Raw genomic sequence first — 118,996 nt, forward strand, 5'->3', positions numbered from 1 at the left:
TATCAACCCTAGCGATGGTTCACGTATAACAAAAAAGACTGAAAAAGTATATCAGTGAAATCACTCAAACCCGGAGACTGAGTGAAAACATTAATATAACTGCCATAACCGTCGGAGACTTGTCGGCAGTCTGTTGTCTCACATGGAGTGAAACCATTCAAAGCGGAGAATTAATGTAAGAGATTCATGCAGCTGACTTGGCCGTAGAGACTGATTTTATTCGGTTGTTTCATTCTACTAAAAAGAGCTAGTGAATGAAAAAATAGTCAGTTGACCAAGCGATTGTTAAAACTAGTCGGCTGTCCCAGCACTATCTAACCCTGTAGTGGTGGCGCTACTTACACCTCTGCACCTGAGGTAAGTGGGCAGCTGCACTCAATTCAGGGCCGAATGAACCAACTTTTTTAAAACATTGCTGTGGCTGTAAGTTTTTTTTTTTTTTTTTTTTTTTTTTTTTTTTTTTTTTTACTGAGCAGGAAAACTGCGCTCTTAGGAAGCTTTTACCGTTAGTTGACGTCTTTGGATTCACATGCTACTTCCTGTATGCATATTATTATAAAATGCGACTGAGAACCGAGGACCGCACGAATATTCGAATTCGGCCCGCGGGTCATAGTTTGACGACCGCTAATGCAGAGAAGACGTGAGGTGATTATCGGTTTCCACGTTTGAGTCACCATGATGATCGGAAGATTCCGTGAGGCCAGGCACTCGTTAGTAGACTTGACATCTTTCGTGTAAGCCCACTGATAACTTCGTTTAGTGGTTTAAGCACATACGTGCAGAAATATATTTGTTCCTGTTTGAGATCTGCGCGCACACATACTATGACTAATGGCTATGAAAAGACACAGCTGACTGCCTTTCCCATCCTTCCGTAATCCAATGGAACCAATGACCTTGCTGTTTGGTCCCCTTCCCCGAATCAACCATCCAACCATACTCAGTTACAAACTTCCTGGCATTTACCTGAAGGGAAATCGTGGCAAATCTAAATATGAATCACTGGACGCGGGTTTGAACCGTCATTCTTCTGAATGCAAGTCCAGTGTGGACAGTTGATTATGCTTTGTAGTATTAGTGACAGGGTATGTACTATATTATGCCAGGCACTATTCTACAGCAAAAATATTCTACATTGAAGTTCGTATTTATAAATGGGATTGTGTAATATAGCGTGAATGGACTTCCACCTTATTGAACGTTACTGCATTTAGTTAACTGTAGTTGTACAGAATTCACGAGTAACTCCAATGATGAAAACATGAGTGTGCATTAATCACTTTTAAATTTTCATATGATTGGAAGGATGAATGCAGTACACTGATTTCTGTTCAAATGTATTGTTTGTAGTAGGCTTACTTGTTAATAACTCATCGACACGTTTGACTAACTGCTACTGCAGTTCGAGAATTTGCAAGTAAGAATGCTGTAGTCACTTAAGACTACAAAGCATACTCTGCGTCAGTTGCAAGAAGCAACACCATTCAAAGCAGATAGTCCTTGTATTTTACAGTTAAAAGGGGACCACGATGTCATCACAAAATTTTACATGATTATGAATCCCAGCTAAGAGAGGTTAATCTTAATTTTTGATTGAGATATCTCGAATATATTACTTTGCATGGTCACAAAAATCTATCGGTTTCCAGGCACACGCTTTACTACTACACATGAGACACACAAAGTGTAAGTGAAACATATTTTCGACTAAATCGCTTATTTCTAATTAAAATACGGATTTTCGCTCCATTTTCTCTAGCCACTATGGGACTTAACATATGAGATCATCAGTCCCCTAGACTTAGAACTACTTAAACCTAACTAACCTAAGGACAACACGCACATCTATGCCCGAGGCAGGATTCGAACCTGCGACTGTAGCAGCAGCGAGATTCCGGACTGAAGCGCCTAGAACCGCTTGTCCACAGCGGATGGTGACGGAAATGTCAGGTTCTTTTTAGTGAGAACTGAGACTTTATTTTGAGGGGTAATAAATTCTGTAGGTGTACTGTGTAGCTGTAACAGTGAATTAAACGTGATAAACTACAGGGTATTCGAGCGACCATTCAAAACTATTAAACACCGTGCGTTTCTCTTTGCCATCTGCATATTAACTTATAAAAAGTGCAGTTCTGTCATAACGTTTGTGAGCTTAAGTCGTAAGCCGGTTATTTAAAGATTGAGTGTATGTGCTGTAAGTGTGAAAGGATTGATAAATAGTGATTATTTTCATAATTTAACTTCTGGAACTGTGTGTTAGGACCTACTAGGTATCAAAACTTGTTTAATCAATGTGACAATACAAGACAGGCATTTCAAACAAGATTTGTTTTCATGTAGTAGCTTTATCCAGATGTAATGAAATTAACTCACTTTACATGTGTGCAGTTAAACTATATTTCTGATTGAAAGAATATTCTGTGTCATGTGATGGGGAACACCCCAATAATTTAGTCGGAATGGTTGAATTTAGAAAAGGATTATTTGTAAAGTGTGCTACAGTAACGTGCGCATTGAATCATGGCACAGAACGCGCTGAAATCTTTCGTCTATCCAAAGATTAAAGTCACTTCATCCACTGGCAATGTCCGTTGCTATCGTTTTCCCCACAAAACCAACAATCCCCCAACCACCAGTCGCATAAGTCAGCTTACACATGGAAACACCCTACTTGCACACTGTCATGCCAACTTACATTCAAGTTACGAAAGTTGGAAGGCATTCTACTGTTTTGCATTATGTCACTTCCCCCACCATCGCCTAGGAGCTTCAGCAACTGCCAATAGGTGGATCTACCCTCATTCTTCTCCGTTTCATTTGACAGCAACGATCTGTAGTCGTTCGTTTATATACGTGGAAAGTTAGTCTCATGACAAAATAATGGGCCCAGTCTTCAACCCAGAAAGTACAGGGTAGCAATTATTATTGAACTATATGAAATAAAATCGTCATAAATTCTTAACGGTTTGCATTAGGACGTCCAAACAGCACGATTGGCCACGGGCATGATGGAAATTAGTATGTGCATGGAACACCTTGATTTAGCGACAAAGCTCACTTTCACTTGGATAGGTTCGCCAATAAGCAAAATTGACGCAATTGGCAGACCAAGAATCCGCATTTCGCGATCGAGAAGTCTCTTTACCCTCAACAGGAGAATATGTGGTGTGCAATGTCCAGTCTCGGAATAATGGGTGCAATATTCCTAGAAGGCACAGTGACTGCTGAACAGTATGTGAAGATTTTGGAAGATGATTTCATCCATTTTATCCAAAGTGACCCTGATTTCAATAAAATGTGGTTCATGCAAGACAGAGCTGGATCCCATCGAAGCAGAAGAGTGTTTAATATCCTGCAGGAGCACTTTAGGGATCACATTCTGGCTCTGGGGTACCCAGGGCCATTGGCATGGGCCTCGATTAGCCGCCATATTCTCTGGATCTGAGCACATGGGACTCCTTTTTGTGGGACTCTGTTAATGACAATCTGTACAGCAATAACCCCAAAACCATAGCTGAGCTGAATATAGCCATTCAGGAGGTCATCGATGTTCTGACACTTCAGTAGGTCATGTGGAATTTCGCTATTCGTCTGCGCCACATCATCGCCAGTGATGGCAGGCATATCGAACACATCATTACCTAAATCCGAATATCTGTAGTGACGTTTAGATGTTGAATAAAGTGTGTGCACACCGTAGTTTGTAACTAATTCACATTTTTCCATATGATTCGATAACTGTTGCCCTGTAAATACTTTGTAAAATGGAAAAATGTTCTTAAACAATGTGCTAGGAATATCGTTCTAGCATTCAGCAACTCCTTATAATAACTTATCTGTAATGGAGTGAAACATTATGACTGAAATGACTAAAAAATGAGTATCGAAACTGAGAGCGTGGACTTGCTGAGGTTCGTATTACTGTATAACAGTCAATACTATAAAGGTATTTTTTATTTGAGGATAATGATGATAATATTTTGCTTCAGGCTTTGAGTGTAACTACAGTATTACTGTGAAAGGGATATTTATTAGTGGCTTTTAAAACTTAAATAAAATCTTGACCCTCATTAAAATTCTATTTAAATGTAATAATTTTCGTATTGGCGCTGTCATTGAGTAATGACTGTTCTGTATGATAGTACAAAGTTTGGTTATAAATTTAAGTTCCAGACAGGTAAAAAAAGGTATATTTAGAGCATCCATAACCTATCGGAACTCTGACTAACTCCACAAAAAAAAGAAAACTGAACTGTTGACGCCGGCCGCGGTGGTCTAGCGGTTCTGGCGCTGCAGTCCGGAACCGCGGGACTGCTACGGTCGCAGGTTCGAATCCTGCCTCGGGCATGGGTGTGTGTGATGCCCTTAGGTTAGTTAGGTTTAAGTAGTTCTAAGTTCTATGGGACTTATGACCTAAGATGTTGAGTCCCATAGTGCTCAGAGCCATTTGAACCATTTTTTGAACTGTTGACACAAAACCTTACTTTCCGTTGTACCTTCAGTGTATTGTAGATAACATAAAAATTTAGAGACAGAGATTTTCCAGAATGCAGTACATATCTTGCTACGACTCCAGTTGCCAGATATTTCAATGTTACTTGTAGCTTAATGCAAACTGGCATGGGATGTTGCATATCTGTATTAGACTTTTATACAGAGCCAAAAATGTGGCTCAAAAATATTTAAAAATGGATTTTACACATTCGAAAATGGCTTTCGAAGGAAATGTCGCCCTCGTCAGATAACTCCGTAATTAGGGTATTTGATGTTCCCTGAAGTTTCCTACAAGATGCCAAGTTGGATTTTCATCATCTGTGAGTCTATTTCTACTCCGTCTGTATGAATAATTTCAGTTGTCGCCAACTTGAAAGTCGCGTAATTAGCGTTTACAACTTACGCGTGTGGGAACACAAACGTGTGTGTAAGGGTAGTTATGGGGGGATGCACTTGTAAGAAATTCATGTCTGTGGAAATCCAGTTTAAAAGGATGCACTGTCGCAAAGGGAATCGATGTAATCAGAACAAACCATTCTGAGTTTTTGGCAGATTTTCTTATAAAGCATTCCCAATTTAAGTCTTGGTGGACAGACGTTCTTTCTACATAGATTTTGTACACCGTTCTTCACTGCTGAGTACCTGTTGAGGAACTTGGTTCTGATTTTTTTTTTCAGATTGATTGTTTTTTTCACATTAAGGGTCAACCTGTTAGCGCTGAACCACAGATTCATGCACTTATGCACTTGATCAGCTCATGTAAGAAGAGGACTTAACATCGCTCATTAGATCATTACTGCCATCTGCAGACAACGTGTTCTTAGCTGTTTGAGGTATGTTTGTCATAACAGCAAAAGTATTTTCAGCATTCCAAGCAGTGTAACTTGGTAAATTCAGTTACATGAATTACTCTCTAAGATAAAAAAAAAGGTGATGAACCATGAAGAGACAATCCGAATGGGACAGAAATCGGGAAATGTCATGTGCATGTACAGACAAACAAATGATTACAATTTCAGAAAAAACTGGATGATTTATTCAAGAGAAAGAGTTTCACAAACTGAGTTTGCAAGTCAATAATACATTGGGCCACCTCTGGCCCCTCTGCAAGCAGTTATTTGTCTTGGCATTGATGACAGAGTTTTCCAAGGTAGGGTTTGGGACGCGTGAAGACAAGCAGTAGAAACGCTCTTCGAGTGCAAGTGGCGTTATCTTGCTGAAATGTAAGCCTAGGATGGCTTGCTATGAAGGGCAACAAAACAGTGCAAACACTATTGTAGAAGTGATGCTGTGTTGTAAGGGTGCTGCGGATGACAACCAAATGGGTCCTGGTACGAAAGGAAATGGCACCACAGACCATTATTCCTGGTTGTCAGGCCACGTGGTAGGCAACAGTCATGATGGTATCTCACCGCTGTCGGGGGCGTCTCTAGACACGTCTTCACAGCTTATCCAGGCTCATTTCGAAGTTAGTCCTATCACTGTAGACAATTCTACTCCAGTCAATGAGATTTCAGGCCGCAGACTTGTCTGCAGACGCCCTGGATAGCAGCGATTGACTGTCATGTGCCATATGGCCAGACAACCAGGAGTTTTGGAAAGGTGACTATCAACAGCTGTCAAGTAATGTATAAAATGAATGTCTGACCATCAGCCGCTTTTACTTTAAAAGCAAATATCGACTGGTTTCAGTCATGGACCATCTTCACAGATACGGGTTAAAATGGTTTAAGCCACAATATTACATTCATCATTACTTAAATAATGTATAGAGCATGTCAGGAATATTAGTGTACTACACAGGACTTTTAGAAGTACACATACTAATACCAAGTGTATATACAGCAGTGCTGAAGAGAAGGTCAGGACTGAGTCCTGCTCTACACATTATTTAAGTAACGACAAATGTAATGTAGTGACTTAAACCATTTTAACCCTTATCCATGACGATGGTCCATGACTGAAACCGGTCGATTTGGGTTTAACATAAAGCAGCTGATGGACAAACATGCATTTTATACACAACCAGAAGTGATGGAATGGAGTGCCATTTCTTTTCACAGCAGGACCCCTTTGTTTGTTATCCACAGCACCCTTACAGCATAGCGAAAATGTCGACGATATTGTGTGCCCCATTATGTTGCCTTTCATGACAAGTCATCCTGGGCTCACAGTTCAGCAACATAGTGGCTGCTTGCGTGACGAGAGTTTCTACGGCTTGTCTTTGTGCTTGTCAAACCCTATCAGGGCCAGCAATGTCTACAAGTCTCTCCCCAATTGAAAACCTTTCGACCATCATAGCAGAGGCCTCCAACCTTCTTGGAATTTTGAGGAGTTAACGCGCCATTTAGACAGAATTGGGCACAATATTCCTCACGAGAACATCCAACAATTGTATCAATCAATGCCAAGTTCAATAATGATTTACATAAGGGCCAGGGGTGGTAACGCATTATTGACGTGCTTAGTTTGTGAAGCATTTTCTCTTGAGTAAATCATCCTGTTTTTATTAAATTATAATCATTTGTTTGTCTGTACATGTCATCACATCTACCGATTTCCGTAGCATTCTGATAATTCCTTCATGGGTGTTTTTGTCTTAAAGTGTATTTTCATGTTTATTAATCATAGTGCAAAAGAAGCCCAGTTTTGCTGAGTAACATTCTGAAACTAAAAGAAGCGTGTAGTGCCGTAATATTGTTGCCAGTTGGTTCAATATTATTACAGCAAGTTATCCGGTAAATATGTGGTTTGCAAAAAAAAAAAATATATTTATATATATATATATATATATATATATATATATATATATATATATACTGCATTAAATACAACGAATACCAGGTCAAAAGTAAATAATAACGAACACTGAAATCCTTTGAGTTTCTCCATGGTAGTGTTGAATGTAAAAGTACTGTGGTAGCTGTGGTTTGTGTTTATTGTGTATTTAAACCAGGAACCTAGATACGATGGAGAGGCTTCATCCTGCCATAGCCCTCAGTGGTTAACATACTCACAACAGGCCACAGCAGTCCACCCACCCCATCACCACCCCTCACTGTACCCATGGTTATTGTGCTGTGCGGCCGCCAGTGGAGGCCCCCCCCCCCCCCCCCCCCCGGGAACGTCTCTTACCAGACGAGTGTAGCCCCAAATGTTTGCATGGTAGAGTAATTATGGTGCACACGTATGTGGATACAGTGTTTGCGCATCAATTTCCAACATATTATAACTGAGGTGGAATAAGGGAAACCAGCCTGCATTCGCCAAGGTAAATGAAAATCCATCCACAGGCTGGCCGGCACACTGGACCTCGACACTAATCCATCGGGTGGACTTGTGCCGGCGACCAGCACACCTTCCCACTCAAGAAACAGTGTGTTAGATTGGGCAGCTAGCCCGGCGGGCTAGCAGTGATTTACTACTAGCTTACATATGTTTATCGTAGTAAATCTACAGAGATAATCGTCATGGAGCATTGTATTGTCACTTCATGAAAAATTATTTGAACCAAGCAGTTAGACACAAAACACTGGATAGTATTTAATGGTTTGTTTTTTGATACAGTGGTTTTGTATTGCTATATGAATTGGGCTAATAAAAGTTAGTTGTGATGGGTTGTTTTAACGGATTGACTCAAGATATATGGGATAAAAATGTAAACCCTCCTATTTTGTAACAACCGAAATTGTTGAGAAATACTCAGGTAATGGCTAAATTACACTGACTCAATCTTGACTAGCTGTGAAATTCGCAAAAAAGTGACATTTTTCTTCTGTAGTTCTCAAAGAAATGTTGATTTTGCACATGAATGGAATATATCCTTCCAAGTATTTTAAGGTTCATGAGTCTTGTCTTTGATACATAATACACTTCTTCAGCATGTGTTATGAAGTTCTCAGGTACAAAATTTGAGTCTGCACACTGCAATCGAAACACCATATGTTATAGGTACTTATATTGCCAGTCAAATTAACAGAATATGATGTACAGAAAGCGAATTCCAATTTTTTTAAAAATAATGTACTAAAGTTCTTTCATTATAATCTTTGTAAGCATGTACATCATGCAAAGTAATGTATCGTAGAAAAATAATTTGTAACAATTAAATGATAAGATGGGAAAAAATGAACGTCTTACCTGCTCTTGCGCTGAAAAAGGCGCACATTCACAGACAGACTTTACCAAGTGTCAACAACAAATCCGACACTGTTCTTGAGGCTACAAGGAGTTGAGTAAGGGAAGACAGACAGCAAAAGGCACTCCACTAAATAACTGAGTCCTGTGAAATCGCGACTACTAAAAGCGCATGCAACAATAATGAAGATTTGTTAATCAAAGTGATAAGTAAAGCGTTAGAAGAAAAAAGTCAATGTATTCTGGAATTCAGCAGAGCCAAAGTGAACCATTTGTGACTGATACTTGCAGTGCTTGAAGCTGGTAAGTAAAAATTCGTCGTCAACACAACAGTAATCACCCTTTATACCTATTTTAGCTCCAGAAAATTTAAGGAATTTAAACCATTTGATGGAATAAAGCTATTCGCCCTTATGAAGAAATTCCACAATCCTTTCCACAAAATGTGGAACCAACAAATGATCAGTATCAGTATGGGCCACCTTCAAGACAAAGTGCATGTGTGGAGCATTACTGTGATGGGAGAACATACAAAGCATCAAGATTAAGAAAACTCACCAGTTTTTCCAGTATTGATCCTTAATCGTCAATGGTCGGTTGAATCAGCGCTATTAACACTATCGAATTGTACAAGGAGAGACAAGACGATATAAGATTTCATTGAAAGATATTGGGACAAAAATGCATATCTTCACAGGTCAGTAAAAGAACTTGGATAAATTGAGATTTTGTTGAAAAAACTGCTGATTCTCGTTCAAGAAAATTATTGGTACCACATAGAAGAAATTTAGCTGAGGCTAGACAGAGCTAAAGCAATAAATGAAGAATGGCGACAACAGGAGCGAAAAACCTAATCAGTCGCCAAAACGAAGATGAGAACACGTTTGAATGGTATCACAATGTAAGGTATTTCAAATCTGTTTTGAATGAGGCATTTACTATTAACGTATTTGAAGATGTGTCATCTGAAGAAAGAATGTGATATATAGACTACTATTTACAACAAATATATACCTTTGTATACAGGTAACACAATCTCAAGTTCGTAATGGGTTTGTAGCTCTAGGTCCAAGTTGGAAATCCAGTCAAAAGCTCCTGTAGACAAATTGTGAAGGTTTTTCACAGTCCCTAAGATTGCTCTGAGAGGACATTGGAATTTTATGTGATGTACTGGTTGCTCCTCTTCACTGCAGTCACACTCAGGGCAGGACTCCCATCCTCATTGGTGCCACAAACTCCACATCTCTCCTGATCAATTCTGGTTCGATTCAGTATGCACCAATGTTGTCAGAGTACATGAAAAACTGCTGGTCGCTCCCAGGGAGGTTTGATTAATTGACGATGCTTCATGGAAGATTGTTCCTGCTGTTGATTGTTCCAGGCTTCTTGTATGTTGAAGGTAGGATTCTACATGTTGATTGCTGTGCGGCACCAAGGTTTTCTAGATCTCTGTCGCTGGGGTTCTGATGTATGCATGCAAATTAAAATGGATTGTGGCCGAAACAGAACCCTATTGAATACTATCACTTACTTTGTGAACTTTGCTTTTGGGGATCTCTGAGAACACCTGAAAGTATTATTGTTTACCAGATTGCCAATTAGAATCGTTAATTTTCTACGCTGAATGACACTGATTAATTTGAGCAAGGTTATTTCATGCCATACAGTATCATAGGCTGCATATATCTAAGAAGACCACCCTCCCCACCCCCAACGTTTATCTTGTTCTTCTTAACGTCGTTTTCGATGTCAGTTGCTATTGCTGTCACCTGTTCCTTACATTATTTTCCTGGTCTAAGCCCAACTTACTCTACTGGAAAGTGTTTATTGATGGCTGGACAGATTCTATTATAAATGAGAATCTCCAGGAGCTGGAACATGACACTGAGGAGAGCAATGGGAGTGGAAGTTCACAACTTTGGATAGTTTGCTTTAGTACAGCAGTGATCTTAGCTTTCTTGAAGCAGCTCGTGGTCTTGTGGTAGCGTTCTCGCTTCCCACGAGCGGGTCCCGGGTTGATTCCCGGCAGGGTCGGGAATTTTCTCTGCCTCGTGATGACTGGGTGTTGTGTGTTTTTCATCATCATCAACTAAAAAGAACTTGCAATACGGCGGCCGAGCTTCCCCACATGGGGCCTCCCAGCTAACAATGCCATACGATCATTTCATTTCATTTTTTTGAAGAGAGGTGAAAGGTGATATCTGATACGGTGTTCATTCATTTGACAGTAGCAGAAAAACAGTGCAACAGAAACTCACAGTACATACCATCCACACCTTCTGCCTTCCTTGGTTTCATGTTCCTTACAGCTTCTACGGTCTCTTCAGATTGAAATGAGGTGGGAAACTCAGGTATTTGTAGAGCTGATCGTATCTTTACTTTTAAGAGATGTCTAACTTGTCTTTCTTTGTGTTTATTTCTTATGACATAGAGGTAGAGATTCTATAGTTAGCTATATCATCTAAATTTATGTTACATTTCTGTCAGGTGGTGGTGTTTGTTATGTACAGCTTTCCAGTTAAGGGCCAAGCATTCTTTCTGGATTGAGTGTGATCCAAGGAAGTTATCGTTTCCTTCCATCTGCTGCACCTGCTCTCATTTAGTAACTGTAGAAGGTGGGATGCGATAGCATGATCACCAGTGTCTTCGAATTCTTTGAGAAGCATTTCGATGTTTTCATTCCAACCATGAATGTATTCTTTGGGATGACTTCATGATATGCATCGTTTTGCTACGCTTTTATATATACAAATGTATCTTTTTTAGTTGTTAAGGTGGTTTTATCCATCTTATGTTGAGATCTGTGTGTTGAGAAATTTCAGACCAGTTCGCTTTTTTTTTTTTTTTTTTTTTTTTTTTAAGTTTCATCTTGATTTTGGACAGAAGTGATTGATGGATGTGAAGAATCCTGTCTGGAGCATTAATGGACGATGCTGACTGTGGAGGAATCTGGTTAGCACTCTGCATTGCACTTCATTGAGAATGTTTGGAGACTGTGAGACAAAGCATAGGTCAGGTGTGTAGCCCTTGTCCATTTTGGTCACATTTTTGTTGTTCAAAATTGTTGCAAAGTCATAAATACAAAGATAAAGAGGATATTAAAGGCGTCCTTTTACTTGTTGGCAGGGACAGCTCGGCGCCAAACAAAAATAACCAATTGCATTTTACTGCTTTCGAGTAGGGTCACTTGTGTCCCTCGCTTGCTTCTCTGGACTCCATATTGGATTTCATCGTATTTTGTTGTTTCTGTATTATAACACCTACATCTTCATCTACAGCTACATATACATGATTACACTGCAATTCACAATTAATTGCATGGCAGAGGGTTCATTGAAACACCTTCAAGTTACCTCCTTTCCTTTCCACTCACAAACAGCACACAGGAAAAATGAACACTTAAACCTTACTGTGCGAGCTCTGATTTCTCTTATTTCATTATTATGATCATTTTTTCCTGTATAATTTGGCGCAAACAAAATCTTTTCACACTCTCAGGAAAATTTTGGTTATTGAAATTTCATGTGAAGACCCTGTTTCAACGAAAAACGTCTTTTTTTTTTTTTTTTTTTTTTTACTATTGACAGCCCAGCTTGCGTACCAGATCCGTGGCACTCCCTCCTCTATTTCGTGGTTACACAAATCGAGATGTCCTTTGAACATTTTCGATGTCCTTTGTCAGTCCTATGTGCTGTAATCACATAGCATACAACAGTACTTCAAAAGAGGGTGGACAAGCATAATGTAAGCTGTCTCTTTAGCAGACCTGTTGCATTTTCGCAGTGTTCGGTCAATAAATTGCAGTCTTTTGTTTGCTTCCCCCCATGGCAGTATCTGTGTGAGCCTTCCAATTTAAGTTACTTGTAATTATAAATCCTTAGTTGAACCTTCAGCCTTTAGATGTGTCTGTGACTTATTGTATAGCCAAAATTTAGTACTTATGTGAATGACTGCACATTAGTCAGTTGCCACTTTTCGCACCACACAGACATCTTGTCTAACTGATTTGGCAGTTGGTTTTGGTCATTTGATGACTTTACAAGACAATAAATGGCAGCATCATCTGCAACAGCAGAGGGCCTATAAGGCTTCCTTGGGCAATGCCAGATATTACTTCTGTTTTACGAACTGTGACCTTTTTGACTGGAAATCTCGAATCCAGTCACACAGTTGAGATGGTACTACATAGGCACGGAATTTGGTTAGAAGTCGCTTGTGAGGAATGGTGTCAAAAATCTTCTGGAAATCTAAAAACATCCCCTGTCAATAGCACTCATTGCTTCCTGTGAATAAAGAGCTAGTTGTGTTTCACAAGAATGATATTTTCTGAATCTGTGTTGGCTGTTTGTAAATAAATCGTTTTCTTCGAGGTGATTCATAATGTTTGAGCACAGTAAATGTTCCAAAAGCCTACCGCAAATAGACGTTAATGATATGGGTCTGTAATTTTCGGATTACTTCTGTTTTCTTGCTTGGGTATTGATGTTCCTTGTGCAACTTTCTAATCTTTAGGTATGGATCTTTCAATGAGGGAGTGGTCGTATATGACTGCTAGGTATGGAGCTATTGTATCAACTTGTATACAGTACAACTTAACCGGAGATCTTGCCTTTTTTAAGTGATATCAGCTGCTTTACTGCATCTAAATTTTTCATGGTGGCACTTGTTATTCATTCAAATTCTGGAAGCTTTATTTCGTCATTCATGGTGAAGGAATTTTAGAAATTGTTTTATTGGCACCATCGTCGGTAACATCACCAATGTTATCACACAGTTAAGGTACTGATTGCATCTTGCCACTGCTGTACTTTACATATTACTAGAATCTCTCTGGGCTTTTTCCAATATTTTGAGACAGAGTTTCGTTTTGGAAACTATTACAGGCATCTCACATTGAAATTTGCACTAAATTTCGAGCTTCTGTAAGACTTAGCCAATTTTTGGGTTTTTGAGTCTTTTTAAACTTCGCATGCTTTTTTCGTTGCTTCTGCAACAGTGTACTGACCTGTTTTGTGTGCCATGGCGGGTTAGTACCCTCTCTTATTAATTTAATTGGTATACACTTTCAATTGCTGCCGATATATTATTTCTTTAAATGTAAACACATTTGGCCTACTCTTACATAAACAGAATAGAAGGAGCGGACACTGTGTTTTAGGAAGACATCAAGTAAAGTTCTATCTGCTTTTTGAAATATGTGTATTTTGCGTTTATTTTTGATGGGTTATAGTTTTCAGTCTCGCTGCAACAACCTTTTGGTTACTAATCCCCATATTTGTCACGATGCTTCCTATTCGCTCAGGATTATTTGTTGCTAAGAGGTCATGTATGTTTTCGCAACAATTTACCCTCCGAGTGGGCTCCTGAACTAATCGTTCAAAATCATTTTCTGAGAAAGCATTCAGTACGATTTTGAGGGATTTTTATGCCTGCCACCGACTTTAAACATGTATTTTCAGAATGAGACGAATTTTCGCTAAGATACGAGGATACATTTAAGTCGCCGCTAACTATGGTTATATGAATGGGGTAACTACCTGAAATGAGAATTAGGTTTTCTTTGAACTGATCAGCAACAGCTTTTGTGCGTTACGACAGTATGTAATTTCAAGATACCGGCGCATTGAAAATTTGTTTCAAACGTCACAATTGGTACTTTTGTACAATTAAATGTCAGTTAATGACACATCAGCAGTAAAAAGTCGTTAGGAGAGCTTAAGATAAAGGATATTAATGCACTGATTGTGTGTGAATGGCGTGGTCTTGTGATTAGCGACAGGAGCATTTGATTTTGGAAGATGTAGGACACATCTTGCTACATGCAATTTTCTTTTTTCTTTCATTTTCACGTTTGTAACAGTTTCTGGTTCCTTATTATTCATGTGATACAAATACACTCCTGGAAATTGAAATAAGAACACCGTGAATTCATTGTCCCAGGAAGGGGAAACTTTATTGACACATTCCTGGGGTCAGATACATCACATGATCACACTGACAGAACCACAGGCACATAGACACAGGCAACAGAGCATGCACAATGTCGGCACTAGTACAGTGTATATCCACCTTTCGCAGCAATGCAGGCTGCTATTCTCCCATGGAGACGATCGTAGAGATGCTGGATGTAGTCCTGTGGAACGGCTTGCCATGCCATTTCCACCTGGCGCCTCAGTTGGACCAGCGTTCGTGCTGGACGTGCAGACCGCGTGAGACGACGCTTCATCCAGTCCCAAACATGCTCAATGGGGGACAGATCCGGAGATCTTGCTGGCCAGGGTAGTTGACTTACACCTTCTAGAGCACGTTGGGTGGCACGGGATACATGCGGACGTGCATTGTCCTGTTGGAACAGCAAGTTCCCTTGCCGGTCTAGGAATGGTAGAACGATGGGTTCGATGACGGTTTGGATGTACTGTGCACTACTCAGTGTCCCCTCGACGATCACCAGTGGTGTACGGCCAGTGTAGGAGATCGCTCCCCACACCATGATGCCGGGTGTTGGCCCTGTGTGTCTTGGTCGTATGCAGTCCTGATTGTGGCGCTCACCTGCACGGCGCCAAACACGCATACGACCATCATTGGCACCAAGGCAGAAGCGACTCTCATCGCTGAAGACGACACATCTCCATTCGTCCCTCCATTCACGCCTGTCGCGACACCACTGGAGGCGGGCTGCACGATGTTGGGGCGTGAGCGGAAGACGGCCTAACGGTGTGCGGGACCGTAGCCCAGCTTCATGGAGACGGTTGCGAATGGTCCTCGCCGATACCCCAGGAGCAACAGTGTCCCTAATTTGCTGGGAAGTGGCGGTGCGGTCCCCTACGGCACTGCGTAGGATCCTACGGTCTTGGCGTGCATCCGTGCGTCGCTGCGGTCTGGTCCCAGGTCGATGGGCACGTGCACCTTCCGCCGACCACTGGCGACAACATCGATGTACTGTGGAGACCTCACGCCCCACGTGTTGAGCAATTCGGCGGTACGTCCACCTGGCCTCCCGCATGCCCACTATACGCCCTCGCTCAAAGTCCGTCAACTGCACATACGGTTCACGTCCACACTGTCGCAGCATACTACCAGTGTTAAAGACTGCGATGGAGCTCCGTATGCCACGGCAAACTGGCTGACACTGACGGCGGCGGTGCACAAATGCTGCGCAGCTAGCGCCATTCGACGGCCAACAACGCGGTTCCTGGTGTGTCCGCTGTGCCGTGCGTGTGATCATTGCTTGTACAGCCCTCTCGCAGTGTCCGGAGCAAGTATGGTGGGTCTGACACACCGGTGTCAATGTGTTCTTTTTTCAATTTCCAGGAGTGTATGTTCTTCAATTTTCGATGTTATTTGGATGCAGGAGTGTAGTGTCTTAGCAACGAGTTTCTTCGATTTTATTCTCGCTTGTTGCGAGTGCTTTGCATTTATTCGGAATATGTCACAATTTCCAGTAACATAAGATGATAGCTTAAATTGCCGCAGGCGAAACAAGTTTGCTTGACAGAAATACTTTGCTGTTTATTTCCCAGGTTGTGGTGACTACTACAAATTACAAAAATAAAATTATGTGAGTCTTTGTAATGTGTGAATGTTCCAGAAGTAGAAGCAAGCAACATGAGCATTCACGTATTGAAAATATGGACCAAGTTTTATTTCCTTCCCCTATTTCACAAAAATGACTGCAGTGACAAAATATATTATTCCAGGAATCATTTTCTGGAAAATTGTTTCCAAACCGATTTCGTAATATCTACCACGGTGCCCACAGAACACCAAAGATAAAAATGTCTACACTAGCCCTCACACAGGCTCACCCACAACGAAGCAATCCTACTGGATCTTGCTACCCTGTCCCTACGATAAAGAGTCACTAAAAGTCATGAGGTAATCTGGCATCAGGCTGAAATCAGAAAGCAGTAACGAGCTGCAAACTTGTGTTGATCCACGGTGCCTTCCAGAACGACGAGATCACCCTTTGAATGCCACAGAAACATTCTCCAGACCCTAACAGTCTCTCCTCCAGCGTGGTCACTTCCAACGATCGGTGTGGAGTGTTTACTTTCAGAAGTTTCACGCTGTACACGCCAGCGCCCAGCTACGACCTGAGAAGGCCATCCAATTGCGGTTTGGCGTGCAAATTCCAGACTTCATCATCGATGAACAATAGTCAGCAAGAACCAGGTGGAGACCTACACACAGTAATGTTCGCTGAACATTCGTTGAGGAGACACTGTTGGTAGTCCCTTGGATCACTTGGGCAGTTAGTTGCTCAGCAGTTACATCTCTATTCACCTGTACTCACCTTCAGAACCACCATTCACCCTGTCATCTATGGCTTGTGGTGCACCACAGTTGCCTTGGTGTCAGATTTGTATAACGTCATTTCGCCATGCATAGTATACTTTATCCATAGCAGCATGCGAGCAGTTTACAAAGCTAGCGGTTTGAGGAACGCTTCCTCCCTTGGCCCAAAAGCCAATGATCATGCTCTATTCGATGTCAAATAAATAACTCAATTTCCGCATTATGGCTACTACACTATTTTCTGTGTCTCCCCGACACGCTTTATATACCCTGTTCTGCTAGTGCTGCCTTCTGCCGTCTGTGAGTGGTTATTGCACCTTGACATCGAACAAGACTGTGGTCACATTAATGTGACTGGGGCATTTGGTAACAAACTTCGTGCTTTTGTATCTTCTTAATCTTTATTTTGTTATTTTGTAAATACTCCATATCGATTTTATATTGGCTGTTCTTCCAAAAAAGAGGCCAGATTCTGAAAGCAGAATATTTGTGTCTTGCAGTAACTGTACAGAGCTGACACCCACACTGTATATAAAGATGGACATAAACTGATGAATCACTTTTCATTAAAGATCCATTATTTAAGTGAAAAAGTTAACCCTATTGGAAGAGAAAAATACGGTTGTTACTAACACAATGGGTAAGATGAACAGGATCTATGTATTCCATTATAAATACTGCTTAACCTGCTTGCGCCTATACATTTCCGCTAGGAAATAAATGTCGATATTTTGAAATGTTATTATATTTGTCAGCTGTTTACCATACAAAATCGAGCAAGAATTCCCATTATAAAACTTGCTTTGGTACATGGCCTTGTATTTGGAGTCCATGTTTATCAATTATTAAACTTTCCCACTGCTAGTTCCTTAATTGTGACATTATATTCCGACTTTTAGTATCACTGTAGCTCTTAAGCTCTGTTTCGCTATTCAGTTCTGAGTTACAAAACTGAGGTCGTGTTGACATTCTGTCTAGTGTGAAAACTACACTATTTGGCAGTGCTGATACCTGTTATTCTGTTCCATTCTCTTGAAGTTACGAGTGAATCAGCATTAATATTTCTGCTTGCAGCAAAGCGAATTTTATTCTCCATGTCCTGTATTATGTGATAAGCCACTGATATACAGGGTGAAGCGAAATTCGCCCACATGGGCTTCGCAGCATGACTCCTCACATGCCAGTGATAAAAAAATGTCTGTCACAAAATTTCGTCCAAGGAGAGACAAAACGATATAAGATTTCATTGAAAGATATTGGGACAAAAATGCATATCTTCACAGATCAGTAAAAGAACTTGGATAAATTGAGATTTTGTTGAAAAAGCCGCTGATTCTCGTTCAAGAAAATTATTGGTACCACATAGAAGAAATTTAGCTGAGGCTAGACAGAGCTAAAGCAATAAATGAAGAATGGCGACAACAGGAGCGAAAAACCTAATCAGTCGCCAAAACGAAGATGAGAACACGTTTGAATGGTATCACAATGTAAAGTATTTCAAATCTGTTTTGAATGAGGCATTTACTATTAACGTATTTGAAGATGTGTCATCTGAAGAAAGAATGTGATATATAGACTACTATTTACAACAAATATATACCTTTGTATACAGATAACAGAATCACAAGTTCGTAATGGGTTTGTAGCTCTAGGCCCAAGTTGGAAATCCAGTCAAAAGCTTCTGTAGACAAATTGTGAAGGTTTTCCATTGTCCCTTACATTGCTGTGAGAGGAAAGATCATGCCACAGCACAAGAGGTCAATGGTGCACATTACTTTGACACAGTTACTCTTGGCCTCCAATACAATTCACCTTCAGATTTCTCCGCCTGAATATTAGTGGTCACTTTCTTCATATCCAGGATTCCTCAGAAGAGTATTACCTAATTTAGTGATGCATGCTCTACCCACTGATCCATATATTTCCATCTCTGAGACCAGATCTACACCAGTTTTCAGTAGTAGAGGTACAGACTGTAAGTGTTGACGTGTAACATGTAGATATTGGAAGTGTGCTCTTAAAAATGCCACAGGCGCCACATTTTTGTTCTTTTTAAAGGCCATCTTGGTTTTTTCAATAAAGTCTGATTTACTAAGTCAAATGTGGCTACCAGCTCTCTGACTTTTTAGTAGTGTTCAGTATTATATAAAGCTGTCAAGAGCCAGGTGCACCAGCATGTAAATATGGGTTTAAGTGCGAGGGGAATGTTTGGTGCTATTTCCTTGAAGGACTGAATGTGAGAAGGAGCTTTGAGACTTACTTTGTTAACAGATGGAATGATATTGTTAGCACCTGTAAAATTATGTCTAACTTCCTTTGTTAGACAATGTAGGCCACGGGCAAGGCAGGTGCAGGGGATCAGACCTGGATATAATTCTTTCAGCGTTGCTACTGCTTTTAACATATAACAGCATAGTCTCTCGCCAAAAGCAAAAAAAAAAAAAAAAAATTCTTATCTCTGTCTTCTACTGGTCATAGGATGTATAGGCCACACCTGAGAGTGAGAGCTACAGTACTGCAATCCGTCTTCTCATGTTTTCTATACAGGAGTAATTGGAGATTTCCTGGCACACCAGAATCTAATTTACCCACCACAACGTTATCTATAAATATGTCACTACAGTCAGTGGTCTCGTCGACTGAAAGCCAAATATATTGGCCACCAATGTCTGTTTTAATATCACTGATAGCCTTGTCACACATCTGTTCCAAATAATTTTTGCTCTCTGTTGACCCATCTGGTATAATGTGGCCACTAATACTCTCCAAGAAGCCCTTAAAAGTAGGGTTTATAAAGACATTTATGGCATGTTAGAAAACACTAAAGCCTCACACAAATCAAAATTAAAACTGTCTACTGCACTACTTGTAATAGAGAAAATTAATGGTTGATTTTGTTGTTTCTTTTTCTTCCTAGTGATGCCTGTTATGTGAGCTGATGGATATTTTTGTTCAAGGAAATATTATTTTTTTAAAATGGCTTGCCTCAAATTAAAAAAAACAACACCAAGAAGACAACAGTAACTAAAAAATAAGAATGTGATCATGTAAAATGTTAACTTCAGTTGATTCAAATATGCGTATCAGTAAACTAAATTTAATGTGAAAATCCAAGGGACGTAGACTAACAAAATGACTGGTAGATAAAATGAATGTTAAAAATAATTTGTGTTTACTTACTTGTTTTTTAAAGGTTTGGCAAAAAATTAGTCGGTCGTTGATTGGAAACCTAAGTCTTCCCCAATCCACTACCGGAAAAAACGAGTTTTTGACGATTTTGTTTAAGAATGGCAAAATTAGGCTTAAAGCGCGCTACTAAATGCATGTCAGCACACCATGCAACTTTAGTTCGTAAGTACAAAAACAAATAGACTCAGGCGTCACCAACTTGTTCCTTTAATACACCTGTCAACGGTTGGATGATACTTAAGTAAGGGCTGTCTGAGTTTGTCCTCAGCAGTGGCGTGTGCACATATTCTCAAACCGGTAATGTGACGGCAATGCACCATATGCAGTATTACTTTCAGAGTGGACAGTCTTTCTTATACCTTCCGAGCTACAAAAATACGTGAACTGAGCTGTTACCCAGGCATCAGTATGCTGACACATTGTTAAGTTATAAAGACAAGTGACATAAACAATCTTTGTTCCAGGCAGTGTATAAGTGTATTTATTATTCAAATGCACATATTGTTTTCCTTTAGTATTAATTCGGAGTATCTATGTTATTTGTTTTTTATTTATTGATTCATCCAGAGGCATATTTCTTTGTGTAGATGTCGTCATTACACACACACGCGCACACACATACATATCACAGAAGACGTAGGGACTAAAGAGAACTTGAGCAGAAAAACACTTAGAGACTGCTTGTACCTGGCTAGATTTAAAAAAGTGAAGACACAAACCACTACATTTTAACAAGGAGTCAAGATACATAATAAACCTTGGAGGTATATAACAACATCTCTGTGTAATAAACTACCAAATAAGATCAAAAGTATAAAGAAACATTATAAATTTAAAACACATCCTAAAGAACATTTCGCAAAAAATAATTTTCAGTCCATTAAAGAGTTTATGCAAAATAAAATTATTACAAATAAATAAACAGGTTGACTAATTATAAAGTACACAAATGGGATCGAATATACTTGGAAGCAACAAATACGTTGTAGATTGTAATTTACTTCATCGAATACAGAACAGAGTAATCTCATGATTCATTTCTCTTGTTTGAAGCAGGCTCTTCTGCCTTATGTGATGCAATGATAAGTTGGGAATATCTAATTATGTATTATGAACTGCTTATGTATAAACTGTTTTTTTCCATTAACTTATGTACTTGTATTATATATAAAGTCCTCTTTAGCCCCTTCGTCTTCTGTGATGATTCGATTTAGCACATGTTAGGCCTTGGAGTATTAAATAGCCCTTTTTAGGTGATATGGGAATAAAACCTTTAAATACAGGCCTTTTTCATGATTGTCGCGAGCTTCGAGTAGGGTCTATCACTTTTGTAAGCTCTGTTGTGCTGTATTTTCGCTATCTTATTGAGGTAATTGATTCGTCTGTCTTTTATGAATGTTTATATTGTTTTTGAGAATGATGTAACGAGGTATTCAACTATACCATAATAAGACTAAATTGACCATTAAATTATCTGAATAAATGTTTGGAATCTATTTTCACTAGATTAGAAGGAAAATAGTGTATATTTTGATTTATTTGCCGTGGAGATGTACAGAAAATTGCCCAGAATGTAGACTAATGTAATTTGTGTTTTTTGTTTGGCGTAGTAATATGTCTCTTTCTTCATATCTTTGGTAATGTTATTGGCGGGAGTTAGTTGCGTGACATTTACTGGCAACTGTTAGAGGAGGTGAGAGTGGTAAGTGTTTTGTAATTTTTTTTTTTTTTTTTAATTTGGAAATGGTGAAGTAGTGTAAAGGGGCATCAATGATATAAAGTATGGTTTTCGTCATTACATTAAATTTAGATGAATGTTTATTGCGCCTAGCAACTTCATCCTTTAATTGAACATTGTCCTAAGAAACTTTTATTGGCGAGGTTTCTTGAAATGTCTTGTATGCATTTAGAGGGAATACTAAAATGTAAAGTTGTTGACAGTTTACGGTTACCTCTGTGCCACAATAAATTACTGATTTCAAGCAAGCCATTCAATGTACATTTTGGTGCATAGTTAAATGCATTAATTTGGAGCTAGTGGAGGTACTTCTTGCGTACGAAATATATTCTTTAGTTTTCATAACTAACATTGAATTCTTTCCACTGTTAAAGCGTAGTTGACAGATTTGTTCTAAACAAAACCTTGCACCACATCTTCCGGCCCCCGAAAGACTGTATACTTGTAAAGGTACACGTTGGCTAAGAGGGTAATACGAACTTGATAGGTACTGGAGGTGAATATAAAGGAACTACCTGGGGAATTGTAGATGTACAAGATGTAAATGTATAATAAACATGCTCTTCGTGACACTGTGAAGCTACCGAGCGAGGTGGCGCAGTGGTTAGCACACTGGACTCGCATTCGGGAGGACGACGGTTCAATCCCGTCTCCAGCCATCCTGATTTAGGTTTTCCGTGATTTTCCTAAATCGTTTCAGGTAAATGCCGGGATGGTTCCTTTAAAAGGGCACGGCCGATTTCCTTCCCCATCCTTCCCTAACCCGAGCTTGTGCTCCGTCTCTAATGACCTCGTTGTCGACGGGACGTTAAAAAAAACACTAACCTAGCACTAACACTGTGAAGTTACGATTGCAATCTTTATTGCTGTGAGTTTTGATAACCGGAATAGTCGCACCAATGTGAAGTGACGCAGTGTTTGTGGCGAATAATGACGCCTGTAACATTTGCGGCCGCATTGAAGGAATTGTTTGCATGTTCAAAATTTGTCGATAGCCTTTCGTACTGACCAAATTGTAGTTAAGTGCTGTAGTAATGGACAGATCGAAGTTAACTGTTGGCAAACCTCTTTAGAAACTTACTGTTCATCCCAGCGGTGGAGACCGATGACCACACTGTTTGGTCCCCTCCCTCAAAATAAACCAACCACCAAACCATTCCAGCGGTGGCCATTTAACTAATTGCACGTAGGAGTCCCTGTTCATTCTATAAAACTCATTAATTGGTAGGTTGTTATTTTTCAGTTTTATAAGCAGTCAGTGTTCCAACTAACCCAGTACAAGTTAAATTTGTACATCAGATTTGAACAGGAGAGTCCCGTTAATTCATTGACTAACAAAACAGTGCAGCGGTCCAGTTCTCATGAACAACAGTATTATCATGCCATTCAGAAACACTGAATCCAGACTGTAATCACACAGTGTACAGTATGCAGTGTTCAAAAATACTATATTTTGTCATTAAGACCAGAAAAAAATAGACACCGTCCATTGTACCACCTCTTCATAGCGTATGTTAATAAAGTTCATATCGTATATGCCAGGTCCATGTGTACGTATTGTCACACTGAGTACTGGAGGTGGCAAATTTTTTTCCAGCACTGTGATATTGTACGTGTGTTTGGTGTTGGTGACTTATGTGCATCAACACAACCCCAAAAACAAGGGCCCATTCATCTCTTTAAATACCTTTCACAGATGATTGTATCTGTACTTCCGTAAGAGTTCATAGCAGTAGTGGACATAGCTGCCACAGATTCATTTACAGAATACACTTGTTCAGCTGTTGCTAGTAGCTGTTTTGATGGCCAGCCCATGTGACAAAAAAGTTTAATGCAGATAAGGGCCTCGAAAAGTATGTAACTATTTACTACAGCAAGGTTAATCAATTCCTGCATTGTGCACATTACTGGTTTCAGCAGTTTATTGAATCGTCATACACTATGTGATCAAAAGTATCTGGAAACCTGGCTGGAAGTGACTTAAAAGTTTGTGGTGCCCTCTTTCGGTAATGCTGGAATTCAGTATGGTGTTGGCCGACCCTAAGCCTTGATGACATCTGCCACTCTTGATTCAGTGACATGCTGGAATATTTCTTGGGGAATGGCAGCCCATTTTTCATGGAGTGCTGCACAGAGGAGAGGTATTGATGTCAGTCAGTGAGGCCTGGTAAGAAGTCGGCGTTCCAGAACAGCCCAAAGGTGTTCCACAGGATTCAGGTCAGGACTGTGCAGGCCAGTCCATTATAGGGATGTTATTGTCGTGTAACCACTCTGTCACAGGCCGTGCATTATGAACAGGTGTGCGATTGTCTGAAAGATGCAGGGTCACCAACCTTTGCAACACCTTTTCCCTTCCGTGCTGCCTATCTGTCCTCGTGCAAAACTTTTTCCCCTCCCTTGGGGAACGTGTCTGGGATGTGTTCTTAATTTTCATTAGCATGACATCAGAACAGTCCTTCCTGCCTGAGCTGTTACCTTCCCAAATTGCCTATTGGTCCCTCTGCCAGAAGTTTGGGAGGTGTGAACAATCACCTAAGGCTGGTGAGCCCCACTCTGAGGGGGCGGGGAGCCCCAATTAGAAGGAGTGCACCGTCGGAGACGCTGGCAAGTGTGGAGATTTTCTTGCAGTGAGTGAATCACCAACTGTGTCGACTACAGGCAAACAGAATGAGGGTAAAGATTCCAAGACTTTCCCAGCTGCACCTTGGTTCCTAGTGGTGTTGTGTACTGGAGGAAGTCAGGTCTTTGTTACAGTTAATCTATTTGTTATTCAGAAAGGTGTACATACAGTTGCCAGCCCTGTGAAATCCTGCTCTCGTTTATTTAATGGCACTTTTCTTTTGGAGACTAATTGTGGATCTTGGGCACGACTGCTTTGCAGCTTTGCTCCTCCATGGCTATCCTGTTCATATCAAGGCTCATCAAATACTGAGTTCTTCACGTGATGTTATTTACCCTAGGCTGCTTGATGGTCTGAATCAGGGTGTCACTGCAGTCCATCGGGTGAAGAAAAAGGTTGATGCATCTTTCGTGTGTAATTGCACTCTTCTTCTTATTTTTGATAGAGTAGCGATTCCGTCAAAGATCAAAGCAGGCTATGAAGTCATCGCAGTCTGCCCATACATTCTGAACCTGATGTGCTGCCATGAGAGTCAATGTTACAACCTCATTCAAACCAGCCAAATGTATTTGTGGTAGAGATGCTCATGAGAGTGATTGCTCACCTTCTCCTCCCCTTTGTATCAATTGCAATGGTGACCATGGAGCCTCATCCCGAGAATGTCCCATGTATCTTGATGAGCAGGCTATCCAAGAGATCCAGGTGAAGGAAAAGTTATTGGCTAGTCAGAACCACTGTGTTTTACCATTTGGCACTTAGAGTACTGTTCTCACTATACCTCGCTCCATGTAGGACACGGCCACGCTGACTTGTGACCTCAAATTTAGCACCTCAGTTGTAAAATCACCCAGTGTCACAGTAACATCCCTGCCTCCTCCTCCTCCTCCTCCTCCTCCTCCTCCTCCAGCTCCTCCAGTTGTGCAACAAGTCACCAAATTTTCGCCTCCAACGGCGAAATCACCTGCTACAGAACCGGCAGGCCTGAAAGGACAAGGAATACTTCTGCAAAGACTTTTTATATCCCTCCAGCCAACAAACACCTGAGTCTTCATCTGCCAGCCACAAAGGGTACAAGAAATGAAACGAAGGCAAACCATCTTCTCCTTGCCGACTGAGGTCCTCTTCCGCTGTGTTGTCACGTGATACCTTAATCCAGCTGACCTCTTGCGTTGCCGCCGCTCATCGCCAACCATTTCTTGCACTGGAATCCACTGGCCAACCCAGTGAGAATGTCGACGCGTTTGTAGATCCCATGGAACAGGATCCTCCAGCTTTTGTGCCGTGTAACAGTGTCTTCAATGGCTGGCACTCAGCAGCTACCGAGGTGACAGCCCTTAATTTTTTTCCCTCCTCCCCTTTCCCCGTCCTCCAGTGAAATGTTCGTGGTGTTAGATCCAACAAGGAGGCATTACAACTACTGCTGGAATTGCTGTGTCCACTTATTTTCTGTCTCCAGGAAACAAAATTGCATCCTCGCGACTGCTTTGACCTCCTACATTTCTTTCCTGTCTGTTTTGACTTTTCTCCTGAGAATGGCATTTCATCTCACAGGGGAGTCAAGCTGCTCATCCAGGATGGCGTTCATAGTCAAATCCATCTTACTGAACACCCTGCTGTAAGCTGTTGCTGTCCACATTTTCCTTCCTCATTTCACCTTTTCTCTTTATACCGTTTACATTCCACTGTCATTCAGTGTCATTAAGGCACACTTCCTCCAGCTTATTGGCTAACACCCTGACTCTTGCTGCTTGATGACTTTAATGCACACCATCTCCTTTGGGGCTCTTCACAAGCTTGCCTGGTAGGTGCCCCTTGGCTCACCTTCTCAATCAGCTCAACCTCGTTTGCCTTAGCACAGGAGCACCCAGGTTTCTTTGAGTCCACACACACACACACACACACACACACACACACACACACACCTATTCCCACGTGGACCTCTCGTTCTGCACGGCCTAGCTTGCCCATTGTTTTGAGAGGTCCATTCTCTGTGACACGAACTGAAGTGACCATTTCCCGTATGCTGTCCATTTGCTGACTCCTACCACATCCATGTGTAAACCAAATAGGCAGCTTTGGAAGGCGGACTGGAGGCTTAACTCTCCCCTGGCAACCTTCGACGAGCACCATTTCCCCAGTTGAGGTGACCAGGTAGAATACCATACAAACATTATCCTCACCACTGCAGAACGTCCCATTTCTTGGACTTCAACATTAGTGCGATGTGCCTCAGTCCCCTGGTGGACTGAGGCATGCTGCAGCGCAATATGCATGCAGAGACGTGCTCACGATGTCTTTCACCGCCATCCTACAAAAGAGAACTGTGTTTGTAATAAACAGTTGCATGCGCTGTGTCATCGCATTCTTCGGGATGGCAAAAAAGCTAGCTGGATTTCATTTACTAGTTCTTTGAACAGTTCCATTCCTTCTACTGTCGAGTGGGCCAACCTCCGACTCTGAGACCGAGGTCCATTCCCAAATTTCAGTCTTGACTGTAGCAGATGTCATTGTGCACCCAATTGCTATCTCCAACATGGGCTGCTATTTTGCGGAGATTTCAGTCACCACATTGTGTTCCTCCATCAGAAATGAATGCAGGAGGTTTGGGTGATACCCTCCTCTCAGAATCGGGAATGCTACGATGCCGCCTTCACTATGTGGGAGCTATATCACACTCTCACTTCATCCCGATCTTCCTGCACAGGACCGGATGATGTTAAGTCAGTTGTTGCAGCACCTTTCTCTTGTGGGCAAGCACTTTCTCCTTCATACATACAATCACATCTGGACAGATGGCATGTTTACCAGATGCTGGCGTGAAGCCACTGTTATATCCATATCTAAGCCTAGTAAGCACAAACACCTTCCTTATAGCCAGCGCCCATTTCTTTCACCAACGTTGTTTGCAAGGTAATGGAACGTGTTATTGATGCCCGGCTGGTATGGTTGCTAGAGTTTCATAATTTACTAATCACTGCGGATTTTAGGTGCGCTATTTGGTAGTTGACCATATCATCACTTTGTCAACCCACATCATGAACAGTTTTCTGTAGAAATACCAGACTGTGGTTGTGTTTTTTGATTTCAAGAATGCCTACGACACCTGCTGGATGAGTGGTATCTTCTGTATTCTTCACACTTGGTGGCTCAGAGCCCCCTGCCCCGTATGTTTTCAAGGTACATGTGGGCTCTGCCTTGTTGGACACATTTATCCAGAAATACAGGGTGCCTAAGGTTTCTGTCCTGAGCATCGTCCTCTTTGCTCTTGCAGTTAACCCTATTATGGCCTATCTCCCACCGAGCAACTCCAGCTCCCTTTCTGTTGACGATTTTACAATTGTTGCAGTTTTCCACTGATTTGTCGCCTTGAGCGGCACCTTCAGCAGTGTCTTGATCGTCTGTACTCGTGGAGCATCAGCAATGGTTTTCACTGTTCCATTGACAAAACCATTTGTATGAATTTCTGGTGGTGCAGTGGGTTTCTTCCACTGTCGTTACATCTTGGGCCTGTTGCTCTTCTGTTTGCTTAGTCTAAGAAACTCCATAGGAAACTCATGGTCATCCCATGTATCTTACCTAGCTGTCTGCTGTGCCCCGTTTTTCATTGTCCTGTGTGTCCTCAGCTGATCGGACCGCCCACCTCCATTTGTACTGATTCCTTGTCCATTCAAACCTAGGCTGTAGGTGTTTCATTTATGCATCTGTATGTCCATCTGTCTTATGCCATCTAAATACAGTCCATCCTATTGGCACCCATTTGGTCACTGTTGCCTTTTACATTAGCCCGGTTGAGAGTCTGTTTGCGGAAGCTGCTGAACTACTGCTGAATTAAAGTTGTCCTCAGCGGATACGCATGCTGTTTGTCTGCCATGTCCGGCCACCCATCCTAGACGCCCTTTCTCCCTGTGGGTCCCAAGGTTAGAAGAGGCCTGAGGTATTCCTGAATGTTGTAAGAGGTGACTAAACGGAGTCTCTCACTTTTCGGTTCTATGAGTTCAGGTCCCATTATATGGTTTGACCTGCCACTTTCAAAATTCCACAGAAGTGCGGGTCATATGGGGAAGGACACCTTACGTGGTACAAGAGTTATCCATAGTGCCCTTAGATTCGATCTCATGAACCTCTTGTCACGGCTTTGCAACTTTTTGGGCGAGGACACTTTCCGGGGTAAGTCATCTTCCGCTGTCTCCTGTCCTCTTTCGCCACCATGACAATATTATATTTCTTTGCGCTCAGTGTACAACATAGTTGCCAGTCTATTATGGTGGGGCCATCATGTACCCATTTGGTGGTAGCCCCCTAACACGGGGATCACACTGCTGATGCTTGAGCTGTAAACTCCCCACATATGCCAAGGAGTAGATGCCTCTCTTTCTGGGGCATCAGGACTCCCGGCAACGGCCATCGTGCCAGGTGGCCTTTGCTGTGGCTGGGTGGCAGTCGTGGGGAGAGCCCCTGATTGGAGTGGGTGGCATCAGAGCGGGTGACTCGCATTGAAGTGGAATAAGTCATCTCTTGCTGGTGACTGTAAGGCACTAGCAGTCTCTAAGAAGAGCAAGATTGAATACAATGCCAACAGGTACAAACCTAAATCTTTTCCCTCCCTCACTACACCAAGGAAGGAACTTAGGGCTACAGAACGGAGGGAGCCATATTCGCCTGGGTTTTTAGTCTTTAGCAGAATTGATGGGGACTCCTTTCTACCTATGAAGCCTCAATTTTTCGTTGAACACCTCGAGGATAAGTTTGGACAAGCTGGGTGATATTCCTGTTTCCATAAGCCTCAACATGGTCCAGAGGGTCATTTTCCATTGCGACCTCCTCTTGCAGTCTGACAAGAAGTTCTGCGTCAATTTATAATGGCGTGGGATTCATTTCATCCAGCTCTTTTACAGGGGACCCAAAGACAACAGGGTTGCTACCGATGACTTCATCTTGGCCTTTGAGGATGATTCATTGCCTGAAAAGGTCAAGGTGATGGTTTACCGCTGTGATGTTAAACCATATGTCCCTCCCCCTAAGCGGTGCTTTAAGTGCTGGAAGTTCGGGCACATGTCTTTCCGCTGCACTTCCAGTGCCACATGTCGAGACTGTGGACGACCACTGCACCCAGATACTCCATGTGCGCCACCTCCCACTTGCATCAACTGTGGAGAGCACCACTCCCCCTGCTCGCCAGACTGCCCAGTATTCCAAAAGGAGCGGAAAATTGTGGAATAAAAGACCCTGGACCAGTTGACTTACATATAGGCTAAACGTAAATTTGAACGATTACACGCCATTCGATTGATGTCGACATACGCTGCAGCTACGTCACCATCGCAGTCCCACATACCAGTGGTTCCTCACTCTGTGCCATGAACAGTGGGCCCTCTGGGCCACCAGAATACATCTGCCCCCTTGGTGGTAGGGGGCAAATTTCCTCCGTTGCTCCCAAAGCACCTACTTCGGGAGCAAGGCCCCCCCCCCCCCTCCCAAATGCAGGGGATGTCGATTCACTCCCCCCTGCCTGAGAAGCAACAGCCTCCTCCAGCTCTTCTCGCTCAGAAGCGGTCCCTTGATGCCCTTTCTACCAAGGTCTCCACTAATGCCATGGCGGACACTTGCCAGTGGCTCAAGGAGCCAAAAGCTGCTGGACAAAGGGCTTCATGGGCTTCCTCTGTGCCTGAAGCTGCTTCGGAGAAATCTACCTAGCAAGCCCCTAAACAGAAGTGAGAGAGCAAGCAAACTAAGTAATAGTCTGCTAAGAAACAGGACCCTCTGATGGCCCCAACACCACCACTCCCTATCAATTTTGCATCTGAGAATACGGTGGAGATCTTACCATCCCCTGTGGACCTGGATCTCACTGATGCCTCATGGATACAAATACTCAATTGGTGGCAGCAGGTGACCCTGAGGTATAACCTGCTTCTTTGCGCGCTTCATGCCTTCCCAGCCTCACGATAACGTCATCCTCCAGTGGAATTGAGACGGTTTTTTCCACCACCTGGCTGAGCTATGGCAACTCTTAAGCTTTACACCTGCTTTCTGCATTGCCCTTCAGGAAACCCGGTTCCTGGAAATGGGGATCCCTGCCCTTCACAGCTATAAGCGATACTACAAGAACCATAGTAACTATAATAGTTTCAGATGGAGTTTGTGTACATGTTCTGTTTGTGTACCTGTCCTGTGCTCAATATGCAGTGAACCTGTGCCCCTTCAAACCCCCTTTGAAGCTGTGGCTGTCAGGATAAGGATGACACAGGAAATAACTGTCTGCAACGTATATCTTCCTCCAGATGGTGCAATACCCATGAATGCATTGGCTGTACTGATTGATCAACTCTCTAAACCTTTCCTACTTTTGGGAGATTTTAACACCCATAACCCCTTCTGGGGTGGCACCATGCTTACTTATTTTAGCTGATGACGCTCGAGCAGCTGCTCATGTTCTGCGTTTTATAACTTTGACTGGCTTGTCCAAAGACATCTAACCTTTTTACTTATTTTATCTGCATCTTTGTCGGGTCTTTCTGGTGTCCCCCCCTCCCCTTGAGTTTTACTAGATTCCATGTGCTCTAACAACAGTGACTGGGCACTAATGATCTCAGTAGTTGAGCGCCCTTAAACCCCACAAAACAAACCCATGCTTACTGGTCGAGACAGAGATGTCGAAAATGTACTGTCACACCTCGACCTCTGCCTCTTAAAAACAGATGTCCCCACTCATTTCAGTGTGGCACACGGTACATATTCGGTCATTGTAGGTTTGCGGTCCTGGCCTCCTCCCATCTATCCACTGGAGAGAACATGGCGATCTGTGTGTTAGTGACCACTTTCCCATCTTCCTGTCACTGCTCCGGCATCAGGCCTACGGATGCCTGCCTAGATGGGCTTTAAACAAGGCGGACTGGGAAACTTTCACATCTGCTGTCACCGTTGAATCTCCCCCACAGGGTAACATTTATGTGATGGTTGAGCAGGGCACTAGAACGATCGTTTCTGCGGCGGAAAACATGATCCCCTCATTCTTTAGGGTGCCCCCGGCGAAAGACAGTCCCTTGGTGGTCATCAGAAGTCGCTGAGGCAATTGAGGAGCGTCAGCGAGCTCTACAGCGGCATAAGCAACACCCTTCCCTGGAGCACATCATAACCTTTAAACGGCTCTGTGCCTGCATTCGCCAGCTTATCAAATGACGGAAACAGGAGTGTTGGGAGAGATATGTCTCGACCATTGGGTGCTATATGTCACCTTCCCAAGTCTGGGCAAAGATCAAATGATGGTTCACCTACCCACTTCATTGCCACTCATGGCACATTGTCTGCTAATGATCTCCTCCCCTGCCCTTGTGGCTTCCCATCATTGGTCATCCCATGATGACCTTTGTGACAGTGACCACTTTTCAGTGAGTCTATCGTTCTTCTGCTGCTGCCAGGTCCACACTTGGGCATTTTGCAGGGCCAATTGGCCTTTATATATGTCTGGTATGCACTTTGACACCTTCCTCTTGAATTCCATTGATGTATTCATACAAGGCATATCTGCCACAGTTCTTCATGCTGCTGGCACTGCTGTCTCCCTATCCACAGGTCCCCCCCTCATCATCCCTATCCACAGGTCCCCCCCCCCCCCCCCCCCCACTCATCATCGACCTGTACTATGGTGGACCAAGGATTTCGCAATTGCTGTCCAGGACCGCTGACAGATGCTGCAGCAATTTAAGCGACACCCTTCACAGACCAACCACCTCACTTTGAAGTGTCCATGCTATGGCTTGTTACCTTATTAAGCACAGTAAAAAGGAATGCTGTGTGTGCTTGTTTGCCTCCCTGGGGATGTATGCCTCTTCATCGCAGGTTTGATCCAAGCTCCCTAGCCTTCTGGGCCACCAGCGACAGTCCAGGGTCTGAACCTCCAAAGTGCTCTGTGCCCTGATCAATTGGTCCTTGCAGAACACCTTGTGACACACTTTGCTACAGCATCGGCATCCTCTTCCTACCCTACTACTTTTCTCCGACAGAAACGTAGAGTTAAACAGACCCCCCTCTGTTTCATCCCACACCACGTTGAGCCCTATAATGCACCCTTCACTGAATGGGAATTGGTGCAGGCTCGTAGCTCTTTGAGACACAGCCCCATGTGTGGATTCCATCCACAACCAGATGATCCAACACTTGGACATTTCCCAGAGGCAGCAGCTCCTCAGGGTCTTCAACCAAATTTGGCTCATGGTTGCTTTTCTGTCACAATGGCGAGACAGTATAGTTATCCCTGTCCTTAAGCCCAGGAAAAACCAAATGTCTCTAGACAGCTATGGCCCAATTAGCCTGACAAATGTACTTCGTAAATTGCTCGAAAGGATAGTCAGCTTCAGATTATGTCGGGTACTCAAATCTCGGGGCCTTTTGTCCCCCGTATCAATGTGGCTTACGGGCAATGCGATCTCCAACTGATCAATTACTCCTATTGGAATCAGCCACCTGAAAGGCTTTTACTAACCGCTGGCACTTTGTCGCAGTCTTCTTTGACCTACATAAGGCATATGACATGGCTTTCTGCCATCACATTTTAGTTACCCTCCATGACTGGGGCTTCCATGGTCCCCTTCAGATTTTTATCCACGAGTTTTTATCTCACCGGCTCTTCTGGGTTCGAGTTGGTTCTACACTCAGTGCCCCTTAGATTCAGGAGAATGGTATCCTACAGGGTTCTTTACTAAGTGTCACACACTTCGTCATTGCCATCAATGGGCTTGTGACCTCTGTTGGGCCTCTCATTACCCCGTCATTGTATGTCGACGATTTTTGCATCTGGTGCAGCTCCCACTTGGTAGCATCTGCTGAGCCCCAGCTCAAAGGTGGCATCTGACGGGCCTCTGCATGGGCCACCGCCCATGGCTTCCAGTTTTCTCCCTCCAAAACGCGGATTGTGCATTTTTGTCATTGACCCACAGTACACACAGATCCAGATTTTTATTTAGGCAACCAGTTCCTCGATGTTGCAGCACAGTCCTGTTTCTTGAGCCTTATTTTTGATAATAAGCTGACATGGCTACTCCACATTCGCCACCTAAAAACTGTATGCAGAAGCTTAATGCTCTCGCCTCCTGGCCCACACATCTTGGGGTGCTCTGGTGTTGTCCAGACTAGATTATGGTAATCAGGTTTATGGCTTAGCAGCTCCTTCCACTTTGAAACTCCTTGACTCTGTCCATCATTGTGGGGTGCTTCTGGCTATTGGTGCCTTTTGCACTAGTCCTGTTGATAGTCTCCTCACAGAAGTGGGGATTCCCCCTCTACACATCCGACGGAGCCAACTCCTTGTTTCTTATGCAATTGTCATTCGCCAATTCCCTGGCTATTTTGTGTACCCTGTGCTCTTGGCCAATGAGGGATGTCTCCCTCCTAATACCTGCCCGAGGTTGGGATTGCTGGTTGGCAAGCATCTCAATTCCCTCTGTTGGGATCACCATCGCTACTCACTGGAATGCACCCCTTGTCTTTCCTTCCATCCCCCCCCCCCCCTTTTATGAATGGTGCCTAGACCATGGATTAGGACCAATCTATTCCAGGGTCCCAAGGTGTCTGTCACTGCTATGGTTTTCCAGCGTCTTGTATATGCCATCATTGCGGAGTTTCAGGGTTCCACCATCTTCTACACTGATGGTTCTAAAACAATGGATTTTCATGTCTCCTACTGACTTCGAACACCATTTATTGCTGGGATCATGTAGTGTTTTCACAGCAGAGCTTCTAGCTATTCACAGGGCCCACCTTTTTGTTTCTCAGGCCTCCCTCCACAGTGTTTTAATTTGTTCAGACTCCATGAGCAGCCTGCAGGTTATCGACCGATGCTACTCTCGTTACCCGTTTGTCTCTGCTATCCATGACCTTCTCTCTACCCTTGAGCGTGCTGCCTGTTCAGTTCTCTTTCTCTGGGTGCCAAGTGGTGTGGGCACCCCAGGGAATGAACTGGCTGACCGTTTGGCTAAAGAAGCAGGTACTTACCCAATTTCCTTTCATGATTCCAGCTGCGGATATGTGGATCTACGTCAAATCTCTCTTTGCCCATAAGTGGAATGTGATCTGGAGTGCTACTGCTCATGGTAATAAACTCTACACAATCAAGGAGTCTACTGCAGTTTGGCGCTCTCCCTTCCATTGTTCTCAGAAGGAATCCACTGTTTTATGCCATTTGTTTCCTCCTATGTAACGACTTGCCCCCACTGTGTTGTGTTGTGGAGCCAGACTGGCGATATCTCTCATATTGGTGGAATGTCCCCTTCTTTGGGCCCTTCGTGTTAAGCATAGTCTTCCTGATTCCTTAAATTTAATATTAGCAGACAGTCCACAGATGGTTGAACTGGTCCTCAGTTTCCTCCGTGAAAGTGGGTTTTATTTCCAGATATAAGGTTCTACATTAGTCTTGGAGCAGGGGTAGGTTGGTTGTGGTTGGGACTTCTTTTACAGTCGTCTCGGTCTGTGACCCCATGACCGCCTACCTTTTTTCCAGTTTTTAGATTTGGTCTTACCTTTTATGCCTGTACTGTGTGTTTAATGTTCATTATTTTATAATTTGACTCCTCTGACTGGATCCGTCCACTTTTAGCAGACCATCTTTCTTCTGCGACTCACTTAGGAATCGCAGGACAGGTGACTTCACCATTTGGTCCCATAACCCATCTCAATCATCATCTGCTCTGATTGTCTTGGTGCCCTTCAGAGCCTCTGTGTGCTGTACACCGTCTATCCCTTAGTGCAACGGGTCCAAGAAAGCTTCCACTTGCTCACTCTTGAGGAAGCCACTGTAATGTTTATGTGGGTCCCTAGTCGCGTCATTCTGACACGAGACGAGGTTGCTGATGCTGCTGCCAAGGCTGCAACCCTTCTACCTCGGCCCACTAGTTCTTCCATTTCTTCCTATGATCTGTGTTGCCATCTGTCACTTTGGAATCATCACTGACCTTCTTTTCATGGGAGCAAGTTCCGAGGAATTAAACATCTCCCAGCTGCTTGTCTGACCTCGTTTCAGCCCTCTTGCCGCGAAATCATTTTAGCTAGATTGCATATTGGGCACTGTCGTTTTAGCCATTGCCATTTAAGTGGCGATCCCCCACTACTTTCTGCTCATTGTGATCAACTGTCGACTGTTCGCCATTTCTTGACCGGGTGCCCTTTTTTTTAATGACATAAGTTTTAATGTATGTTTGCCGTCTGAGTTATTAGCTGTTTCAATGAATGAAACATGGGCTGTTGACAGTGTTTTACTTTTTATCCACAGTAGAAATATGGTGAAAAACATCTAATCTTTAATTCAGGATCTCTTGTCGTTTCTAAGGTCTATTTTGTGGACCTTCCTCCAAGAGGAAGTCCTTGTTTTTAGCTATCTTTCTTTCTGTTGATTGGGCTTAATGTGTAGTCTCTTTCAACTCCTTTTTCATCTTAGTGTTCTAAGGTTTTGATCTGGACATGTATTACCTGGCGTCCTAAAACAAAATGAAAGAAGCCATTTGCTGTCAGAAACATATAGTTTGTGTTCGGGAGACCTGACAGCAGTTAGCAAAGCCCCCCCCCCCCCCCCCCCCCCCATTTTCTTAAATGGGCCTCCCTCATCTGTGTTTTAATATTTACTGACCCTGTGAGTAGTCACTTGGCTATTGACTGATGCTATTCTTGCCACCCTTTGGTCTCCCCCATTCGTGACCACCTTGCTAACTGTCGTGCTGCCTGCTCAGTTGTCTTTCTCTGGTTCCCAAGTCACATAGGTATCCCGGGGAATGAATTTGCTTACAGTTTGGCTTGAGGTGTGCTTACTCGTTTCCTGTTAGCTGTATCTTGATGGAATGCCCCTCTCCTTTAGGCCCTTCATGTTAAGTGTTGACTTCCAGACTCATTGCCTGGAATTTTGCTGGACAATTCACAAGTGGTTGAACTGGTTCTCAGATTTCTTCATGAAAGCGATTTTTAATTTCAGTTATAAGGTTTTAACCTCCCTCAGGTACAGGAGCAGGGGCAGGGTAGTTGGGGATGGGACGTCTCCTGCCGTATGCGAAGTGCGGCGGATCCCTAACCCTACCTCCTCGACAACGCCACTCTCTCATCCCTCTTTTTTAATCACTTTGATTTGGTTTGCTTCCTTTGTGCTGCACCCAGTTTTCTATTCTGGGTGTCAAACTGTGTTGAATAGTGGGTGCTCTTAACTGTAATGGATCAGAGGTGGAACAGTTGAGTGGAACATAACCTGTTGCATGTAGAGCCCTTGAGATGCCCACATGGTAACTTTCCTATTTCCTTCATCTTGCTTTTATTATTCATTCTCAGGGTATGTCTCCTAGAGCTGGTATGCGAAAAGTTGGTTTGATGTCACTTCCCCCAATGATTTTAGAAATTCTGATGAAATGTTTTGTCTTATTTGATCTTAAGTCTTCCAAAGCTCTCTTAAATTCTGATTCTAATATTGGATCCCCTATCTCTTCGAAATTGACACCTGTCTCTTCTTCTATCACATCAGACAGATCTTCCCCCTAATAAGAAGCCGTCATTGTACTCTGCATTTAACAGTGGAATTCCCATTGTTTTTTTTAATGTTGCCACCCTTGCTTTTAATTTCATCGATTTCGCAGCGTTTTTTAACATGCTCCTTAATTTCCTATTGTTGAAATACGGCTCCACCTATGCAGGGTAAATTCCTTTAACACCATACATTTTAGTTTCCCTAGTATCATTGTACAATGTACAAAATCAAAAGCCTCAACAAGGTTACAGAAAATGCTAACATGTAATTTTGTTGTGTAGGTCCACCAGAACTGAGTTAGAGAGATTTACTGCTTTGTGTGTACAGAAATCTTTTGCAGAGGCTAAACTGAGTTATTAAAAGTTTATACGTAAGGTGTTTCACTTCTCTGCCATAAGCTATGAGTAGGTGGGAAATAGCCCTGTAGGTATAGTTCACTTGCTTATATCCACTTTTTTATAAATGAGAGTTATTGTTGCATGCTTCATTCTTTCGTGAAATATATCTTGTCTCATTGATTGATTGTATAGTTTACTCAGGTACAGATTTCAGTACTACTTCGGTTGAAATACCATGATAACAAAAATAACTGCTTTTCAGTGATGTAATGAGTCTTGTGATCCCTTCAGTAATACATTTAGCAAGACCCATGTTTTGTGGCACAGTATGAAGTTCCTGTATTAGTAAGTGACTATATCTGCTTTAGATGGTCTAATTTGTTAGTTTTCAGTTATTGTTACGAACAGTTCATTGAATTCAGTGACCAGTGATGTGAATTTAACATAACTAATCTTGCTGCTGCTCCTGCTGATGCTATCAGGGAGCTGAATATTATTAGGTATACTGAGCTGATTCATTTCTTGTGTAATGATAATACTCCAAATTTCCAAATTAGTTCTTGGAATTCTGATTTTTTTGTGCATGCCAGCATGGTTTTAGCCATTTTGACGACAATGGAAAATGTTGCAATACTGCTTGTTAGTGCACTTTGGCTTGGTTACAGTATTAAATGCCCCCTCCCTCTCATCTCTCATCTTCTTAACACAATGTACCATTGATTCCAGATGTTCCTCTTTCACTCAGCTTCTACTGTAATTGTCCTTCACCCACTGTGAAAGGAAACTGAATTCATATAGTTCTAAGAATATTGTTAGGAAAGAATTAGTCATCTCCTTTCTCTTGCTTGACAAGTAAATTCTATTTGGATAGTGGACCAAATCAGTAGTTAGGATTCTGTGAAACAGTACTTCTCCCTTCTTGCTTAAAACCTGGACTGATGGAGATGCTGTCTTGCTACCGCTCGACCATCACGTTTAGATGAACAATTTATTATGGTACTCACTTCTATTTTATCAGATGCAGTTAAATGTAGAAATAAACTGTAAATTGATGTTACATTGCATCTTTCTATTCTCACTGGAAATGTAAGTATGGGGACAAAATCAAAGCTGTAACTCTCTAACTCTCCCCTATCTTCGCATTCCACTATGTTGGTATGTAGTTGGCAATGGGCTTACTGAAGGAGTTCAGGTCCAAGCCTCTGCGCAGAGGCCTCTGTGAGCCACCCCTTTCCGTTAGAAATCAGTTACTTATGGGGTGATATTTGTTCAAAATGTGGTTTATATTGCTTTTCAGTAATTTTTCAATGATTAATTTGAATGCATTTTCATGGGTCAGAGAAGAGCAAGAATACCATTAGAATTTGAAGTAAGGGGCAATTTACCAGGCCAGTTATGTTGAATTTAATGTGTTTTATTGTAGTTTCAGTAAATCTGCATCCTGTTATTAATTAGGTCTTGGATAATTTTCAAACTGACAGAGTATGCTACAGTTAGTAAAGGACTCGGAGTTAAATTATCAAACGTTTTTCCTGGTTTTACACAAAGAACAACCAACCACTGATATCTGTGTGCATGATAAGTATTGCATAGCCAAACTTGGATCATAAAAATTGCTCGGCTGTGAGCCACTACCTACTTGTAGTTTCAGTACAGCACACACCTATAGTCATACATCTAAGCATTCATCTCTGATTGTTACAATATGTTAGATAGGCCTAGGAGCTATGGCTTTACAATTTATACTGATGAGTTTAAAATACATATAAAATTCTTTTTCTCTGTGGTGAGATTTGTCTCACAATCAAATTTACTGCATGAATGTATGCGACCCAAAGCTTCTGGAGCATATCAGAAGTGGCTGAAGGCGTAAGTATCATCTATCCGGATAGCCTGATTGCTCTGCAGAATATCTGTTAGGCATATGTCACAGCAGAGGAAATGGTGTTGAGTGTCAAGAATACTTTCTTCCATGTATGAGGAGATCAGGTATTTTCGGTATTAGAGCATGTGAGAACTCTGGGTAACTAATAAACTACCAACGACTGGAGGGACTTGGGCATCTTACGATAATCTCTTGGATCACTCACCACCAAGAAGAAAGTTCATGTCTAATTGTGAAACTGAGTGATAGTACCAAACAAAAATTTAAAGGACAAAAAATTAATGATCCTGTGCTGAAGGATGTCAGATTTCTCAGATGGAAAGAATTCATGTTAGTGACAGTGAAAATACAGCACTGTTCCCTAATGCATCACTTTCCTCTACGGTGAGCAGACTAGTCATTGTTGGTGTTGGCAGCCTGACAGTATCCATCTTAAATATTATTTATTTTATAAATTTTCAAGGTAATACCTCTGTGAAATGCCTTCTATTTTAGATGATTAGACTATTGTCATAAATTTGTAGCATTATAAATCAGGGCTAAACTGATATGTTGATGGTTGCAGTAGGCTAGTGACTGATTTCTCTTTTTTGTTACCAATCGGTCATCCACATGTTTTTGTTTTTGGGCTTTTTTATTGTCTATAATCTTTAAGAATGATTTTAATGTAATGTTTGTGTGGTACTATCCAGCATCTTAATGGCTTTAAAGGGTCTCTTTACAACATCTGTCCATTGTGTCCAAGGCATTGTCGTTCAGTGGTCAGAAACAATAAGCCAAACAATTTTCCTCTCTGCCCCCTCCCCCACCTTTGAGCTGCTCTGTGGTTCTTTCAACAAGTTACTTCAGTAAAACTGAAAATACTTTTTATTTCCGTCACCATTTCTTTGCTGTTTCTGTGTGTCAAACCTTCAGTTGGTAAATAAAGAAAATTACCTCTTTGAATGTTATCAAAGGTTTAATTAAAAGAATCTAATGTGTGCTGTATGCTTAATGTAATATTTTATAAACGAAAGCTAATTACATCAAACCATACATGAGAGAGGTATCAATTCTGTCTTTTTTTAATGATCAACCAGGAGTAGAGGTGGAGTAGTAGAGGTATACTTATTCTAATTTATTTCCCATTAGCAAATAATAAAAATACAATAACTGAAATTTTACTTCGCTGATAAAGTGAATGCATCAACAATGTGGTTTTCAATTTTGTTAATTCAGATAAAATATAAATTTTGGAGGAAGTGAGAATTCCATCAACAATAATAGATTATTGAAAATTGGGGCCACACTATTTCATTTCTGATCCGTAAGTCACAGCAGCATCAAGATGAATAAATTAGCAGTAACATGACAAGAAATTCCTCAAATAATAATTTTTTCTTATATTGAAATAAGAACATTCATGTTCTCGATTACTGTTCTAAGTGTTATTATTGGGGCATTAAGAGGTTTGTCTTATTACTACCATTACCATCATATTCATTAGGTGTGAATGATGAATAATTAATGCATAAGAGAAAACTTATTAGAACTCTATTTCATCATGCAAGGGAATTTCTACAGCTTCTGAATCTAAATTGCTATTTTTGCATATTCTGTACTTGACTTATGCACTGGTGTTGAATTAATCCTCATAGTTTTCGATACTGTGACAGGAGAGTTGTGGATACGTCTCTCTCTCTCTCTCTCTCTCTCTCTCTCTCTCTCTCTCTCTCTCGCCAAGCATTTATTTTTGTGTGTAATTCTTTGTGTATTATTTGCCTTTAAACACATGTTGTTAGAGATTGAGATTGTTATATTACATGTGCAATTTGCTATGTATGTTGAATAATTTTTTAGCAATGATATTTTTTCCAGAAATGAATTCCTTTGAGAAGCCACTCAATCCTTTCGTTTGTAGCAGTAATGATGCACTGGAACTGAAACTTGGTAAGTTATTTCACAACAGGTTCATACTGAATATAACTTATTGTTCATGAAACCTTGTTCCTTGTCAGTAATACAGTTACATTTGTGTTTTTAAGTTCGGAGCCCAGAAGACTTGGAAGATGATGATGCTTCAATGAAACCAGACATGACTCATCAGGTGTTTGGAGATAAGTAAGGGGAAACAGATTTTTATTCATTTGGTTGGAGATTGTCTACCACAGTGTTTTCCATTGTGAAACATTTCCTGCACTCACTGCTGTATTTGAACCATTAATTGTCTCTTTGCATTGCTGTTTGAAGCAAAATGCCTTAAGATAGCAAAAGAGAATGATCTATAATTGTTTTAGTTTCAATTTGGCTGTTGCAACTCAGTGTAATAAGGGGCATGGCTTCAGAAAATTCACTATTCATACCACCAGTTTCCTCACATGCATCATCCCTGTATTTTTAGCACAAAGTGCTTCTTGAAGTACAGAACAATGAATCCCGTCTGTTGATAGTAATTTTTTGCTTGTTCGTGATCAACTAAATCTTTAAATTCCTTCTACATGGTGATGCAATGTTAATTACCAAATTTGCAGTACCCATCAGTTATGTGACATAAAAATTCTCGTCCTTCTCTTATTCTCGTGCATTTTTAAAGGCTTGTGACAAATGATCATTAGACTGCTTCAAAACATCAACTACACATGTGAACTAACTTTAAACCACAAACAAATAGCAAATGGTAAACTGCTGGCACCGTGATTGTGCTGACTTGAAGAACGTTGTGCCAAACGAAAAATGCCACACTGCTATGCTAAATAAAATGTTGTGTTGTGCTGTGCTGGGTATTTGTGAGGAATACTGAGCAATGCCGAGACAGGCTGTGCCTTGGCCCACACATTAGGCCCGCATGAAATTTGTTTTGCTGTGGCTAATCCTGATATATGGCTTTGGTTTGAACGTTTAAATACATGTTTAAAGTCAAAGTTTGCCATGTCTTTCTCTTTATAACCTTCAAATTATGGCAACAATCTGGAATTGTTGTTCCCGCATTAGAAACCCTGTGACTTGTCGTTGATGGGTACATTTAATTATCCTGTCACCCTTCAACATTCACTATCTGTAAACTGATTGATCAGCCTTGTTGATCTACAGTTCGAGCAGCTCCAATGTTTCCGTCACATACCCAATGACGGCACAACCATACATGACATGACATCAGCTGGAACTAGAAAAATAGCTACCACGGTTTCTAGTGGGTGATACAACACTCTTTGTAGAAGAGGTATGAATGTTACGGCAAGATTGAAAGCCAACATCATTAAATGTTGGCTTGAGTGAGTGGGGCATGTAAAGAAACCTCTGGCTGTCAGTTTAGACCTTAGATGCCACCCAATCTGTTCTTCTTACCTGAATCTGACAATGAAATGCTTCTGTGTATCTAATCTTAGAACGTAATAGATACACCCTCATATATTAGATAACAATTTTAAATTTTTACTTGATAATCTTGTTTTTAAGTTGATGATGATTCAGTTTTATTAGTTAATCATTAATGTACTAATTGTAATGCATATGGTAGTATTATTACTGAAAAAAAGACTTCCGTCTGTGTCTAAGATCACTATGAGATGTATTAGATTGATGAATAAGTTTATAGTGTTTTTGTTTTGCATGTTGCTCTGGGTTTATTTATCAATTACCATTTTTTATTTGTGGTTCACTGTTGCTATTTGTGTTTACATATAGTAATTTTGTGATCTGGAGATAGTGAATGGAGCTGTGGGTGGCAGAAAATGGAGTGCCAGTTGGAGAAATTGGAAGAGTTTCAGACAAATTCTTCTGTTTGAGTTCAGTAGATGGGCCATGACAGTGGAGCCAGCCAGAAACATTTGTTCTGTGTTTGGGGATAATGCCATTGGATAGATGTCTCAACTCAACCTATGCCTCTTAAATACTGGGGCCCTCACACAGTTCAGTGTGGCCCATGGCACTTACTCGGCCATTGATGTACCCCTCTGCAGCCCAAGACTTCTCCCATCTGTCCACTGGAGAACCCCTGATGACTTGTGTAATGGTGACAACTTTCCTATCTTCCTGTCACTCCCCCAGCACTATTCCCCTGGACGTCTACCAAGATGGGCTTTAAACAAGGCAGACTGGGATGCTTTCACCTCTGCTGTCACTGTTGAATCTCCCCCATATGGTACCATCAATGTGGTAGTTGAGGTGGTCACCAGAACGATTGTTTCTGCGGTGCATATGGTACCATCAATGTGGTAGTTGAGGTGGTCACCAGAACGATTGTTTCTGCGGTGGAAAACACGACCCCTTGTTCTTTAGGGTGCCCCCGGTGAAAGTCAGTACCTTGGTGGTTGCCAGAAATCACTGAGGCCATTAAAGAGCATCGGTGAGCTTTACAGTGACATAAGTGGCACCATTCCATAGAGCACCTAATAGTTTTAAAACGACTCCATGCCCGCGTTTGCCAACTTATAAAAAGACAGATAACAGGAGTGTTGGGAGAGGTACATCTCGCCTTTGGGTGCCATATGTCACCTTCCCAAGTCTGGATGACCATGAGACGTGTTTGTGGGTACCAGACCTTTACAGGTGTTACTGGCATTATCATCAATGGCGTGTTATCTACCGATGTAAACTTATTTGCCGAGCACTATGCTCGAGGCTCCATGTCAGAATTATCACCCAGCATTTCGCACCCTCAAACAGCAGATGGAAAAGAAAGACCTTTTGTTCACTGAACATCACAGTGAACCCTATAATACTCCATTTACAGAGTGGGAGCGTCTCAGCGTCCTTGCTCATTGCCACGACACAGCTCCTGGGCCAGATCGGATCCACAGTCAGATGATCAAACATCTCTCATGTGACTACAAGCGACATCTCCTTCTCATCTTCTATCTCCCCCTGTGGGTCCGGGGATAAGAATAGGCCTGAGGTATTCCTGCCTGTCATAAGAGGTGACTAAAGGGAGTCTCTCACATTTCGGCTTTTGTGTGATGGTCCTCTGTAGGGTTTGACCTCCACTCTTCAAACTTTATCCAAAGAGTGAGCCAATTGGGGAAGGGCGCCTTCCGTGGTGCACCATGTCCGTCGTGTCTTGATCTGTAGCCTGCTTCCGTTACGTCACTTTGCAGTCCCACTAATTCTTCATCTCTTGTCTCTTGGGCGAGGACACCTTCCTGGGCGCGTTTTCCACCATGCACTACGCAGTGTCGTTTTCTGCACCGACAATGACCATGGACTTGTTTGCACCTGATATCCAGCATGGTAGCCAGTCGATTGTGGTGGGGCCGCCATGTACCTTGTTGGCTGTAGCCCCCTGACAACACAGGGATCTCTCTACTGGTGCCTGCACTGTTAACTCTCCATGTATGTCAAGGAGTAGTTGCTTGTCACCCTGGGGCATCGGGACTCCTGGCAATAGCCATCCTGCCAGGTGGCCTTCGGTGCAGCTGGGTGGCACCTGTGGGGAGGACCCCTGTTCGATGTGGGTGGCAATGAAGAGTATTACGTCATCACTTGCTGGTGATCAAACACCAGCAGTATCTAAGCATTCCAAGTCTCAGTACAATGCAAGGAAGTACAACCCTAAATCATTCCCCTCCCTGGCCACACCATGGGAGGATGCTAGTCTAAGGATGGCAGCGAACCTTATTCAACTCGGTAGCTCGTATGTACAAGAACTGATGGGGACTCCTTTGTTTCTAAGAAGCCACAGTTTTTTGTAGAGCATTTAGAGGACAAGTTCGGGGAGGTGGAGGGCTTGTCCAAAATGCGGTCAGGGTCAGTCTTGATAAAAACAGCATCCTCTGCCCAGTCATGGGCATTACTCGCTTGTGACAAGCTGGGGGATGTTTCCATTACCATTACTCCCTACAAGAGCTTAAATATGGTTCAGGGTATTATATTCCACAGGCACCTGAAGGCGTCTGAAGATGAGGTGGAGATTCTAGCTTCTGCTGAGGACCTGGATCTCGCCGGTCCCTCAGACGCAATGGATAGCACTTCCACGGGTGCTCAATCGCAGGCAGCGGGTGACCCAGCGGCGTAATTTGCCTCCTCAGTCCCTTTACGCATTTCTCAGCCATGGACAATATCATCCTCCAGTGGAACTGCGGCGGTTTCTTCCACCATTTAGCTGAGCTTCGACAACTTATCAGCCTTCACCCTTTCTTCTGCATTGCTCTTCAGGAAACTTGGTTTCCAGCGATGCAAACCCCCGCCCTCCGTGGCTATCGGGGTTATTATAAGATCGTGCAGCTTATGAAAGAGTATCTGGTGGCGTCTGCCTCTATGTCCTTCACTCCCTTCACAGCGAGTCTGTCCCTCTACAAACGCGTTTAGAGGCTGTCGCTGTTTGGGTGTGGACGCCACAGGCTGTTACCATCTACAGTCTTTACCTTCCACCGGATGGTGATGTCGCGCAGCGTGTCCTGGCTGCGCTGATAGCCCAATTGCCGCCACCTTTCTTGTTACTGGGCGACTTCCATGCCCATAACCCTCTGTGGGGTGGGCTAGTGGCAACAGGTTGAGGCGTCACCGTTGAGCATGTATTTGCACAGCTCGATTTTTCCAGTTTAAATGATGGTGCCTTCACACATTTCAGTGTGGCGCATGGCACGTACTCCACCATCAACCTTCCCCCCAGGGGGTCCACAACTCTTTTGTGGACACGTGCGTAGCGAGCACGGGACCCCGAGCTAATGTGGCCCTCCTTCCTTTCCGGGCTGCATACCTTCCCTTTCCGCATCCTTCCCCATCCCCCATCTTCGCCCCCCCCCCCCCCCCCTCACCTCTGGCTCTTTCCTTCCTTTTCTCCCCCTCTGGGGGAATGGTTTGTGCCTACGTCCGGAGCTTCCTTACTTGTAAGTCTTCATCCTTCCTTTGTCCTTCTCTTTTCCTTACCTCTTCTCTCTACCCTTTTCTCCGCTGCGGCGTTTCAGACCTCTTCTTTCCTTTCCCTTTCTCTTTCTTCCTCCCTGTGCGTGTCTGAAGGCCGACCCACGCACCTCCATGCGTAGCCGGTGACGGGGTAACGCGTAATTCCCCGCCCCGGGTAGACAGGTAGGACACGTACGTACCCCCTGGTAACGGCCAGGCCCAGGGAGGGGTGATTACCCGAGCTGATACCTCCCGAAAGTGCCGATTGGTCCCTCCGTCCGTTTGTCGGGAGGTGTGACCTGAGGTGTGAACAATCACCTAAGGCGGGAGTGCCCTCAGAGAGGGCCCCCACAAGGGAGGAGCGCGCCATCGGAGACGCCGGTAATCATGGGGGATTCTTCCGCAATGGTTTCCTCACCTTCCACTATGTCTGCTCACAAACGTAAGTTCACTGAGTCTCAACCACAGTCAGTTCTTCCATCGTTGCCACAGTTCCTTGTTGTTTCTCGGTCTGATGAAGGTCACGACTTCTCCACGGTCAACCCTTTCATTATTCAGAAAGGTGTCGACGCAATTGCAGGTCCTGTAAAGTCTTGTTCCAGATTACGGAATGGCACCCTGTTGCTAGAAACACACAGTGCCCTCCAGGCACAAAAATTGCTGCGTACCTCACTACTACACACTTTCCCTGTCCGGGTGGAACCGCACCGTACCTTAAATTCCTCGCGTGGAGTCGTTTATACACGCTCCCTCGATGGACTGTCAGACGAAGAAATTCAGCACTACCTGTCAGACCAGGGCGTAACGGCTGTTCATAGGGTTATGAAAAGGGTTGACACGAACATCATTCCAACCCGCACTGTGTTTTTGACATTTGACAAAGTGCAACTCCCATCGAAAATCAAAGCCGGCTACGAGATAATTTCCGTTCGTCCTTACGTCCCAAACCCTACGCGTTGCTATCGGTGCCAGCGCTTGAATCACACCAGCCAGTCCTGTTCTAATCCGGCCAAATGTGTTACGTGTGGCAGGGATGCCCATGAGGGTGCTTGTCCACCTCCATCCCCTCGCTGTATCAACTGTATGGGTGACCACGCTGCATCCTCTAGAGATTGCCAAGTTTTTAAGGACGAAAAGCTCATCCAGGAAATAAGAGTGAAGGAAAAGGTGTCGACCTTTGCTGCTCGAAAATTATTCGCCAGTCGACAGCCCACCGTGCCTCAGACAGGCAAATACAGCACTGTCCTTGCTACTCCTCGGCCAACAAAGGAGGCGGCCACGCAAACTTGCGACCTCACCTTTAGTGCCACGGTCGTCAGATCGGCCAGCGCAAAGATCGCCCGTTCAACTTCACCACTTTCGCCTGCCCACTCTATGGCTCACTCTTCGTCGGGTTCTACTAAATCTCGAGCCCAAAAGTCCGACACCAAGTCTTCGAAGAAAGAGCATACTCGTGAAGAGTTTTTACGTACGGCAACTTCACCACCATCGGTTCCTCCTTCCTCTAAACCTCATACTTCCAAGAAGGCTACAAAGAAACCCAGTTCCTCTCCTTCTCCGCCAAGGCGTGTCCCATCCACAGCGCCACCTGGCGGAAATCGCCCTCGGCCGTCTTCTGTGTCGCCGAGGCGCACTGCTGGTGGCCGGTCAACCGGCCGATCGCTGGTGGCAGGAGCTGCTCCTGACCAGCCTATGGATCAGGATCTTCTGCCTTCGGCTGAATGCCATTCCATGCTGTCGGTCGCAAGCTCTGAGCAGTCGTTGAGTTGACAGCACCCTTGGTCACATTCCTCCATTTTCTGTTCACCCTATGTCCATTATCCACTGGAATATCCGCGGCATTCGAGCCAATCGGGATGAATTGTCGATCCTCTTACGATCCTACTCGCCGGTCATCTTCTGTCTTCAGGAAACAAAGCTGCGTCCTAATGACCGCTTTGTTCTCCCTCATTTTCAGTCCGTCCGATATGACCTCCCCTCTGTGGAAGGCACTCCAGCACATGGAGGACTCATGATTCTTCTCCATGATACTCTCCATTATCATCCAATCCCCTTAGACAGTTCCTTCCAAGCTGTCGCCGTCCGTCTTTCCCTTTCTGGATACACGTTCTCTCTTTGTACTGTATACATTCCATCGTCCACACCAATGGCACGAGCTGATCTCCTTCATCTTCTTGGTCAGCTTCCACCCCCTATTTGCTGGTTGGGGACTTCAATGCCCACCACCCGCTTTGGGGATCTCCACATCCTTGTCCACGTGGCTCCCTATTGCTAGACGTCTTCCACCAAGCGGATCTAGTTTGCCTCAACACTGGGGTCCCCACGTTTTTGTCTGCCTCCACGACACATTTCTCTCATTTGGACCTTGCGATCGGTACTGTTCCGCTAGCTCGGCGCTTCGAATGGTTCGCCCTTGATGATACACACTCGAGTGACCACTTTCCATGTGTCCTTAGGCTGCAGCCTCAACTGCCATATATGCGCCCGCGACGCTGGAAGTTTGCCCAAGCCGATTGGACACTTTTTTCGTCTCTAGCGACATTCGATGACCGTCGCTTTCCCAGCGTCGACAATGAGGTCACACATATTACCGACGTTATTCTTACCGCTGCGGAACGTTCAATACCACGCACCTCCGAATTGCCCCGGCGCCCCCCAGTTCCTTGGTGGAACGAGGCATGCCGTGATGCAATCCGTGAGCGGCGACGTGCTCTTCGCATTTTCTGTCACCATCCTACTTTGGCAAACTGTATCCGCTATAAGCAACTCCGTGCGCGATGCCGTCGCGTCATCCGCGATAGCAAGAAGGCAAGCTGGCAATTCTTTATTAGCTCATTTAACACCTTCACTCCCTCCTCGGAAGTTTGGAGTCGGCTTCGACGGTTCTCAGGCGCGCCTAGTTTCTCCCCGGTCTCTGGGCTCACTGTCGCGCATGATACCTTAGTGGACCCTGTCGCAATTTCTAACTCATTGGGTCAGCACTTTGCTGAGATTTCGAGCTCTTCAAATTACCCGCCAGCGTTTCTCCCGAAGAAACGTGCAGCGGAAGTGCGACCTCTGGCTTTCTCCTCTCAAAATCGCGAAAGCTACAATACTGTTTTCTCCATGCGGGAACTCCAACATGCCCTCTCTTCTTCTCGCTCCTCCGCCCCTGGATCGGATGGTATCCATGTCCAAATGTTGCTGCATTTATCAACCCATAGTCTGCGTTACCTCCTTCGCCTTTATAATCGAATTTGGACCGACAGTACCTTTCCCAGACGATGGCGGGAAGCTATCGTCGTTCCCATTCCGAAACCTGGAAAGGACAAACATCTCCCCTCTAGCTATCGCCCCATTTCTCTCACGAGTAGTGTCTGTAAGATTTTGGAGCGTATGGTGAATTACCGTTTAGCTTGGTGGCTGGAATCACGCAGTCTTTTAACACCTGCCCAATGCGGATTCCGAAAGCATCGCTCTGCAGTTGACCATCTTGTTGCTCTCTCCACTTATATCATGAACAATTTTCTCTGGAAACGCCAAACGGTAGCAATATTTTTTGATCTGGAGAGAGCATACGATACCTGTTGGAGGACAGGCATCCTCCGCACAATGTTCTCTTGGGGCTTTCGAGGCCGGCTGCCCCTTTTTCTTCGCGAATTTATGGCAGAGCGAACATTTCGGGTGCGGGTGAACACTACTCTCTCCCGTACTTTCTCTCAAGAAAACGGGGTACCCCAGGGCTCCGTGCTGAGTGTTGTACTGTTTGCCATCGCTATAAATCCAATTATGGATTGTCTCCTTCCTGACGTCTCGGGCTCCCTCTTTGTGGACGATTTTGCGATCTACTACAGCTCTCAACGGACCAGCCTTGTTGAACGACGTCTTCAAGGATGTCTCGATCGCCTCCACTCTTGGAGCCTCGAAACCGGCTTCCGTTTTTCTCCCAGTAAGACCGTTTGTATTAATTTTTGGCGACGTAAGGAGTTTCTTCCGCCCTCCTTACATCTAGGTCCTGTCAACCTTCCGTTTTCAGACGTCACTAAATTCTTGGGTCTTATGTTTGACAGAAAACTGTGCTGGTCCTCCCACGTTTCCTATCTTTCGGCTCGCTGTCTGCGAACGCTCAACACCCTCCGTGTCCTGAATGGTACCTCCTGGGGAGCGGACCGAGTGGTCCTTCTCCGCCTCTATCGCGCCTTAGTGCGCTCGAAATTGGACTATGGAAGCATAGTCTACTCCTCTGCTCGGCCGTCTATTCTTCGGCGTCTCGACTCTATCCACCACCGTGGATTACGTTTAGCGTCTGGAGCTTTTTACACTAGCCCTGTGGAAAGCCTTTATGCTGAGACTGCTGAACCTCCGCTGTCCAATCGGCGAGCCGTCCTTCTGAGCCGTTATGCTAGCCATCTGTCTTCCATGCCTGCTAATCCAGCCCATGACCCTTTTTTCGACGCCTCCTTTGATGTAGGGTATGCAGGCCGCTCCTCCTCCCTACTACCCCCGGGAGTCCGCTTCCGTCAACTGCTCCATTCTCTTTCCTTCCGCTTCCCTAAAACCTTCTTGACAACTTGGGGTACAGCACCGCCTTGGCTCCGTCCCCGGATCTGTCTGCTCCGTGATCTTTGTCAATTTCCCAAGGATGGTACACCTTCACTTGTTTATCGTCGGGCATTTGCTGCTCTATGTGCACAAATGACGGACGCCACCTTTATTTACACCGACGGCTCGAAAACATCGTTGGGTGTAGGGAGTGCCTATATTGTTGGCGACGCCCCACATCACTTTCGGCTTCCCGACCAGTGTTCGGTTTATACTGCGGAGCTTTTCGCTGTTCTCCAGGCTGTCCACTACATCCGCCGCCATCAGCAGATACAGTACGTAATCTGCTCCGATTCTCTCAGCTCTCTCCTCAGTCTCCAAGCTCTTTACCCTGTGCACCCTCTGGTCCACCGGATTCAGGACTGTCTGCGCTTGCTCCACCTGGGGGGCGTCTCAGTGGCGTTCCTATGGCTCCCGGGACACGCTGGTATCTGTGGGAATGAGGCGGCTGATATAGCAGCCAAGGCTGCAGTTTCTCTTCCTCGGCCAGCTATTCAGTCGCTTCCCTTCACCGATCTACGGAGCGGTTTATGTCGCAAAGTTGCTCATTTATGGCATGCGCATTGGTCAACACTTCCCCGCAATAAATTGCGGGAAGTGAAAGCCCTTCCTTGCGCTTGGACCTCTTCCTCCCGAACGCGTCGTCGGGAGGAGGTAATTTTAGCTAGACTCCGGATAGGGCACTGTCTTTTTAGCCATCGACATCTTTTAAGCGGCGATCCTCCCCCACTCTGTCCCCACTGCTCTCAGCTGTGGACGGTCAGACACCTTTTAATTGAATGCCCCTATTTTAATCCGTTACGCTCCCGTCTACAGCTATCGCCTGATCTATCGTTGATTTTAGCAGATGACACGCGCTCAGCCGACCGCGTTCTCCAGTTTATTAGTGACAGTGAAATGACGTCAGTCATTTGAAGTTTTATCGGGGGACCATCAAGCCCTCTCAGTAGTGGACTTTTAAGCCTTGTTTCTGCTTTTAGTGTCTCCAATTCTTTGAGTTTCGTTCCCATTTTTGCTGTTTTCTATTTTCGGTTTTTATTCTTTCCTCAGTCACGGACCGGGCGCTAATGACCATAGCAGTTTTGCGCCCTAAAACCACAAAAAAAAAAAAAAAAAAAAAACCATCAACCTTTCGATCTGCAGCCCTAGCCTCTTACCTTCTGTCCAGTAGAGTGTGCATGACGACCTGTGTGGCAGTGACCACTTTCCGATCCTTCTGTCACTGCCACAACGTCGCTCTTCTGGGCGCCCTTGCAGATGGGCTATGAATAAGGCTGACTGGGACTTGTTCTCCTCCATTGCCGCTATTGAGCCTCTTTCTAATGACACCACTGATGCAGTGGTTCACTCGGTCACCACCAGCATCGTTACTGCCGCAGAATCTGCCATTCCCCGTTCTTCTGGGTCCCCTCGGCGGCTGACTGTGCTTTGGTGGTCGCCTGCGACCGCCGAGGCGATTAAAGATCGCCGGCAGGTGCTCCAGCGTTACAAGCGGCACCCATCTTTAGAAAACCTCGTCGCCTTTAAACGGCTCCGTGCGCAGGCCCGCCGCATCATTCGCCAACACAAGCAGGAGTGCTGGGAGCGGTATGTGTCCACCATTGGCCTCCATGTCTCTCCATCGCATTTCTGGGCCAAGATTCGACGCCTCTATGGCTATCGGACCCCTGTCAGCGTGCCTGCGCTGGAGCAATTTGTACTGAATCCGACATAATTGCCAACTGCTTGGCAGAGCATTTTGCTCTGAGTTCCGCTTCTGCAAATTACCCACTGGCCTTCCGCTCCATTAAAGAGCGGATGGAGCGTCGGAGCCTTTCTTTTCGCACCCGCCATCCTGAATCCTACAATGTTCCATTCAGTGAGTGGGAATTTCACAGTGCCCTAGCCGCTTTTCCTGATACTGCTCCTGGGCCAGATCGCATCCACTGTCAGATGCTGAAACACCTTTCAGTGGACTGCCAGTGACGCCTCCTCGATCTTTACAATCGTCTCTGGGTTGAGGGTGAGTTTCCGTCGCAATGGTGGGAAAGCATTGTCATCCCCGTTTTGAAACCTGGCAAGAACCCTTTGGAGGTGGACAGCTACCGCCCCATTAGCCTCACCAACGTTCTTTGCAAGCTTCTCGAACGGATGGTGAGCCGGCGGTTGAGTTCGGTACTCGAGTCTTGGGGCCTCCTGGCTCCGTCTCAGGGTGGGTTCCGTAAAGGCCGCTCTGCCGCCAACAATCTGGTGACCCTGGAGTCCACCATCCGTACGGCCATTGCCCGCCGTCAGCACCTCATCGCTGTCTTTTTTGACATTCGGAAGGCGTACGATACGACGTGGCGCTGTCACTTCCTCTCTACACTTCATGATTGGGGTCTTCGGGGTCCGCTGCCGATTTTCATACGGAATTTTCTGGCGCATCGTACCTTCTGCGTGCCAGTCCCAGCCTCCCACAGTTCCTCCCAAGTTCAGGAGAACGGGGTACCACAGGGATCAGTCTTAAGTGTCTGCCTGTTTTTAATTGCAATTAACGGGCTCGCTGCACCGATGGGAACATCTGTCTCCGCTTCGTTGTATGCTGATGACTTCTGCCTCTACTACAGCTCCATTGGCATTGCCGCTGCTGAACATCAGCTGCAGGGCACTGTCCGCAAGGCACAGTCTTGGGCTGTAGCTCACTGCTTCCAGTTTTCGGCTGCCAAGACCTGCGTTATGCATTTCTGCCTGCGACGCACTGTTCATCCGGAGCCGCGGCTTTACCTTGACGGCGAACTTCTTGCTGGCTGTGGTGGAGTCACATAGGTTTTTGGGTGTGGTTTTTGATGCCCAGTTGACTTGGCTGCCTCATATTCGGCAGCTTAAACAGATGTGTTGGCAGCATCTAAATGCTCTGCGATGCTTGAGCCACACCAGATGGGGCGCCAACCGATCTACCCTCTTACAGCTCTACCAGGTGTTAATACAGTCCCGTCTGGATTATGGGACCCTGGCTTATGGCTCAGCATCCCCATCTGCGTTGTGGGTGCTGGACCCAATCGTACACAGCGGGATACGACTTGCCACTGGTGCCTTCCGGACCAGCCCTGTGGACAGCATACTTGTGGAGGCAGGTGTCCCTCCACTGCGGTTACGGCGCAAACATTCACTAGCCGCTTATGCTGCCCATGTTTGTAGCTTGCCCGGGTATCCAAATTATCGTCTCCTGTTCCCACAGTCAGTCGTCCATCTCCCAGAACGTCAGCCCCGGTCGGGTTGTACGATCGCCGTCAGTGTCAGAGAGCTTCTCTCCGGGCTTGGGGTTTTCCCTGTTCCACCTCCTTTCGGGGCCCGTCTGCATACACCCCCATGGTGTGTGCCTCGCCCTTGCCTTCGGCTCGAATTGGCACAGGGCCCGAAGGACTCAGTCCCTCCAGAGGCCTTCCGCCGCCGCTTTTACTCCATCCTAGCCATGTATCAGAGCTCTGGCGTGTTTTACACTGATGGTTCGATGGCTGCTGGTCGTGTCGGTTATGTTCTAACTGTAGGGGACCACTACGAACAACATTCCTTGCCGGCTGGCTGCAGCGTTTTCACTGCTGAGCTGGGCGCCATCTTTCGTGCCCTAGAGTATATCCGCTCCTGCTCAGGTGAGTCCTTCGTTATCTGTAGCGACTCCCTGAGCAGTTTACGAGCTATCGACCAGTGTTTCCCTCGCTCTTGTCTGGTGATGGCTGTCCAGGAGTCCTTCCATGCTCTTGCCCGTTGCGGCCGCTCTGTGGTCTTTGTGTGGACCCCAGGCCATGTTTGGATAACCGGCAATGAAAATGTTGACTGCCTGGCGAAAGAGGCCACGACTAAACCATCTCTGGACGTTGGCCTCCCGGAGACTGATTTGCGAGCCTTCTTACGCCGCAAAGTTTTTGCGCTATGGGACGCTGAATGGCGCAGTCTGACCACACCCAATAAACTCCATGCTATCAAGGAGACGATGACTGTGTGGCGGTCTTCCATGCGAGCCATCGCAGAGACTCAGTTGTCCTTTGTCGGCTTCGCATTGGCCACACCGGGCTGACGCACAGTTATTTACTGGGTCGGGAGGACCCTCCTCTATGTCGCTGCGGGGCGGCTTTGACGGTGGCCCACATTTTGTTGGCCTGTACCCTTTTAGCTGTGATCAGGCAGACATTTGCGCTGCCTGGTACGCTCCTTGCCCTTTTAACAGATGACACTGCCATGACAGGCTTCGTTTTGCATTTTATTCGGGCAGGGGGATTTTATCATTTAATCTAAGTGTTTGTCCTTTTTTGTGTTGCATTTAGCCTATGGTTTTAGACTGAGTTTTTAATGTGTTTCTCAGTGGTTGGCTTTTCCTTTTTTTGTCTCTATGGTTGGCCAACCACCTTATCACTGTGTGATTTTAATTTGTTTTGTCTGATCTCTGTCTGAGTCTTTCGTGTCCTGTGTCGTCTGCCGTCTTTTCTGTTGCTCGTTTTTTATTCTCTGTGGGTGATTTTAGACTTTTGGAAAAAAGGACCGATGACCGTAGCAGTCTGGTCCCTTTAAACCCCACAAACCAGCCAACCTATGCGGTGCTTTTACTGCTGGAAGTTTGGTCATGTCTTCCCGCTGTACTTTCAGCATCACATGTCGAAATTGTGGACGTCCATCACATCCCAATACTCCATGTGCCCTGCCTCCCATCTGTGTCAGCTGCAGAGAGCAAACAGTTGTAGCCCCGTCTGTTTCGCTAATTCTGGTCAGTTCTACGAGCCGGAAGACTATACTTGCCCCCATAATGGTGAGGGGCAATTCCGTTCCTGTTGCTCCCACACCACCTACCTAGGGAGCACTGCCCCCCCTCCCCCAACCATCGGGGACACCAGTCCTCACTTCTCAGCTGGAGAAGCGTAGGGCTTCATAATCATCCTCAGTCCTCGAGACTGAATCAGTCGAGCCCTCCCAGTCAGAGAAACCCAAAAAGAAGTCCCCCAAGACCAAAGGACATGCAGTGGCACCCACATCACTGCTACCTACAAGCTTTGCTTCTCAGGATGAGGTGCAGATTCTGGTGTCCGCTGAGGACCTAGATCTCGCCGCACCCTCAAACTTGGATACAAACTGCTCAGGAAATAAATCCGTGGCAGCAGGTCACCCTGGGGCATAAACTGTGCCACATTGAATGTTTCATGCCTTCCCAGCCTCACGACCACATCATCCTCCAATGGAATTGAGGCGGTTTTTTCCACTGCCTGGCTGATCTACGGCAACACTTGCTTTCTGCATTGCCCTCCAGGAAACCCGGTTCCTGGCAATGCAGAACACTGCTATCTGTGGGTATAATGGATATTACAGGAACCATAGCGACTATAATAGTGTGTCAGGTGGAGTTTGCGTCTCTCCTGAACTCAGTATGCAGTGAACTTGTGCCCCTTGAAACCCCTCTTGAAGCTATGGCTATCAGGATAAGGATGACACAGGAAATAACTGTCTGCGATGTATATCTTCCTCCAGATGGCGCAGTACCCGTGAATGCATTGGCTGATTGATAAAGTCCCTAAACTTTTCCTACTTTTGGGAGAGTTGAACGCTCATTACCCCTTGTGGGGTGGCTCCGTGCTTGTTGGCCGAGGCAGAGATGTCGAAAATTGACTGTTGCAGCTCGATCTCTGCCTCTTAAATAGAGGTGCCCCCACACATTTCAGTGTGGCACATGGCACATATTCGGCCATTGATTTCTCTGTTTTCTGTCCTGGCCTCCTCCCATCTATCCATTGGAGAGCACATGACGACCTGTGTGATAGTGACCACTTCCCCATCTTCCTGTCACTGCCCCGGCGTCAGGCCCACAGACACCTGCCTGATGGACTTTAAACAAGGCGGACTGGGAAACTTTCACCTCTGCTGTCACCGTTGAATCTCCCCCACAGGGTAACATTGATGTGATGGTTGAGCAGGTCACTAGAACAATCGTTTCTGCGGCAGAAAACACTATCCCTCGCTCTTTAGGATGCCTGTGGCAAAAGGTGGTCCCTTGGTGGCCGCCGGAAGTCGCTGAAGCAATTAAGGAGCATTGGCTAGCTCTACAGCGGCATAAGCAGCACCCTTGCCTGGAGCACCTCATAGCCCATAAACGGCTCTGTGCCCGCGTTCGCTGTCTTATCACACCACGGAAGCAGGACTGTTGGGAGAGATACGTCTCGACCATTCGGTGCCATACGTCACCTTCCCAAGTCTGGGCAAAGATAAGACGTCTTTTTGGGTTCCAGACCCCAACTGGTGTCCCTGGCACTAACATCAATGGTGTGTTATCTAGCGACGCAAACGCGATTGCCGAGCACTTTGCTGAGCACGATGATCGAGCCTCTGTGTTGGAGAATTGCTCCCCCCCAGCCTATTGCACGTTCTAACAGTGGCTGGACGGGGAACTGATTTTGTTCACTATACGCCACAGTGAATCCTATATTAACAGAGTGGGAGCTCCTCAGTGCCCAGGCACATTACCCCTACACAGCTCCTGGGCCAGGTCAGATCCATAGTCAGATGATTAAACATCTCTCATCTGACTACAAGCTACATCTCGTCATCTTCAACCCGATCTGGTGCGATGGTGTCTTTCCATCGCAATGGCGGGAGAGCACCATCATTCTAGTGCTCAAACCCGGTGAAAACTGGGATAGCTATTGGCCCATCAGCCTCACCAACATTCTTTGTAAGCTGCTGGAACGTATAGTGTGTCGGCGGTTGGGTTGGGTCCCTGAGTCACGTGGCCTACTGGCTCCATGTCAGGGCGGCTTCTGCCAGGGTCGCCTCTACCACTCATAATCTTGTGTCCCTCGAGTCTGCCATCTGCACAGACTTTTCCAGACACCAACACCTGGTTGCTGTCCGTTTTGATTTACGAAAAGCGTATGACACGACCTGGCAACATCATTTCCTTGCCACACTATACGAGTGGAGTCTCTGAGGCCCGCTCCCGATTTTTATTCACAATTTTCCTGTCGCTTTGTACGTTCCATGTCCAAGTTGGTGCTTCCCATAGTTCCATCCATATGCAGGAGAATGGAGTCCCACAGGGCTCCGTATTGACAGAGTATCTCTATTTTTAGTGGCCATTAATGGTCTGGCGGCAGCTGTAGGGCCATCTGTCTCTCCTTCTCTGTGTGCGGATGACTTCTGTATTTCTTACTGCTCCTCCAGTACTGGTGTTGCTGAGCAGCACCTACAGGGAGCCATTCACAAGCCCATGGCTTCCAGTTTTCAGCTGTAAAGTCATGTGTCTTGCACTTCTGTCGGCGTCGTACTGTTCATCCTGAACCAGAACTTTACCTTACTGTCGATCCAATCACTGTAGTGGAGGCATATCGATTCTTAGGACTGGTTTTTGATGCCCGATTGACTTGGCTACTCCACCTTCGTCAGCTGAAGTGGGAATTCTGGCAGCACCTCAATGGCCTCTGCTGCCTGAGCAGCACCAACTGGGGTGCAGACTGCTCTACGCTGCTGCAGCTTTACAGAGCCCTTGCTCAATCCCGCCTTGACCATGGAAGTGTGGTTTACAGTTCAGTGGCACCCTCAGCGATGCGTTTACTCGACCCAGTGCACCGCTGTGATGTTGCACCACTGTGACGTTTGCTTAGCTGCAGGAGCTTTTAGGAACAGTCCGGTGACCAGTGTCCTGGTTGGTCCCGGAGTCCCTCCAGTGCAGTTTAGGCATGCACAAGTGCTGGCCAGTTCCGTAGCACACGTTTGTAGTTGTCCTGCACATCCAAATCACAGTCTCCTTTTCCCACCCATGGCGTTCACCTTCCGCATTGGCGGCCCAGGTCAGGGCTTCCAACTGCAGTTCGTGTCCGATCCCTTCTTTCCGAACTGGAGTCCTTACCTTTACCACCTATACTTGATGTCCATTCGCATACACCTCCATGGTGTACACCTAGGCGGCAGCTTCGCCTGGACCTTTCACATGGCCCTAAGGGCTCAATTAACCCTGCAACCCTCCACTATCACTTCCTCTCGATTCTCAACATGTACCAGGGCCATGAAGTGGTTTACACTGATGCCCGAAGGCTGCAGTGTTTTCACTGCGGAGCTGGGGGCCACATTTTGTGCTCTTGAGCACATCTGCTCATGCCCAGGCGAGTCATTTCTCCTATGTACTGACTCCTTAAGCAGCATACAAGTTATCAACCACTGCTATCCACATCATCATTTGTTAGTGACCATCCAAGAGTCCATCTATGCCCTGGAACTGTCCAGTTGTTCATTGGTGTTTGTGTAGAACCCAGATCTTGTCGGAATCCCAGGCAGTGAACTTACCGACAGGCTGGCCAAACAGGCTACGTGGAAACTGCTTCTGGAGATAGGCGTCTCTGAACCTGACCTGTGTTCTGACTTACACCACAGGGTTTTTCAGCTGTGGGAGACAGAATGGCATAACAGTAAGCACAACAAACTGCATGTCATTAAGGAGACTATGAATGTGTGGAAGCCTTCCATGCGGGCCTCTCGCAGGGAACCAGTTCTCCTCTGTCGACTCCACATTGGCCTCACTTGGGCGACCCATCGTTACCTCCTGCACTGTGAAGACCCGCCTCAGTGTTGGTAATGGCACCCAGTTGACAGTGGCCCATCTTCTGGTGTACTGTCCCACTTTGACTGCCCATGAACGGAATCTTGGGTTACTGGACTCGCCGCTAATTTTATATGGCCTTATTGGCTGATTTAGTTTTACGTTTTATTCGTGAGGGTGGGTTTTATCATCTGATCTACGTTTTAGAGCATGTCCTTTGTCCCTCTGTCCTCCGCCCTAGTGCTTTTAGGGTGGAGGTTTTAAAGTGTTGCAGAGTGGCTTCTCCTTTTTACTCTCATGGTTAGCCAGCCATTGTCATCTGCTTTGTTGTCTCTTTTTTCTCTCTCTCTTCATCCTGTTTCTTGCATTTCTGTGGTTTTCTTGTCCCCATTTTGTCGATTTACATGTTTGTTGCCTTTCATTGTTCTCGTGATTTTTCCTTTCATTCCTTTTAGTTTTGTAGTCTCATTTGTTTTATTCTCACCCTTGTGGCATTGTTTTATTTGGAACAAGGGACTGACGACCTCGGACCTCGTTGTCTCCCCCTCCCCCCCCCCCTCTTTTAATCCAACCATCTTCAATCGGATCTGGTGCAATGGTGTCTTCCCATCGCAATGGCGGGAGAGCACCATCATTCCAGTGCTCAAACTCAATAAAAATCAACTTGATGTGGATAGCTATTGGCCTATCAGCCTCACCAACGTTATTTGTAAGCTGTTAGAATGTATGCTAAGTTGGTGGTTGTGTTGGATCCTGGAGTCACGTGGCCTACTGGCTCCATGCCAGGGTGGTTTCTCCCAGGGTTGCTCTACCATTGATAATCTAGTTTCCCTTGAGTCTGCCATCCGCACAGACTTTTCCCGATGCCAACACCTCGTTGCGATCTTTTTTTGATTTACGTAAAGCTTACGACATGACCTGGTAACATCATATCCTTGCCACATTATAGGAGTGGGGTCTCCAGGCCCGCTCCTGATTTTTATCCAAAATTTTCTATCGCTTCGTACTTTCAATGTCCAAGTTGGTACCTTCCATAGTTCCCCCTCATATCCAAGAGAATGGGGTCCCGCAGGGCTCTTTATTGAGTGTATGTCTATTTTTAGTGGCCATTAATGATCTAGCAGACGACTTCTGTGTTTCTTACTGCTTCTCCAGTACTGATGTTACTGAGCGGCCCCTACAGGGAGCCATCCACAAGGCGCAGTCATGGTCTCTAGCCCACGGCTTCCATTTTCCAGCCATGAAGTCGTGTGTCATGCGCTTTTGTTGGCGTTGTACCGTTCATATGGAACCAGAACTTTACCTTAATGACAATCCACTCCGGTAGTGGAGACATATCAATTCTTAGGATTGGCTTTAGACGCCCGATTGATGTGGCTGCCTCACCTTTGTCAGCTGAAGCGAAAGTGCTGGCAGCACCTCAATGCTTTCGGCTTCCTGAGCAACACCAACTGTGGTGAAGATTGCTCTACATGGATACAGCTCTACAGAGCCATTGTTCAATCCCACCTTGACTATGGGAGTCTGGTTTATAGTTTGGTGGTGCCCTCAACATTGCATTTACTCAACCCAGTGCACCACTGTGGTGTTCCATTGGCAGCAGGAGCTTTTAGGACGAGTCTGGTGACCAGCATCCTGGTGGAGGCCAGAGTCCCTCCATTGAAGGTTAGACGTGCACAACTGCTTGCCAGTTACGTTGCACAGATTCGTAGTTGTCTTGAGCAATCAAATTACAGTCTCCTTTTCCCATATACAGCGGTTCATCTCCCTCATCGGAGGCCCAGGTCAGGGCTTAAGATTGCGGTTCACATCCAATCTCTTCTGGAGCCCTTGCCTTTACCACCTATACTCCAGGTCCATTCACGTACACCTACGCCGAAGCTTCGCCTGTTCAATGATCCGAAGGACTCTCCCCCCGGCTCTCCGCTGATGATGGCTCGATTGCTGATGGTCACGTTGGCTTCGCGCATGTTCATGGAGGACATATTGAACAGCACTCCTTGCCCGATGGCTGCAGTGTTTTCACTGCAGAGCTGGTGGCCATTTCTCGTGCTCTTGAGCGCATCCGCTCATACCTTGGCGAGTCATTTCTCTGTGTACTGACTCCTTGAGCAGTCTACAAACCATTGACCAGTGCTATCCCCGTCATCCTTTGGTAGCGACCATCCAGGAATCCATCAGTGCCCTGGAATGGTCCAGTCATTCTATGGTGTTTGTGTGGACCCCAGGGGCTATGTTGGAATCCCAGGAAATGAACTTGCCGACAGGCTGGCCAAACAGGCTACATGGGAATTTCTTCTGGCTATCGGTATCCCTGTATCTGACCTGCAGTCATTATTATGCCATAAGGTTTTTCAGCTTTAGGAGAAGGAATGGCATAATCTCAGAACGCACAATAAACTGCGTGACCTTAAGGAGACTACGAATGTGTGGAAGACCTCCATGCGGTCCTCTCGCAAGGACACTCTGGTTGACTGCCAGCTTTGCATTGGCCGTACGTGGCAAACACATGGCTACCTCCTCTGTCGCGAGGACCCACCTCGGTGTCATTGTGGCTCACATATGACTGTCGTCCACATCTTGCTGGACTGCCCACTTTTAGCTGCTCTGTGGCGAACGTTTAACCTACCCAGCACTCTATCTTTGCTGTTGAGCAACAATACCTCAGCAGCAGATTTAGTTTTGCTTTTTATTCGTGAGGGGTTTTTTATCGCATCATCTAAGGATGGGTATTTAGCGTTCTCTCTGAGGTTGCCACCCTCCCTCCATTTTAACTCCGTTGCACTTTCTTTGCATTTGTTTGTTTTAGTGGTCATCTTTTCCCTACTTGTGTTCATCTCACGTTGTCTTTTTGGGGCGGGCATTTTAATATGTTACAGAGTGGCTGGCTCATCCGCTTTTATTGTGATCAGCCAACCCAGACCATCTGTTCTATGGTATTAATACCTCCTACTATTCCTCGTGGTGTATGTTTTCCCCATTTTTTGTTCATTCCATTCTTTTCCTCTTTAGGTGTGGTGTTGGGTGTTTTTGTACCTTGAGCCTTGCTTGCATCAGGAAAAAGGTACTGATGATCCTGTGGTTTTGGTCCCTTTATACCCCAAACCAACCTACCAACCAATCTTTATGCTGACATAAGGAAGTAAAAGGAATGGTTGAGCTCAAAGAAAGCAGCAACTCCCCATACAAAAACCTGCATGCATACACAAAAGATAATGATACGCATCTGGTGGAACAGTGATGGTGTGGTTTACTAAGAATTACTTCCGCAAGATGTAATCAGCACTGCTGACATTTATCAACAACTGAGACATCTTGCAGACATAATCCAAGAATGATGACTGGGAAGACTGCGTGTAGTAATGTTGCTCCATAATAAAACCTACCCACATTCTGCTAGACAAAAAATGATAAGAGTTCCGTTGGGAAATCATTCCACACCAACTTAATCACCTGATCTTGCATCATCAGGTTTTCACCTTTTCTGCTGCTCTCTATCGAACAATCTTCAAGGAACTTCCTTTCCAGTTGAAAATGCGCTCCGAACATTGGCGTTACAAGTTCTTTGCCTCAAAACCACACAGTTTCTACAGTTGTGGAATCATAAAGTTACCCCAGCATTGGCAGACTGTTGTAAATAGTGAAGGAGAGTTTATTATTCATGAGTCAAGTCTCTGTTATGTGTATCAGTTGTGTTTAATAAACTTCAGGAAAAATGCTACAGACTCATGCAGCAGCCCAATACTTAGTAATATCTTTAAAAGTGTTGTTATTGATTCATGGTACTGAACTGTCATTATTCATGATGTGGTGTCTGAAATGAAGTTTTTTCCATAATGATGTTGCTATAATATTGTAATCATTTTCTGTAATTAGCTTGACGTTTGACACAGTGGGTGATCTGTGTGTTTTAATTTACAAAGAATAGGTGGACTAAAATTTATTGTTCAGCTTACACTTTTGGAACTGTACTTATGCATTAGGACAGCACTTTAAATAATTATTAAAACAAGGCTCAGTTTGAAAACTAAATGCTGTAGTCAGTTTGCTATGTTTGGCATTGGCTGGCTAGTTTTGGGGTATGCATAACAGTCTGTCATAAATGAGGATGGGCTGTGCAAGTATGGGCAAGGTTAGTAATTACTGTCTCTGGTCCCTAACAGAAGCTATATATAGCATGTGTGCAAAGATGTTACAATTACTGGCAGTACCTGGCATTATCTATAATCAGTTGTATTTGTTTCATATCTTAAGGAAGCATGTACAAAGGGCGTTCAAAAAGTTTTGCATGGGCGTCTCTAATTTTTTATTTTTTGCAGGAGGAGAATGAAATTTTTTGTGAACATACTTGAAACATTTAGCTATACAATTGAGCGTACTCAATGTAGCCTCCATCAGCTGTGACACATCTGGCCCGACATTCTTTCCATGATGTAAATGCACTTTGGTAAAATTCTGGGGATTGACTTTTACACTATCACTTGACACAGGAAATAAGGTCTTTCTCACTATCAAATGTTTTACTACGCAGGTGGGCGTACAGACGACCCAAGAGTTAAATATCCGACTGAGCCAAGTCCGGACTGTAGGGAGGATGAGGAACAATTTTCCAACTCATGTTCCTGATTTTCTCGTGCACCATAAGGACTGTATGGTGTTTAGCATTGTCATTATGTAGTCTGATTAGCTGACCCAGAAGCTGTGGTCTGTGGGTCTTGATGGCACATCGCAGCTTTTTCAGTGACGAACAGTAATGGTCCCAGTTAATTGTGGAGCCAGGTTCCAAAAAGTCAATGAAAATGACGCCACACTGCTCCCAGAAGGAGGAGGCCATCACCTTTTGGCCTGCTGTTCGTGAAAGTCTTGGTTTCTTCTTCCGAGGGGATTGGGTTTTGCTCTCAGGTTCGGACAAAAACAACCATGTTTCATCCTGGGTAATGACGCTGTCAAAACACTGTTTCCACTTTCCAGTAAAGGTCTTCGTGAGACCCTCGCACACTTTCTTCCTCACCATTTTCATTTCTCTTGTCAGTAATCTATGCACCCAACGTGCACAGATTTTTCTGTACTCTACTGACTGTACCAGTGATACCTCACTACCCAGTGACAAACGAGTCATTTCAGCAAGCTGTCGTGTCGTCACACATCTGCCATTTTGGATGATTTACTCAATGGTCTCCTTATTCACGTCACTTGCTGTCGTCGATGGTCTACTGCATCGTGGATTGTCCAGTGGAGAGAAATCGCCTTCTTTAAACCTCTGCAACCACTGCTGGATACTGCTGCGATCAACTGTGTCCTCCCCATAAACAGGGAGCAACTTCCTGACAATCAATGTGGCAGAGTCATTGCCGATCTTGAAGAGGAACTCTATTGCCGACTGTTGTCACAACCTGACATACACTTCACGGTCCATTATGGCTCACCTGCAAATAAAAGAAAATACTTCTATACACCAACTTATAGCTAAATGTTCAAAGTATGTTCTCAAAAAATTTCATTCTCCTCCTGCAAAAAATAAAAAAAAATTAGACGACTGTGCAAAACTTTTTGAATGCCCCTTGTGATATGTAAATTGTCTTACTCTTATTTAAAAAGTATTTTTCACTTACCACCATCAGAAATATTAATTGCTTGCAACAAATGCAACATTTTTATGGAGAATAATTAATCAAATAATTCATAATCAAGTTTAAAGTATGCACAATAACGATCTTTATACTAGTGTGATCTGTCAGTCAGTTCGTGCACCACACCAGATGTGCAGAAGGAGCCTAAGATTGACTGTTTATTTGTGACTGTAATCATGGCTGTGGAGAGAAGGTAGGTTGAGGTCAGGAGGTGAAGGATACATTGCAGGGAGAGTTTCCACTTTCCTATGACATACTGGAGTAGGTGGTAGTGGGAATATACGTAGGACTTGTCGTGCACGTAGGTCTGTTGCAAGGGTATGAGCCATGGAACAAGGGGTTGGGAGCAGGTTGGAATAGGGACAGATAAGGATATTCCATGGTTTTGGTGGTCAGTGGTATACCGCTGTGGGAAGAACGGAGAATATAGTGGAGAGAATATTTATAATTTCAGTGCACAACAAGGTAACTGAAACCTGGTGGAGAATGCTCAGTCCTTGGGTGATACTAAGGGTGGTACTCCTTTGTAGCTTGGTCAGCAGCTATGTGGGGGGTGGGCGGTGATTGGGAAAATGAACTAAAAGAGATCTGTTTCTGGACAAGAATGTAACTTTGGTCTGTGAAGGACTCTATGATACCTTTGCCATACCTGGAGAGGGACTGCTTCCCGCCCTAAGGGTCTTGGCATTTGTTTGCTGATTACAGGCTTGATGATCCTTGGTTTCGTGAACTGGGACTAGTAAGCACTGTCAGTCCTCTACCACTGTAAGCTCTGGGCATGCTTCAGTGACCACTGGGCCGCGCAGTGGTGGAACGTTGTGTGTCACAGGGAACAAGGATCTTGGCTTGACCGCCTGGATTGCGAGGATGGAATAAACCTCTATTAAAAAACCTCTGTCTCAACATTTGCTGTGTGCTGATGAGATGCATGGATGTTGAGGTGGAACAGTCATTAGCAGGCAACCTCTGGGGAACCTGCTGCACCTCAGTTGTATAAGCCTGCACAGGCATGCGGGGCTCTGTCTGAGTGGACCCTTATTCCCCTAGCTGCTCGTGGGACTAAGATGGAACCCTCTAAATCTTCTTCTCATCCCAGTGGGAAGGGTGTATTGCCTGGGAGTACTCTCACCCCTACATCGAAAAGAGTGACAGAGGGTAGTCCTCCTGATAATCAACTTGTCAGTAATGGGGCACAAGAAGTCACGAATCACAATATCTTTGTAGTGATCAAAAGGAAGGAGGGGACATTTGAAAAAGTGTCCCCCTTCTATAGCCATAAAGGCTCAGAAGGGCTTGCTATCACCCTAAAGCCTATGAAGCGGTTGCGAAATGGTTCCTTGCTGGTTGAGACTAAATGGGCAAAGCAGGTGGAACTACTTAAGAAGTCACAGAAATTGGGTGAGTACGACATCATTGTTGAGTTGCATAACTCCCTTAAGTCCAACAAAGGTGTGGTAACCTGCCATGATATTATGGGCATAGATGTTCCTGAACTCAACCAAGAAAGGGCACCACAGGGGGTAATAGATGTGGAACAAAGGACATGCAAGAATGATGGAGAGATTGAGAAGACTGCCACCTTTATTGTGACCTTCAATTCTCTGATGATACCTGAACATGGTAGATTCCTCAGACTTAGGGTTAGGCCCTATGTACCTAACCCTACGCAAGGCTTCAAATGCCAGCATTTTGGCCATACAACGCTGAGTTGCAGAGGTGAAGCGACTTGTGGGAAGAGTGGAAAGGCAGCCCATGAAGCTGGGACTGACTGTCCATCTCCATCAGTTTGCATTAACTGCTCTGGGAGCCACCCAGTCTGGAGCCGAGCCTGCCCTGTTTTTGCAGAGGAACGCAACATTCGGGAAATCAAAGTGACCAAGCAGATCCCCTATGCAGAAGCCAAAAAGATCTATCAGGCAATGAAACCCCCTGTCTTTGTCACTTCTTATGCTCCCTTGGTGCAGAAACCTGTTACTAAGGTCGACACTTCAACTTGGACGACATCCAGCGTGCCATTATCCACCAATAGCACCTGTACTTGCACCTGCATGTGCCAAAGCAAAGTGAAAGACATAGCGATCTAGGCAGCTATGGCGGAAGAGACCAGTAATGCTTTCACAGTGCGCAGCCTGAAGGCACCCCCAAAGCATATTGCCTCTCAACGCCTGTTTTCGGTTGTTCTGTTGGGTTCCCTGACATTGTCCTCAGGATAGGGCTCCCAGAGCAGTCTTCAGTTTATTATGTGGAACTGTTTGCTATCCTGAGAGCAATGGAGCAGATGAGACGGCATTGTGACAAAAAATTTATCTGCTCCGATTCTCAAAGTGCCCTTCTTGCTATTGGACAGATGTACCAAGCATATCTGATGGTGCAACAGGTGTAGGATGCTCTCCTCCTCTTGCAAAAGCCAAACAAGGAAATCATCTTTTGCTGGGTTCGAGGGAACATAAGCATCCAGGGAAATGAACTTGCTGCTGCTGCTGCTGCTGCTAAGAAGGCTTGCTCACTTCCCTCTCCTGCTCACTGTTCAGTGCCTCTGTGGGCTGTCACTTCATTTGTGATCAGAAGGCCATATGTTGGTCGGAGTCTCAGTGGCTGGAAGTGAGGAACAATAAACTACATTCCATTAAGGCTTCAGTGCGACCGTGGATCACCACCTTCTGCTTGCGACGGTGTGGAGAAGTAGCCATTACTCAGATTAGTGGGACATTGTCCATTGATACATGGCTTCCTCTTACATCGGGAGGAGCCCCCAGTTTGTTAGAGATGCGGGACACAGCTGTCAGTATGACATATTTTAACTGAGTGTGTTATATATGAGGACCTGAAGGTTGAACTGGGTCTCCCACAGGATCTTCCCCCTTTTAACTGATAACGAGGCCAGTGTTGTTCATGTCTTAAGATTGTGTGTGGTGTCTGGAATTCTTCTCAAAATACTGGGTCTCTCACTATTTCTAGGTCACCATCCAGCCACAGTTATCTGTCCTTTTTTTAACATCATCTTTACAGGTATTTTATCCATGATTTTTAGTTATTCCACTGTGTCTCACTGGGATTTTATTCTGGCCTTTTCTGAAGCTCACCTTCTTGGGGTTGCTTTAAAATTCCTGTGGTGGGGTGAAACATAGTTATCCAGTTTATTGCCCTCCTTTCCTAGATTTTCACAATCACCTTTGGTGTATTGTTATTACCAGGGTGCTTATGACCTAACTGTTTCGTACCCTCCACCATAAATCATAGATCATCATCAGGGACTACTTCTCACTGTAGACGTGATCATCATGGGTGGCTAAGCTATACTGGTTTCATATGTTTTGCTTCCTGTTGTGATTTATGTATAAGTTTGTATGATGCTTTGTTACCTAGTGCAGTAATCATATGGGTACTAACACTTGTTTTTTTCCCTTCATATAGTGAATCAATATTTGGATATAGAGATCTCAAAGTAAAGCTTTATTACACAGCTTCAAAATTGACAACATATTTGGGAATGACTTACAAGGAGAAGATTGACCCAGGCAGGAGTGATGGAATTTGTGTAAGTTACATTATGCATTATTGCAGTTTATACTTAAAATTCTTTCCATATTGCCAAGACGCCCCCCCCCCCCCCTCTCTCTCTCTCTCTCTCTCTCTCTCTCTCTCTCTCTCTCTCTCTCTCTCTCTCTCTCTGCATCCTCCACTTGTTAGAAGAATTGTTTTCTCTATGAAATTTGTTTTCATATCTACCAGAATAAATGAGTCATACATGAACAAGACAGTATAATTTCAAAAAAAGGCAAACCATGTCAAATTTTTATGAAAATTGAGGCACAGACCCGAACTTTTCGACTCTGTAAGTGCAGAACAGGGAATCAGTGATCATAAGGCCGTTGTAGCATCCCTGAATATGGAAGTTAATAGGAATATAAAAAAAGGGAGGAAGGTTTATCTGTTTAGCAAGAGTAATAGAAGGCAGATTTCAGACCACCTAACAGATCAAAACGAAAATTTCTGTTCCGACACTGACAATGTCGAGTGTTTATGGAAAAAGTTCAAGGCAATCGTAAAATGCGTTTTAGACAGGTACGTGCCGAGTAAAACTGTGAGGGACGGGAAAAACCCACCGTGGTACAACAACAAAGTTAGGAAACTACTGCGAAAGCAAAGAGAGCTTCACTCCAAGTTTAAACGCAGCCAAAACCTCTCAGACAAACAGAAGCTAAGCGATGTCAGAGTTAGCGTAAGGAGGGCTATGCGAGAAGCGTTCAGTGAATTCGAAAGTAAAATTCTATGTACAGACTTGACAGAAAATCCTAGGAAGTTCTGGTCTTACGTTAAATCAGTAAGTGGCTCGAAACAGCATATCCAGACACTCCGGGATGATGATGGCATTGAAACAGAGGATGACACGCGTAAAGCTGAAATACTAAACACCTTTTTCCAAAGCTGTTTCACAGAGGAAGACCGCACTGCAGTTCCTTCTCTAAATCCTCGCACAAACGAAAAAATGGCTGACATCGAAATAAGTGTCCAAGGAATAGAAAAGCAACTGGAATCAATCAACAGAGGAAAGTCCACTGGACCTGACGGGATACCAATTCGATTCTACACAGAGTACGCGAAAGAACTTGCCCCCCTTCTAACAGCCGTGTACCGCAAGTCTCTAGAGGAACGGAGGGTTCCAAATGATTGGAAAAGAGCACAGGTAGTCCCAGTCTTCAAGAAGGGTCGTCGAGCAGATGCGCAAAACTATAGACCTATATCTCTGACGTCGATCTGTTGTAGAATTTTAGAACATGTTTTTTGCTCGAGTATCATGTCGTTTTTGGAAACCCAGAATCTACTCTGTAGGAATCAACATGGATTCCGGAAACAGCGATCGTGTGAGACCCAACTCGCGTTATTTGTTCATGAGACCCAGAAAATATTAGATACAGGCTCCCAGGTAGATGCTATTTTTCTTGACTTCCGGAAGGCGTTCGATACAGTTCTGCACTGTCGCCTGATAAACAAAGTAAGAGCCTACGGAATATCAGACCAGCTGTGTGGCTGGATTGAAGATTTTTTAGCAAACAGAACACAGCATGTTGTTATCAATGGAGAGACGTCTACAGACGTTAAGGTAACCTCTGGCGTGCCACAGGGGAGTGTTATGGGACCATTGCCTTTCACAATATATATAAATGACCTAGTAGATAGTGTCGGAAGTTCCATGCGGCTTTTCGCGGATGATGCTGTAGTATACAGAGAAGTTGCAGCATTAGAAAATTGTAGCGAAATGCAGGAAGATCTGCAGCGGATAGGCACTTGGTGCAGGGAGTGGCAACTGTCCCTTAACATAGACAAATGTAATGTATTGCGAATACATAGAAAGAAGGATCCTGTATTGTATGATTATATGATAGCGGAACAAACACTGGTAGCAGTTACTTCTGTAAAATATCTGGGAGTATGCGTGCGGAACGATTTGAAGTGGAATGATCATATAAAATTAATTATTGGTAAGGCGGGTACCAGGTTGAGATTCATTGGGAGAGTGCTTAGAAAATGTAGTCCAGCAACAAAGGAGGTGGCTTACAAAACACTCGTTCGACCTATACTTGAGTATTGCTCATCAGTGTGGGATCCGTACCAGATCGGGTTGACGGAGGAGATAGAGAAGATCCAAAGAAGAGCGGCGCGTTTCGTCACAGGGTTATTTGGTAACCGTGATAGCGTTATGGAGATGTTTAATAAACTCAAGTGGCAGACTCTGCAAGAGAGGCGCTCTGCATCGCGGTGTAGCTTGCTCGCCAGGTTTCGAGAGGGTGCGTTTCTGGATGAGGTATCGAATATATTGCTTCCCCCTACTTATACCTCCCGAGGAGATCACGAATGTAAAATTAGAGAGATTAGAGCGCGCACGGAGGCTTTCAGACAGTCGTTCTTCCCGCGAACCATACGTGACTGGAACAGGAAAGGGAGGTAATGACAGTGGCACGTAAAGTGCCCTCCGCCACACACCGTTGGGTGGCTTGCGGAGTATGAATGTAGATGTAGATGTAGATGAATGAAAGTGGCCGTTGGTTGTAGACAAAATGTGGCTTCATAAACATTGTTTTAGTAACTGCTGGCAAAGTCATAGTGTGTGAGAAATATTTTCAAAGAAAAGCACCATTTTACATTTAAATATGCAGTGTGTGGCAGTGCTACACTACTAAGGACACCAGAGGCTAAGCTTTTACTGCCTTCCCTCCTAGTTCCTCGAGTGTAAACTTTACCATGCTGCCACACTGGCCAGGTTCTATTCTTAAAGAAAGTGCAAAATTTGGAATGTGATGCAGACTTATTGAAAACTGGATCTGTTGTAATTGTGAGAGAGGAATACAATGTAAACTACACTAATGTCAGTACGTATATTAAAAGCTACGTGTCATTCTGCATCTATAACTTACCGACAAAGTACTTCTGAATTTACCTGTGAGTCAGGGCTTGGACAGACTGGGTGATGCCTTCTTTTGGTAAAGAGCCAAAAAGAAACATAATCAGTAATTTCAGAAAGAATGGACCAAAGTTTATTCTTTTCCTACTCAACTATTGCTTATTTTTTCATTCAGTTGCAAATGGTGGTGGAAACACAATATTCAACATAACAAATGTGTGAAAAACAGAAAATGTTACAGAACAATAATTTGTGTTTGAAGTAAACCCCCCTCCCTCACACACACACACACACACACACACACACACACACACACTTACACTTCATTGCTTCACTAGTGATTTGTTTAAATTGTTCCTATAAAAAAAATCTCCTGAAACTGCTCTTTCCAAGGAATAAGACCTATTGTTAAGAATTTGCGGAAAGAATTTTTGTGTGTGCATGGTGAAACTACTTTGTTTCATATATTTTGTCACTCAACCCATCTTATTTGAATGAGATGAGAGTGAGGATGCAGTGATAATTCAGTCCAATGAATGACAGTAATTTCTCAATATGCTGAATATTACCCAGTATAAATGTCAGTAGAATTATTTTGCATTTTAAGATTGTTAGCAGCCCAAGTCTGGCCACTGAAACTTGTAGTGCAGTAAGATCTTATTAATTTTTGTAAGTACATTAAATGTACTTATAAGTAGGAGACCTGATGGGTTTAGTATGTGGTTAACATTTCGTTACTAGTGAATTTAGTACATATATCGACAGTATGGCAGAGGTGCAACCATTATTTAGAACAATGAACAATCTGTAATGAATTCAATGGAGATAGTTTAGTCCTACAAAGAAACATCTGCAGAACTTATGTCCGAATAAATCTGTAATGATTTACCTGAGAATGCTGTGAAAAATGAAGAGGATGAAGGTATCTCTTATCTTAGGTTTGGTAAGGGCATAGATTTGCAACATCAGTCTTAATTTGTGCCTGACCATCTGAACTGACAAGCAATTAGTAGGGGACTGGAAAATATAGCATATATTTTTTGTGAAGTTCACATATATTTTTGTCGAAATTCATATCTATTTTCTTTGTTGGCAAATGATTAGATGCACAAATTTAAAAGGTTGTCACACTACACGAAGGCAAAGCAAGCATTAGTTCTTTGAAGTTGACTGTTAAAAAAGTGTGCTAGTTAGAAACTTTTTTTGTGGAATGTTTACTTTTGCAAAAATGTCAGTATCCTTGTATTCAGAAATAGCCTTTTTCTTTGTTTGACTGTACTTAAGCTTTCAAAAAGACTGTTCTGTTGATTAGCAGCAGCATTTTCCTGCCAGTGAACTGAATACATCTCTGATATAGTTTTTCTGGACATTGTTTGTTTTTTCCTGTCCAATTTCAGATTACAAAATATGCAGACTACTAATTTTGACCTTTCATGTGCATTCATAGCTGTAAGACATGCTTGACAACACTACAGGTAGGACTGTCAAGGCACTGAATGCAGGAGGAGGACTGAATGTGTGGCTACTCTATTCTAATGTTATGGGAAGAATTTTGGCGCACTCCAAAAAGTTACAGGTTTTGTATTCCAATTGCTATAGTGCAGAATGCGGGCACTCTTTGCCTCCCTTTTGCTGGGGAGCAGCCTACAGCAGAACTGACATTTTGTCACAGGGATCGTAAATATCTTCTGGTGTTGTAAGGGTCACAATTGAAATCTGTGATGGACCAGGATTATTCACTTCACATATTTCAAAGTAAGAAAACAAAACAATGAGCAATGCATAACACAAAGCATTCAGGGATGGCCACCACGCAATTGTTTGTTGAGGTCAGCAGAGTATTGTTAACAACGTAGTTTAGTTGCAACTTGTAGCAGTATTCGATGCAACCACAGTTCGAAACATCCACCACCTAATTTGCAACATTTAGTGCCCACATTATATTATCTTTTGAGCTTTTGCTAACAAACAAAAGTACACGTTTCTTTGCTATTAACTGCTAGATCCCACAGCTGAGTATTGTGGTGCATTACATGGTGTGTGTCTTAAATAAACCATTCAACTGCCCACAATTAACATGGCAGCAGATCACATAGCGTGTTGATATGTTGTTGCTTTCATACACTTTATTGTGCAAATATCTTCTTATGCCCATTATCTTTCCAAATTGGGCTTCACCAGGTGATGTACAGTACCAGTAACTAGTTACATATTTGATATTTATATGCAGAAAATAAAGCTATTTCAAACCAGATCATCTGCATACAATTTGCTGTAAAATAGAATATATTGAGTAATTTCAAATTTTTGTGTTTTGAGGCAGAGTTTGCCACAATTAGACTTGTCAGCAAGAAAGAACACTTCCAGAGATCAAAATTCAGTTGCACATTAAAGTTCCCTAGTAAGTAAATAGTTTGTAATTTGATCAGCTTCTTTACTTTTTGTTGAAGTACTATTGTTCAATAATATTTTGTTACTTTACACATTTGTGTAGTTCTGTAAGTTAAATAGTGTCAGTTGCTGCCATTGTGCCATACCGTTTGTAACAAAAAATGAAAATATTGTTTTTTCTTTTTTTGCCAACAATTGTAAAGGCATATGGAGCTGCTAGTGGACAAGTGACCGTGCATAGAGTGACCATTGTAGCAGCATTCACTCACTGCCTTTTGGGACGCAATTAGGGAACATTCCAAGTATGTGGGAAATCTGGGGTGGAGTAACAGTGATATGAATTAGATTATATTCTCACCATATAGAGGCGGCAAAGAGTGGCAGACAGGCACATTTAAAAGTAGACTAAATTAATAAACAGAGTCTTTCAGATTTATAAAAACACATTCACACATGCACAATTAACACACATTTGACCACTGTTGTCTCTGGACACTGTGGTGTGACGGTGGCGAGTTGTGATCTTGGCTGAGATGGATAGTGGGGGTACAATAGTTATGGGGATGGGGAGACAGAGCAGGGTAGGGGCAGGGAAAAATGATCAGTGCTGCCTGTGGGAGTGTACAGGGGCATGGGGGGAGGGGTGTCAGTAGGGGAAAGAACTTTGCAAGTGTGCTGGGAGGACAGAAGGTACTTGTGTACCTGGAGTGAGAGTTTGGTCATAGTGGTTGGTGGGAACAGGGACTAGTGTAGATTGAGTCCATGGTGGTTATGTGAATGAAGGATATGTTGCAGGGACATTTCCCACCTGTGTAATTCAGAAAAGCTGATGTTGGTGGGAAAAATACAGAACATACAGGCTGTAAAGCATTCAGTGTCATTTGACACGCTCTGCATCTGGGTGGTCTGGCTGTGTAGGCCACAGTTTGGCATAGAATGCTCCATAGTATTTGCAGTTCAATTGGTAGACCAAATAGCTGCTTTCACAGGTAGCCTTGCCTTTAACAGGATAGGCGATATCTGTGACAGCACTAGGATAGATGTTAATGGGAGGATGTATGAGGCAGATGTTGCATCTAGGTCTTCCACACGAATTTGAGCCGTAGGGCAAAGGTTTAGGAGCAGGGGTAGAATAGGGACGGACAAGGATATTGTACAAGATGGATGTGTGGTGGAATAACACTTCGGGAGGGGTGGGGAGGATATTTATCATTTCACAGCACAATGAGACATAATTTGAAACTTCATTGGAGAATGTGATTCATTTTCTTCAGTCCTGGATGCCACTAAGTTATGAGTGGGGGACCACGCCATTAGGAATTTCCTCCCTCCACTCTACAGGACCTATAGCTTAAATGGATCTACAACACAGTTACGAACCTTTCTACAAAAGCTTCAGTCATTTCCAAAGGCCTCGCCATGTGCCTCATTCCCAAATTCAGTCAAGCTGAACTTGTTAAGGAACTCTGCTTCTCCCTTTGCCTACAGTGTAAACACTTTTTCACCACCTTCCTTGCCAATCAGAATCAATCTAAAACCAATTATGAACCCTGTACCCCTCAATTTACACCTCTTATCTAACAGTAATCTATCCCCCCCCCCCCCCCCCCCCCACACACACACACAAAATTATTCCTTGACATTTTTTCCAGTATTTCTGTATCTAGACTGCCTTACCATCAGTCCCTATCTCTGTCAACATGGAAATCCTCACACATCTACAGAAAGAACTGCAATCCGTTTCCTGAAACCTTGTCCCACCTGACACTTTTATCTGCTGGCAAAGGATCCACCACTGGTGCTATGAAGCTTAGAGATTACCTGGGTGACGGGCTCTGCCAGCTCTGATATGTCCACTTACAAGCCCTGCCACTGTGACCACATTCCCCAAATCCAGTCCCTCATGAAATCCAGAATCTCTGCTCGGCGACGTATTGCCCTCCTCAATCTTCCTGCTCACTGCATTCATACCATCCGTATGCTTTCTAAGCTGCATAAACCCAACACACAGGACACCCATTGTAACAAGTACTGTGTGCAACACTTAACCATTTCTTCTTCTGACTACTCACAGTTCCTGTTTGTTTACCACCCGGTACCATGCTCGGTAGAGTCAGTGCCACCTCCCTCTACAGCAACATTCCCAATGCCCATGGCCTTGCTGTTATTGAACAGTACCTTTCCAGGTGGCCGATTGACTTCAAACCTACAACCTTCTTCCTGACCACCATCCATGACCAACTATATCACACAAAATTATGTCTCCCTTGAAGGAATCAGTTGCGAACAACTCCTCAGTACAGGCACAGGCACCCACTGGCACCATCCTACACCAACATATTCATGGGCCATGTAGAGGAAAACTTCCTAGCCATATAGAATCCCAAACCTCTCTCACAGATCATTGATATCTGGATCAAGGGTGAGGATGTCCTATCCACATTTCCCCAAAACCCCAATGCCTTCTCCTCTATTTGCTTCACCTGGTGGTCCTCATCACCCTCAATTTCAACATATACTTCAAAGATGACTCGATCAGCACTCTTGTTCACATTGAACTCACCATTTTGACTGCTGCTACACATTCCACAACATGTAGTCCCTTCCAAACTGCCTAGCTGCCCTTGTATCTGCAGTGACACAGTCCCTTTCCAAATATGCCAAGGGTTTCACTGAGTCCTTCATGGATCAAAATTAACTTCTCCACTTACATCCAGAGACAAGATTTCCCTTGCCTTGTTTCCACAGTCACCTACCATTTCTCACATACCCACTTATCAGCAGTACACAAAGAAGTGCCACCAAACCCGCTCCTTCCTCCTTTGTGACTCAGTATCACCAAGGACAGAAGTAAGTGAATCATGTTCTCCACCAGGCATTAGACTAGCTCTCATTGTGCACTGAAATGATAAATATCCTCCTCCACCCTACCCACAGTAGTATATTGCTGCCCACCCAACTAGACAGTATCACTGTCTGCCCCTTTTCAACACCTGCTCCTAATCCTGTGCTCCATGGCTCATGTACTTGTAAAATGCCTAGATGGAACATCTGTCTCATACATCCTGCCACTACTACCTACTCCAGGCCTGTCTGGGCGCTGGTGACCACACTGTTTAGCGCCCGTAAACCTCAAAAACACACACACACACACACACTCCAGGCCTGTCACAGAAACCTCTTACCCTGACAAAGGCAAGGCCACCTGTGAAAACAGCCATGCAATCTATCAACTTAACCGCAAACACTGTAGGACATTCTAAGTGGGCATGACCACCAACAAGCTGTCTGTACACATGAATGGCCGCTGCTGAACAGTGGCCAAGAGGCAGCTGGACTACCTACAGGGTGACGCACGAAATCTTACCATTTTGTTTTTTAATATAAACTTTATTGTCAATACAATCTGAAAGGAACATATACTACAATGAAGAGCCGTCCATGGAGATTTGTTCTAACTCAGCACATGCTCAATATGTCCACCATTTTGTTTCCTAACTTCCTTCAAACGAACACTGAAGTTAGTGATTACACTACGGCACGTCTTCCATAATTTCACTGCAAGCTTGAAGAATAAGTCTTCTGAGCTCCATTAAATCACGTGGACGTTTCGGGAATTTTTTTTCCTTTAGGTACCCCCAAAGAATAAAGTCACATGGATTGAGGTCTGGACTATTGGGGGGCCAATTTTGAAAGTCATTGAAGCGACCTGGAAACCTGAGTAAATTGATCCGCATGTCGAAATGCTCGTGTAAAAACTCCAACACAGTGTTTGCAGTATGTGGCCTTGCTCCATCTTGCATGAACCACTGCATGTTGAAGGGCAAGGCAGTAGCAAGAAGCTGTGGAATGAAGCTATTGTGAAGCATTCTCAAATAACGCTCGCTGTTCAGTTTCTTCAAAGAAAAAGGATCCAATAAGTCCGTGACTGGAAATTGCTGCCCATGCTGTAATCCTCGGAGCGTAATGTTGTCGGTCATGAAGCGCTTGTGGGTTTTCAGTGGCCTAAAAGCGTACATTTTGTTTGTTAACCACACCATCTAAACGAAAATGCGTCTCGTCTGAAATCCAAACGTTGTTGAGAGTTTCTTCCCTATCCTCCGTCCACTGAGCAAACAGTAGTCTCTGCTGCCTGTGTTTTTCAGTTAGCTTCTGTGCACAGGTCATCTTGAATGGATTCATATGGAGGTCACTTTTAAGAATGTGTTGAACGGAGCGTCTGGATATTCCCAGTTGCACTGCTGCCTTTCTACACAATTTCCCGGGACTTCTCTGTACAGCAACTCGTACCGCTTCAATGTTCTCCGGCGAACAAACAGGCTTAGGCTGAGCTCGCTTCGTTCCAATACTGTTCCTTCCTGTACAAATTTATCGTATAACCTATGGATGGTCTTCTTGCAAGGGACCCATCATGTGTTAAACTGTTGTCGAAAACGCCTCTGAGTCACAACAAGGCTTTTCGTTTCATTAAAAGTAACACAATTGCCGATCGTTGCTGTGTCGTCAGTCTTCCATTGTCAGCCATTGCTGCTTACTAGTCTCCTAGCGGCAGTATTGTGAATTACACGTCATTTCGTGACTCATTCGTTTTTCCAAGCTCTGCTGGTACTGCTGTAGAGATCCCAGCAGGATATCCAATGTGCATCGTAAATTGTGAAAGAAACAATTGGTAACACATTTCGTGCGCCACCCTGTAGTTGCCAAGCATGCCGCACAATGCGGTGCACTTGATTACTACTGCTTCGTAGCCTTTGCCATCTGTTTGCTTTCCACCACCACCAGCTTTCCTGAATTGTGCAGTTGGGAACTTTCCCTGCAATATATACTTTTTCACGTAACCACCCTAGACTCAAACTTTACTAGTGTCTGCGCTCAAATGCCTCTATGACCTTCCCTACTCCCATTCCAGCCTCACGTACACCTTGCCTCTTCCCAGTGCACCTGCATAGTCCTTTTCTCTTCGCTTCTACCCCATACCTGACACTCCACTCCTGTAGCACAGCTATCCCATACTACACCTGACAATCTACTATCCTGTTCCTGCCACATGCCTGCACACTTGTACAAGCATAACTGCAGAACCTTCCTCTACCCCTATCCTGATGTATCTCCCCATCCCCACTCCTCGCCAGTGTCGTACCCCACTACCCCTCTCAGACAAGTTCGCCATTCACTTCAGTCAAGGCGCTCATAACACGGGTATGAAGTGACCATCTGCATGAGTTTACATGGTGTGTGTATGAATGTGTGCTTTTTTTAAATCTGGAGGAGGACTTTGGGAGCTTAGTCTACTTTTAAATAGTGTATTTTTAAATGTGCCTGTTTGTTACTCAACGATTATCCTAATTCATATTGTTGTTGTTTATACTGTGTTACATGACAAGCTTTGCTGTTGTATGGAACTGTCGTGCTATTAAGTACATATCTGTATCAAAAATATGAAATGAATAGTTCTTTTTATCATCCAGACTGTTTTCTTTCCAGGCTGATGATGTACTGGAGAAAATGTCAAAAACCATCCCTCCTGGATATTACACAAATATAGATGATTTTTGTAGAGAGATTACAAAAGATTATGATTTTGTACCTTTGGGAACACTGAAGAAATCCTTCCCAATTAGTAAGCTTATTGAATGTTTTTAATCTCTAGTTGCTTTTTCATGTTGTATGTATTATATAAAATAATTGTTTTTCTTTTTATAGATAAAGAAATAACTGAAAGAGTTTTTGAGGTATACGTTTGCGATGTGTTGGTACCAGGTTACCAGGATTACCATGAAAGATTACAAACATTTTTATTGTGGTACATTGATGCAGCTAGTTTAATTGATACTGATGATGATCACTGGAGAATGTTTGTAGTGTGAGTACAGCTGTCCTCAATGTTGTATCAGAATAATTTTGGATTTGTGTACTTATCTAAGAACAAGCATGACTGTTTCAGCTATGAAAAATATAAAATTGATGGCAGTGCCAGGTATGCTGTTGCTGGGTTTGCTACTGTCTATGAATTCTATGCTTACCCCAATAACATCAGGCCTCGTATTGGCCAGATGTTGATATTACCACCATTTCAAAGGCATGGGCTTGGCAGTCATTTATTGGAATGTATTTATGAATATTATGTACCTATGCAAGAGGTTGTGGACATTACAGGTAATGTTGTAACAACTGTTTTATATAAGAGAGGTGGAATATTTCTGATGTGTTTACTCATTTTTTTATAAAATATATTTTACGTAATGCCAAAGTGTTTCACAGCAGCTACCCTTGCTTTTGTCTGTCAAAGCAGAAAGTAAACTTGAAGAATATGAAACAAATTATTTTAAGCATAATAATACTTGAAACATTTTTATCAATGTTCAAGCTTTACCTTCACACATTATTTATCGAAACTGATCAGTGGCTTGAGTTGTAAGATAGGATACGGATACAAAAATGTAATGGTATTCAGAGTATAATGTTGATACTAAGTACCATGAGAAACTTCAACTATTTAATCTTTAGGCTTTTAGAATAATGAATTTTTAATGTCAACCTCTTACCATTTGAATGTTCATATTCCTTTTGGTTATTGTACATCCACAGAAAATATTTGTATAAGTTCTACTTCATGCAAGACAGCTATATCTTCCTATTTAACTCCTAGATATGTTTCATTGCCTTGTGTGTTCCTTAAATAAGTTACTTTATTTTAGCAAATAGTATAAACTCCAGGCTGGAATATAAGCAATGTAAGGAAAAGATAGATTGCTACTTACCTTAAAGGTCACACATTGAGTTGCAGACGGGCGCAATGAAGACACTTCCATATAGCTTTCGGCCAAAGCCTTCATCAGAAAAGAAAACACATACACATTCATTCACACAAGCAAGCATGCATCTCGCACACGTGACCATGATCTCCTGCAGCTCGGACTGAAGTAAAACTGTCGTGCAGAACAGAAGCAGCAATCTGTAGGAGGGTGGGGAAGGGGAAGGGATAGCAGGGCAAAGGTGGAGGAAGAGAAGAGCACTGTCTGTAGAGCTTGCAGGGACTAGACTGCCAACAGGCACAGTGTCGGGAGGCTGTGGAGCAGGGAGGTGGAAAAAGGAAGGGGAGATGGAGTGAAAAGGGAGAGAAGCTGGGAAGGAGAAAGACAGGTAGGTGTATCGGCAGAGGGTGGTGCACAAAAAGGGTGGGAGATGATAATAGGGAGGAGTAATAGGACAGACGTTGCGGAGACAGTAGGTTACTGTAGGTTGAGGCTGGGATAATTTCAGGAGTGGAGAATGTGTTGTAAGGATAACTCCCATCTGCACAGTTCAGAAAAGCTAGTGATGTAGGGGAGGATCTAGATGGCCCAGGTAGCGAAGCAGCCATTGACATCGAGCATATTATGTTTAGCTGCATGTTGTGCCACAAGTTGATCCACTTTGTTCTTGGCCACAGTTACATGGTTTCCTTTTGTCCTGGTGGACAAGTGGTTGGTAGTTATACCAATATAAAAAGCTGTGCAATGATTGCAGCACAGCCAGTGTATGCCATGACTGCTTTCACAAGTGGCCTGGGTTCTGATGGGATAGGATAAGCATATCAAAGGAGTAGAAGTGCTGGGTGGGTAATTGGACAGGTCTTGCACCTAGGTCTTCTGCAGGGATGTGATCCCTGTGGCAAGCGGTTGGGTTTGAGAGTACAGAGGTGGACTAGGATATGGAGATAGTGGGTGAAGGAACACCACTTGAGGAGAGGTGGGAAGCATTTTGAGTAGGACATATCTTGTTTCACAACATGATGATACATAAGCAAAGCCCTGACGAAGGATGTGGTGAAGTTGTTCCGGTCTGGAGTGGTAATGGCTGATCCTTTGTAGCTGGTCCTTGTGGGTGGTGGGGTGATTGGAGGTGGGGAAATGGCACAGGAGAGCTATTTGTGAACTAGGTCTGAGGGATAGTGCCTGTCTGTGAAGGTAATATAGAGACCCTCAGCATATTAGGCAATGGAGTTCTTGTTCCTGAAGATACACTGTTCTCAGGTGGCCAGGCTGTAAGAGAGATTTTTTTGATATGGAAGGGATTACAGCTGTTCATATGCAAGTATTGTTGGTGGATTGTTACTGGTTGGTGGGTTTGTGGACAGAGGTGTGGATGGAGCCATTAGAGATGAAGTGGACAATGTCCAGGAAGGTTGCATGCTGGTTTGAGGAGATCCAGGTGAAGTAGTGGGAGAGAAGGTGTTGAGATTGTAGAAGAATGAAGATAGGGTGTCTTGGCAAGATCCAGGTGCAAGATCTGCCTGATCCATCCACCCAGCACTTTCTGTTCCAGTCTTGTCACAGGCGTATCCTACCCTATCGGAGGCTGGTCCACCTGTGAAAGCAGCTGTGTCATATACCAGCTCTGCTGCAGTCATTGTACAACTTTTTATATTGGTATCACTATCAACCAGCTGTCCACCAGGATGAGTGGCCACTCCCAAACTTTGGCTAAGAGCCAAGTAGAGCACCCTGTGGCACAAAATGCAGCTGAACATACCGGGCTTGATTTCAATAGCTAGTTCACTACTGGAACTGTCTGGATCTTCCCTTACACCACCAGCTTTTCTAAACTGCACTGGCATAAGTTACCCTTACAACACATTTTCTGCTCCCATAATTATCTCAGCCTCAATCTACAGTAACTCACTGTCCCCACACCCTCCACCCACGTTTCCACCCCCTCTGTTCTATTCACACCTCAGATCCTTTTTGTCTGCCATCCTGTGCCAAACCACCTGCACTTGTTTCCCCTTCTGCCCTTCTCCATGAAATGTGCTTGCTTGCATGAATATGTGTGCATGTTTCTTCCTTTTGTGACAAATAGTTTTTCCCAAAAGCTATTGTGTAAGTGTCGCTTTGTTGTGTCTGGCTGCATCTCAATGTGTCGTCTTTACAGTGAGTAGCAATCTATCTTTTCCTTATGTTGTTGTTGCGACAGCAGTTTCTATTGATAGTGCCAAAGGGTGTAGTTTCACAGATTGACATGGTCCTTAGCACTTAAAATAGCTGTGGGAGTAATAAAACACTAACTGAAACAAAAATAGTAGGGTCACTTCAACACTTAAAACATCAGGCCTGCATTGTTACCTCTATGCACTGTTTGGTTACGATAACTTGATGATTTCAGCAGTGCTTCCAGAAACATAGAAAATCGGACTACTTGAAAGATATTTGTTTGTCTGAGTGCTGCCAAAGTCAAGCTGCCTCTAGATGTGAAGTATTACAAAAGGCTTGTATCTACTAGCAAGTAACTTAAGGAAACACTTGCTGGGGTGTTTACATTGGAACAAAAACTTACTCAAGTTACTTCAAGTCACTGGAATCCGTTTATTTCAGGAACTTGCTGCAAATACCTGTTGTGTACCAAGAAACATAATGCAGTTAATCAAAATCTTCGCTTAGATTGAAAACTTTGAGGATGTCATATGCAGATTTTGAACATTTCTTATCTACTGTATAATCAAATATTTGATAACAGGAAACAAAAATGCGGCTTGGTATCTTACCAGGAGGCTGCCTTTTAATTACTCTTCGATTTTTAAAACCAGTATTTACTACTTTTATCACAAACATAACTTAAGTCACCTAAAATGTAAAGGCATCTGTATTGCCATTCTAATTTTCGTTCTGGAGAAACAAATTGATTGGTAAACTCATTTTGTACTTCCCTGACTGGTGGTGCTGGTTGTGTGTGTGTGTGTGTGTGTGTGTGTGTGTGTGTGTGTGTGTGTGTGTGTGTGTGTGTGTGTTTAGGGGTTCTAATGGTGAATTTGTTTCAGTTCATCTGTCTTTGTGTCATTCTCCTTTTTGACACACTTTTTTGAACTGGTACTGAATATGCACATCTGTAAGTGGGAGAAAAACAGGCACAAAATGACAAATTTAGCAAGTACTTACATCAAGATGCAAGAATCTAGACTAAATTTTCACCCTGCAGTGAAATGTGCACTAATTTGAAACTTCCTGACAAATTAAAACTGTGCTACACCAGGACCTGAACCAGGACAAAGCTTCATACAAGAAATTGCTTCCATTAACTTGCAAACTTCTTGAAGTTGACTAAACTAGTGGGTGTCGGCAGGAGGGGGGAGGAGGGCAAGATGCGGTGGTTCCTAATATTCCACCCAGTTCTGTGATAGTGTGGATAATGTGTCAAAGCACAGCAGAGTTCAATAGAATGCCTAATAAATACGTTTTCAGGATCACGATGGAAGAGTTGTTAAGAGACAGGCTATTAACTGAATTGATTCAGTGAGGAAGGTTGAATTATTGTCTAAAATATAGGAAAATGAACCAGCCGTGAAAGTGAAAGTGTACAGTGTGGATAAAATTGCTGAGAGCAAAGGCCACAAAGTAGTCTGTTTACTGCCCTGCAACTGCTATCAAGCTGCCATAGAATTGGCATGGGCCAAAATAAAACACAATTCCAAGGAGAGCAATGCTACTGGTGACATGCCAAAGAAAATATTGCAGGATCTTGTTAATTGCTGCTTTCCTTTCAGTTACTGCACAGGACTGGCAAGATTACTGCAGGGAAGTGTAGCAGCTGGAGTAAGAGTATTAGATCCAAAATGGTATAATGGAAATGGCATCGATGAAGTTATCAGCACCATGCCCTCAGGTGGTGGTGGTGGTGGTGGTGGTGGTGGTGGTGATGTCAGACATACCGTATTTCCTCGAATCTAAGCCGGACATTTTTTCCGGTTTCTGTAATCCAAAAAACCGCCTGTGCCTTAGAATCGAGTGCAAAGTAAGCGGAAGTTCTGAAAAATGTTGGTAGGTGCCGCCACAACTAACTTCTGCCGTCGAATATATGTAGCGCTACACAGGCATGCTTTGCAAGCACAAAGATAAATACCGGCGCCAAAACCTCTGCGTCAGTAACTAAATAAAGAAAAAAAGGTGGAAGACTAGCTTTTTTTCTCCGCCCCGAGTTTCGACCACTGCATTTTCATACATTATCCAACGAAGTAAATACAAATTCCGTATTGTTCATCTTCGAATGTAGCAACATTTCAATGTACTACCAAAATCCGACTGGCAAGACTGTTTGGGATGTTTGTCAATATGGCCAACTCTATGTTCTGAATTTTTTCCTACCTGTGAGAAGAGATGATTGTTAACAGGAACTTTAATGAATTGTGAATTACATGCAGTAGTCTCTTCACCATAAGAATAACACGAATATACACATTTTGCCATGTATTCTTTCGTATTTGCTGCTATCTCATTTAATTCCTGTCTTCCTAATAAGCTACGAAACTAGAGTGAGACAACAGCAAACCCGGAAGAATATACGAATTATGACATGTTTATATTCGTATTATTCTTATGCCTAGTAGTGATACAGTCTAAAATGAAGCACGGCAATTGACTAGATTTTTAAATCTAAGATGACTCTAATTTCTGTGCAGAATGTAATGTACTAAAGAGGCGTCATCAAAGATTTTCAAACAGAGAAAAATTTTAGCTAAACTTTCGTTCAGAACATCTTCTATCATACGCAGTCTATTTGGTTCTTGTTTATCATTATCAAAGAAAGCAGCAGCGTAAGTAACAACAAACAGCAGCCTATTGCCATTGTCTCGCTAATGAGACAATTCCTCTCTCTCTCTCTCTCTCTCTCTCTCTCTCTCTCTCTCTCTCTCTCTCTCTCTTTTATTGTAAGCAGCAGTAGCGTGCACAAAAGCAAGCCATGCCGTAAACACTCATTATCAGAATGCGACAAACAATGCATGCATGACACAGTACAGTAATGCATTTTCAGCTTAGTGACGTAAACACCTGTAACAAAGAGAACGGCACTTTATCAGAGCAAAGAAAAATAAGCAATCAATTCAAATCAGACAAAGCACGTGATAAAGGAAGGGTTGTTGTTGTTGTTGTTGTGGTCCTCAGTCCTGAGACTGGTTTGATGCAGCTCTCCATGCTACTCTATCCTGTGCAAGCTTCATCTCCCAGTACCTACTGCAACCTTCTGAATCTGCTTAGTGTATTCATCTCTTGGTCTCCCTCTACGATTTTTACCCTCCACGCTGCCCTCCAATGCTAAATTTGTGATCCCTTGATGCCTCAAAACATGTCCTACCAACCGATCCCTTCTTCTAGTCAAGTTGTGCCACAAACTCCTCTTCTCCCCAATCCTATTCAATACCTCCTCATTAGTTATGTGATCTACGCACCTTATCTTCAGCATTCTTCTGTAGCACCACATTTCGAAAGCTTCTATTCTCTTCTTGTCCAAACTGGTTATCGTCCATGTTTCACTTCCATACATGGCTACACTCCATACAAATACTTTCAGGAACGACTTCCTGACACTTAAATCTATACTCGATGTTAACAAATTTCTCTTCTTCAGAAACGCTTTCCTTGCCATTGCCAGTCTACATTTTATATCCTCTCTACTTCGACCATCATCAGTTATTTTACTCCCTAAATAGCAAAACTCCTTTACTACTTTAAGTGTCTCATTTCCTAATCTAATCCCCTCAGCATCACCCGATTTAATTTGACTACATTCCATTATCCTCGTTTTGCTTTTGTTGATGTTCATCTTATATCCTCCTTTCAAGACACTGTCCATTCCGTTCAACTGCTCTTCCAAGTCCTTTGCTGTCTCTGACAGAATTACAATGTCATCGGCGAACCTCAAAGTTTTTATTTCTTCTCCATGAATTTTAATACCTACTCCGAATTTTTCTTTTGTTTCCTTTACTGCTTGCTCAATATACAGAAGGGTACCCGTATAAATACGGATGGAGCACCTGATGCGTAGCAGTGGGTACCTGGTAAAGCTTAACTGCTAAGCTTAAGACTCAAACCTAGCTACTGTAGCTGTATCGTTCTTCATTCGACCTAAATTGTTTCTCATATTGCAATGGACCAACTTTGTTTCGATTTGGAGGTGCGGCCTAAAACTTTTCTCTCCCCTTGAATTTCGAGTCTCAAATTTCAGGTGCGGCTTAGATTCGGGAAATTTTTTTTTCTTGATTTCGAGTCTCATTTTTCAGGTGCGGCTTAGATTCGAGTAAATACGGTAAATGATAGTGATCTTCAGTGAAGATCATTTGACAATTGTTTCAGGCATAGTTAATTACACTTTATAATCATTACTGCTGTGCTGTGTTTAGTAAATGCAGTGCGCAAACAGATTTCAAAAATCAGTTTTTGACTTGCAGTTCATACTGTCGTAAGTTGTGCATTCATCTGCTTTTTGATAAATGAATAATATATAAAATTTAGGTTAACTCCTGTGCATGAATAGATAAACAAAATTAGGTGGTTTCTGATCCAATGGAAGTGTCACTTAAGTGAGCAATATTTCTGCAAGTGCTGCCACTGATTTTGTGTTAAGCACAAAATGTGGGTGGTGGTGCCAGCAATGCCGCAAGCAGCTGATGCTGCCTTCCCCTCACCACTTTTCTCCCTTCAGTAACCACAATGTGAGGGCAAAGTCATTCCAGACAGGCATTGCACCCATCATCAGTTTACCGTGAACAGACAGTACTGCTGTCTCTCACAAAGCACCAACTCATTGAAAAGAATTTAAGTCACAGATAATATCCTCATCAGTATGTCAGCTGGTATATGCAATATGTTTTCTGTTCCAGTATTAGAGAAGAAAAGTTGCTACTCACCATATAGCGGACATGCTGAGTCGTGATAGGCACAACAAAAAGATTCACACAATTATAGCTTTCGGTCATTAAGGCCTTTGTGAGCAATAGACACACATACACACACAAGCGCACGCACTCACACACTTGTGCAAACGCAACCTTTTACATACGTATGCAGTCTGAGTTGTCTGAGACTGCAGACGTGTGTGTGTGTGTGTGTGTGTGTGTGTGTGTGTGTTTCTGACAAAGGCCTTAATGACCGAAAGCTATAATTGTGTGAACCTTTTTGTTGCACCTATCATGACCCAGCATCTCCGCTATATGGTGCGTAGCAACTTTACTTCTCTAATACTGTTACATAACATCCTGGATTTTCCATTGTTTAAGTTTTCTGTTCCATAATCCATGTTGAGGAGGTCCTCAAGGATATAGAACATGCCATTAACAAACAATGTGCAATACATATTTACAAAAGAGCTGTGCTAATGTTCCTTCCACAGATCCTAAGTAGAATGAGAGTCTAGGAATAAGTAAAAAGCTGCACATTTTCTTGTAAAAGGTAATGTCAAATTTATCCTGTACATGTAAATGTCTATATGCTAAAGTTCACAAAATAATTATGCAACACACTGACCAGTCATCCACCCAAAATGTGCAAAGCTGGTTTTTTATGTAACTCATAATTTGGTAAGATAAAAATGTATTCATCAATGACTACATGTTGGGCGCTAACAAAGCCTTTATTTACAAATGAAATACAATTTAAAGTAAACTTAAACTTTCTTTGGCCAGTGGCAAGTTATCGAAAATGTGTGTTGCTGAATAATTGACATCTTTCTGGACTAAAATAAGTGATGAGAATATTTAATGTAGCTTATTCTTATTATTGTTTTGCCTACACTGCACTGTTTGTGCGGAAAAAAGAGCTGATATTCATGCGAAATTTCATTAAGGAATGAATATACTGGGAAACAGAAGTGGGTATATTCCCAGTTCCATGAACATCACCACAATTCATATCACAATTAATTTGTATTACACACTTCTGGATTGACGAGTCACCTCAAAATGAGTTCCCATATAACATTAGGGAATGAAAGTAAGCCAGGTTCTTTGTATATTGCCCATGTCTGGTAACACATTTCAAATGAAGATTTGTGTAAATGCTTCAGTAGTTTTGTGGTGGGCTCCTCCCAGTCGAATTTATCATAAAATGTAGTCCCAAGAATTTAACATAGTTAAGTTGTTCTCTTTCTGCTTGTCATCAGATTTTAAACATACACTGTTTGGAAATCTGAACAGCATGTAGTCTTTTCAAAGTTCAGTGAGAAACAGTTCATTAATAAATGTTTGTTATGACAGATCTTTCTGGATTCACTTACCACAATGTTTGCATTATCTGCAAAGAAACAAAAACAACCATTCTGTATGTGGAAACAGCTTTCTCAATATTAGAACTCTTTAGAAATCCTAACTACCAATATACAGCAGGTTTCAAAAGGTTGGTCTGATTACACAAAACTGTATCTTGTACATATAAGTCAGGATAAAAGTTGATGTGAATTTTAACTTTCACATCAAAACTAAAAGTTCACATTGGTGCACATTGTAGGTTGTCAGTATGCATATGCCTGATGCAGCTGGTTCCCTCAATCACTTGTTCATTGCTCAATTGGTGTTGAGTGGATGATGGGTGTTCTGCATTCTGTTTCAACAGGTGGAACTCATTTATAATTCAGAGGCTTGATTCTTGTCATGAGTACAGCACTACCTCTCCTACAGCTCAAAGCCTTCGATAATGGTATTGACAGTTGGTTGCTAATGTAAGGGGGGAATCCGTAGATGGCCTGCATGTGCACATTGAATACGTTGACCGTCTTTAACAATTTAAACGTAGTCCACAGAAGTATTACTTGTTGCCCATCTGAGAGTTAAGACGTCCTCATATGAGAAATGTTTCTCAGCTCCTTTGTCTATGTGCTAGCTGTGTCTAGTCTGCAGGATACACTGTACAAAATTGCTAGGAACCAACTATTGACTTAGACAGTTGTCTTGAAATTCATTGGCCCATATTCACAAAATGATTGCTTTAAATGGAAGTGGTCTTGCTTGTACATAACATTGAATATTTACACATATGTTAATAATAAAGTTGAGAATTTTCTAGAAAACATGACGGTGACAAAAAATATTTGAAGGAAGCAGGATGCAAACCATCCACCTTTCACATCTTAATTTGTGTGTATGTCAAATAAACCTTAGTCAACTGTTTCTGATTTTGCATGCTTTATGTTGCTCTGAGGGCTTCAACCAGTGACATGTAATTGTAACATAGCGTACCTGAAACAGTGCATTTTTTATGAATCGTAAAATTTGCCAGTGCCTTGAAAAAGACATATTTTCACAGCATGTCAGTTGTTACATGAAAATCACGAAGTTCAGATACCATTTTCACAGCATATAAGTTGTTATATGAAAATCATGAAGTTCAGATAGTGTTTAACAACCACTCTGTTCTTGCAAATCATTTTATTGTAAAAAATCGCACAAGAAAGATGGATATTCAATGTGATGCTTTGGAACAGCATATATCATGTAACAGTTAAAAAATAAAAACATAAATATGGGCTTTAACTGGAAACAATGTAATCCAGCATGGTGTCTCTTGAGTTCAGCTTCATTGACCTCATACCTCTCCACAATACAAAAATCTCAAGGATCTCATTTCTATCTTTTACACTTAAAAATGCCCCACAACATGAAATTTCACGCTGTGACATCACATAATTTTTTCATCCCCACATCCACATTTGCTTTCAGGTCCAATTCTGAGAGTAGCTTTAGACAGTCCTCATGTCTGGCATGTTTTATGCCAACATTTGCATTTCAAGTCACAAGGATTCGCTATTACAAGTGTGTTCAAAATGGTGGTGAACATTATCATGTAGAGATTTCTAATTAATTTGGGCATGTAGCTGGACAACAACAGTTTTATTTCAGATTTAGTGGAGCATGAGAAACCTACACAGCCTCATGGGTTGTGTACATATTTCTGAGAAAAATTTGACAGCCTGTTCTTATTGCATAAAAAAATGGATACAGGAATCACATACCTGGATATGTTGAGAATCTGCCTTTTCCACAATTGCAAGAGCATGCCAAAATTCCATTTTTATGTAGAATGTAACACCACGTCACTGGCACCTACATTAAGATCATTCCTAACGGTGAGCAGCCTCACTGATGGATCGGGTTGTACAGACCTCGCATTACACCATTAGTCTGTAAAAGTTGCCTGATCTTGGAACGTGTGATATTTTTTGGGGAGGGGGAGGGAGAGGGAGAAGCAACTGAAGTAAGCTCCAAAAGTTTCTGTGCCTCTCCTTTCAACAACTATGGGTGAAGTGGGACTGCATGGCAATAACTGTAACTCCATACATGGCAATAACAGTAACTCCATACATGTTCAAGAAAGTACAGGATGCAATTATCTGGATATTCGTTGTGCATCCAGTGGAGGCTACATCAGACATTTGTGGAAGGCAAATTGAAACATTGATCCTAAACACTGTTGTAAAATGTCTCTGAAGGTAGTATGTGGAAAAAATAGGATGTATGTGCAAGTTCAATTTTACCCTACATCCTGGTTTCTTTCTTCACTCATGTAGATGATTGTGTTGTTACAATATATAATAGACAAGAGAAATCTTTTTGAAAACCTTCTCAAATTTTTGAGAATTTTGTCGAAAGCTAAATTGGATGTACTGAAAATTACCAATTGACAAGTAACAGCAAAATGTTAATGAACTGACGGATCTGAGACAGTAGATGGTATCACTAATTTATAAAGTAGATGCTAAGGGCTTTTATCCTTTACAAGGTGCAGTTCCCTTTTTTTCGTAAAAGATACTGTTATTAAAATCCATGGAGAAGAAATAAAAACTTTAAGGTTTGCCAATGACATTGTAATTCTGTCAGACAGCAAAGGACTTGGAAGAGCAGTTGAACAGAATGGACAGTGTCTTGAAAGGAGGGTATAAGATGAACATCAACAAAAGCAAAACGAGGATAATGGAATGTAGTCGAATTAAATTGGGGGTGCTGCGGGAATTAGATTAGGAAATGAGACGCTTAAAGTAGTAAATGAGTTTTGCTATTTGGGGAGCAAAATAACTGATGATGGTCAAAGTAGAGAGGATATAAAATGTAGACTGGTAATGGCAAGGAAAGCATTTCTGAAGAAGCAAAATTTGTTAACATTGAGTATTGATTTTAGTGCCAGGAAGTCGTTTCTGAAAGTATTTGTATGGAGTGTAGCCATGTATGGAAGTGAAACATGGACGATAAATAGTTTAGACAAGAAGAGAATAGAAGCTTTCGAAGTGTGGTGCTACAGAAGAATGCTGAAGATTAGATGGGTAGATCACATAACTAATGAGGAGGTATTGAATAGAATTGGGGAGAAGAGAAGTTTGTGGCACAACTTGACTAGAAGAAGGGACCGGTTGGTAGGACATATTCTGAGGCATCAAGGGATCACCAATTTAGTACTGAAGGGCAGTGTGGAGGGTAAAAATCATAGAGGGAGACCAAGAGATGAATACACTAAGGAGATTCAGAAGGATGTAGGCTGCAGTAGGTATTGGGAGATGAAGAAGCTTGCACAGGATAGAGTAGCATGGAGAGCTGCATCAAACCAGTCTCAGGACTGAAGACCACAACTACAACAACAAAAAACACTGTTATTTCTTGAGTTAACTCTGGGCCTTCATTTCTCTCTCAGGAAATTGACAGCAGACACTTTTTCAGAATGTTTGTGTTGGTGATGGTGGAAATTTGGCATGATGATTTATCTTCAGTGGCCATAGATTCGAAAGAATGTGGTTGAGCCTGTTTTGCTGATTGGGGTGTTTGTGAAAATGTCATGTATTGACAATGTGATCCTTGTCCTCATTAATCCCTCCCACAAAATCACTGTTATTAGAGAAGTCAATTTCAGATTCAGCATCTGATTTCTCTAAAATTCCTGCAATGTTCTTATAACTTCACGTGGTAAGAAATTAGTCACTCCTGTACAATGAAACAAGAACACAGATGACCAAGAGTGAATGTTATGACTGTGTGGTTAACCCACCACTGATGACATTAATGGATTATTCACCATAGCTGCCACTCATTGTTAAGATATTTACAACAAAATAGTCTTTGTTCTGCCATTCTGAGTGGAAATAAAGCATAGGTCAAATTAACCCATTCAATAATTTACACACAATTTCAGTGAAGCATCCTCTTCCCTCCCAGATAAACTTTCAGCAAGAGGGCACCAGTAGCTCTTACATTTTGAAAATAGTGAAGTTATGTTGTTGTAACAAAATTTATACTGTGGTGTTTTTGAAATTTAGTTAGGTATTGTGAGATTACAGAATGGATGATATTGAATTTTATTGAGGACAGATGTCTTAAAATCATGTTTTCACTTGTAATTAATGGAATGTAAGTAAAATACAGGATCTTAGGTTTGTTCTTGGGCTCTAACCGGGATTTTTAAATTGTTTTATTGTTCTTGCCTTTAGTTGAAGGGCCATCGGACGAATTTCAACGCCTTAGAGACTTCGTTGATGTTAGAAATTGTGTGAAGTTAATAAATTCACAACCAGATGCATTAAAGGAAGGATACCAAAAATTTTGCAGTGTAATAAGTCCTCTGAAATTAAGTAAGGTATGTGAACTATGAACAAGATGGGAAATTACATCACATTAAAGTGCAATGTGAAGTATTTTTAAAAATGTTTATTTTTCCACAGAAACAAATGAGAAGGGTATATGAAATTTTAAAGTTGCATTTCACCAATATTAAAAATCCTGATGAGTACAAGCAGTACAGACTGGAAGTCAAAAGAAGACTTAACATCCCATACCAGGTATAAAAATTATATATCTCTATCTATTATTAAAGTTTAAAGATCAATTGTTTATCATTTTTTTTTATTTCAGAAAGGACAGGATGAATACAAGAAAATTCAGAAATTTTTCAATGATACAGAGAATAATGATGAAAATTCATCTATTGTACCCCTTACAGATGAACAAAGAATGGAAAATTTAGACAGAGAATACCAAGAATTGGAAAACCAGTATCGACAAATTTTGCAGCGACTCTCCTTATTATAAACTTCTTCAAATGAATCTATATGAAAAGATCTGCAGATTCACCGCAATTACTTGTGTACAGAAGACTTAAGACTGGACATACACACCTCATGCACTCAATCTAAAACTTGGTCCATGATCAGTTTTCCTGTAGTGACCTCCTGCAGTTCTCAGAAGACTGAGTATGAATAAGTTAACCATTCATTGAAAGTGTGGAAAACATGTTGTTATACTAAATGTTTTAACATAGTTAAGGCTTTAATATGATGGAATTTAAATATTTTTGTAACTGTTAGTCAGTACCCATTAAGCTATATTTGCACAAAATGAAGTTTTCTTTGTTCAGAGGCACCAAAGTACTTTTTATGTGTTAAGTTTCAGAACTGTATTCTTACGTTGAGAAGTACTTTTATTAATATAATCTACTTAAATACTGCACAAAATTGCATTTACATTTTGATTAAACCTACAAAAATATTTAATCGGCTTCAGTCATTCCCTGCAGAGGTAGATGGGAAACACAGTTTACAAAATGTAAAGAAATTTTAAAGCATTAGCTCCCATTCAGGTGGTGATAGGAAGCAGACTAAATGATACTGCACATTTGGGAATTGAAAACTGCAATTCATTGCTATGTACAGAAATCAATGTACATTGAAAATCCACCAGGAAAATAAGTGAAACATTTCTGATAAATACATTTATTTAAATACATTCCATAATATATACTAAAGTAATATAGACTGCTTAGCCTGGACATGGAATTTGGTTCCAGTTGCAGGTTGCTTATTGAATAGCTTGCAGTGACAGCAAAAATTTGATTTTCAGTATTTCGTGTTATTGGCTGAATTTAAAATGCTGTCATAACCTGTCTGTTAAGAGGTACAATCGTATGTTAAAACTTAAGCACAATAAGACAAGTACAACAGAAATTCTTAGTATTATGGCAGTGTAACTAATGATGTGCAAATTCCTGGACATCATTTGTCCAGTATTTGAGAATGAGAGCACTTAATGACTTTGAACAAACTTTACACACAGTTTAAAACCTTTATGGAACTTTTTGTGGTACCCCAAAAAAAGTGATGAAAGGAAAAAGCTTTTCGCCTATTAAATTTTCACTGTTCATGCAGTAAAACCTCATCATCAGACATAATGTTTTTATTTATTACTTCTTTACTAGCAACTATATTCACAACACAGTTTGCAGACAATATCCACATATACCACTGAATATACCTGTGGAATTAAATCATTTTACAACACAGTTCAAAAGATCTGTCATAAACATTGAGATGTGTGAAAAATTTGCTTTACCTTGAAATAGAACGCAAACTATCCAAACTATATTCATCCAGCATTTGATAATGAGAGTACTTAGCAACTTTAAACATAATTTCCATCCATTTCTAAACTTTTTCTCGCTTACATGCTTAATTTAAAATATTTAACACTTTGTAATTTGTAAAGTAATCGTAAGTTTAAAGCTGTTTTATACATGGGAGTTCAATCCTTTGAAGAACCAGGCATGATTGAATTAATGAATTGTTGATATTTGTTTTATGGACATTAGGCCAGTCTTGGAAGCATATTTCTCAGCATAATGTTTTGTCTTCTAGTGTTGTAGACGTCATAAGAGGCCTTTAAGAACTGTGAAAGCAGTTAGTTTCAATGAAGCTCAACAAGCCGAACTGTTCATGTGTATCCACGCAATGTTCTGCTCTTGACCTCTGCTTCAGATTGCGGAGTTGCACCTTCGTATGTTATGGTGCTTGTAGTGGAAGCTGTTTTTTTTTTTATGTAGCACTAAGGCGAACAGCTTGTCTTAATCCAATCACTTTTCTGTTAAAGCTGTTCTTATGATTTTTAATTTCTTAAGACCTCTTTATACATTCTAGTGTTGTAATGATTAGATATTGCTAAACCTCCATTGTCAGAAAAGAATTTTGTGGTCCGTAGGTCCTATTGCGCAGTCTGCTAATGCTGATACATCTGTCCTGCCCAGGTGACAGGTGTTCTTGTGTTCCTTTATGCAGGTTTTAATGCTTATTTTTGTTTTTCTTATGTAGACTGGACCAAAAGTTCAAGGGATTTTATATACTCTTCCTGTGACAATTGGAAGGTGTAGGTCCTTTACAATGCTCAAATATTGGCAAAGTTTTCTTATTGGTTTTAACACTGTGCCAATATGCAAAGAATCTTACACCTGCCGCTTGCCACAGCAGGAGTGCATGAGATTTCTTGCACTTATGGTCAAGTGTACATAAGAACAAAAAAAAAAAAAAAAAAAAAGAAGGCATTAACACCTGCATGAAGGGAGACAAGAACAATTGCCACCTGGGCAAGACATAAATCAGCAGTAGCAGCTCATGCATTGGAACCAGGGAAACACCAAAAATCGCTTTGGACACTGTTTTTTAGTGAGACTTAATCATTAGTATTCTAAGATGTACAGAAGGCAATAAAATTCAAAGGCACAGAGACAACTTTAACAGGAAAGTAGGACTGAAATTAAATAAGTTGTGGGCCTTAGAGCTATATAAATCAAGAAACACTACCAACTCTTCCCACAACAATCTTCATAACATATGCAGTCGTAGGCATTGGTCTGATGACGACATGATCAGATGGTTGTGTGGATACTTATTAACAGTGCAGCTTGTTGATCTTGCTTCAGACTGTAGCTGTTTTCTGAGGGATTAAAGCCTTCGATAAAGTCTCCAACTTCGGAAGACAAAACATTAGGCAGAGAATTTGCTCTTGGGTCATGGCCTAATGCTTGCAAAACTAATATGAATATTGTCAACAATGTAGGAAAAGATAGATTGCTACTTACCATAAAGAAGACACATAAACTTGCAGACAGGCATGATTAAAAGAAACTCGCATGTAGTTTTCGGCCTCAGCCTTTGTCAGTACACATACACACACCTCACGCACACACGACCACCAACTCCAGAATCTTGCGCTGGAATGCAACATCACGTGGGATGCAAACAGCAGTTTGGAGGAGGTGGGAAAGGTGTATGGGTGAGGAGAGACAAATACTGTCTGGTGGAGTGTGCAGGGACTAGACTCCAGTAGGTTCAGTGTCAGGAGGTTTTGGGGCAGGGAGGTGGGGAAAAAGGAACAAAAAAGAGAGAAGTGGGGAAAGACGGGTGAATGCATTGGCAGAGGGCTGCAAATAAACAGGGTGGGAGTTGAGAATGGGAGTAGATGATAGGACATAGGGGGTGGAAACTGTTGAGTGGAGGGTGGGGACAGTATGTTACCGTAGGATGAGGTCAGAAGTGGGAGCGGAGAAGGATAACTCGGAGCAGTTTGGAAAAACTGATGGTGGAGGGAAAGAGCCAGATGGCTCGGTTAGTGAAGCAGCCATTGAAATCATGTTCAGCCACAGGGCGGTGCACTTTGCTCTTGGCCACAGTTGGGTGGTGGTCGTTCATCCTGGTGGACAGTTGGTTGGTAGTCGTACTAATATAAAAAGCTGTGCAGTGATTGTAGCAGAGCTGGTAAATGACATGGGTGCTTTCACAGGTGGCTCAGCCCCTGATGGGTTAGGATAAACCTGTGAAAGCAGCCATGTCGTGTACCAGCTCTGCTGCAATCATTGCACAGAATTTTATATTGGTATGAGTACCAACCAGCTGTCAACTAGGATGAACGGCCACCACCAAACTGGCCAAGAGGGAAGTAGACCAACCTGGGGCACAACATGCAACTGAACATAACACACTTGATTTCAATGGCTGCTTCATTACCTGAGCCATCTGGATCCTTCCCTCCACCACCAGCTTTTCTGAACTGCGCAGATGGGAGTTATCCTTACAACACATTCTCTGCTTCTGCAATTACCCTGGCCTCAACCTATGGTAGCATACTGTCCCCACCCTCTCCACCCAACAGTTTCCACCTCCTATGTCCTATCATCTCCTCCCCATTCTCGTCTCCCACCCTGTTTATTTGCAGCCCTCTGCCAATGCAGCCACCTATCTTTCCCCGCTTCTCTAATTTTTTTTTCCTTTTTTCCGCTACCTATCTGCCCCACAACCACCTGACACTGCACCTGTTGGAGAATAGTCCCTTCACACTCCACCAGACAAAGTTTCTCTCTCTCCCCACCTGTACACTACTGTTCCTTCTCCCCTTCCCCACCCCATCCAGATTGTTGCTTGCATCCCACGTGATGCTGAATTCCAGTCTGAGATGCTGGAGTTTGTGGTTGGTTGTGTGTGTGTGTGTGTGTGTGTGTGTGTGTGTGTGTGTGTGTACTGACAAAGGCTGTGACCAAAAGCTACATGTGAGTGTCCTTTAATTGTGCCTGAGTGTAACTTGACGTGTCTTACTTACGGTAAGCAGCAATCTGTCTTTTCCTACATAGTTGATATTCCTACCCGGGTATACTATTGTTTGTATATGAACACCATCTCAGGTAACAGCCATGAAAGCCTGCATTCAGTGGTAAGAATGAAGTAAGTCTCCAGTGGGTTTGGAAGGTAAGTGTATTCAACAAAACAATTCAAACATTTGCAGCTGCTATTCCTTAACCTCGGGTAATTCGTAGACTTCGCAGATCTGGTATTGTGTGTGACACACACACACTCACTTGCGCATGACACTGTACTGCTTCCCCATTTGCGTACTGTCAGGGGTACATGGTTAAAAATGTTAAACAAATTTCTTTACCCTACAACACTGAGTCTATCCCACAATTACTGGCTGTTCATAGTCAATTTTCCATGTTCTCATTTTTTTCATTCCAACCTTTCCTCTCCTTACTTCAATGTTGTCAATAAACATTTTTATAATCATTCAATTTATTGTACTATATGTGATGTTTTTTGAGAATTTATTGCATTTTAAATTGCTTGAGGCTGTATGGTGTCACATAACATTGTCAATATGTTTCTTTCCTGAAGCCTAGTTCTGCATTTTATATTGTCATGTAGAAGAAGGCGTAATTAGATGAATGACGAACACTAACTTCACTTAATGAAGGTTTATTCAGCACTTGCACATACAAGAGTGCGGAGCGAACTGCCTCTGGCCAGAACACATACAGTATATATACAGTTACAGAACATTCCAGTACAATGATTCCTGGTATTTGTGGATACTTTTCGAATTTACTCGAACCGAATATAGAAATTAAAATTTTAAAGTTCAGGAGAGTTTTGAACTCACAAGCCTCCATGCAACAGTCTAGTATCATAACCACTACACCACAGTGACTGTGCTACTCAGCTTCTTCTGCGACAGTATTCTGTACACTACTCTGCAAAACTTAAGGATGAGACCAATAAATAACAACATATTAACTACTCAGTGGAAATGAATGAAAGTGCAAGAGTGTGTTGCCAGAGATCTTCCAGTATACAGAAAGTTGGATGTCGAGTGGCACAAGGTCAGTGTGACAATAGTGTTGGATGGGGATGGCTCTGCAGCATGAGGCAGTAAAAAAATGAGTAAATGCATGTGGGTCAGTCCTCGATTGGCTGCAGTGCTTTTTGATGGTGTTCATTGCGACATGGCCTGGAGATATTTGGATCACTTCAGATGGGAAAGAAACCCACCCAGATAGCTGTGCTAGTAAAAGCACCTGCTGAGCTGGCCCCAGTTCAAATCCACCTGCAGGTTAACATCAAGGTCCTGTGTGCCAGCCAGCCTGTGTGTTTTCAGGCAGTTTCCTGCATCCCACTTGGTGAATACCAGGCTGGTACCCAAGTCCTGCTGCAGATACATGCAGTCCAAACAGTTTGAAAACTTTCTCATACTTGCCAATATAGCTTACTCTAGACACAGACAAATGAGGTACACTTGAGTCTGTCCTTGGTGATGAATAGGAGACTAATGAACTTACATGCTCAGTCTCCTGAAACACATATTCAACAGCACAAGTGCAAGAACCATCAGGAAACTGGAAGAACAAAATGTGGGTGTAGTCCAGGAGTTTCGTGTTGCTCACAGTATCATTTCACATGTATGGGGAGCATTTCAAATGACAGGCACAGCAGTATGAAGGAGAATTGGTGGCTGACCAGTCAATTACAGCATAAGATGATTGGTACATTGTGCAGCAAACATCAAGCAGCAGGCACAGTTGCAACCACATTTAATAGGACTGCAATGCTTGCAATCTCACACTGCACGGTGGCATGGAGACTGTGTGGGGGTGGTCTCTTCACCCAACAACCAGTACAATGTGTTCCCGTAACACTCGCACGTCGGCAGCACTGTTTGCGATGGTGCCAAGAGCATAGGAACTGGAGCAATGAGGAGTGAGATCACATGCTCTTCTCTGATAGCAAATTCAGTCCTGAGTAGTGATTCTGGACATACCTGCACATGGCGAGAGAGGGAACACACAGTGCACCCAGGATCATTGTCAAACATGATCGATTTTGGTGGTCCATGTGTTATGGTGTGGGGAGGCATAATGTTGCGTGGATGTACTGATCTCCAAATCTCACTGTATACTCACTAGTCAGTTAATGTGACACTATTCCTTTCCCATCTGCATCTTTTCTGAGGTACAGTTGGCCCCTACTTCATTTTCACAGACTACATGCAGGTGGAAGAGCTCTTGGAACAAGAGGTGTATTGTGAATGGTCTGGACTGCCAGTTCCTCTGACTTAAATACCATCAACATGTGTGAGATGCATTGAGGAGATGTATTGCAGCATGTCCTCTGCACATGCCGATGACTATCTAGCTGTAGTCAACTGCAACGGTGGAAGAACGGAAGAGGTCACCACAAGAATTCCATACGAACCTCGTGGACATGCAGTGCTGACTGAGGTTCTATGTCACCCTATTATATAAAAGTCCCATCTTTTCCAGTGTCCAGGTGACTGTCATAAATTGCTGTGCCATCAGTGTAATTGTCTTTGAATAAGTGTCATTTCTGTTTGTCTTCAGTTGATAGAGAAATGCTTCCATCTATGAGGCAGCCAACTGTTCAAAATTGACACACAGTGACTTGTTAAAGGTCTTTGTCACAGATCAATTTGATGTGCATCAGGGATAGCTGTGGTAAAAACAAAGAAATGCAGTATGAAAACGATACCTCAGGAAAATAAATGCCCTTGGAAGCAGATTTTATATAACAAACCACACAAAAGTGGGCACGTAAGTTACTTAAAATACAGCTCTTACATATGTGTAGCCAGGTGCCAAACTGACTGACTGTACATCGAGAATGTAATGGTAAGGAAAACACTTTCTGTTGGCAGATGGTGTTAGCAACCATACAGACAATAGTTGGCTATCAAAGTGTGTAACCACTAGGAAATCATACAAAGACCATGTTGATTATGTATTATATGAACTTCAAAGGCATGGAGGAACCATGCAGATGTAAAATTATAAAAACATGAATTATGTAATGTACAGATTGAAAATAAACATATAGCAAAATATAGACTTTGTACAGGATATTAGCTATTACACCCACTAGTAATTTAGTGTTAGTAGGTTACAACTTTTGAACCACTTGGCCTTCCTGTCTTGAACCCACGATATTTTAAATAGAAGTGTGAGAGAGACGAATCCAACCTACTGCGCATTGTGTGTTTGTGTGTGCTGGTCTAAAAACAGTCACGAGCAAAATGTGGACATGGTAGCTGCAAGTACCTTCTGTATGATCCATAGTGTTTCAGTGCATGTGTAGAGAAGAGCCTGTGCTATTCTTTGCTGGTTTAGTGACTGATGATTGTTAAGAAGAAATGAGATTAGTCTTTTAAGTAATTCATGTGTTGGACTTGCTAGAAGCAAGACCTGTTCATAAATTATGAGTGATTCTTAAACCAACTAGTTTACAAAGGTAAGTAAATGTGTTTCTAAAGCTTGAAAAGCGAGTGAAATACAAGAAGACGGAGCTATTTACATGTGGAATGGGAGAGTGTTATTCTGCATAGTCCAATACATCGTTAATTGGTGAAAACATAAAGTTTGTATACTTACTCCACACGTTCTATCGTCAAAGCATTAGAACATGGCGACTGGTGAAAAAGGACCCGAAAAAACGGGAATTAGAGACGAAAACGAGAAAAGTGGATATTGCATGTTGCCATAGCAACCAAGTATAACAAGATGAGAAAACCGTTAAGAGAAACTTGATTTAGCCCAGAAATCAAATGAAAAAGAAAATTTGTGAATGCAGCAAAGGGAAAGACATAAGAAAGTAATAACATTAAAAGAACGGAAAGAAGACCTCGACGTATTAGACTAAGAAGAGAGATGACGAGAATAATTAAACTAAGAAGATCCAGTGTAGGGAGCATACAGCTCACACATCGTGGCAATGCCAACGCGGAAACCAACAATCTACGCCACCCGCACCAGTTGCTGTTCACCGGTGCTGATTCTACACTGCGCCGATGCCGTTGCGGAAACCAGCAATCGACGACACCGGCACAAGTTTCTGTTCACTAATGCTGATACCACAGCCATACCCGCTCACCGAGGCAGCCTAAAACTCTACGTCGGGTGAGCGTAAAACAATAATTGTTTGAATATAAAGTTGAAGAAACTATTCAATAGACTGTATTTGTGTATTTATTATACTTATAACTAATTTGTTTAAATGCGCACAAGATTGAAAATTGGTAAAACTAAGGAAAACATACAGTTAGTCGGAGAAACTTCGAATTTGATCAAAACTTTAAATGATAAAATAGATGACCAGAGGACAGATTCAACTGCCCAAAATGCTTCTTAAAGAAAGGAACTAAATACAACTTTAAATGCTCAATGTCTTAAATTAAATTCAATGATTGGTGGTTCAGAATGAAACTTTAGGATTGTTAAGTGCTGAAGTAGATGAACAAAGTGAGGAATTTACCCTTTTATGTGAGGGCATGGGAAATTTGAAAACTGATTTTGACGCTTTAACTACTAAAGTAGAAAATTTTAAAATAGGTTTGAAAGATGACTAACTAGTACTTTAAGCAGTTACGTAAATCAAGTGTTCACTGAATTTAATCAGAGACGGAATGAGAAATTTCAGGATTTGACAAAGAAGCTAGAATCTGATATTGAAGATAAATGTAATAATGTAGGATCTGAACTTTGTGGAAGGTTAGGATCATTTGAAAATGTGTGTAATGTTAAGTTTGATGCTGTAAAACAGAAACTGCATACTTTAAAAGGGAGCGTTGATAAGAATAGCGGATTAATACCAATAATCCAATTGCAAATTACAGGCGTTAATACACGAGTAGAAATCTAGAAAGAAGTTTCCAAGAGAGAATAGCTAACTCTGATACAGTGAATATAAGTAGTCTGGAGGAATAATTTGGAGGAATTACAGATCGAAAAGTCACCGAGAGTATAATCTCCGAAAACGTTTAGACTATTGCTTCTTCTAAACTTAATGATACTAGCAAGGCTATAGATGACATGTAGAAAAAATTCAAGCTTATCCAAAACAAAGTAGAGAGAAGTGTATCATCACCTTATGTTGTGTTACCTACTGAAGTCGGGATTGTTTTGCAGTGGGGAGACTTTCAAACAAGGTTTAACAAGAAGTACTGGTCTGCACTTGCTCTAGTGAAGCTAATATCAGATCCATGGGATCTGGGCAGAGTCATCTATCCTCCAGGGAAGTTAGCATTCTGTGTTAACTGGCGAAGTGATGACTGTCAGATCCCCAGTTGTTTTTGGTGTTCCTTCTGTAATAAAATTTTCCTGCACCAAATTCCCCAAACTTCTCACACTATTGTATCATCCCCCACTTAGAGGTTATTAGAGAAACATACCAGTGAGAAATTATGATTACGTCATCCAAAATTGTTCCTTGTATGTGACTACGTCGTCCTCGGTTGTTAGAGGCTTGTGCCCACTAGGAATCTTGATTGCGTCTTCCTCGGTTATTCCAGGGGTGCCCCTACCTGTTCTCATGACTCGTCCCGGCTCGCCCCAATTTTTCCTGACTTAACTAGGCAGTGACATGAGGTGGGAATTGGTATGCATATTATCCCTGAAATAAGATAGATTAAATCTGCCTAGCCAGCCATTCTCTCCCACAGTTTCGATTGTAATGTCGACAGCAGCCAACGCGGTCTGCACGTATAGTTAGGTTTTATTTTTGCCTGAATTAGTCCTTGTAAGTAATCTGTGCAATCTGTGGGCAGAAGTCAGGGTGAAATCAATGTCATTAAATTTGTATATTCTATTAATATGAGTCATAATCACAATGATTCCAAAATTGGTTTTCTTGAAAGCTGCCCCAAGTAAGTAGGGGTATTCGTGAAAATACCATTCTCAACACTGAATGTAAGATAATAGAGCTAGTCATTGAAGCATATTTTTCTTAATAAACTGAACAGAATATTATATTTGTGGAAAATATAATATTGTGTGACTAATTCAATGCTTGCAATAATGAAATATATAATTTTATACTTTGTATAAAATATTTTACACACTTTATGGGATGTGACATAGATAGGAGGGTTTGTATCGATGTCAAAAGGGGGTGGATAGTGTAGGTGAAAGCATGATTTACACTAACAGATAAATCATGACTAACACAAAACACACATCTCAATCCAGAATGAGATTTTCACTCTGCAGCGGAGTGTGCGCTGATATGAAACTTCCTCGCAGATTAAAACTGTGTGCCCGACCGAGACTCTAACTCGGGACCTTTGCCTTTCGCGGGCAAGTGCTCTACCATCTGAGCTACCGAAGCACGACTCATGCCCGGTACTCACAGCTTGGCAGAAGTAAAGCTGTGAGTACCGGGCGTGAGTCGTGCTTCGGTAGCGCAGATGGTAGAGCACTTGCCCGCTAAAGGCAAAGGTCCCGAGTTAGAGTCTTGGTCGGGCACACAGTTTTAATCTGCCAGGAAGTTTCACACATCACAATTTTCAAACGACCCTTGCAAACAAGTGTGCCTGATTCTTCACCATTTGCCATTTCCATAGGGTTGCTAAGATTTTCTCTGGGACCTAGGGTGAAAGTGGGAATGTCCGTTCTGTAGGAGACAATTTAACACCATACTTCCTCCGGCTTCTCACTCAAGTACCAGCGAGGTAGGGATCCTGGGGAAGGGAGGTGGGAAGGGCTTCCTGTCTTTGGGGCTGTCTTCTTTCTCTTCTTTGATCTTAGCAACCACATCTACCTTTTTTCCTTTCTTACTTCTCATTTGAGGACCTATCTATTTTTCCCTCTTTCCATATTCATCTACTTCTATTGCAGAAGTCCCTTCTAGTTTCCGTGGTTTCCAAGGGGGAATATGTAGTGCTTCAAGAATTTTCGCGTAAATTCTAGAACCACTTAGCCTTCCTCTGTCTCGAACCCACAATATTTTTGTGGACGCGATGGACAAATGGCAGCTGACAAGTACCAGCTGTACGATCCATAGAGTTTGGTGTATGTGTAGAGAAGAGCCTGTGCTATTCTTCGCTGGTTTAGTGACTGTGATGATTGTTAAGAAAAAATGAAGAAATGAGATTAGACTTTTAAGTAATTCATGTGTTGGACATGATAGATGCAAGACATGTTCATATTTTATGGTGGTTATTAAACCAAACCTGTTGTAAATGTATCTGAATAGAGTCTAATGTTTGACTTGGTTGACTCTCAAGAGTTCAAATATTTATAAGAGAATTGGTGAATTTGTTTTTTGTGGAAGTTGAAATATACCATGACTGAACTAAAAGTATTCTTAAAGTACCAAATTATTCCAAGAGTAGAGAGAGATTCTGATAAATTCCCTTAACCAGCATTATTCTTAGGAGTAGTAGTTTTTGGAGATTGAGGTGGCTAGCTATCCAGAGAAGAAGATAGGCTGTGCATACCAAGTAAGTCAACCTATAGGTGAGATGTGAGAAGTTTGCAAACCAGCTCCACATCACTTCTTGTCGTCTAAAGTGTTAGAATGTAACCACTGGGCGTTAGTGATTAGAACTAGTCTTTCAGGATATGGTAAATGAGCAGCAGACTGCAAATACTTTTAAGTTTAATTTAGATAATGGTATTACATTGCAAATATAACAAGAAAATTTTATTCATTAGACAGCTGATGATGATTTAGTCACTCTCCAGAAATAATGTCCTTTTACCACAAAGTATTAAGTGAAAGACAAACTGATTTCCTTAGGTATATGATAAAGAGAAGGAAAGTTTGACTGTATAAAGCAGTGGACTTTATATTACCACAATTACACAATGAACTCAGATCAAGCTGAACTTGAACGTTTATGTTGTATAAACATTAATCTCGGATTGTATCTCTGTGAACTAGGATTGTGGACTAACAAAATTTTATGTCTAGATTCAAGTTCAGTTGCAGTCATAAGTTCACAACCTGGTGACATAACAAAATAATGGATTTTGTTTTGTCCAAATAAAGTTGAAGATAAGTAAGTAAAGAAGTTGTTGGCAAAATAAAAAATTGCTTGTATGTATGTGAATTCACGATTCCAGCACTACTGAAGTTGGAAATAAGGTCTTCAGTCTGTTATGTTGACTGCCACGTGTCTGCCGGCTGACACAGCAGATGTTCATGCTAAGTGCCCACCAGTGGCCACATGTTCCACTCCGTTTAGTACAACGTTTCTTGTGATGGTGTATAAAGTTGCGAGAAACAAAATATTGTTTCTGATTTCCTGTACCTGTTATCAACTCAGTCAAGAAATACAAATTAATGCACAGCATTGCACTATATCCTGCACTAAAAATAGTGGACTGCATGGCCATTTGTGTCAGCCATGAACCACTGCTGTGTCCGACAATGTGCTCACAGCAGTCAACATGTTAATTAAATTGTTGGCGATGTAAGCAATGAGTGCATATAGTAATTGATCCCAACAGTTCCTGGATGTGACATAATTAACACATTGACTGCCACAAGGCCGCTTATGGCTACAGCAGAGCCCTATGCCTGAAACTGTGTGCCTAGCCAAGCTGTGAAACATCGCTATGCATGCAGAAGTCAACATTAGTTCATTGCCATTACAGAGACATTTAGTAGCAGAGTAAGATAGGGAATTTCGAACTATTTGCAGTGAACAGACAGCAGTCAAAAATGATTGAACATCTCTGAAAAATGCGCTCTCTACGTTTGAATGACAGTAACTACACAATTCATATTAAATTTTTAACTACTGAGCACATACTTAAATTGCTAAGACAACTACATGCACATTGATGAACAAAAATAGTAACCACATGAAAGTCAATTAGCAAAGCAATATTTATCAGCCAATGCCTGAGAAAAGGTTGGTTAAGTGGTTACATGCTGGACTATGGTTCTAAAGGTTAACAGTTCAGTCCCAACACAGTTTTCGATGCACAGCTTTTGAATTTTTATTCCATTCTCCTCCTCCTCCTCCTCCTCCTTCTCCTCCTCGTCCACCTCTGCTTACCTCTTCTATTGGCTGTTGGTTTTATGTGCAAAATACTGAGTTCCGTTAAGGTTCAGAGTCCGGATTAATCTGTAGATCCCCATATATTTGGATGGGTGCCTGTTGAGAAGTCAGAGGAAGACAAGGGTGTACCACCTCCAGAAGGATCATGCTCAGCAGCTTGTAGAAGAGGGGCATCATCTTTACTAGTTGTTCACAATACAGATGGTTGTTACGGCTTTTGGAGACTTAAAGTTATTGATCGATTGTAAAGTCATACCCCTTTCCATATCCTCATGAATTATTTTCAAAATTGGCAAGTGGTCTGTACATCTGTAAAATCAATCTTGCAAAAGCTTATTTTCAACTTCCAAAGACATTTCGACATTAAATCCAAGACATTGATATTAAGTCCATCTCATGGCCTCTATCAATATAACATCATTCAGAACAATATTGCCAATATTCCATAATCCATCAATTACATGGACGATATAGTGGTTACAGGAAAGACTCGGAAAGAGCAAATGTCAAATCTTTGACTAGTGTTTTCTGTCCTTTCTCAAGTCAGGTCAAAGAGTATCGCTGGAGTGCTCCTTCTACTCTTCCACTAAGCCAGGGTGACCTTTAACTTACATCCAAAAATGTGTCAGCCATTTCCCATATTTCTACACCAAAGAAGCTTGAAGACCTGCAGGTTTTTATGAGCAAGGTTACACATTACACTCAATTCATCCCCTAAATTGTAGCAATAATCCATCCATTGAGTTGATTGCAGAGAAAAAGGGCCCCTTTCCAGTGGTTGGCGGATTGTCACCAAACATTTCTTAATATGAAGCATTGTCTCCAAAACTCTCCTTGCCTGATCATGTAACAGCTTCATTTATCTCTCATGTTGGCCACAGAAGTGTCATCGTGTGGTGTTAGGGGCTGTTCCATCACGTAAGTACCAGAATGGTTTGAAATGGCCTACCTCTTTCACTTCAAAAATGTTAACTAGAGCACAAGGAAATTATTCTTAGATAGAGAAAGAAAGCTTTGGGAATTATCTTTGACATCCGGAAGTCCTTCGTAACCACTTCAGTATGGTCACAGATCATAAGCCACTATTGTCTGTGTTTGGCTTTAAGTTAAAGCTGCCTGAATGGATGGAAGTCTCACAGCTTACAACACTTTACTCTTTTCTTTTCATATTACCAGTATTTCATTTGTTATTTTATATGGGGTCAATCCCGCAAATACAGATGTGCTGTAATAGTTCTCTGTGGGCCATTTGAAGAATTTGATAAACAAGACACTGCTTTCACAGTGATTGGAACAGTTGTTGAAAGAATTTCCTATTACTTCCAGATATTAAGCAACAGGCATACACAAGGATCCACTCTTTGGACAGGGTTGCCAGTTCGTACAGGCTGGCTGACAACAAGCCTTTTCTTTGTCAGCCTCTGCAGAACTAATTTGTTTCATTTCACAATATCATACTCTTCATTGTTTGAAGGCTATTCTATGGTTGCATCAAAATAATCATCCATTTTGAGAGGCAATTCTGGAGGTTCGGTTCTCCTGTGTCAGTCCCACTGGGGCTTTTCCTGAATGAAAACTCTGACTTGGTGATGTGTACTGGCCAGGGGTTGATGAGTGTTCAGCTCATGGCTCATCAATGCCAAGAATGTCAGCTGCAACAGTCTGCATCACCCCAAGTTTGCCAGCCAGGGCCTACATCTATTCACTCATGGGACTGGATGCATGATGATTATGAGGGCCCATTCCAATGGGCTGCGAGATGGATTTTAATAGAAACATATTCTCATTTCCCATTACATCATTAAGATGCAACATATCAAAATGGAGAATAAAATGAATGGGCTGGATAACAATTAGACAACTATTAAAGGGATGCCACAAGCTCTTCTCAGTAATAGACTGCAGTTCACATCTCCTGGATTTCAATGGTTTGCCATCCAGAATGGAGTTGAGCATATTGCTGCACCTGTGTTTCATCCTACCTCTAGTGGCATGACCAAACAGTTTGTGCAAATGTTAAAATGCAAATGGAAAACTATTGTCATCCAAGCCTGTTGATTCTGCACTGATTTACTTTTTATCGTCTTAACAAATGACACTTGATTCGTGATCAAAGCCTGGCAGAACTCCTCCATGGAGTCCTCACCATTACATGTTAGATCTGTTGCAGCCTACATTGTTAGAAGAAGCCTGTGCTGTGTCACATGCATGATGTGCATTCACCTTTACTATTGCTTGGCATCCTAAAATGTGTGTATTAAAACATATACATTATACATTTATAATTTGATGTGTACGATATCCGAGACGATATGTAAAAATAATTTTCTAGATGCATGGTACTCGCCAAAATGACAGAAGGCTGACCCAGTTGTAGATGGAAAGCAACCACTGGCCATCAAAGAAGTCAGCATTGCTATGATAGTGCTATGAAGCAGGCAGCTGGTGCTAAAGTTTACCAAAGGCCAGTGAGGATGATGCTCTAACTGTCAAAGTTTGAGGTGGTGTTAAGTGTTTGTTTGTATTCAATGGCCCCACACGATTTTCATGAGACACAGATGGCTCACATATAGGCCTCAGAGAGTCCAGATTTAGGTCTTAGTCTGTCAACATGCAGACATAGTGTGAATTGGATCTTCGCAAGGCAAGGCTTGGATACAAGGGAGTAATTGTCTGGTGTGACCAGATTGTCTGTATAGCAGGCTTACAGGTGCCGTAAAGGCAGATTTTTGAGAAGAGACTGCAGTGAATTGCTGTAGCTTCGAGATATGTCATCACTGCCGCCACTTCCTCCTCCCACGGCCCATTCTGGAATATTTAGGTTTTTGAGAGTTTTAATACTAGCAGTTAAGCTACTGAATTGGTAAAAGCCTGGCAGGGGTGATCTTTTCCTATATTTTTAGTGCTCTATGTGATTGAAGTGAATTCTGGTAAATTTAGGCTGTGGAATCTACAGCTGGAGCAAAGTATTGATGTGATAATAGCAACTGAATTTTGTGGTTATATCAGAGACATCCGGTTTTTTGGGCTGTGCCATATTGTTAGTGGCTTACATCCCACCAAAAGGTTGTTTGCTGGTCTTTCAGTGATGGATTAGGTTGTTGAAGTGCACGGAGGGAGGTAATGACTAGAGTTCATTTTGTGGAATTTTGGGCCCTAACATATATGGTGCACATCATTTGGCTTGCTAGTTTGAAATGGCCCACAAACAATTAAGTAGGTCATACCCATAGCCAATGTTCAGTGCACAGTGCAGTAAAGTGGAATCTTTTATGAACTGCACATAACTAAACTGAGACTGGCAGACTACAAGCAACAAGTGGCTTGTTTTCAAATTGAGAATTGCAGTGTTTCACATCATACCAACATCTGAAAGGCAGAGCTTCGCTTTGACTGTTAAGTGTCAGTGTCAAAGAGGCAGTGGCAGTTAGAATTTTTACTTATTTTTGTTGATAGTGTTATTACTGATTTGTGGGGTATTGATTTGTTCTGGTCACTTGACACCATGTTTTTGTTGTGGTCTTCAATCCAGAGACAGGTTTGATGCAGCTCCCCATGCTACTCTATCCTGTGCAAGCTTCTTCATTTCCAAGTACCTACTGCAACCTACATCCTTTTGAATCTGTTTAGTGTATTCTCCTCTTGGTCTCAGTCTATGATTATTTACCCTCCACGTTGCCTTCCAGTACTAAATTGGTGATCACTTGATGCCTCAGAACATGTCCTACCAAGCTGTCCCTTCTTCTAGTCAAGCTGTGCCACAAATTCATCTCCTCCACAATTCTGTTCAGTACCTCCTCATTAGTTACATGAAATACCTATCTAATCTTCAGCATTCTTCTGTAGCAACACATTTCAAAAGCTTCTAAACTATTTATCATCCATGTTTCACTTCCATACATGGCTACACTTCATACAAATACTTTCAGAAAGAAGTTCCTTACACTTAAATCTATACTCAATGTTAACAAATTTCTCTTCTTCAGAAACGCTTTCCTTGCCATTGCCAGTCTACATTTTATATCCTCTCTACTTCGACCATCATCAGTTATTTTGCTCCCCAAATAGCAAAACACCTTTACTATTTTAAGTGTCTCATTTCCTAACCTAATTCCCTCAGCATCACCTGATTTAACTCAACTATGTTCCATTATTCATATTTTGCTTTTGTTGATGTTCATCTTATATCCTCCTTTCAGTGCATAGTCCATTCCGTTCAGCTGCTCTTCCAGGTCTTTTGCTGTCTCTGACAGGATAACAACGTCATCATTAAACCTCAGAGTTTTTATTTCTTCTCCATAGACTTTAATTCCTGCTTTAGATTTTTCTTTTGTTTCCTTTACTGCTTGCTCAAAATACAGGTTGAATAACATCGGGGCTAGGCTACAACCCTGTCTCACTCCCTTTCAACCACTGCTTCCCTTTCGTGCCCCCCAACTCTTATAACTGCCATCTGGTTTCTGTACAAATTGTAAATAGCCTTTTGCTCCCTGTATTTTACCCCTGCCACCTTCAGAATTTGAAAGAGAGTACTCCATTCAACATTGTCAAAAGCTTTCTCTAAGTCTACAAATGCTAGAAACATAGGTTTGCTTTCTAATCCATCTTCTAAGATAAGTCGTAGGGTCAGTATTGCCTCATGTGTTCCAACATTTCTATGGAATCCAAACTGATCTTCCCCAAAGGTCGACTTCTACCAGTTTTTCCATTTGTCTGTAAAGAATTCGTGTTAGTACTGTACAGCCGTGACTCATTAAACTGATAGTTCGGTAATTTTCACTCCTGTGAACACCTGCTTTCTTTGGGATTGGAATTATGATGCTCTTCTTGAAGTCTGAAGGTATTTCGCCTGTCTCGTACATCTTGCTCACTAGATGGAAGAGTTCTATCATGGCTGGCTCTCCTAAGGCTATCAGTAGTTCTAACGGAATGTTGTCTACTGCCGGGGCTTTGTTTCGACTCAGGTCTTTCGGTGCTCTGTCAAACTCTTCACGCAGTATCATATCTCCCATTTCATCTTCATCTACATCCTGTTCCATCTCCAGAACATTGCCCTCCAATACAACGCCCTTGTATAAGACCCTCTATATACTCCTTCCAGCTTTCTGTCTTCCCTTCTTTGCATAGAACTGGTTTTCCATCAGAGCTCTTGATATTCATACAAGTGGTTCTCTTTTCTCCGAAGGTATTTATAATTTTAATGTAGGAAGTATATATTGTCCCCCTCTTCCATTTGTCTTCTAGCCATCCCTCCTTAGCCAGTTTGCACTTCGTGTTGATCTCATTTTTGAGACCGTTGTATTCCTTTTTGCATGCCTCAATTACTGCATTTTTGTATTATATTTTCTCCTTTGATCAGTTAAATTCAATATCTCTTTTGTTACCCAAGTATTTCTTCTAGTCCTCGTCTTTTTACCTATACAGTCCTCTGCTGCCTTCATTGTTTCATCTCTCAAAGCTAGGCATTCTTCTTCTACTGCATTTCTTTCCCCTGTCCTTGTCAATCGTTCCCAATGCTCTCTGAAACTATCTACAACCTCTGCTTCATCCAGTTTATCCTGATCTCATCTCCCTAAATTTCCGCCATTTTGCAGTTTTTTCAGTTTCATCCTACAGTTCATAACCAATAGATTGTGGTCAGTGTCCACATCTGCACCTGGAAACGTCTTGCAATTTAAAACTTGGTTCCGAAATCTCTGTCTTGTCATCATATAATCTATCTGAAACCTTCCAGTGTCTCCAGGCCTCTTCCAAACATACTACCTTCTTTCATGAGTGTTAAACCAAGTGTTAGTTATGATCAAGTTATGCTCTGTGCAAAATTCTACCAGGCGGCTTCCTCTTTCATCCCTTACCCCTTTTCCATATTCACCTATTACTTCATCTTCTCTTCCTTTTCCTACTATCGAATTCCAGTCCCCCATGGCTATCAAATTTGTGTCTCCCCTCCCTATCTGAAATACTCCTTTTATCTCATCATACATTTCTTCAATCTCTTTGTCATGTGCGGAGCTAGTTAACTTGTATACTTGTACTACTGTGATAGGCATGGACTTAGTCTGTCTTGGCGACAATAATGCGTTCACTATGGTGTTCATAGTAGCTTACCCGCACTCCTGTTTTTCTTATTTTTTTAAATTTTTTATTTTATTTTATTTTTTATTTTTAAATTCATTATTAAACCAACTCCTGCATTACCCCTATTTGCTTTTGTATTTATAACCCTGTACTCACTTGAGCAGAAGTCTTGTTCCTCCTGCAGCCAAACTTCACTAATTTTCACTACATCTAACTTTAATTTATTCATTTCCCTTTTTGAATTTTCTAACCTATCTGCTGCTCTCCATGAACATGGACCTTGCAATTGGTGGGGAGGCTTGTGTTCCTCAACGATACAGATAGACGTACCGTAAGGGCATCTATTGATAAGCCAGACAAACGTGTGGTGCCTGGAAAGGGGCAGAAGCCTTTTCAGTAGCTGCAGGAGCAACGCTCAGGATATCTGACTGATCTGACCCTGCAACATTAACCAAAACAGCCTTGCTGTGCTGGTACTGAAAACGGCTGAAAGCAAGGAGAAACTACAGCCATAATTTTTCCTTATGGCATGCAGCTTTACTGTATGGTTAAATGAGGATGGTGTGCTCTTGGGTAAAATATTCTGGAGGTAAAATAGTCACCTATTCCGACGTCCGGGCGGGGACTACTCAGGTGGATGTCGTTATCAGGAGATACAAAACTGGCGTTCTACAGAACGGAGTCTAGAATGTCAGATCCCTTAATCAGGGAGGTAGGTTAGAAATTATAAAGAAATGGATGGGTTATAGTCAGATATAATGGGAATTAGTGGAGTTTGGTGGCAGGAGGAACACAACTTCAGGTCAGGTGAATACAGGGTTATAAACACAAAATCAAATAGGGGTAATGCAGGAGTAGGTTTAATAATGAATAAAAAACAGAAGCACGGGTAAGCTACTATGAACACCATAGTGAATGCTTCATTGTAGTCAAGATAGACACGAAGCCCACACCTACCGCAGTAGTACAAGTGTATGTGCCAACTAGCTCCACAAATGACGAAGAGATTGAAGAAATGTGTGATGAGATAAAAGAAATTATTCAGATAGTGAGGGGAGACGAAAATTTAATAGTAATGGGGACTGGAATTCAATAGTAGGAAAAGGAAGAGAAGGTAAAGTAATAGGTGAATATGGAAAGGGGGTAAGGGATGAAAGAGGAAGCCGCCTGGTAGAATTTTGCACAGAGCATAACTTGATCATAGCTAACACTTGGTTTAACACTCATGAAAGAAGGTAGTATGTGTGGAAGAGGCCTGGAGACACTGGAAGGTTTCAGATAGATTATATGATGGCAAGACAGATTTCGGAACCAAGTTTTAAATTGCAAGACATTTCCAGGTGCAGATGTTGATAATGTTGACTGGAATACTCTATCTTGAATTTTGAAGGTGGCAGGGGTCAAATACAGTGAGTGAAAGGCTGTTTACAATTTGTACAGAAACCAGATGGCAGTTCTAAGTTGAGGGGCATGAAAGGGAAGCAGTGGTTGGGAAGGGAGTGAGACAGGGTTGTAGCCCATCCCCGATGTTGTTCAATCTGTGTGTTGATCTAGCAGTAAAGGAAACAAAAGAAAAATTTGGAGTAGGAATCAAAATCCATGGAGAAGAAATAAAAACTTTGAGGTTTACCAATGACATTATAATTCTGCCAGACACAGCAGAGGAACTGGAAGGGCAGATCAACGGAATCGACAGTGTCTTGAACGATAATGGAATACAGGTGATGCTGAGCGAATTACATTAGGAAGTGAGACACCTAAAGTAGGAGAAGAGTTTTGTTATTTGGGGAGCAAAATAACTGATGATGGTCGAAGTAGAGGTGGTGTGAAATGTAAACTGGCAATGGCAAGGAAAGCGTTTCTGAAGAAGAGAAATTTTTTAACATCGAGTATAGATTTAAGTGTCAGGAAGTCTTTTCTGAAAGTATTTGTTTGGAGTGTAGCCATGTATGGAAGTGAAACATGGACAATAAATAGTTTAGACAAGAAGAGAATAGAGGCTTTTGAAATGTGGTGCTACAGAAGAATGCTGAAGATTAGATGGATATATCACATAACTAATGAGGAGGTACTGAATAGGATTGGGGAGAAGAGGAGTTTGTGGCACAACTTGACTAGAAGAAGGAATCGGTTGGTAGGACATGTTCTGAGGCATCAATGGATTACCAATTTAGTACTGGAGGGCAGTGTGGAGGGTAAAAATCATAGAGGGAGACCAAGAGATAAATACACTAAGCAAATTCAGAAGGTGTAGATTGCAGTAGGTACTTGGAGATGAAGCTTGCACAGGATAGGGTAGCATGGAGAGCTGCATAAAAAGATGGTGGAAGTGTTGTGTGTTCAAGTGATGAGTGTTCCAGCGAAAAACAAAAATAATGATGGTAAAAGTAAAGTGTGTGCTCGTTGTAGGAACGAAATAGTTAAGCTAAATGAGCGTATCTCTAGTCTGCAGTTGATCATCAGCTCACTGTGTAGTGAGATGTCACAACTTAGAAAGGAAATGTGTGTGCCATTAGCCAAACTAAAGTGTAGTTCTTTTCTGCCTAAAAACTCAAACGAGTGGTCGAAAATATCATATAAAAACAGAAATCCGACCATTATAAAATCACGAGCGAGTGAAAACACTGATCCATTGGCAGTTGAAAACAAATTTCATGTTCTTTCCATTAGTGAATGAACTGAATTAATACCGGAAAGTAAAAATGGACTTTTTAACCAAGAGTGTCGACAGAAAGTTGAAACAAAGTCAAAATCCAGCATTAGGGAAAACAGTGACAACGAAAAAGTGTGTAGGCCAGGCATTGCACGTAAAAATGAAATGAATGAGAACAACACTATCAACAAAAATGTAAAACAGCACATTTATGAAAGTAGTGTGTTATTTTTAACCGACAGCCACGGCAAAAACGTGACAAAACTTTTAAAGAAGACAGGAAATGCTACACAACAAGTATTGTTAAGCCTGGAGCGACAACAATGCATGAAAAATTGCTAAGAAAAAATGACTTTGTGGTGTGTATTGCGGGTTCAAACGATGTTGCAAAAAATGCAGCCGATAACTGCCCAATGGAGATAAAGAAATTCCTAGAACGAAATGAACAATGTAATACTATTGTGTCAACATTACCACACAGATATCACTTGTGTGTCAACAAAGAAATACGAAAAACTAACATGAAAATAAAACAAATGTGTTCTATGTTCGCAAAATGCAGCGTCCTTGATATAGGCAAATTGGACAGATGCCAGCATACCAGGCACGGGATGCATCTGAATTATGAAGGAAAGAACTTTGTATGTAAAATGGTAAACAAAATTGTTCAAAGCAGAGAGAGAATGAACCAAACAGTTCCTTGTATGGGACCAAACTCATTAGCAGCAGAAACAGCAATTGTCTCCCTGTGTTCATCAGCAGCAGATTCAAAAGTTCCATCTGCTGTTGATATTTCATCAGTGGCTCAGGACCTTTCATCAGTATTGGCCCCTCCTCAATCTTCAACAGTGAAAGACTTTTCAGCAGCTTCACCATCATCAGCAGTAACAGAAGCAGGACAAGAACCAGGAAACATACAACTCTACAGCATTTTTGGTACCCGGCCTCAGTTCCAAGACTAACATAAGGCAGATACCTTCAGGTAGACCTGCTGTAATCTCTAATTGCAGTTCACAACGAAGAAGCGCCATTGAATCAAAGTTTAGGAAAGGACAAACTTCGCTTATTTCACCAAAATATAATGGGTCTAAGGAACAAACTGGACCAGTTGTCTGTTTGCATTTATGACAGTGATGCAATAAACAGTGCCCATATTTTATGTTTTACTGAACATCGTAGGAAGGAAAGGATTGAAATGACGCAACTAGACAACTATACCTTAGCAACTTTTTATATTAGAGGTAAAATGGACAAAGGAGGAGTGATAACGAATGTTATAAATATTATAGTGTACAAATCTATAGATGTAAAAAAAATATTGTGTTGACCAGCATTTTGAGGCTTGTTGCATCGAAGTCCTTGTCAATACATTGCCTATTTATGTTATTGCGATCTAGAGAGCTCCCTCAGGAAAGGTCAGTGAATTCCTGAAGCAAGTAGAATCGCTTTTAAGTTACTTGTATTCAAAAACCAAAGAAGTAATAATGCTTGGTGATTTTAATGTATATTTTCTTACCTGTAACAATGATAGAACAGAGTTTGAGAATGTAATGAATTCTTTCAATCTGAGGGCAGTTGTTGATTTTCCCACTAGGGTAACAAAGAACTGTACAAGTCTGATTGACAATGTGTTTGTAGATAATAATAGAATCAAAAATATATTTGTAACAAACATCTTAAATGGTCTCTCTGACCATGATGGGCAGCTGCTGGTAATACACGATGTAAGCCCTGCTAACGAGCAGTTCTATCAGTAGACCATACAGGTTAATCATCAGTGAGAATCTGGAAACCTTCAGTAGGCATTTGGAGCAGTTAGATTGGGAGGCAGTAAATCAGGCTAAAAATGTAAATGATAAATTCAACCTTTTCCTAAATAAATTTGTTACCCTCTTTGAAGCTGTATTTCCTAAGAAAATTTCAAAAAGCACAAACTGGAATGATTTTAGGAGACAGTGGCTCACTAAGGGAATAAAAACTTCATGTAGAAAAAAGAGAATGCTTTATGTTTCAGTCAGAAATTCTGATAAACCTCAGGATAGGGATCACTACAGATTGAACTGTAACATTCTGAAGAATGTTATTAAAAAATTCAAAAGTATGTTTATCAAATCTGAAATTGACAGATCAAATAATAAAATAAAAAACAATCTGGAAGGTGGTAAAAAGGGAGACAGGAAAAGTTTCTGAGGATACAGACAGTATCCAAGTGTGTCACAATGGAAGCATGGTAGGTGAAGGGGAAATAGTTGCCAATATCTTCAACAATGATTTTCTGACAGCAGCGGATCAAATTGGATGTAAAGAGTCTATGGATGAAGCCATGAATCTTCTACAAAAAGCAGTACGGAGAAAAATTAGCCTGATGTATGTACCCTACATCACAGCAGATGAGATTGAGAAGGTGATATGCCAAATAAAAAAAATTCCAGTCGTGTGGACAATATATCTATCAAAGTACTGAAACATTGCCACAAATATATTCTTAAAGTTCTGTGTCACATATTTAATGAATCTCTAAATTAAGGTACTGTCCCTAATCGACTAAAATTTGCAGTTGTTAAACCATTCTTCAAAAAGAGTGATAAAGGAGAGGTTTCTAACTACCACCCAATTTCATTGTTAACAAAGTCTTTCAAAAATCCTTGAGAAACTTATGTACAATAGAATCATGGCTCACCTTAATAAATATAACATCCTTAATAAAAATCAGTTTGGAATGCAAAAAGGTGTTTCAACTGAACAAGCCATTTTCTCATTGTCAACCAACTCCTTGAATCAAATGCAAATGCACCTGCCAGCTTTGATGTGGAGTGCCGTAGGGCTCGGTGCTTGGTCCCTTACTTTTCTTAATCTCTGTAAATGATCTCCCATGGTGTGTGACCCAAGAAGCACACTTAACCCTATTTGCATATGACACAACCATTATGATTGGCAAGGTACCCAACTGCAGTCTAGAGAACACTGCGACCACTATATTCTAAGGAGTTCTAGATTGGTTCACTGCAAGTGGTCTGTCCCTCAATGTTAATGACTCATTTCATTCAGTTTCAAACAGTAAACAAAAAAATTGGAAAATGTTGAAATAAAATGTGGAGACAAAGAAATAGTGGAAGTTGTATCTTCTAAATTTCTGGGTTTACATATTGATAAACTAAACTGGTCTGTCCACATCACTGACCTATGTAAAAGACTGAATTCAGCAGCATTTGCCATTCGCTCAATTGCATCTGTTTGTGACATGGAAACAATCAAAACTGCATATGTTGGTTATTTCCATTCACTTATGACATATGGCATCATATTCTGGGGAAATTAACCACAAGAAAATAGTCTTTGTTGCACAGAAGAGAGTTATCAGGATTATGAGTAGAGTGCATGCTAGATCTTCTTGCAGAAATTTATTCAAACAGCTGGGGGTCCTTACCATGCCTTGTCAATACATCTTGTCACTAATGTGCTTCGTGAACAAAAATTATGCAATTTACAAAATGAATTGTGCGTACCATTATCACAATACAAGAAGTAGTCATGATCTTCACAAAGA

The 118,996-nt window shown here is 42.5% G+C and overlaps 1 protein-coding gene across 1 annotated transcript; it reads left to right on the forward strand.

Moving 5' to 3' along the window:
- The first annotated feature begins 21,753 nt into the window (after nt 1–21,753).
- On the forward strand, nt 21,754–93,769 carry LOC126251991 (histone acetyltransferase type B catalytic subunit). Its single transcript, XM_049952775.1, has 10 exons — nt 21,754–21,820; nt 41,053–41,124; nt 41,220–41,295; nt 68,173–68,296; nt 79,037–79,172; nt 79,256–79,415; nt 79,497–79,708; nt 92,765–92,910; nt 92,996–93,112; nt 93,186–93,769. Exons 2-10 carry the CDS (start codon nt 41,055–41,057, stop codon nt 93,360–93,362), a joined length of 1,218 nt encoding a protein of 405 aa, XP_049808732.1. The 5' UTR covers nt 21,754–21,820; nt 41,053–41,054; the 3' UTR covers nt 93,363–93,769.
- Nucleotides 93,770–118,996: the final 25,227 nt, after the last annotated feature.

Source organism: Schistocerca nitens, chromosome 1 (assembly GCF_023898315.1).
Source record: "Schistocerca nitens isolate TAMUIC-IGC-003100 chromosome 1, iqSchNite1.1, whole genome shotgun sequence".
Lineage (NCBI taxonomy): Eukaryota > Metazoa > Arthropoda > Insecta > Orthoptera > Acrididae > Schistocerca > Schistocerca nitens.

Excerpts from the sequence above, each read along its gene's own strand:
- LOC126251991 (XM_049952775.1), top strand. The coding sequence starts at position 41,055 with ATGAATTCCTTTGAGAAGCCACTCAATCCTTTCGTTTGTAGCAGTAAT. Across the intron at positions 41,296-68,172 it reads CATCAGGTGTTTGGAGATAA|TGAATCAATATTTGGATATA; the intron begins GTAAGGGGAAAC and ends CCCTTCATATAG. Across the intron at positions 92,911-92,995 it reads GTCCTCTGAAATTAAGTAAG|AAACAAATGAGAAGGGTATA; the intron begins GTATGTGAACTA and ends ATTTTTCCACAG.